Below are 105,538 nucleotides of genomic sequence, written 5' to 3'. Positions count from 1 at the left end.
TAAAGTGTTTATTTAAAAAGGTTAGATGGGAGGTTATTATGCGTCAAACCTGGCAATGAACACTTAAATTATTACATATATTTTTTTCATTAAGGCCATGTTCCGCACCGTACCACAACAGGATATTTATAGTGACCGGTGCTTTGCCAGAGTCTGAACATCTCCATCTCGTCCGTTGACCAAACGTACACACAGCTCCATGTTTCCCACCTTAAATGTACAGAAACAAACACAACAAAGTTGTGTAATTGACTTCCTTGCTTCATCCTCTACCAAAACAGCCCGAAATAGGACTCCTGATAAGTTCTTAACTTCTTTTATGTAGCATCTACTGCGTACAGGAGTCTGTCTTTCTACCTGGGGTACTGAGTTGAGCTGGGCGAGGCTTAAGGAGGATCTAACTGACAGATTGTGCACTGGCACCCTCCAGTGGTCACTACGGAGCTGTTTGAGAGAAAATATGTTAGTTACAATAAAGCAGAGTATTTTGTAATGGTTCAATTGGGAAATAAGGTTACACTGTGCAAACGCAGCAGATGGCGATTTTAGGCTTGCATGATGATCTCTTGACAGATAAATGGTAAACTGTGCCAGATGGTGCAAGTAATTTATTAATGATCCCAGCAGGTGCAGTGGTTTGATCTTGAAATAAGTGGAAGTTCAGTGGTGTTTCCATTCAGACCCACAGCCTTCATACACCACTGTGTGGCGGTACCAACTGTTCACTTATCTACCTGGTTGTATTTGTCAAAGAGATCCATGCGTGTCCAGCCGCAGGACGCGAGTCTGAAGATCTCCTGGCCGGGAACATCCAGATGTCTTCCTGCCTGAACCTCCAGCACTAGAGAGAGGGAGGGAGGGTGACGGCAGGATCCTGCAGGGGGAAAAGGGTTCACGAGCGCTTTTAGAGTTGTGTTTGTGCTAATGAGGGCCGACTGACGCATAATAAAAAAATTCCCAGACAACGAGTTCAATTCCTAACACAGGGTGGAAGGATTTGATATTAAAGGCTTTATAACGCTGTTGAAGAATTCTGTTTCACTTCTCATTTTTTAATTTACTTCAATTAAAACATGATATAGAGTAGAATATAATTTGATTTGACTGTACTACTTAATTTGAGCTAATCAGTCAGTAGTTTGCTTTTCAAAGTAAAAAAAACAAACAACTTTTATTTTAAAACTCTCCAACCGTTGTACGTGTGATTTCCTCCTCAAGTCTCTGATTCTCCTGCTCCACAGCCAGCAGCTCCCTGCTCGGACTCCACCGAGGAGGCTTCCCCTCTGCACAAGAGGACAACAGTGATGTGGCTCAGGGCCAAAATGTAATTCATCCTCAGTTTTATGTCTGGAGAGTGCACCAAGAATTCAAATCATCTACTTCCAATTTGGGGTGTATGTTTTTGCATTTTGCATGCTTTAACTGATCATGTGAAAAGAAGTGTTTGACCAGAATCTAATAATCATGGACGTAGTAAATGTAATAAAGGCTCCACTGAGCACAGCTGTGTTGACACTACAGCGAGCGCGGTGTATTTTCTGTTCACTCTTATTCTCACTCTTCTCTTTGGACTCGCCGGATGGAGCTGGTTGGCTTTTCTCCAGACTTTGGGCTTCCGCCTGCAGGTCACTCATTTGTGCCACAATGGCTGGATCCGACCCACCTGACTGCATGTACGCTTGCCACAGGGCTCTGCAACAAAGAGACCAGATGTATCCTCGTATAACCAGGCAGCTAAGTAGAACTAATTCGTAATCACACGCAGCCTAAATAACCTGACTTTCTTTTTGTGAATCATACAGAGAAGACAAGGAAATAAAACTGTCTCCATCTTGTTTTCCCTTTCTAATATGATGTTTTTTGTTTTCAAATAGATGGCTCTTTAATGATGTAGGTACGTACTTTATCTGGTAGCTGTCATGATGCATCTTTTTACTGTTGCGTGGATCCGGATGATTAGCATATACAGAGACCTCTTGCTCACTAAAAAAGAAAAGAAACGCAGTAGATCATCTACATCTTATAATATTGTGGCATCTATTGAACGTTTACCATCCGTAATCCACCTTACAATAGGAATTGATGCTACCACAAATGTTGCAACGAGGAACCACCAGGCATAATAAAATACATAATTGATGCTGCGAGTCATCCAGCAGCTACAGGGAAATATTTCACTAAATATTCATCTTAGTGGCAGAGCACCACAGAAGCGGTAATTTATTTTTTTAATGCTCCATCCGACATCGTTTACCCCAACAATTACACGTTAAATAAACTCTTCATTGTTTTCATTGCTGCTCAGGCAGAACAGCCAGTGGTTACACACTGAAATGTTGCAGGTTTTATCACAATTCAACAGTCGGTGCTGAACTCTCAGCAGTCATGTATTGATAAGAAGAACTAAAAGCCTGTAACACACTAACATCAGTACACATATACAGTACACACTAACTGTGATGCACAGGGATGTTCGAAGAGTTGTTGCAGTATCGCCTCGTTTCTCTCCTCGTGCTCTCTGGGCTCCATCAGCAGACTCTCCAGATGAGTTGTGTTGCACTGCTCAGACAGGACACTCATCTGATGGGCCAGCTCTGAGACGCACACACACACACACACACACACACACACACATTCACACTGTGTTAGAGCAATCTTTGACATCAACATTGAGTGTAAATCTGAAAGGATGACATTTTGCACAAAGGCTGAAGAGGATAATCGGATTACAAGGTCTCAAGAGATATATTGTGTTTGTCCCTCACCGTCTCTCTGCTGCTCCAGCTCCTGGTTGTGAGCATGTATCAGGGCCAGTCGGTGCTCGTGGAGCGTCGACATTTCCCTCATCTCTTCCAGTCTCTCACTGGAACCCAACTGACGCCTACTCGTCTAAAGACCATGTTTAAAAATGAATAGAGTCATGCATAGAATTCGTTCTCAAACATGTTACAACCTGGAGCCAAATGACTTGTTTCTTTTTGTCTTTATCAAGTGACCTGTGACTCATTCTGGCTGATGACTTAATCCATTATTTAACACCTCATGAACCATAGGCCTCTGGCTCGGGGCCCTGCTCAAAAAATGACGTTCCCAACATAAATCGAGTGTATATATCTGCAACTACTAAATCTATATGGCATCATAATAAAGGTACAATTTGTGAGATTTCTGCAGAGGTGTAAGCATTAGTATACATGTTACTGGGTCGGATTAAATGAAGATGGAACACAGCAAAAATGCAAGATTACATTTTCGCCTAAAAAAAAAACTACACTTTTAGAGTGAACATCCCTTTTGGAATAATGCAGTTGAAGCCAAAACCTGCAAACCATGTCACAACATCTGAGCATTACCTGTGCACAGACTGTTGCTAATTAAGTTACGCAGAGCAAAGTTGGTGAGGTTTTAGGAGAGGCATGTTAAGGATACCATCTGTGCTATTTGAAATGTTCTCCGGACACTGTAAAACTCATTTTATTGTATTTACAATCACAAATAAAATCCATCTAAATAAAACTGCATTTGGCTTTGTTTTGAAAAATCAATCAATCGGACCTCTGTGGTGTTCCCATTCAAAGAAACCCATAACCCGTTGGCCTATTATTTGGACAGCTCACGCTGGATGATTCATCCACCGGATGGAGACATAAACCATGTTTGCACATGATCGGCTGTTGGATGCACGACGACCCTTTCGCTTAGCCCCAGGCCCCACTGGTACTCCTTCAAGCTGTCGGTGCTACCGTGGAGCCCACACTGTCACTAACTGAACTCCCTGAATAAATATGATCTAATTTATGAAAAAAAAAAGAGAAGCTATTTCAGAGAGAAGCAGACAGAAGGGTCTACATTTTATATTTGAAGGATATATCCGGGATTTAAAACTAAATCAGCAGCGGAAACAAGTTAAAAAGATAAAGAGATCACAGTGTAAAAGTGAACCACCACATCACCTGGTGTCCAGACAGAAGACAATGAAATTAAGAAACAGTACTATTCCTGTAAAATCGGGTAGGACTGTATTCACTGTCAATCACTGTCAATCAGCCAGATGTCGTAGTAGGATAGGTATTTATATGGCTTTGGCCCTCTTTATACACCTATGCTCTGGACCAATAGTGAGGCCAACATATCCCGGATATGGGAGCTGCCATCTTGAGACTTGGGCGTCGTTTTGAGCCAGAGTCTGCGCAGGAGTGTCGGGGGGACCTGAGCGCAGCCACTGCTCGTTTGAGTGATCCACCTAGCTGCAGCATTAGCACCACGGTAACTAGTAAAGACACAACAACTGACCATAACGTCACCATATTTATGGTCAAACTCACACATAATCTATTTAACAGACTTGTGACATACTTAACGTTTAACACCGTGACATACTTTGAATGCACACGTGTATATTTCTATATCTATATAGTGTAATACCATACTTCCCCCCCTTTTTGAAGTTGCACTTACAGTGTATCTTGACTGACTTAATGATATTCAAACGTTGTCATTATCTGAGGTAAAACAATAGTGACTTTGATATAGCTGTCGTGCAGCGGTTCAGTTTCACCCCATGTGTGAGATCTTGCAGAACAGCACTCTCTGTCTGACTGGTTGGTAAGTCCTCTGCTCTTGCTGACTTGGGTTTGTCACCAGCTCTTCTCCACCTGGTGATGTTCCTTCGTTGATGTCGTAGAATATTTCTATGTTAATCGGGAGAAGAGAGTGATATTCGCAAATCAAAATAATCCAAGTCTCCAAATCATTCAAAGTTGTCCTGTTCCATTTATTCTCTTGCAAGAGGGAGAATCTCCAACACAGCTCTTCACACAGAGTCTGCTGGAAGCATTCTTCAACATCAGTTCAAATCTTCACCTACTATATACTACAGCAGAAACAGTCTCCGCCTTTAGACAGGTCAAAGGTGTCTTACGCTGGTTGATCTGATCTCCCATTTTCCCTTGATCTCATTGTCAGATTAATTTACATTAACCTAAACATCCCCAGGACAGGAACAAACCCCCAGTGTGACCCTTTGCTCATCTTCCTGTGTCTGTCTTTACGGTCCTCTAAAGTAAACAGTAACTCTCAGTTCCTGATCTGATCATAAATCATGTTTACACAGAGCTATCTGTTCTTACCCCGTGTTTGGACAGAGCTAAATATCTAACTCTGTTCTTCTAATGTTTCTAAACCATTTCATGATACTGATATATATTTTTTACCATTACATTGACCTCTCAGCTGCACACATGAAGTCACATGCAGCGTTTGCCACCGCTTCCGTTTTTTAATTCGCAATGACAGAGATGGCCCTTAAACCTAAAACAGCAACAATAAGGAATGTGCAAAAATCTGTCTTAAATAACAATTCATAGTGTTTATAACTCTAGTGCATAATCATTGCACTCATTTCAATTTTCTCTCCTCATTTCTGACCCTTTTTCCGTACAAATCAACAATTCTCAACTTTACAGGAAGCTTGTGACTCCATCCTTTAACCAATATATAATACAGTTCCGTGGGCTTCTCCTGCATGAATCATGAGAAATGTATGTAGCAATTTATTTTAGGTAAGTTAACACACTTTGCTCACAAAATTTGCCTCTTTGGATTCCTTCTTTCACTTTATCCACCTACTAACACCTTGCTCTCCCTCACTAGATCAGCATGACTCACTCACCTCAGGGAGATCAGGGGTTCTTGTCGGTTCAGGGTCCCTACATTCAGGTCTGTCTCTCATGAGAAGTTCAGAGCTGCGTCTTCGCACCAGAAGGTGTCCGACCTCGCTCCCAATGCAGAACAATGCTTTGTTGTTCTTCAAGCAGCTCAGTGGAGCGAAACACCATGTTACAGTCTACGCAGATCAATTCCATCTCCATCTGGTATCAGAGCTGGTGTTTATCGAGATTAAAAGAAAAACGATTGGAAATGTTTTTTAACGACTAGCCTGAAATACTGTGGGGGAAAAATAACCACACAAACCCAACAATCGTATTGTTCTAAATGAATAGAAGGGTCCTCTCACACAGGTTGTTAAACATGTTTGGTTTGTTACTTAACTACGGAGTTACTGGCTTGTATGGGTGTTGGTAATGGTAACTGTCACCATGCCTGTTGCAGGGGTGTGATGAGTTATTCCAAACATACCACCCATTACCCCTGCCTATTCTATAATGTCATGTTATACTGTACACCGATGTGTTTCAACAGTGGAACTGGATTTTCTGTCTGAAGCAAACTCTCCTTTTCTACACTTTCCACTCCAGCCACATTAACACTACCCATATGTTTTCTTCTACCCATTTGAAAATTCACAACGTGTCTTTCTTTATTTCTTTTTTTCTTCTCAGACTGCCTGATGTTCTCTCACCCTCGAGTGAGCACACTGAGAGGCTGACTGCAGCTGTGCACAGGAAGTCTGGCTCCAAAGCTTCAACAGTAAAAAGGCCCAGACCTCAGTGAGCATGTTCACTCTCACAACTCGTATAAAGACGAAAAAAACCTGCGTGATAAAACTCACCTGTCACCATGTACTCCATACCATGGAGTATGCCGCGTTCAATAACAGGACTGTGTCATGGAACGTCTTGGCTGTACAGCTTTTTAGTACGGGACTCTACAAGGACTAGTAGGTCAGTTCCTTTGAGAGGATTTTCTCACATCTAACCGCAGACTCTTTTTTAAAATGTGTCACGATCTAGAAGGCAAACTTGCGTCTCCCTAACGCTACTCGCGTCACAAAAGTATGACACGATCAGCTCATCGTCATTGCAACATGGAAATGTGACACTGTCAACTCAAAACAAACTGAAGTGGTATATAACAATAGGCAGATACAATGTGTGTCTGTTTCTACCCCAGGCAAATACAATTTGTTACATTTTAAATGTTGTGCGTGCTTCATTCAGAACAATATTAATAATCTGTTTTGGGTTGTACACTATATATAGACTTCACACAATATATCTGAATATATCTGAGAAAGTCTTTAACTGTGAATAAAAACATTAAACCATCAATTTGCACCTTCAAAAACGTAACAGTCTTGTACATTTTCACATCTCTCCTTCGCTCAGGTCTGTTATAATGCTGCTCCTAGCTGACAGCATGTGTTTACAAGCTTGACTTTACTGTTAAACGGAAGGTAGTGGCAACTTCATCGCTGCAGTAACGACAAGTATATGTCCCCAGTTGTCTTTATTTGACACTTGAGGGTAACTTCTGGCATCCATCCGAGATGAAACTATAGAACTGGAACCATAGAGATTCACTTGAGATCTCAAATGTGAATTTAGTTATTGAGTCAAACAATATTGATTTTGGTCTGAATATCAATTTAAACTGTGGACTCAAAGGAGTATTCAATCTCTCAGCCCCGTGCCAAAAGATGTTATGCAAATGAGAGTCCACGGCTTCCCCTGTTAACTAACTCTCAGTGCCGCATTTAATCATCGGGCTGCTCTGAAGTAACATCAGCCTCCATAACAGAGACAGGCTGCTGCTGAGAGCTGAAATATTCAACATCCTTCCACACTTCTGAAAGAGAGAGACAGAGAGAGCTGAGGACTTGAACTCCTTTCTCTCTCTCCCACATCTCTCCTCATGCTCCGAAACACACACACACACACACACACACACACACACACACACACACACACACACACACACACACACCATCACACACACACACACACACACATGCCAGTCTGTTGCTAAGCAACTGTAAAATAAAGCTGTAGGCTCTGGAGTCAGAGAAAGAGAGAGACCGAGAGGAGAGAAAGAGTTCACGAGTACCGCAATCCACTACTGTTTGTTTGGCTCTACATGATCCCACCACAGCTCTCAGTATAGGCTACCATCTGTGGATCTGCGAGGACTTCTGGTTCTCCGTCAGCCGACCAATCGGCGTTGGCTGGAAGGGGAAGGGGGGGGGGGGGGGGGGGAGGCGGGCCCACCGGTTCCCTAGGTTACCTGCGTGATTGACGTTCAGCCTCCTGCAGCGGAGCGCGCAGCAGTGTATCACTGATGCTCCTGCTCTCCCCCCCCCCGGACACTGTGAAGATATCTGGGAGAGAGGAAGAGACGGAGAGAAAAACACAAGCGCAGGAGGAATGCTAATTGTTTAAAGTCCTTCGCTGTCTTCCTGCCGCTCTCTTTACTGGAAAGATGAAAGCTGGAGCGCTGGAAGAAGCCAGCTGAAGAAGGGGGATTTGTTGGTAAGAGAAGCCCCCTCACCACTTTTCTCTGTCTGTCTTGGCTTCACCAGTCACCTGTCCGTGCCAGCACTGTGAATTATGGGATAGCAGGTAAACAGGGGTTTTCTCTGGGCCGTATGTTATATATACATGTATGTGTGTTATCTATAAATGTGCGGGTTAGACAGACAGCGAGAGAGAGAAAGATTTTCTGCATGCTGCGTGGCTATAGAGGAGGTTTTGGTGTTGCTGTGTATTACATCGGATGCCTGTTTTAAAGACTTTAGCTGAGTCAAGAGCTGATTGTCTATACGGTAATATAGTAGCCAGAGTGATTAAAAATGACACCGTACATATGAGCTGTGTCATTCATTTTGGGGCTACATTTACAGCTGAGGCCAGGATTTCTAGGCTTGCCTACTGTATCTGCATAGGAGGAGGAGTATTAATTACATAATGCTCTATCTATACCCCTGTATCAGGGCTGTGCAGCATCACGCTAGTCCAGAAACGCTTCACTGCTACAGTCGTTTTTTTGAGGAGCGTAGCTGTCTGTTCTCTAACCTGGAAAGACGTAGAGGCTGTATGCTTCCAGTGGAGTAGTCTGGAGGATTTTAAGAGTTTCATTTGTGTGGACAGGTGTGTGAGTTAACAAGTGGGCAGGTGAAAAACTCTTTTGATGTCTGTGTTGCAATTTGTAAAGAGCATAACAAGAGACAGTGAGGCAGAGGCCACGCGTTGGGTTCAAATGGCCGTCAGTGAAATGGCATTCGTGCCAGCCCTGTGTGCCACCAGGACTCCCTGAAACCTCCATTCGTCACCCCGGGTCAGGCGACAGCAGGCTCCTCCGTGCCCACAGGACTCAGCTGTGTACAATCAGGGGACTTGGCTTTCTGCCTGGCTGCTCTCCCGCAGAGAGGTTTCACTCCGGCCACCTGAGGACCCTCAAACTCTTAGGCTGTTTTTAGATCAGGTGTGAAAATGTTTCATCTGCAGGAAATGTTTTTTTTTTGTCTTCTCCTGTTGGGTTTTGTGAGATTGGGGTTGGACTACAGAAAGAAAAGCTGACCTGCAGATCATTTTTCCGAGACCCGATATGAGATTTAGTGCTGAGGTATCCTGTAGGGAACAAGTTTGAGACCTCATAGAAAGTTACAAATGAACACTTCCAGGTGTGTTTTTGTATACTTCTGTGACTGCATAAATGCAGCAAAATATAATCATTGTCTGTCTCCTAAATAGTATCACAGATATAGGAAGATACTGATAATTCAATCCAAAATAGTATTTATTTATATAAAAGTATTTCTGGGTTATTTTTATACCTTTTGATTATCTGTTTTAAAAAAGTAAACATAGACAATATAAAGGATTAGGTATTCATCCACCAGAATTACCTGGCAGTGTAGAGACGGCTTTGAAACAAATTATTATACAATAATGTAGGAAGGCACATTTTACAGAAAAACATACAAAACGTCTATGTCAAACATGAGCCTAGCTTATTCCTGATTAAAACAGAAATGTATGCTTCCCAAAAAGCTAACTATTTTACCATCAAAATCCTTGAAAATCTTATATTTTATTACATATCTAAATAGTAAAATAAAACACAAACATGATATAGATAGTCAATAAATAGAACTGACTTGTTTGTAATGCGTTTTTGAAGAGGATGGCGTGCTTCCTCTCCCTGTGATTACGCACTCCTCCTCAATGGAGACATTTTCCTTCCAACAATCTTGATGGAAGTGACTCACTCTGCTCAGAAAACTCTGCTCCATCTTGTCAACTGGCGGAGAACTGACTAACACGGCAGCCTAACAGGTTTCAGAATGTGTCATAGGTAAACTAAAGAGATTCTGTATACAGTTGATTTTGTTATGAAGCCGCACAGTGACTACGGGTCTGATATCACACTACCACACCATGAATTCAGATCCTCGCTGCAGATATGAGTCCATCAGTGTAGCTAACGGCTCAGATGGAGGCTTCAGACTTGCTATCAGTGAGAATTAATCAGATGTTCCGTAGCATATACAGTTGGAGGTGTTCGGGTCTCTCGAGCTACTGCCTGTCTGCCTGCCTGCGTAGGAGGGAACATCTCATCTTCACAGCTCTGTCTACTGCAGATATAAAGCTGTGGGATTTGTTTCTGCTTCATTAGATTGTATGCAGAGTGGTGGCAGGGAAGATGACAAATAGAGAAAGGGGGGGTGGGGGGGACAGACCAGGAGTCAGATTTGAGCCCACAACATCACAAGTACATGGTATTCAACTTAGCCCACGGATTCGCTGGGATGCCCCACAGCTGAGAGCTTCTGTACAGTAAGGCAGTGATTAAATCCCGGAGTCCTGGTAAGCCTCAAATCTCTCCTGACTGCAGCTAACTGGTAGAGGTTTCGTTGGAATCCATCATGTTTTAGCACAGCCTGTAAGATCACAGGATGGCAGTGTATCAGTGAGAGTTTGTCATTTGCAATGTGTCAACAAGAGGTGCTAAACTGTAATTAATGCCAAATTCAATCGCAAAATGACGCTGAAATGACTTAATGTTCAACAATATGGCATTGTTAGTGCAGTCATACGAGGACTATTTAATAGGTATCAAATGCCCAATAATGATTAAATAGAAAGTTGCACACATACATGTGTTCTAATTGCATAGCTATATCTTAATCTTTTGGGGAAAAAAACATATTCATGTGAAAATCTGTCAAAGCTGGCCTGTCAAAGCTAGCATCGAAACAATACACAATACACGTTAAAACAAAAAGCTAATATATTGAAATAGAAAACACTGTCTGTGAATGAGTTGGATTTGAGATAATGTGGCTTTAGACCCTGACACTGACACAGCATTTGGTCCATCTTCAGGAGAGGTGCATCATGGGGAGTTGCTTGTAATATAGAAAATGATGCAGAAGACATCTAGAATAGTTAGAAGTGATGTCATGGTGTAGCTAATAAAAAAAAAGCTTCTACAAGCAGATACAGAAAATAGTCTCTGTAATATATTGTTTTCAACTGATTCACTGAGTATGTGTATGTACCTGTTTTTTGTGTAGTATTTCCACAAGAATAGTAGTATTTCCATCTGGAATCAAGGTAACACAGTCTTTTTAAAGGCTTTGAGGTTCAGTTTTAACATCCTACAAACACATGTAGTTGCTAAGCAATATCAAGCATGGAGGCTGCCACTGAAATTGTTTCCTGGCAACGTTTGCTGATTGAATGTCCTTATTGAGCTTCAGCAGTTTAATTGCTTTTGGGAAATACTCATGTCCCGCCCGCCTGTGTCAATAGAGTCTGAAGCAGTTTGTAGTATTTTAACTACTTAGTTGAGGGGAGTTCGATTTGATCCATCTGCCTGAAGAAGAAGTGCAATGATGTTTTTGACTGCAACTGACAGCTGATATCATCCCATAAGATCTGCAAATAATAATCATCACTCCAGCAACAGAGTAACATCATTAATCATATTGTCCAAAAGCCTCAGTAAAAGCCTCAGTAAATACAAGGAGTAAATCAAACTGTCTTTCCCTTCTTTCTTGGAGAACTGTCTGATGGTTTCTGATTACAACAGAAGATTTTACTATGAAAGAAAAGGTTAGGGACTCCTGAAGTGGAGGGATATGACTGGTGCGGAGGACAACTTGATTAAAGTGCCTACACACACACACCGTGCACAGGTTTGTTTTCTCACTTTTGTCTGATTAGACCTGCTCTAAGGACTGCGTGGCTGTTTGCAGATCAAACTAGCCCCAGTTTGTGCCTCTCCTGTGTGAGACATGTCCCTGGTGGTCCTTCAAAAAACAGGTATTATAACATACGCAAAGATGAAGTGATGGAAAGAAACATTGATAGAGACTAATGTAAATGTGAGCATTTAATAGGCATTTTCCACAGAAGGAATTTTGACCAGCTGCTTCGGGTTCAGGGTCACTTTCACTCGGTAGCTTAAATAACACTGAGGCATCATTACTGTTATCAGTCACACCTGTGCTTTTCCTGCTATGACGAGTCAAAAAATGTTTGCAGTGGAAAAGGCCTGTTTGCAGAAGGAGATGTCACTTGCAGCTACCATCGTTGTTTTGGAGGGATAACGAGACGGAGTTGCAACTGGAGGATCAGATTAGATTGTTTTGATACTATACCTTCCTTTAGTGTTGATAGACAACCTTCTCGACTTTAGAGAGATAAGTATGATTTTAATGTGACCCTGCTGTTGAACCTGTCTGGGCAGGACAATATACACATGAGGCCTGTTTGAGATCACCGCCGATCGGCGCACAATGCATGGCGGTTCGATTTGTGTCCGACTTGATCCTGACTTGCTCTGACGTCCTTGCACACGTGGGCAACGATAACCTCTCGAGATCGAAGCGTCAGCAGCTTTTAGAGCCAGGTGCTGCAGTTGCTCTCCACCGACTGCAAGACCCAGGGCATGATGGGAAACGCCTGTCTTTCGTATGATCGAAGAGCTGATTGGCTCTTAGTTTTGACAACAAACGTTTTGTAGAAAATTCGAATTTTCTGTGTAATTGTAATATTTAACTCTATATTGTTGGCTGTTAGTCTCGTGTTGTGCAATGAAGGTCAAATCTTTTAGCAAGCATATCCTTCGCGGTTTATAAAATGGACAATAATCAAGGTTATTTATACAGCAACAATGACAAAGTACTTTACAAGGCTGAAGAATAAAGGATAGAATACAATGCAGATACATTTTTACATATACATATATATATATATATATATATATATATGTATATATATATATATATATGTGTATATGTATACATATGTTACTTCAAACTATCTGAATGTTGTCTGCAAACTACAAGTATCCTACAAATAGGATCTACCAGGTTGTAACTATCTCTGTGACTTGCTTCATGTTATTTTAAGGCTGGTGGAAAGCGTACAATTCAATATTTTTTTAATTTTTATTTCAATGCCACCTGATGTCGCCCGCTGTCCAGGCGAGGCGCAGTTCACCTCGAATGAGCCTGTTTATGGTTGTTGTAGATTGGTATGAAACCAATGAACTGCCAGCATACCCTATAGAGAGAGGTCTAATTAGCCAGAATAACAGGAAACATCTGTAAACCAATCAAATTAAAGTAGGTCCAGCAACAAGTGGGGCACCCTGACCTACATTTACAGACAGACAGGTTAAAAAACAGACGTACAAAAACAGACAGAGAGAAAGACTGTTAGTCTGAGTTCATTCACAAATAGAAATCTTTTTTAAATCGAGAATATTTCTTAAATAGTTTGGTTTTAGAAAGACAGAGAAAGTGTGTGTGTGTGTGTGTGTGTGTGTGTGTGTGTGTGTGTGTGTGTGTGCTTGTCCTTCTGTATAGTTACTGTAGGGTTGCATCATTCTCGGTAGGATTTTGAAGCGGTGAGAAACGAGCAGAGAGGAGAAAGAGATGAGATGGATAAACAAAGCTTTCTACATTTCCACTGATTTTGTGACATGTTGAAGGCAACATTGACAGACATTTACTTCGTCTACCCCAAATCAAGAAAACAGCATGAAGAAATGATGACACAACTACAGTAAAGAGACTCAGAGAGAGTGACTTACTGAAAGGACAAGCTATGTCCTGCTTTCCATTATCAGACAACATGAAAGCATTTTGCAATGCAATCAACTAGCCCATAATCAATGTCTGTGATTGTCCTGCAGCTTCAGATATAACCAGTGCTGTCCAGAATCAGGAATCAGTTCGATCATGTGTTTTTGATTTTATAATGTGTTTGGCTCTGACATTTTAGAGACAAAAGACTTAAAGCATTAATCTCACAAATGTTATTATTTCGAGCAAACTTCCTCTCGTTTGTCTTCCACAGGGCCACTTTAGCACCACTGTTGTCCCCTGCGACTGATATAATTTTATATATGACATAATTAGATTGTTAAAACATACATTTTGCAGTGGTAGTTTAAGGAGGGTCACACGTTAATCTTAGGCAGTTGCAAGATAATTAATTCGGCAAAACCACTGATTCTTTAACAAGGTATTTAAGATGAATAAAAGGCCAGCAGTCCTTTTGTCAGTTACATACATGTAGTGGAGTAAAAAAGTACGATATTTGCCTCTGGAATGTAATGTAGTAAAAGTATTTAGTAGCCCTATAAGTAAAGTACCTCAAACTGTAATTAAGTACAGTAATCCAGTGAGTGTATGAAGTTACTTTCCGTCCCTAATTATCTCTGTGCCTGTTTCTGCCGTATGGAGGTGAGAACATGGTGCCTCTCCATCAGGGCTGACAGAGTGCTCACCTCATTATTTCATGAGGCTGAATCATGTTGTGATTAATATTGCAGTAATTGTGCTCCAGGACGAACATAATACAGCAGGCTATGAAACAAAGGGCTTTTATTTTACAGCCGTGCGGTTTCTTTGTTTATATCATCGACTGTTACAAACAACAAAACACAAGTCCGCCCACAAGCACTTTTGATGCGCAGAAAAAAAAAATCAAGGGCAGAAATGAAGGAAATAACCTGACTTCATGTTGGTTAAATAAAAATTCCTTTATTGTGATTGATGACTTGTTAAATGCTTGTTCCTGCTGTTGACAGTGGAGACAATCAAACTCTGTTAAGAATCAATATATTTTAGATCAGGACAAGCCATCAAAACCCTTCACTGAGGATCTAAAAATAAAGCTGCAGGGGCGGAAATCCACCTGACAAGTGTGTGCGCCTCTGCATCTGATATCTGCCAACAAGAACCCACTCGACTAATAATGACTAAAGTTTAGAGACATAGACACTTTGCACCAAATTTTTTGACAATCCATCAAACGGTTGTTGAGATATTTCAGTCTGGACCAACTGACAGAATGGCATTACCATCCATATAACCACGCTGCATAGCATAGCATAGCATAGCATAGCATAGCATAGCATAGCATAGCATAGCATAAAACGGTGTTTTGTCCTTCAGTGATGGTCGCTTGGAGTTTCGGCTTTACTTGAAGTAGTTCGATTTGACTTGGAAATAAATCAGGACTATTAATGTATTTAAGCGTATAAGGCTTTAATTCCAAAGAGGTCTTATCTCCATCAGCTTTATTTTAGTTTCAGACATAAAACTAGTGAAACCCTCCTCTCCCCCTCTCTCTTCATTTCTCTGTTCCCTTTCCTGCCATCTTCTCTTTCCTTCCCTTTTATCTCCTTTCCTTTCTTCTAATTACCTTCCCTCCTCCCCTCTCCCCCCATCTCCTTTCTGTTCATCTCCTCTTTACTTTCCTCTTTGCTCTCCTTCCCTCTCCTCTCCTCTTTTCTTTCCTCACCTCCTCTCCTCTCTGCTCCTCCATTCTCCTTTCCTTTTCTTTCCTTTCCCTTTCGTTTCCTTACTTCTCATTTCCTCGCCTCCTCTCTCCTCTGCTCATCCCTCCCTTTCGTCCCCTCTTTGCTCTCCTCTCCTCTTTCTCCTCTTTCTCCTCCTCTCTCCTCCTATGACTAGCTGCAGCTCTGTAGGTTACCATAGCACCCAAGAGATAAAAAGTCAACCCACACAGAGTCTCCTGCCTACCACTCATTCTCTTCCTCTCTCGCTCTCGTTCTAGTCTGCCATTGTCTTTCCTCTTGCTCTCTCCCTCTCTCTGTCTACCTCACCTCTCTCTCGCTGGCCTGCCTCCTGCTGTTCTCCTCACCAAGACGCCATAATATTGTTAACATCTCACGAGGAATTTTGGACATTTGTGTTCACCTGAGTCAGTGAGTGTGTGTGTGTGTGTGTGCCGGCTTATATGCATAGATGCTTGGGTATGAATATGCAGCTATGTTCTGCCCAACATGACAACTCAGCCGCACTGTCCGCCTACACCCACACACACACATACACACACACACACACACACACGGACAAACGGGCGCAAACACACACTTCTGAGATCCACAGGAGAGAGTGGGCTCTGACTGGGCCCTCCAGACTCTCCAAAGTTATTGACAGTTGCAAGCTAGAACAAGCCGCTAATGTGTGTGACATCTTCTGTTTTCTGTGTTTGCTTGTTGTTTCTATCTAGTGCTTTCTGAATAGCGAAGTGTTGGTAACTGCGTCTGTGTAATTGCTGACACGGCGTTCATTGCAAATTTGGTGTGCGTCATTGTTTGTAAGGTTGGTGTTTGTGTAGAGAGAGAGAGAGAGAACCATTAGCCAATTAGATGAGGCGGTTTGGAGTTGCGATTGAACGACAGCCTGAGGTTATTGTGTCACGGACAGTTTTTACGTGGACGACATGCTCGTATGTGCATGAGTGACGAATGAATTGTCATAGCCCAACATCACAAATATGTGTTTATTTTAACTTATGCAACATACAACAGCCTCTATATTAAAAGGGAAACTCCCCCTTTTTACACATCAAAGTCCGTTCACATGTGCTACTGCGTAAGTTGCAAAAAGATACGCAAAGTCTGACAGATGTTCCCAAGTCACTCCGTGGAGTTCTGTTCACCATAAATGGAAGTGAGGGGAAAGGGATGAAAACCGGAGGAGGACAAAGAATTAGAGGAAAGGCGTGAGGTAAAAGAGAGTAAACCAGCCTGCTCTGGCAATCCTTCCAATGGTATTCCCAGTGATCTTTCAGAATACCATCTGCTGACTGCTCCATTCAGTATTCGCTGTGTTAAATAATCTATGTGGCCTATAGCGATCAGCAGGATGCTTCACTGCTGATGATCATTGGTTAAATGTTGTTTTTTAGTTTGGGCAGTTCTGGAAACCAAACTTGGCTTTATTATTATGAGGAAGGTTAGACCCAAAGGAAACAACACGCGTAGTGAGAAACACTATACATATACCTTTCAATCACATATCATTTGTTTCTTTTTCTTTTTCATGGTCACTGTCATTTTTTTAGCCTGATTATTAAATGCAGTGAACACATCCTGGATAGATTCAGTTTAGGCCACGAAGGCTTATGCTGTTGGTGTTTTTAACAGCAAACGTAAAAAGCGCTGTGAGGTGGCGTGGGCTGTCCTCGGTCAGAATGTTAATGGAGCTTTGCTCAGTTGTTCGGCACAAACAAACACACACAGGTGTGGGTAGGTAGAGAGGAAATATGTGTAATGAAATCCAGCAGCTAAGTTAAAAACACGGCCACTGCTTTGCTGATGTGTTTAAAGTTATCTGCATGCATGGAGTGTGTGAGGGTAGGAGTTATTAGGCGTTAATGTTCACGGGTTACAGCAGGTTAGCAAAAAAACAGCTTCTGAACATGCAGCTGAAAGCTACCATGAGGGATTTGTGTGGGCAGTTGTGAGTCATGCGGATGACAGTTGTGTGAAGTTTATTCAAATGTATCACTGTTATGATTTGAGTCATTAGGAAAAGGTTTGATCACTGTGACAGATTGAAGGCTTTACATTGTGTGTGTGTGTGTGTGTGTGTGTGTGTGTGTGTTTCCATGCATGCAGCAGGTGGGGCCCTGGTTCCAGTGCTCAATACCACATTGATTATAGTTAAGATTAAGAGTTAACGGCATGGGATTTAATTAACATTCAAGTAATAGATACCATTACATATGTAGCCTGTTTCCGTACATTTCTGATGAATTACTGTGATGATGTTATGAGCAATCCTGCTAACTTGCTAGCTGAGTGATCAACGTCTCCGTGGCATCTTTACTTCACGTGAACACGGAGTGAAAGTGGGACCTTTGGATAGTTTGAGCATATCTGATTTGTGAAATCGAACAGCGTTTTAAAATAAATACAGCAGGTTATGGGATACGATATGAGCGATAGGTAGATATACAACTGCCTCTCCGCTCTTCATCACACTTTTGTGCTCTGCTCATTAGTTTCCATGGTAACAGAGTGTTGCTGAGCTGGTCGTCAGGCTGCCCACTCAAGTAATGTGTGTTCTCAAACACACACACACACACACACACACACACACACACACACACACACACACACACACACACACACACACACACACTCATTCACCCGTAAATACACTCACACACAGAGACCTACAAATATGTACTACAGTTGCATTGAGTCAAGGACACACAACACAATGATGACACAGTTGCGTACAGACACATCCACACACACACATGCATCCATATATACACACGCTAAACTCATACAAGTGCTTTGTTGTTTTAAGGCTTTTATACCGTGAGAAGGCAACCCTTATCACTTTTATTGTGTGTGTGTGTTTGAACGCGTTCTTGGGTGTGAAGTTTCGTGTGTTTGTCTATATATTCCCCCCAAGCGGAGACAAAAGTCTTTGGGAATAGGACGACCAGTGGTCAGAAGGTGGCAGCCGTGTGGTCCCCAACGCAGACACATGCAGGCAGAAATACATTCCTATAGGTTCTCCGAAGGATAGAAACCCAAGGAGCACACACATGCACAAAACTTAAATATGATGTGTGTGTGGTAGCTAGCCCACTCGGAGCACTGCAGAGACAAAGACAGAAACAGAAATACCAAAGTAGGTTAGAGCAAAGCATTCTGGGATAGCAGGATACCCCCTGGGCTTCTGCAAGAGGCTCTCTTTCTTTCTCCCTCTCGCCGCTTCTAGACTCTTTCTTTCTTTTCACTTTTGTGTGTGTTTTGTGTGTTTTGCATTCTTTCTCCTCACTGATTTCATCGCTGTTTTTGGCATATTTTTCTGAGAGTTAATCGCTGCTTTGATTCATGTGCAGAAGAGAGAAAGTGAGAAAAGAGGTAATCCCTCACATATACCACACTTTTTAAACAGATGCAGAGTCTCAAAAGTTTCATTTCTAAATCTGTTGTAAATGTTGTTCCCTTTAGCCTGGTGAGATTTATTTCCCTGCTGTATTTTACATTCATATGGCTCTATTGTAAGATTCTTGTTCCAGTCTCTGCCACTATGCGGAGTCAAGACAGACATTATCTCTCTTCTCTGGGATGAAATACTCAAAAGAAATGTCTTGATCTTTTATCATGTAATCTCTAGAATTGAATGATCAGCTGATTTCATCACTTCAGACTTCCTCACTGGAAAAGAAGCATGTTACTTCATGTTAAACAGTACATTCACTCAATACTATTCTTAAGTGCAATCTTGAGGTACTTGAGTATTTCCATTTTACTTCTACTCCACTACATTTTAGAAACCCAGTTTTCTACTTTTACTCCACTATATTTTCTTTTGCTAACTTTAGTTAACCTAGTTAGTTTACAGTAATTAGTATTGATACAAACTCATTATGCAGAATGAGTACCTTTTAACTTTTTATACTTAATCTTGAAGCTACACTAAGTTGACAAAAGTGAATTCAGGAATTCAGGACTTTTACTTAAAAAAGTATTTTCACACTGTGGTATTGCTACTTTTACTTATAAAAATGATCTGAGTACTTCTTCCACCACTGGGGGGCATGTGTGCTTGTGTCAAATCTGTAACAGTCATACATACGTGCACTGTTTGATTGAGCCTCCAGCACTATATAACCATATCTGACCCTAACCTAACTATTTGCCATATTACACCTATACACTACAAGCTCACCCTAAAACATCACCTTGAACCAACCTCCTGGTTTCTGGCGGAGGATCCACAAAGGCTCACAATGCTGACGAGCTCATGGTTTAGTGTAGCTCAGGAGATGAAGGTAGTTTTATTCTAATCAGTTGACAAGATTCAAGTGAATCTCCAGTGTGTTTGGATTCAAGCTATATCTAGACTGAGAAGGCCCTTTACACAAATTGCATCTCTATTTTAGTAGGGAAATGAGCCGTTCACATCTGTAAGTAGCAGAGACAGTTGAAGGGGAAAGGGATGTCAAGGTGTCAGTATGCACAACAATTATATTGTTCTAGAAATGTCCACATAGGCAAAAGTGTTCATAGTTGTTCCAATCGATGGAAAGGTGAAAAGCCTGTTGTCATATTATTGCTCATAAAAGGTTTTGGTCAGTCTTTTCTTTAAGGCCTTCGGGGGGTCGTACTTGTTTGTGCACACGGACAAAGTTAGGGGAGGTTAGGGAGGGAATTCAGTTTATCCATACTGACATCTTAAATGTCAATTTGTTTCTGTTTAGCGGAGTGGTGAGCCAGTTTTAGACAGTTTAACTTGGCCTTTGAGGATGGCATTTACATGTCAGTGTCAGTTTCAAAGTCAACGACTACTGGATGTTGTTAATGCCATGAGCATAAGACAAATGTTCCAAAATATCACTGCTTTAGCTTCATGTAAATTAAAATTATTCTCAGAATGGAACAAATGAAACCCAGGGCTGTTTTGTCTAATTAGTGTCTGTTTTTTTTACTTACTTAAATCTTGTTTTTTCTGCCACCATTAACACGTGTCAACATGTAACAACAGTTCACAGCAGTTTACTAACTAAAACAAATCCACCTTTCACTTCCTTTTGACAGTAGAGCAGATAATAAAGTCATTGAAGCGTTTGTAACCCTGTCATAAACGTTTACTCATTCATTCATTCATACGTTAGTTTAGTTTCACCAAGTGATTCATTCAATTAATGTCATGCATGTGCTCCTTTCTTCCTCTTTTTCTGTCTGTTCTTTACGTCAGCTGATTGAAGGAAAAAATAATGAAACCAAAGAGATGGACAGAGAGAAAAGAAAGATGGATGGAGTAGAGGGAGAAAGCTCACTGGTTGGCAAATCTGTTAGGGAATCTATTTAGTTGCTGGCTTTATCCCCAGTGCCTGACCATGCCCACTACAACACTCTGAATCACAACGAAACTCCTGAGGGAGGCTTTTTATTCCTCGCTAAAGGAGGCTTAATTAGTAACAGGTTTTACTAGTGTAAGCCATTAATAAACAATACCTCCCTTCCTGATTGTCAATACAAATCTCTCTTTTTTTTCCCAGTTTAAGCAGGAAAAGAGACTCAAATTTGGTGCACCACATTTACATCAATTGTTTTCTTGTTTTCTTGTTTTTTTTTTAACACTTCAGGCTGTCAGAATTTTTGCTGATGGCTTTTGTCAGACAGCACTGTAACTGTAGTGTAACTGTAGCCTCAATGCATGACTTCCCTTTGCTGCTTAAATGAGCGAGGACCCAAAACATCATGCTCCAATTTGTCATTAAAAGCTTTTTTTGTATTCAACATGCAATACACTGTAAATCTATACACCTCGAGGAGAGGAAGAAACAAGGAAGTATGGGATCATTGTTAAATTAAAAAGAAAGGAAATGCAAAAGATAGAGGAGAGAAGAAAGGAAAGGAAAGGGGAGATGAAAGGAAATAAGACTGGAGAGGGGGAAAAAAAAGGAAAGAGGAGATGAGAGGAGGAATCACAGGGAGTATGGGACCATTGTGAGTTTCAATGCCTTGGGCGACACTCTACATGCATCCCTCCTCACGTGGCTCTTGCCCTCCCATCTCCTCTTCCTCAATCTCTTCCACTCTTCATGCCCCTCCCAATCTAAGGCATTGGCATGCAGATGATGTATGGATTGTTTTCTCTCCGCGTCTCCTCTTCCCATCTCATCAGTGATGCACGAGAAGAATGCATGTGGCTTTTTGCCTTATATTTGTGTGTGTGTGTGTGTGTGTCAGGGTCATCCTGTAGATTGTGGTGTCACTTTGTGTGTGTGTGTGCCTCTGTGTTTCTCTGTGTCAGCGTCCCAGAAATGGCGGACCTGAGGGAGTTGTGCTCCACTTTCACTCCTTTTATTAATTCACCCTTCGCTCCCACACTGTTTGCCAGGATGGACGCGATGGAAGGAGAGAAAATGAGAAGGAGGACAAGAGAATGAGTTCAAAGGAGAGTTGAGAAAGAGAGTGAAGTCATTTTTGATGTTTCTCTTGCATTCAGAAATTACAGTATATTAAGTCAAAATTAGACATGAGGGCATGGCTTTTAAAGACTCTGAATATTGTGGTTATTTTAAAAGCAACCCATTTTCATCACCAATCTCTCCTCACGTCCTTGAGAGACTGCAGCTTTTCATCATGCCTCAATGTGAGGCACTGGCTTTGTATCTTTTTTTCCACAGATAAGAACAGGGTGGAGCAACCAACAGACTGTGGGTGGGCAGGAGAGTCAGCATTCAGAGTATTCAGAGAGAAAAAGACCTTGTCTGTGGGACCTTTTTAAAACTGTGAAGGACCATAGAGCAACTTTCTTCCATTCATTTGTCTGTTGCTCCATTTATTTGGTGTGAAATATAGAGATTTTAGGGAGACGTTCAGGAATGATGCTTGCTTCAATGCTGCAAAGTTTGTTGGGGGGCCTCCGTAGTTACTTTTACCTTGTGCATTGGTGAAACTTATGCCATTAAAGGCTTTTACCCAAAGTCTGTGTAAATTTGTTTCCAAGAACCAGTGCCGTAGAACAGAAATCTGGGCCACGTACATATGCAACATCCTCTTACCCTTTTAATACACCCATTGTCACGCCTGTACAAATAAATGAATCACAAGTAAACACATGCATCTGTTGTGGTTAATGGGGTAATATGTAATCAAGTGTTTATTCATTTAGGAAAATCTGCACAATTTGAAATCTCATAGACATATTTATATACATCTCATCAACATACTGTGAAGCTTTCACAATGAGGTTTTTCCAAAATTATAGATTATTATTTTCCATCAGTTTTTGAAGCTCTTCTTGAATTTGTTTGTAATTCTTTTCAACAAGTGGTCTGTTGTAGCATAAATGTAGCATAATAAATCTTTAAGGCACAACCAAGATGTCTCCAAAGAAGTTACGCTCAGTATGAAAACTGAAAACAGGATTAGAACCAGATCTGAAACTGGACTGACTGGTCCTAATGCAGGTAGCAATGCTATACCATCATACGGACACTACACGGATAACAAGTGTGTCTAATTCAGCTCAACATTTATAGTGATGTATAGGCTGATCAATCAGATAGTACATTCACCTCCCACCACTATCCAATATCTGGAGGAAACCCTGCATGTTGAAGCATTATGGGCCTGAGCCCATCTTCTTATTTGCATATGTCACAAATGACACATACCATACCTGTGAGAGATTTCAAGGACTGTAAAATAATGTTTAAAATCAGAAGAGTCACCAGCATGAATTACAAAATGGATCCCTCAGGCGACGAGTTGCATCAGCCACTATGACAATAGAGAAGTAAGTAAGTAAGATTTATTTATAAAGCGCTTTTCACAGACATAAGTCACAAAGTGCTTAACTGGGGCAGAATTACAAACATAAACAACACAATGTGACCGTATAAGGGCCAATAATTTACACAGAAAATCCAAAATTAAAACATGGTCTAAAAGCAAAATTAAAACATGGTTTAAAAGCAGGCCTAGGACATGAGTTTTCTAGTCAAATGTCAGTCTAAACAGGTGTGTCTTGAGCTGATTCTGGAATGAATTCACAGAATCTGAGAAACGTAGCGGTGCAGGCAGAGCATTCCACAACCTTGGTGCTACTGCCTCAAAAGCTCGGTCACCACGGGTCTTGAGGCGAGTGCGTGGGACAGACAGATAATTTAACATGTTTGACCTGAGAGCGCGGGCGGCTGAATAAGGGTGAAGTAATTCAGTCACATATGTAGGAGCCTGGCCGTGTAGTGCTCTGTACGTGAGAGTGAGAATTTAAACATTTAAAAAAACAGAAGACTGCTATAGCAACAGGAACACAACAAAAACAAATAGTTACAACAAAAGGATATGGCTGGTAACAGAGATACCGAAGAGTGAGAGTATATAGAATGCAATTTTAGGCTGCAAAGGGGCTTTTGTTTTGAAAGAGAACAAAACACTTGACAAGTGTTGAATTGCCTGTTGGAAAGGAGAAGCTGAGAATAGGCTGTGACTATTTGATACAGTTTATTTATATACAATACTTGTGTGTGTGTGTGCTGGTATCTTGGCTAACCCTCTCTCTCTAATCATAATCATACATTCGACACAGGCCTTTGTCTCCATAACGAGCGTCACTATGACTCATGCTGCATCTCCATGGTGACGAGCATCCCCACATTATTGGGTGTCATTTGGATTGCTTGGACAGACAAACTGACACACACGCTGGCAGCCGTGGTTGTTATATCATTGTTGGTTCAAGTTTCTGTTCAATCTCGGCCACGAGTGAACAATGATTTTACCTTACGGAGCAATAATTGCATTTCCTTTGTGTTCTGTAGAGATTTAGTTTGGTGTTAATGAACTGACTGTAAACAAGGAAGAACGCTGTGTGAGCTCTGTGCTGAGGGCACAAGTAGTCACGGAGCGCCTCACACGTGTGAAAGGAAACAAGTGGTGTGTCGTTTGTGTTGTGGTCCACAATAATTTAATGTAAAGAGTCCAGTTTCAATAATATTCTCAATCTGTTCTTCAGTCAAATAACACCATTGTGTAGTATGACCAGAGATGCTAGTTTGTGTAAATTAGTATTGTAGTCAAGACCAAGTTTTTTAGGGGTTGAGACCACGTCTAAGCTAGAGTGAGACAAAGTCTCATGAACAATTAAGATATATTCAAACACACTATCTAGATCTATTAAGCTATGTTGAATTCAAGGTGTACATTCCTATACTTTGCATGCAACCTACATACTATAGAACTGCTATAGATCCAATATGAAGTACAGGGGGCACGAAGCATAGAATAGGATACGCCTAATTAAAAAACAAAATCAGTTTTGTTATTGTAATTAATTTCAGAAGAAAATAGCAAAATTCATGACTTGCACAACGATTTATTGGTATTATTACTGAGTCTAATTGACTTTCAGTGCAAAAAAACCCACCAGACAAGGCTTTTATTTTCAGTGATCAGTGTTAAAAAAGTGTATCATAGTCTAAAGAGCGTGCATGCAGAGGGCGGATAAAAGGAATCAAATGATGCAGCTGCAGAATATCATTAGTATAACCCTTCATTTTACTCTTGACTGAAGACTGCTATTGTATTCTATTAGTATCAACACAGTCACTTTATTACCCAGATGTGACAAAGCATCAGCCGAACATTGTCACACTGAGATTGTATGCGTGTTTTATCCTGATTATGTAAATGGTGATGAGAGACAAGTACTTTCTTTTTTAAGTGACAAAAGGAAAGGGGGTTGTAGTCAGCACAAAGCAAAAAAGCTTTTATTGTATTTTGACAGTTCAGTAGTCTTTGTGTTTGCTGTTATCAATAGGCTACATATTTAATATTCTTGCAAAAAACATAGACTGTATTTAAAGAAGTGGACATAGTTACTGTGACATCACCTATTGATTTGTGGACTACGGTTTTGAAGCATCAAGTTTGTCATTTTGGCCATCGCCATCTTGGTTTTCTGCAACCAGAAGTGACATGAGAGGGTGGTGCCAAGTACAACCAAACACTGAAAAATACAAATTTGCATTACTGGAATGTTGATGTTTTCTCTATGCCTGTATTGGTTATTGAGGCATTGTTGTAGTAATGTGTTCATCTGCTTTAACATAAGCTGCAAATGTTAGCATGTCCAGCTCACCGCTTACTGTAGTAATGTTGCATTACTTTCAAAGCCAGAGAGCATAATATCTGTCATTTATAAAAAAAAATTGTATGGCATTACAGGTTGGATGGGACGAAAGATTCAAGCCTACAAATTTCTTCCACCATTATTATTGTACTCTGCTCATGTGGTGAAGTAGAAGAGAAGGCTTGTAACAACTGTTATTAAGGGGTTATTAAGGGGCTTAGTAAAAGGGTATTGATTCACAGAAACTTTTTTTCTTTGTCTGGTTGCACAGGAAACCTACATGAAGACGGCACAAGAAGATTCATCGAGAAGACTGCTACTGACTGCTTAACCGAACGACAAACCGACACAAACATGTTCAGCAAAGCTTGGTACCCATAAGGCCTTGCAGGGGCCCAGTGGGTGGGGTTACAAGGAGGCAGAGATGAACCTGACCAACCACAGGCCGTCACCTGGGGATATAAGCTCCACCCACCACTGATCTTCAGGCTGACTGACAACTGGACCAACGCCTTATACGTCGGCATCTCAACTTTCATTGGCCAACAGTACAGGTAGGAAACGAGCGGAAGAGCTCAAACTTGTTTGTCTGCATCAGCCGCTTTCCTAATTATCACCCTGACTATGGATCTGGAGGACGGGTGATGGAAAGGGGAGCTGATGGGTGGGGATGATGAGGTGTGAAAGGTAGAGAATAGGGTGAAGTGGCTAAAGAGGTTTAAGAAAGCAAGGTAAATGGGACATGAATATTTATTGAGGAAAGAGGAGCAAATAAGGGTGAAAGGAGGTGTCGACCACATCTAAAAGCAAAAGTGTTTATATCTTTTGCCTAATCACGGCTGCATCCCACTGCCTCCCTGAGCTTAATTCATAAATTCTGTCTTTTCTCGTCACAATGCAGTCATAATAAAACTGTGGATAATAGCACACACTTTCAGAGAGCGTCCTTGACAGTATTCATGGTTTTTGCACTCGGTTGAACACAGAAAAGGGGATTGAAAGTAATTGTGTGAAGTGTGAATCAAGCTTTAGAAGTTATAACCCTGCATACTTTCTCACCTCTGCACCTACCGAATTCTGTTTGAAGTGGGTGTGATTTTTGGTTTTTGAAAGTTAAAAAAAACTGTCAGACACAGTCCTTCCACTGTGGATGTTGGATAGGTGTGGGGGGAGGAGGTTTCAGACTTAATTTGCAGCATACTGAGGCTCCTATGTTCCCTCAGCATCTATGATTTTTTTTCCCATCCAAATTAAACCCTGTGTTCCCTCAGCATCATCAGTGGCCCATGTTAAAATCTGTCTATAACTTGTTTGAGATATCATGCTAGCTATCCAATAACAGACAGAAGTTGGCTAGTAGACATTGCCTTCGTTGGTTAGGTTGGTTAGGCACGAGGAGTGATATCGGTTATGGCAAGGGTGAGAATATCAAGATAAGCCAATCAGAGGCAGAGTAGGGCAAGTCATGCCTGACATCATTCTGCATCATAATTGTCCGTTTTGGGGACAACGGGCCATCGGCACATTTGGCGTTGAGACATTGATGTCTGAAAAAATCCATTAATCGCCGAAACAAAAGTTACTGTTTTATTGGTTGGCTTGTATTTAGTGTCCGAAATTCACAGAAATAAACGGCTGTGGAAAAAATGCATTGCGAAAATATAAAAAAAGAAAACTAATAAAAAAGTTTCGGATTCAGTATAGATAGGCTCATAGAGATAGATTGGTTGACATTTTTTACTCGCACAAAATATTGGTCTGAAAAGACCTTAGGTTGACGACAGCAGTTGGCCCTTCATCTTCCAGCATATATAACAGTGAAAAAATAATTTAAAAAACAAATTAAATGCAAAACAAAACACATAAGAGCAAATTAAGCCATAAACAAGAATTGGTACCAACGGTACTGCAAAAACAAATTAGAACAGAAACAAAGAAAAGCACACACTTATAGACTTACTGTTAAATTAGTGGCAGCCTCATGGCAGGAAAAGTGTCACCTGTGAAAGAACAACATTAAATCATCATAGCGTTGCAGCATGCCAAAAGTAGAAACATTTTTATCTTGCATAGCCATCGCACCCGAATGCGCTCACTCTCACTTTTGAACTCGCCTTCCGTGTGTTTATTTGACAAGAATAGGTTTGAGAGTGCAAAAAACGTGGACCGTGAACTGCTCCCTATGCTGCGTCTAAACCAACGCGAAACGAATCGTCGCGTCGCATTACTCGCGGGATCATTTGTGGTTATTCGCCTCATTCACGCTAGACGTGCCGGAGAGGAGGAGTGGGCTATCTCAATGGAAGCCGTTATCAACCACGCCTTTATTTTCGCCATCAAACATGGAAGTAATAACCACCATTTCTACTCAGTACTTGTTGAGGAAGTCCCAGATATCCCGGGAAACTAAACGGCGTCTTGTCTGGGTTCATAACATGTTCATTCAGCTCTGTGAATTTCATTGAGCTGTATTCACTGTCTATCGAGCCACACGTCGGCTGGTTTATTACAGCTGTATGAACCCAAAATAAACCAATTTTGCTGTGATTTAATTGCATTTCACGGACAAAAAGGGATGCTGAAATAACTACATGCCGATGCCGATTTGTAAAAAATCTGAATTGATTTTTGATAGTTCTCTCTGCAAGACGACAAGCAAATACCTTTTAAAATACTTGTTTTTCTCAATGGATCAATCTAGAATATGTTTTTCCTGATTCAATAACAGCATGCAGGATGTCAGTGATGACAGGAGGAGCATCTCAACGCTGATAGGCTTTCACGACAAAGCATCACAGTTAAAAAAATGTTTAACTTGCGCCTGGCACAAATTTACATTTACTCGCATCCATTACCGTCTCTGCATTGACTTTGTATGTAATCCACTCGCGTGAAAAATTTGTGCCGCGTTTGGTGTGAAAACAGCATTAGAAGTATTAGCAATATTAGCCTTAGAGAGCTAACATAATGGCTAGCTTGGTTAGCACTAAACTGATCACAGAAAATCAAACCATCACAAAGAGCATCTAACGATAAGTCTCCAACCAGGACAATATTAGTTTGGTCCCAGATCTGACAAAAGACTGGATGTAATTAAGTCAGTTTCACTGCTGCTAACAACAGAATGTTCAACTGAAACCACTGCTGGTGGCAGAACAGACATGCACACATACACAAAACACACACACATTGCACAACAGGGTTTCCAACCACTAGCAGAAACACTGCAAAGAAGAAGAAGAACTTAGGGCTCTACGATTTATGGAAATCATGTTCCTATGCAATTTGAATGAATCACCAAGCTGCTATTGTTCCCCCTGATTCCTGTCTCCGACATCACACCATGTGATGATTAGCAGCACAAGCATGCAGGTACTCTGGTGACACTGAAACTGCCACTGTGGCAGCAGAAGCAGCTGGTAGATCAGTTTTGTTTTATCACATGAGCCACTGAGGCACAGGAGAACATTTTAAACACAAACTAGGATGCTGATAACGGTTAAAATCAGACAAGCCGTGAAAGCAAAGAGTTAATGTTGAAACAATGGGGATTATCTGTTGTTTGGAACGTTTTTCAGATTCACAGGACAAATCTTCTATGGAGACACTTGAGGAAAATACTAAAACAGTTCATAATTGGAAGCATTAATGCGTTTGGCGATAAAAGAAGCACATGAAGTGCTCAAAATTTAAAAGGTTTTGGGTTTAAAATACCTGGGAGCTGCGGGGAGCTCGGCTCCCCTGAAAGAGACATTAGTTTCCCAGAAAGCTTCATTTTAACAATTTAGGAGGACTCTGAAAAATTGAAATTTTTGGTGCCACTGCTTTAATCTGTATCATTTTATTTAGTTTCAATAATATATGTTTGTAGGCTGATGATGCATATGTAATAAGAGTAGCGTAGCTGCCTTTGGAAATGGTTCAGTACGTAGCAAGTGTGCGATCGTTTTAGGGTCACAGCTTTGGTTGTGGCTGCCGCAGTTATGAAATAAATGAAAAAAGACAGTTCTACCACATTATGGGTGAGAGATCTCACTCAAAAGATTAAACAGGTACTTGAAAGCATGAAGAAGAACTTGTAAAAGACCAAACACTCGTCATAATTATCCAACTATATATAGCCATCAAACCATGCTGGGCTTATATTATTGTAAAATGTACATATTGTATATTTTCAATAGAGCATCTGTGAAATGATAAATGGTAATCAACCCGACAGGTACGTTACTTCACTCTCGTTTTCATTAAACAAATGTCAGCTGTGGGAATAAAGCTCATTGCCCACAATGTTTATCACCAGTTGGATGTCTGACAAATGAAAGATTATTCCCCATCTTGCTCTTTCCACATGGTTCAGAGCAGTCTGCTTTAAAAACAGAGGGCAAGAATCTCTGTGTAAGTTTTTTGTACTTCAGAACTACGGATTCTTCCTGCTTGACTTTTGCTGAATGAGTACGCTCTACCCTCATGAGTTTTTGGGCTCCCAACAAGGTATTGAAAACAGAGTAATTATTAAACAGTGATCTTCGATATGTATCGCTCAAACACACCCTTTAATTGTGCGTGTGTGTTTCTCAGTGGATGTGTCTTTGTAGGCGTACATGGTCATGGCCAAAGTGAGTGTAGCCGCCTCACTGTGTTTCTCTCTCTCTCTCTCTCTCTCTCTCTCTCTCTCTCTCTCTCTCTCTCTCTCTCTCTCTCTCTCACTCTGTCTACTGTTGCCATGGAAACCAGTCCTACTCATCCCTGTTCGCTGAGTCAGGAAAAGGATGGTATAGTTGGACTGGGGTGGTCCTATCAGAATCACTAGGTGGCATCTCAGATCCATCTACTAAACAGCATCTAGCTGCTGTGAAATCACTCTGGAAGACTCTTAAGCAGCATTTCACTGACGTCTCATTTGGCCTTGTAGCTCCTATATTTCTATACTCTATATTGTAGGCTATGCCAGGATATTTATTTTTTTAAAGATCTCAAGATGAAAGATGAAATGGACACTTCAACCAGGAAAATTGTTGCTTTTTGCTTCTTCAGCAGTGTCCTCACACTGCACATAGGGTCAAAATTGAGTCATCATACATATTTTAACAGCCACCCCCCCCCCCCCCCCCCCCCCTTTCTTTGCATCATATATCATTCTCCTCTTTTATTTCCATAATTTATATCCCACTGGCTTACACTTATGAATACATTCCTGTTAAATGTCGAGACCATGTGATGTGAAATAACCTCAAAATAAAGAAATACTTCAACATTTTAGAAAAAATACATTTCCCTATTTGGAAAAACTTATTTTGTGTTTATTTTGCCACAACAATGTAAACAAGTATGCAACTACTTCATCCCTTGGGAATTATGTTTTTCTCACAGAGTCAATGGGGAAGGCAGCATATGGTGTGTGCAAGATTATATTAGCAATATTTGTATCTTTTTGGGCAGAGTGCTGCTTTAAATAGCTCCTTTTTGTGAGTGGCATTTGCAATAATGACTCCTTTGTGATTGCAGTTTCTTCTCCATAGAGGACAGTAGAACGCAGAGAACATTTGGGCAAGTCCACAGTAATTGAAGCAAAAATGAATCCCATGGGACTGTATCTTCAGTCTCAGCTGAACTGAACGGAGCAAATGGCTTTTGTGAACAACTCTTGTGTGATTCCTTCCTGGCGCCACGTTACAGTAACATCCGAATGAGAAAATCCTATCTTAATCCCACTTAAGAAAGCAATTTAGAGATGTTTTTTCCAAGACAGAAGGGGTGTTGTTGAATTCAATGTCAGTTGTCAGTCATGCTGCAATGTAACAATCTGTAAATCACCCTCAATCTGCTGCAGAGGCGACAGATAACTTCATCTGATAGCAAAGACTGACTTCTCCCTGAGCTATTTGGGCACCTTTCACTGCTTTGTCAGGAATTTCAAAGTCACGATTTGCCTCATAATTGGAAATATCTTCAAAATGCTTCAAAACTAGTTTTGAAAACGGGAATGTGTGAAACTTTACTGAGCTGTGTGAATAGTCGCTTATGAGCTATGCCACAATTATGTGTAATAGTATTTTGCAATTCCCTCGGCATTATTCCAGAACGTTGACTTCAGTCTGAATTCCAGTGGAAACTGCAGAGATGTAGATTATATGGTAAATGCCCAATTTAAGTCCATTTACACCTGCAACCCAACACAACATGTTGCAACGACATGAAGCAGAAGGTGTTATGTCTTGATGAATGGCCTTGTTTGATGTGGCTCACACATTATAGTTGTAATTTGATTAAAGGAACAACGTAGGTCAGGCGTAGCTATTGTTATCATACAATATGATAATGTGATGATGCGCTTAGTTGAAGTAAAAGCATAATCAAATAACTTATTGTTGTTGCTGAGTGACAGTTGCATGAGAAGACAAAAAAACAACAACCTGAAAGCCTATTTGGACTGCAGGAGTGTACAGCAGAGCTCATGCATGGACATAAATAGACAAAGCGGTGCGGAGAAGTCCTTTAACACGGTAGAGAGGGTGTGATAGGAAAGGGCTGGGACACAGAGCTGCCTGCTGGTATTGGCTTACCTGCCATCATTAAGGGAATTCCCTGTTTTGCCAGATTACAGGCAACTAGTGCCTGGAAAGTTCCCCGTTAAAGTAAAACAAAAACAAGTGTTTTGGCTCACATGGATTCTGGAGTTTGCTCAAATTATTTCCAAGGGTTTGATGAGCAGCAGCGATCAAGTAGAGTCTCTCAACCAAATTTAAAACTGTAGATACTCGCCCAAAACTGTATTTTTACCAGGATAATCATCTCAGTTTCAATACTGCTTTCCAGAGAGTCAGGGGACAAACAGTTAGATAATAAGATAATTAAAACTGTTCAAACAGGATGTTGGTTGAGTGTACTGTTGTCCAGATTTTGTTTACATTTGCTTTCATTTATATATTAGTTTGTTCCCTTGTCTGTCCAGCTGATAGTGGTGCCATGTTATTGCAGGCTGCTCTTGAACGCAGTATTTATTGCTTCAGGTTTTTCCAGGAAATGTATGTCCCATCTCTACAAAGCCTTTGCTGCTGACCTTGTGTGCGACCATTAGGGGCCATTGATGAAGCCAACCTAACACAGCTCTGAGCAGTTATTTGTATTCTGTACACTCGGCTATCATTACCGGTATTTGAAGAGGTTTGTCAGTCTTTATGCGATCCTCTGCAGGGTGGCCTGTAATGAGACATGCAGCTCTCGTTGAATTTGATCTAAACCTGTTTTGTTACCCTCCAGTAGCGTTGGGAGTTGGGGAAGTGAGGACGGAGAAGTGTTTGGTACATAGTGTTGATGATTTCCTTGAAGACTATACGTTTACCTTTGTGTAATTTAACAATAGCGCCTCTAACACCTTGTCTGCCAACACAATCATATGGGAAGGCGTATAAATAGCGGGGACATGTCTGCGTCATTATCAATGTCATTTAACGCCACGTTGTCACCGAGAAACATTAACAGCGGCAAAACCGCTTAGTAAGGTTTAGGAAAAAGCATCATGGCTGGACATTTACTTAAAAGTAAAATACACACGGAAACAGCATAACAGGAAAACACATCACTAACGTCACAAACTTAACCTAAACAAATAAACCCAACACTGGTCTCAAACAATGGTATCCTGGTTGCAAGTCCTGTCTTTGTTTGACCCATTCACTTCCCCTCCCGCTCTCGTCACTCTCACATTAAACATTACATCGCTTGGTCATATTCACGCTCACTCTGTGCGGACAACATGGCGTACAAATGACCCCAAAAAGCACGCAAAATGACTTACAAATTGTCGTGTCAGTCGTGCGCCAATTGGTGTAACGAAAGCTGCACGTCAGCAGAGCAGCTTCAGTCCTCCGCCTGAAAGTGAATGAGCATACCCCCCCCCCCAAAAAAAAAAACAGAAATAAAAAAAATTGGACAACATATTGGGAAACAGTCATCACCAACAGTTGCATTACTGTGCACATACTAACATGGTCTGGAATCTACACAGAAGTGTGTTCATCCACGTCACCTCTATCCATCTTCATCTTTCAGTTTGATCCTCTGCCGTCTCCTCTTCCTCTCCCCAGGTGTCCTTTCTTCCTCAGCGATGGCAGAAACAGTCGCCATAGCAACAGAGAGCCTACGGTGAAGTGAAAGAAAAGAGTGAGTGAGAGGGAAAAGAGAGAGATTGAGAAAGGAAGGAGAGAAGGAGAAAGGGGGAACTTTAAGGTTTAAATCTGCACTTTGTCCATCTTTGCCTCGCAGCATCTGTCGTCTCTACATCTGTGTTTTCTTCTCTCTTTGTCTTCACATAGATTGGTTTCCTGGAGGTTTCTTCCATCTATCCCTCCATCTTATAACTCTAATCCTTCATCTATTCCTCTGTGTCCTCGAGTTAAGGGCCAATTATACCTTCTGGGTCTAAGAAACACAGCTACACTCCCCCCTGTGTGGGTGTGCGTGTGTATAAGCAGCAAGACTCCTCCTCCATTGTAAACAGGGAAGGATGTGATTCTTGATTGAGGTAAAAAGTGCTCGTTAGCTGCATTATTCATTTACTTGTTTGCGATATTGTGGGTTGATTTAAAGCAGGGAATCAAAGTCACTCAGGGTGTCTCACGCTGGAAGGCCGTCTCATCTTTAGGTGGCTTTCATTATACTTCCAATCCTGCGATTTCAAGTTGCTCTTAAAGGTAAAATCCACTGAAAACTATGATATTCTTAAATAAGTAACAACGATTACGGTTTTACTTCAAAGTCAGTGGACATTCTCACCGCCGAAATGGAAATTATAAAATGTTTATGTGTGGTGTAGGCTTTGCGCTGGAGAAAGAACAAAAGTGTGTATATATACTCTATATATGTGTGTGTGTGTGTGTGTGTGTGTGTCTGTTTTAATCTCATTCATATATTCATCAGCAGGCAGAAGTGCTGACGCAAGTGAGAGGGAGAGGAGGCATGGAAGTGAGAGGCAGAAAGTGAAGAGGAGAAAGAAATCCAGAAATGTATCCATCCATCCATCCAGAGTGCTAATATGTTTGATGTAGGCATTAAACATACAACACATAGATGAATAGTGAATGTGGGGAAGTAGACCTTCAGAAAAGAGGTCAGGGAAAATCAATCCCCTTTTCTTCTCTTCTCTGAGTTTCATTTCTATAAGATTTATTTTGGATCAACGGGCAAATAAATCCTCAAATGCGGACCAAAATAACATTGTTAATACTGACTCGCACTGTCCACAAATGCATTTGAGCTTGCAAGCTTACATCACAGTGTACCCAGCTCTCTGCTGAGTCTATCTCTGTTTGCTTTTATGCTGACAACTTAAAGAGAGAAATGAAACAAAGGAAAGTGAACAAAAAATCTGATGAGACAGAAAATCAGGTAGACGGAGACATGATGGAAACAAGAGATGAGGACAAGGGGAGGACATGAGATAGTAACTGGAGGATGGATAAAAGGATGACGGGACACGTTATTGACCTATGACCACATCAGTCACTACCCATAATTCATCAGGAGCATGTCCATACTGTGGACAGCTAGCTGAATCTCACGGCTAACTAGGTGTGACATCCATCGTCTTTTTACAACAGTAAAGGGCTGTTGTACAGTAATAACAAGAAGATTACATGCTGGGTACTTAGTGAACATGGCATGGAGATGCTCACAGGATATTGTGTGTGTGTGTGGTGTGTAAAGTCTTGCCAGTTGGTATGGATATTCTTTGGGCTAGTATCTAACAGTACAGCTTTGAAATGTTTAGATCACATGAAAAGTCATACTTTTACTGTGTCAATGGTCAAAGTGAGAATCTTTGAAAAACGCTAAAATTGTGTCTATTATATGTTTTTTGATCTTTTTTGTGTGCACATCATGTATGATCAACTTGATATGAGTTCATAGATACCAAATACCTGATTGTGCTCCTGGTGGTGTCTGCGATACATCCATTTTGTTACCATACTATATTAAGTCGCTGGGCACACTAAAACGTCCTAGCATGTAGGCATTTTTATTTTTTCCGGAACATACATGCGAGGGGCTTCAATCTATTTATTCCACATGAACACAAGTTGCACAGAACTGGAAGTCATACAGCAGGTGAAAACATTCACTTGAGGAGGCGTTCTCTATTGGTTTCAGTGGGTTTTCAATGCACTTTCAGGAAGTGTGTCTGAACATGCACAAGTGCAGAGCCCATCCAGCTCCCGTGCCGAGGTAGATGTCTATGCCAAAGGAGCTGACGGGTGAATCACTGCTGTATGACTAGAGGTCACTATCCAACAGAAGGCCTTTGCTCACTACTGCAATAGACATCATAGTAGATGTCTCAAAGTCTTCCGTAACACGTAAGGAACAGATGAAGTCAGTTGAGTTAATAATTTAGAGATTGACTTATAACACAAGTACAATGTAATGCATTCGTAAATACAGTTTCTCAGAGCTCCTATTGGTTAATGCAAGATTCTCTCCATTGTGTGTGTGTGTGTAGCTGCAACACTTCCAAATGAGCAGGATGGATTGAGATGGACGTTGTTTTGAAGATTATACTATCTAGGAATAAACAACTTTTAACAGGACAGTATTCGTTGTTTAACTCCCGTTAGTTTTTGTCTCACTTGAGATTGAACACTACACACAACTTGGGTTGAGCCTGATCTTCTGGTCCTCCTTTGAAGGATACAACCGCAGCGCTGGCATTGAGTCAATCTTGCCAGTAAGCAGTAGTTGCTGAGTTATCTTGCTGAGGACTAACATGTTGGACAGACAGACATTATTTGAAGAACGTTCTCTGATGCGTTACCAAACACTGCTCCACATGTTGAGATGCTTTGCCATCGAGAAAAAAAGAAAAATCAGTTTTGTGCCAAAGTAAAAGCAGTAACTCAAAAAAAAAAGAAACACGGCTTCTCTTTGCATGCAATTCCTCCAGTTAGTTCAGCAGCTCCAGTGCTTAAAGCTGTTGTCTTAATCCTTAATCATCCTAAATACAAGAACCAAGTCGCCATGGTTTACTGCACTTTTAACAGTTACCTAGCAACACCCATTCACAAAATGCCATATAAGGCATAACGCAGTGTGGAGGCTGAATGTACTCTCCGAATTAGAGAGAGGCAGTCGGAGAGGACATTAGAGAGACGTGGCTTTTCAGAGTAAATCACAAACAAGTGAAGATATGTACTGTGTGGTAGAGGTCTCTGAAGAAACATTAGGGGCTCCTGCTAGCTGAGCAGGTTGTAGCTTTCATGTCTGATGACCGCAAAACAGTCACGCTATCTCAATACCACAATTATTGTCTTTCTTGACAACAGTCCAGAGATGCAAGATACACAGTCAATTACAGTCCAACATAAGACGGAGCTGCTTTTGCATCCCACCCTGTGTACTCTCTGTCATGTACTGTTGCAGCTTACCGCGTCATCCAAATAGCAGCTCCTACCTGCCGTGTGATCCCCTGTACCTCCCGTCTCTCCGTTGTCAGTCAGTCGTTCAGCCTGCTGGTCAGCCGGCCCGAGCAACCAGCCAGCCAATTAGTCATCTCAGTGGGAGCAGACTAAAACCTGGTCTCTTCCCACACGTAATACCCCAGCAGATCTTAGGGCGTGCAATGCAGACGGTAACAAGCACCGTGCACAAGGCCGCGACATAAACTGCAGATTTTGGCCCCAGAAAATAAAACACAGTGATTGATGAAACTGTGTTTCCATGGCAACCATAGATATTTTATATTTGGCAGGAAGAAGACAGTGGGACAAGACGGCCTACTGTGGTGCTCTCGTCTTCTCTCTTCTGCTTTATTCTATTATTGTTGTGTACAGACTTGTTGAGGGACAGATCATACAGGCACTCAAAGTACTTTGACCCATATGCCACCATTTTAAATGTGAATAGATGTATTTAAATGAATGAAATACATATTTCCAAAGCTTTTGGCGTTGAACTTCTGTTTCAACCTTTGTTGCAACATTTAGGGACTTTTAAAACAGTTTTGGTGACGACATTTCTCAAAAGCTGCTCCTGAGAGTTTTTCTGACCAACAATGTTAATAATTCTGCTTATAAGTCTGCTTATTAACATTGCACAAAGTGCATATTGGTGCAGCTGATGCATTTACGGTTGCTGCCTGCAGCAAAAGCTTTTAGACGATCACAGGCGCTGATGGCTCCCCAAACATGCAACATTTACAAATGTGAAGTTGTCAGTTCCTATTTTGGGTATTTATTTACACAATATTATCCTTTTTGCACAATGTTTATTTTTGCCCTTTCACATAAAAGTGAGATTGCGTTGAAGAGTTTTTGTTTCATTTTTACATTTTAGTTTATTTTCTCCCAAACTACAGCCTTAATGCCGTAGTACAGGTTTGTTGTGATACCTTAGTAAACCAAATTTGCAACCTCATGGTGTTATCTTTCATAGTCATTTATGACACTGTCTAATCCATGAAGGCTTATTACTGGGGTTGTCATGTAAGTGGCTTTCTCCTTCACAGCTCCAAGTAAAGTGAGTGGAGTTGAAGTGGAGACAGAAGAAATTCAATTACGCAAATAGAAGGGAGAGACTGGCATTGATTTATAATGTAGGTACCTCAAGCAAGGAAAAAGACACATTTCTCCTTTTTCTTTAGGTGCTCAGGAATAGCTCTGGGAAAGCCTATGCTCTGTGTGTGTGTGTGTGTGTGTGTGTGTGTGTGTGTGTGTGTGTGTGTGTGTGTGTGTGGGGGTGTGTGCGGCACTGCCCCTTGCTGCTTGGTGATTGGAATGGAGTTAGTGTCCCGATGAATCACGTTATGATCTCATATCACTTATTCATAGACCTATGAATTATAGAAACCTCAATGAATCGTTCCCCTACATGCAACGTCACGCGGTTCATGTGTGCATTGGTGTGGACTCTATGAACACTAGTTGCTCTGCTCTCCAGTGGGCGGCAGTATTGTGGGGTTTGGTGTGGTACAATGTGGTTCTGTATGGACTGGATCCATCACTGCCACGTTCACAGTAGTTTTGCTGCGCTGTCTCCCCTCTGGAAGTGAAATCTGAAAAAAATGAACAAATAGCAAATGCTTTGTAATCCTGGAACCGATGTGTAACTGCTGATGAGAAAGAGGTGGGAGTTTCGGTTGATAACTGCTGACTTTTGAGAGATACAACAGATTGTTTACCTGTTATCTTCTTATTGAGCTATGTTGTTCTAAAATGTGGTCTCATGTGTTGGACTTGGGCGTTTGACCGAAAACAGCCCTGCTTTGAGAAACAATGTGAGGGGCTACATTGGTGGGGGTGTGTTGCTTCAGGTATGTAAAAAAAAAAAAAGAAGGTTAACAGAAGAAATACAGCGCTCACATGAAGTAATCTACAATTAATGCACATTTGCATGTATCTGATTGGCCACCCCAGTGCGTTGCCGGATGATGTGGCCTTGTGGTCCAGCAAAGGCTCAGCCAATTTAACCTCCCTCCACTACCACAGCTTTCTTCACATGAACATAGACATCAGTTCTTTCGGGTCACTTGCTGAAAGGACTGATGCTGGAGGACAGTCTCGAAGACTCACGGAGTCCACCAGAATAAAATGAAGTAAAATACGTTACAGTTCCTCAGAACGTTTTTCTGGCGACACGTTAGCCTCAGACAGATTAACTTAACTTAATTAATACAGATCGTAAAATCAACAAAACAGCTCTAATAAAACAGCACCATACCAATAACGATCCAACAAGGGCATGTGAGGAGTAGAGAGAAATGATTGTGAATATTTGTTTGGTCTCACATCTGACAGAATGTCGGATGTAACAATGTCAGTTAAACAGCGGTTGCTTCTAGCAAACAGGATGTTCAACTAAAAAACGGCTGGTGTCAGAATAATGTGCATTCAGTACTTTCTAATTGTCTTCCTGGTCCCACACACTTTTCTTCACCCTGTGAATAGTCTGTCATCATTATATTCAGGCTTTAAAAAAGAAAATAGACCTGTGCACAGAAAGCTTATTAAAATGAATCGAACTTGACCCAGGTGGCCTTGATGGTGGCCTCGTAATGTGACTTTGCATTCTTTGGCAGGCCTGTACCCTTTTTTTATTTATTTTTTAACATCTCCCTGCACATTTTTGTTGCCAAGTGATTTTGGCTAAAGCTCCTCTTACTGGCTAGAATTGTAATTGTTGCTTGGCAACATTAACTTAGTGAGCATCTTAACAGGAAGCAACTATTGCGGCTTCAGTGATTTAATGACACAACTCTTTTTGTTGGCTCTGCACCAGGCTGTCAGTTCGCTGCGTGACATCCTGCTATCTGCAGGGCACCATCCCATACTCATATAGTCTCTTTGGGAAGCGTGTGTGTCTGTGTGTGTGTGTGTGTGTGTGTGTGTGTTAAAGATACTAGTCTCTCAAGCTGCTTGTGAATACAAAATGATCTCAGCAACTATCCTCCCCTGAGACACGCATGTTTATGCTACCTTAACTGTCACAACTACATGCCAAAACCCCAACCTAACCCGAGCCCTAATTTAAGTCAAACGTAACACTAAAACCACGTCTAACCCATCAACAGCCCTTCGGAGTATCGTGAGAACTGGCCAAAATGTACTGCATGTCTGTAGTTTCAACTTGCTGTCATGATATCTGCATAGCTGTGAAATCCTGGCACTGTGATAACATGAGCATCATTGTTGTATTTCCATCTAACACTTACAGAATAGATGTGAGGTGTTGAGAAGGAGCAGCAATTTGGTACCAAAAATAGGCGAGCTCTCTAAATGTACAGCAGCAGGGCAACCTGTGTTTTATAGCGGAGCTATGCTTGGCTCTCTATACCAGAGCTGCCCAAAATAGGACCTGTGGGCAAAATCAGCTGAATCTGAGCTGCCTGAAATAGGACCTGGAGGCAAAACCTGGCTCTCATAGAATGAGTTTGGCCAGCCAAAAGTGTTACACGGAGTGTAAAATGTGCTGCCTTTCATGCATTGTGTTTAAATTTGATAACTTCTCATCTGAGTTACTTGACAACAAGGCTCTTATGGGCCTTAATAGGAGCAAAATCTGAGAATGTTACAGTGAAAATGCCTTTCTTGAGTTTCTGCTCCTAAAAGAAGAATAACAATATAATTTTGTACATTTCTTAATGTCTCCTTCACTTCATGTTGGTTTGGTACCATATGTTTTGACAGTGATTGGTCAATAAATAAAAAATGCAGCAAAGTATTTGTATTCATATAAGCTATCAATTACAGCCAATATTGTTTTTGATATAACATTTGGGATTAAACTTTAGGCAAAGCAGTTATTCGGAAAAAGACACGAAGCTCCTCGCATTGATTTTAAATCACTGTCTGGCCTCTTGTGGCCGAATGCTTTTATAAAACTGTGGTAACATCACTGTAATATAACAGAGGGCCAGTGCAAGAGTACACAGCTGCATGTAGAAAAAACATGAGGAATTTAAAAAAGAAAAATGTTTAAGGATCCCTCAACATTTTACACAATATAATGTAACAACTCTTATCAGTCTAAACTAAATAAGCAGTCACAGATGAGACTCAAATGTTTCCAAGAAATACACTAGTTTATCCATTTCAATCTTCTTCTATACACCAAAGCCCCTCTAAATTGTTGCCGCCGTGATTAAACAGGCGATTTAAACCTTTTAAAATCAGTTTCAGGAAGTTGTATCCCTGGAAGTAAACACTTTAGTTTCAGTTGGTGTCTTATCAACTATGGGCTTTGGATGTTCCTCAAGGTGACCCAGGAAACAGGGAGGGAGAAAGAGAGGGAGATGACTTGTAGACTGACAGAGTGACCGGCTGGCCAGCTTCCTGTTTTCTCCCAGACTGTTGTTAAACTCAGTCAATCTTGGAGAGTCCCGGCGCTGCCATCTGGGTTTAACTGGAGCTTCATCATGGCTCTGCCAACTGGCACAGATGGCATAAGGATACTATGTCATTTGTTTGAGTGGAGTTGAGTACAGTGGAATGAAGTAGAGCTGAAGGTCCTCAGTCATGTTTAGTTATCAAGTGTCTGAAGTCAGTTTAAAGAGGCTGTATTTAACATCCAGAGCATTAATATAGCAGCTAACTATCAGCTAAATGTATAGTTGAGTAATGTCTTCCTGAGCAGAGAATGAAGGAGCTCCTCCTCCGTGTGTGTTGTTGTTGTCCCAGCGCCGGCTCACCATCAGCCGTTCGAGGCAATTGAAACGCTCTCTCGTATCGTGCTCCTTTAAAGTGACATTTGCAAAGATTTTCATTTAAATAAACATCTGTTTAGACACTGATGGCGGTAACACAATAGTGATGGACCGTTATAAGGCTGCTGCTGTTGTGATGACACATGACCTCTCTCACGCCACAAGCCCACTTCTCTAATCTCAGCTCAGTATCCCTGGGATTTGTGACCATACTGGATGATTCCACATCTCAGGATTTAAACTTAAGAATTTAAAAAGGATCATGACTAGAATCATTTCAAACTCCAGTTGAAACCGGTTTTAACGATGATGTGGTCATAAATGAGCTGGTGCTTGTCCGTGAGCGACCTGGTGATTTCATGGCACTATTATTTATCTGATTCGTATGTATTTAGTGTTGAGTATGGTGTATCTTAACGGACCATTGTGGGAGGGGTGCAATGGTCCATGCTATGTCATTTATGTCCATCAGCGCTGCTCAGTACCAATGCAGGAAATAATGTGCTATTCAGGAAGCAGGGCAAAAAGTAAGTGTCCAACTTTTGAGCCTAACCATACCGTAACAATAGTTTATTTGCTGTAACCACTATATTTTCCCTGAATTTAACCGCTATAGTCACCATGTGCAGATGTGGAAAAATTAGTTACAATTGGACCTAATCTGCAACATCTATTGATGTATTTGCTGATCAACCCAAAATGTTTAGCTGAGGTGAAAGACTGCAGGCAAGAAATTACACATTCAGGTCAAACCTCTGAGCTAAGGAGATAAACAGTTCCGAACTGCACATTGAAGTTTAATAATTTAGTTGACAAGACCGAAGAAACGGCCACCTGTATGTGAAGCGGATTTGTTACTTTGCTAACAGATATCAAAGGCAACAAATAGAATTGAATTGGCCTCATGCCGGCTGGGGACGGCATTGGGCTCAGGAAGGCGCAAAACAGCGATCCGCTCAATAGGCTACTGACTACGAGCAGCATGCTTTGAACTCTGAGCTCTGGCTGTTCACTAACATCTATGATGCCCATCTCAACACCACTGTATGCAATCATAACTGTGGTACACCTGAGGCTACTTAATCCTCTGGGTCATACATTTTCAAGAACCTTCCTGCAGAAGAGCGCTATCATTTACTTGGACAAGTAAATATAGAAGTTTACCATGCTCAACATTCACTGAGTCCTTCCCTGTAAATTAAACTAATGAGCTATAGCTTCAATGACAGTGTGATGATCACTTGTGATAGATGGCACCATGACCTTTCAGATTCAGATTTAATTTTGGAAGCTAAAGTGTCGCGGTCAAGAGGAGGATGAAGAGCGGGGGGGGGGCACATTTACCCCGGGCATGAGTCCAAACACTTAGAGTCTTTTTGGCAGTGGGGACAGTTGTTGATCATGTCAGGGATGTTTTTGCAAACTGACTCTCAAACGCACATCTGATCATCCAAACGTGTTACTGCTGCTGTCGCTGGTCAGATTGGAAGACCTGCAGGGTTGATCATGTCTTTTTGGAGTCCATTTAAAAAACAAAGTTGACACTAAAAGGGGCACTCAACAGATTTTACACTTGAAGATCAGTTTATTTGTCATCGTGAGTACTATCTGGCCTTTGCAAACAGTTGTAGGTCTTCCTGTGGCTCTGGAGACGCTAATAACCATGAAAGCCTGCGTTACTGAGCGGACTTTTGAAAGATATGAGTGTTTACGACGCAGGGAGGGTCTGGTTCTGCAGAGATTGGAAAAATGTAAGACTTTCAAGCGATCAAATCGTTGGGCATCTAAAGACGCATGTATAATTGCAGACTTGGATGTGTGAGTGTTAAAAAAGTGTGCATTTGGAATTTAACACTATATTAAATGTAGGTTTTAATTATCTTGAATAACAGACAACCGTGTTAGTTGAGCTTTCAGTGGACTTCTGTTTTTGCTTAGCGCCAAATTTAAAAAACGTTCCCAGGCATAATTACAACGCCGATGTTGATGTGACTTCTTCAAGTCAGAAACTGCTTATTATGCTTTGATAACTCTGATATGACACGGACGTGGCACAATAAAAGACGCTATGAAGTTGTGTGAGACGTGTCTGGAGCTGGACTCATACGCCGGAGATTGTAAGTCTGGATATCTTTGCCTCTCAAGCTTTGATTTTGACCATCTTGCAAGACTCCCAATTGTGCAATACATATAGAAACAGTGCATATTCTTTTTTTTTTTTTACTTTGCTAATAAACAACCTCAAAACTCTTTAACAAGAGGCTGGAAAATAAGACATGACATATGAGTATTTGCAGTCATTTTAGAGCTCAGCTGCAACGTTAACTTGATTAACTGATTAGTCAGTGGACAGAAAATGAATTAGCAATTGTATTGATAATTGATTAAACGGACATTTTTCACAATTAAATATCCAGACATTCTCCTGTGTCAGCTTCTCAAATGTAGGGATCGATGGGATAGTAAACTGACGTCACCTTGGAGGATCTGGAAATTGTGACTGTTTCAGCAGATGAAGCGATAATGAAAACAGCCCCATAGTCTAGGGCCTAAATATGCTTAGAATAACAAACTAGTGTAGTAAAATATCCAACAACCAAACCAACTAATCATTTCAAATACTATTTTTTTTCAACATTGAGCTATTTTTGAACATAGAAAAGAAACATTTTTTTTTCTCACAGGAAAAGATGGAGGCAGCATGGCAACAGTGTGTTTGTGCATGTGTGTGTGAGGTACCACAATGAGCTAAGAAGATGACTTCCATTCTGTGTATCATTTTCACACACATACACTCACGCGTGCACAATTAGGTTTACAACACGTTGGCGCGCACATTCATGCACACGCGCAAACTCTGGCGTCCTCGTTCCATCTTCATCCATCTCTCTCTCCCCTCCTCTCCCCCCCCATTCTCTCTCTTTCTCTCTCTCTTTATTTTCTCTCTCTCTCTTTCTCTCTCTCTCTCTCTCTCTCTCTCTCTCTCTCTCTCTCTACGGGGGATTGATGGGAGGAGACGCACTTGCTGAATGTGTTTTCCCTGCAGCGGGGTTTACGGTAACGGAGAAGAAGAAGAAGGGGACCGCTCCTCTCTCGGTCACGGATCCGTTCACCCGGTGTGATTTTCATAACCGCACACTGACCTTTCTCTTACCCGGAGTGCCCGCATCTTGGCTTTTTTTTTTTTTACATTGAGGCGGAGTGAGGCGTCTTGCAACGAAACCCACCGACTGAAAACGTTGTGGAACCGACTTGGATTTAAACCGTACCGAGCGATCCTGACATGTGTCTCGCTGCCCGGGTTGATGTGCTCACCTCCTCCGATTTCTGGTCCCGGGGTTACTAAAGATGCTGCTGGTCGCGCGGGTACCTGTCCTGGTTTCACACCGGCTCGGTTCGCCCCGGTAGACTGATCCAGTCCGGTGCAGCGGTGTCCACGGGGGCAACCAGAGTGATTTAAGAAAAAATATAATAAAATAAAAACGGATCCGCCACCAGCAGCTTGCCAGATGGATAACTACTCTACTCTACAACGTAAGGCAACCAGATTGACTCTACCTGCTGCAGTATTCGTCATTCAGTGTGTGTTAATGACCCCTTAATGAATAATCTAAACGACATATAAGGAATCTGTGGTTCATCATCCTGACCGTATTGCATAAAATGACATTTTTTATTATCCCACATATCCTATAGATTTTCTGTCATACACATGATTTTCTCCTGACCATAAATGTTTAATTAGGCTCATGCGACAAATAATGACACTAGTTAATATTTGCAACAACTCCTTTCCCCATAGGCTATATATAATCATTTAGATTCGTTTTCCCACTTTAAAAATGGTCCCTATACATCATTTCATAGACCCTCATCTATGGGCCTCTCAAGCTGTGATGAGCTAATGAAACAGCCATGACTGCAGGAAGAGAGGGAGAGAGAGCGGGGAGTGTGTGTGTGTGTGTGTGTGTGTGTGTGTGTGTTTGTGTGTATGTAAGGATGATATATGGTGCAGTGTCACATACCCTCCTGTATTGACATGTAGCCCCAGCTGTTCTGCTATGATAGCTTCATGCTTTCATATAAGACATTATCACTCACACACACACACACACACACACACACACACACACCTGTTAAATCTAGCAGCCTGAGGTGTTGTAGCTTATTAGCCTATCTTGCCCATTATTTAGCTGTATCAGTCACGCTTGTAATGACAAATGCTTGTTAACCATTCGGCTTAATGCTTTATTGCTGCTGTTATACACCTCTACAAGGTTCAACACTTTTATTGTCTGGATCATAATTTTCGGAGTGATGTGCTGTAATTTTTTTCCGCCCAGCCTTATCACTAAACAGCACACATAGCGAGCGTCTTTCTGACTTGCAGCCGGGGCACTAAAGCAACATGCCAAAAAAAAAGGGCTTCTTCTAATGAAAGGGAATATTTAATCACAATCTTCAATGGAACCTATTTCAAAGCGTCTCCGTCTGTGTTGCCAATAAGATGAGCAGGGGTTTGCAGCCACTGCTAATAGCCGTATTTTGTTCATCATTTTACGAACAGGCCGTGATGTGTTCTCAGTTTTGTTCTCTTTCTTTGGCATCAAAGAGCCCAGAAGTCCAGGTTGTAGTCTGTGTGGACAACATATCATTTTTCAGACACGTAGAGTAATCTGCCTCATTTTCCAAGATGTATACAGTCTGTAAACGTATGCCCTCTGATGGCTTATAGACATGGCAGACTCGCAAGTTACTTTTTGGAGACTCTAAATCGATACTATGTGCTCTCCAGCAACTTTCTAAAAACGTATTGAATTACCTGGTAGAAGTGTGCTCCAGTGGCAACGCAACCAGGTACATTTACTCAAGCTCGGTACAGTTGTGAGGTACTTCAGTGCTGCTTTAAATGTCTACTCCACCACGTTTCATTTATCTGTGGTTAAAATATCCCTCTTATCAAGTTATTTCAGTCTGGAATTGAGTCCCTTAGGTTTTATGTGCTGGAGGAATATATTTCAACCTGCCTTCAACACGAATCGACTTGTTTCAAGAATCTTTGAAACTTTTTCATGATTTTATTGCAGCAATGGCACTTTGTTCTTTAATGATTCAAAATACAGACACTCATGCCTAAATCATATTTTAAATAAGTTAGTTTAAATGAAAAATAAGGTTTTTAGGAGTTCATCTTTTATAGAAATGTCTTTATCCATAAGAAATATGAATATAAAATCCTATACATAACAGCATTTGGGTCAATGTCTTTTTCTCTATACTTTAAGTACATTTGCTGATTATACTTCTGTCCTTTCATTTCAGTTTGGACTTTTACTTGTAATGGGAGACACTGAGCTCCGTCTTCCACCCTGCTGCACTTGTCATGAGTATTTGTGGTATTTAGGAAGCTGTTCGGATGCCAGCTGTTATTAGCAGTGTAGCTAGTCCACTGATTGATCAGTCAATCGACAGAAAAGTAATCCGCATCTATTTTGATGATTGATTCACTGTTAAAGGATCTCTGGGATATAAAACATATATTTTGGGGTTTTGGACTGTTTGTCCGGTGAATCATTTTGAAGAGGTAACGTCGGGCTTCAGGAGACTCTGACTGTGATTCTTCAGTATTTTATGACATTTTATAGACCAAACTGATTATTGATTGACCAGGAAAATAATAATGAAAGTAGGATGCAATTGCAATTCTTTTACACTGTACCCATTTCAGTCTAGCTACAGCTGTGCTCGCTCGTCCGAGTCCTCTTATGTCTTATGTCTAAATTGCAGTCAGCACCTCTAGTGTTGAGAGGAATGTAAGAGGCTTCAGATGCAAGACACGATAAACGCATTAACATTTCCTCTTCAAAGAGCAAACTTGTAGGCCGCTCTCTGTGCTGCTCCACTGTAGCTCTGACAGGACACTGCTGTTCCTGCCGCTGCTGCCGATGCTGCTGGTTGCCTAGTGACTGTATCCATGGAATCGGCTCCCATCGCCATGGTGACGGGCCAAGGGAAAGAGACCCAGTGAGGGAAGGGGGACAGAGATACCAGCTCCTCTGCAGTGTGTGTGTGTGTGTGTGTGTGTGTGTGTGTGTTCTGATGATGAGGATGAAATGTGATGTTACTGGGGGGGGGATAAAGAGTCTAGTTGGATTAATGAAGCCACAGAAAACGGTCTCTGACGGTCGTGTCTTTGCCACAATGTGACCAAGAAATGCTCTTTGGAGCTTCGAAGACTGAGACGGCTCAACATGGAGGCAAAGTATTGAGGATATTTTCACAGAACGTTCATTGTTTGGCACAATCTGAACTTATAGATGGATAGAGTGATGAATATATATGGCAACAATTGGCTGATTGATTTTTTATACGATAGAGATGAGAGATAATAGATTAATCATTGAAGCCATTTCTTAAGCAATACACTTTAAAAATGATGTAATTCCATCTTTTCCAATAGTAAACATGTCAGCTTTTTCCCCTGTTTTATATCATCATAAACTGAATATATTTTGGTTTTTGACCTGTGTCTGGACTCAAGAAGATATTGCAAGGCATCAACTTCAGCATTTTTATGGACACTTTCAGTAGTTTCTGTATCAACAATCAAGAAAATGATGCTCAGATTAACCGATATAATGAAAACTATCGTGAGTTACGGGCCACTTTTCAAGTTTCAAAACATTTTTCTGAGAAGAGATTGTGATATTTTATATTCTGTCATAAGTCCTTTGTAACTTGAGTTCCATCTGACCAAAGCTGCAAACATTTCACAGCCATTTAAGCCTATACGGGGATGGCATTTTTGTCAGATTTTGGATGATGGACTTGAAGCATTGCGCCATGTTTAGGCAGAAAACACACACTTACAATGTCATGCAATGTTGCTGCACTTTCTAAAACCTCCAAATCCATGTTAGGGAACCTTTGCAGGGTGTTTAGAGAAGCAGAGAGGAGAGGAGAGGAGGACGAACAGACAGAAACATTATGCTCTTGGTCACGGCACGTACTGTATTGTAGATTCGCACGGGCTGCATGTTGCAAGCTGGTCTCTCACAGGATAAATTCATCTCATCCATTTTGTTAATTTAGAAGGTTTAATGTGACTTCTTCTTTTCTGCGAGTACCGACTCATGTGAGAGCATCCGTTCTGTCCCTTCTCCAGTCTCCGTGACAGTGTTGCCATGGTTGCATCATGCACATTGTTCTCTCCAGGGTGACATAATTCTTTGGCTCGAATAAGAGAGAATGGACGGCCCTGTACAGTCTAACAGAAGGATTGTACTTCATCCAATGCTAACGTTGCTATTGTTGCTCTGGCTGTTCTTTCTATACTACAACATGTATTCAAGTTACAATTCTGAAAAAAACTCAGTGAAAATGATCTTTTCGACAGTCTATTGACATCGTGCCAATAGTTTCAATGTCTATATCTGTGGAATATGTCACAGACATGAAACACTTACCATTTATTTTTAACTAGACACTTCCTGTTCCCATTTCAAAAGAAGTTTTTTTGAGGACAGGATCCCTTCATTTGTTAACACACACGACTTTTATTCCTGAAATATTGGCAGGACAGCTCCATAAATTAATACCATGCATTTAACTGTACAACATTACTATTATTTACAAATGAGAAAAAGCTTCTTAACTATTTAACGTCTAACATAAATATAAATTATAAATGAAATGGCCATTATGAAATGTAAACTATGTAGAAACAAAGGGCAGTAGCAGTCACTTTTTTTGTTGTTGGTCTGATATAACAAGACTTTTGAAGATATCATCTTGGGCTCTGGGAACATATCATACATTTTATGACATTTTATAACCAAAATGATCAGTCAATTAATAATTAAAAAAACAACAAATAAATCATGCAGCCCTATTTCTTATATTAATTTGAACAGTTTGCATTGCATTTTAATTGATTAATTACTCATATGTTGCATCGTAGTTGAACTTAGATTTTATTTTTAATTCAAATTGGAATACATACCAGAAATATTATTTCTGCAGCATTGTTCAGAAGTCTTTTAACAATCTCCTATATTGTCATTGTTCTTATATTATCACTTTTTCCCCCGATGTTTTGAGTGGTTCTGAGCCAAAGTTGTACCCTGAAGTTCGAAATGCCCGTTGCAGCAGTGTCATGTGATTCCACAGGCTTCACTTCAAGATCCAGTGTGCAGCTGTGGCTCAGCAGGCATCTTTCTTGTGATACAGTGACGGGACAGGTCACAGAGCTCCTTGTATTTCTCTGCCACACAAAAAGTCTTTCCTTATCCATCGTGACAGCTGCAAGAACACCAAAAAGGACCTGTCACCGACAAGGAGGAAGTCAAGCAAGGCTATTGTAGCTATGTGTGCCGAGTTAGGGGTCCATTTCTGAGGTAATGCAGCTTCTCGGGGGACAGCGGTGGGGCAGCATGGCAACATATGTGCCTCACTGCTGTTTCATATAGAACATACAAGGAGCCGCTGCTGGGATTCACATAATGTGGCGGCAGTATGTTTTGCACTTGTACGTTGATAATGGACAAATTAACGGTTTGGCAGAAACCATAGGTAACCATGCAGTTGTTAGACAACCTGGCAGGACTGTAGCGAGGTGTTTAACACTGTGCGATAGGCTCAGTGTGTGTGTGTGGATAGCTGAGTCTTTCACACTTGTCCAATGTGTCTCACAGTGTGACCCAGTGTTTCTGCTGAATCGGCAAGGTTTGTTTGTGTACGTGTGTGCAGTTTTATTTACCCCCATGGCCTACAGGACAAGGTTTCTCTTTCCACCCATGACCCCATTTTTAATGCCTCAAGTTTTCACCACTCAGAGAGAAATCGTCACGTGACTCTAGTTGGGGCATCATATATAGTAGTATAGCCAATAGTAGTATAGCCAATGATCCTATAGGTTGGGAAATCTATTTTCTGCTTGTTTCACTTTTTCGCAAACATGTCATGAAAGGCAGTGGTTTATAGTGACAGGAAGTTGATTCAAAGAAAGTCATGCATGGTGCTCAAGACAACATTTTGCAGGACATCAAGTCTCCTGAACAAGAAGTCTTTACATTTGAACAACCGTTATTGGTAAAATAGCCGTAACATCACTGTAAGGCACAGGACTTCTGGGTTTAAGCCCAAAACTTGTCCGTGGCTGCTTTCAGACATGCATGACACCTTTCTGGGAAATGTGCACTGTCTCCAGTCCGGTCATAAATCATTACCAAGGTACCGCACTCAGCTTTGACTGATAGCTGTGTTCTTATTCCAGCTTTCTGTTCGATGGAAACCACAAGCTTTGCTTCAAAGTAGATGGTGAACTAAAATAACTCCTATCAAAGCTCTAAAATTAGCTCAAAGACAGCATTGAAACAAAGCGATCCCCTTTCTGGTTTCTCACACCCTGTTATAGAGGAAAAAACTAAATTAAATCGTTTTTATTGCAGTGCAAGTGTGTTTATACAGCAGACAAATACTGTAGCTGACTGTGATGTTTGCAAAGTCAGTCCCTTGTAGAACACAGCTGTCCACTCTTAGATTTAACTTTAAGTTTGAGTGGCAGTTTCGTCCTGGGTGCAAAAACGTTGTCGCAGTCTATTGAAAACATCTTAGCTGTCAGGATGCCCACTACAGATGCTTTAAATCATGTAAAAAGTCAGTACTGCGTCTGATATAAGTAAAAAATTGTTCGCTTTCCCAAAACATGTGCCAAGTCGGAACTGATCCAGTGATTCCTGGAAATGGGATGCAAAGTGTGACAGTCTCGCAGGAGGAGGCTGGTCTGCCTGCATCCTTTGCTGGTTGGTCCACGTGTTGCCGTGGGCGACCCAGTCTCCTCTTATTGGGACAAAGGCCTCTGGTCTAAGGTCTTTGTTCGAGGACTCTGAGTACGGGAGACAGAGAGCGACCCTAGGGCCTCTGTTAGAGTCTTTAAGATCCTCTCATCCGTCATAGCTTTTATCATGGAGGTAATTTGAAGCTATTGAGTCTATTAATAATGACCAGGTTATTGTAGCGGAAATAGCCACGGCCTCCATAAATGAAAGAGCACAGATGAGATGGGAAAACGTGTGTTTAGAACTAGTAGCATTCTCAGTTTTCCTTAGCATTTTGGGATAATTGTGAGCAGAGAGACAAATAAAGGCAGCGAAGAAGAATAAGTTGAGAGCAAGAGAGTAATCGCTCTAAATCCACAGCATCTGCCTCCTGTCCTGCTCTGTCTGTCTCGCCTCAGCTGTCGTGGGCTATCAGACAGGAAGAGACGTGAGGGATGGCTCGTCTCAGTGGAAGCCGGGGTTCGCTGCTCTTCGCCATTTCATCATCTCAATAAGACAGCTTTTTCCTCTGTAATCACCATATCTCCTCGTTTATGTTTAGGTTCTTCCTTAAAGGGGAAGTCTGGCATTTTTCTAACTTTTTGTTACTGTCAATAAATCCCTGGACAAGACCAAAAAACATAACAGCACTCTGTTCAGCAGCCATGTGGCTCTCAGTCCCAACCCAACATTTATAAATGGCAGTGGTAAAAGAAGTACTCACATCTTTTACTTAAGTAAACGTAGAAATAGCACAGTGTAGAAATACGTTGTTACATGTAAAAGTTCTGAATTCAAAGCTTAAGTGAAGTAAAAGTATTAGCATCAAAATATACTTAAAGTACCAAAAGTAAAAGGAATCATTGTGAAGAATGGTCCATTTCAGAATAATGCACATTATATTATTGGGTTAAAGAGTGATTATTGATGCATTAATGTGTTCATCACTTTCATGTTGCAGCAGGTAACAGTGCGGCTAATTGAATTACTTTATTTCAATCAGGAAAGGGGGGGCAGGGTACACCCTGTACAGGTCGCCACACTATCGCAGTGACAACACATAGAGGCAGACAACCAGTCACGCTCACCTGGGCAATTTAGAGTAGTCAAGTTACCTAAGCTGTACGTCTTTGGATTGTATGAGGAAGCCGGAGAACCCGGAGGGAACCCACAACTCCCCCCGGGCTCCTCTTGCTGTGAGACAACAGTGCTAGCCACTACACCACCTTGCAGCGCTAGTTACTTTCCAACACTGATAAATAGCTCATAATTCTACAGTTACATTTTTCATAAAGGCTAGATAAGTTTCAAAAACAAGCCGGAGTTTGAACGTTACTCATTGAGGACTATTTTCAGCTGCAGATTTGGTGCACTAGTGAGTATTTCCATCAGCAGGACGGTGTATGTGGGGTCGACTGAAAATAAACTGTGTGTTGTTGATAATGAAGGAAAATGTCACTCAGTGCAACAATGTGGCTCGTTGATGTGTTTTTAACAACTATGGCACAGAGGAATAAGATATTTCAGGCTTTAATACCCACAATACAACACTTATTAATAAGGATGTAGATTATGTTTTTTTTTGTTGATTTGATTGTTTAATATTGCATTCATGAGGATTTTTTGTCTCGCTGACATTGGTAGTCCACCACTGCTTAGTATAAGACAGGGAGCGAGAGTGAGGTCATCTGCTTTGCCCAAACTGAGCTGCTTCCACCAGCAGCATCAGAAGGGGAAGTGGTGACTTGGCATGGTGCCACTTCCTTTTAGGCTCAGAGGAGGGAATTTATGTTCCACCCTCTCTTCAGCAGCAGTCAGTAATGAATGAGTTGACAGCAAGGAACTCCTCAAACCACTTGCTTTTCCCCAAAAGAAAGAATAAGAAATGCCTCAGCCAATAGCAAACAGCAATAATGGACCTTTTTTGATTTGTCATAACAGGAAACACTCAGGTGTGACTAATAACATTAATGGAACAGAGCCATCATTAAACAGCTTTGTCCCACCTGTGCTTTGACAAGTGTCTGCCGGAGAATTTTTCTATTGTTACGTGTTAATGTCAAAAGGGTTTATTGTTATTTTAGAGAAAAGAAGATAATACTTTGAAATAATACGTGACATTTTAATGATATATTTGGCTCCACACGCCGCTCTTTGGCTTAGAGTTTAGCACAGCAGATCAAACAGTCCTTACTATACTATTACTAATGGAAAGCATACAATGTGAAAGCGCTGTGAGACACGACAAGACGAGCCTCATTTTCTCTCAGTAAACACGATCTGGATGATGCTCCATTTAATGATTCTCTTCCTTTCGTGAGTTTGTCTCGGGGATGAAATGTGGTGCGGTAATTTTGTTTGACAGTGTTTTTTCTTTACATTTGAGAGCAAAGTCCCCCAGCTCACTGTAGGCACCGATGTGTGGAGAATGTTAATAGACACGTGAGAGCATTAGACCGGTGTGTGTGCGCGCAACATACTGTGTCACTGTGTGTGTGTGTGTGTGTGCCCATCCATGAGTGTAGAGCAGCATGTGACTATATATATATATATGTTTGTGTGTGTGTCCAAAGCATTGCTGCTTAATGCATCATTGACTTCCTCTTCATCTCCACTCTTTCATCTTTGTCTTCTTCTTCTTCTTTATTGCCTTCTTTCCTCTTCTTGTTGACTCTCGGCCCGTAGCGTAGAGTATGGCCCAATCCCAAAGTTCCCTCTAAGGCAGACCTGGGCATCTTACGGCCTGCGGGCCACATCCGGCCCTTTGTGCGTCCCTGTCCAGCCCGCGTGAGGCCAATCATAAATTACAAAATAAATTAAAAAAATATCTATGTCGTGCGTGCAATACAACTGTGCTGCTTTTATTTTGAAAAGTGTTATTTATGGACGTATGTCCGTGCGTAACCTGTGAGTGAAGGTGTAGCGACAAGTGATGACCGGTTACCCCCGAGATGTCCGCTCACGCTAAAAAAAGAAAAGTTGATGACGAATGCCGTGTTTTCAACAAGACATGGACTGCCAAGTATTTCTTTACAGAAATTAAAGGTAAAGCCGTGTGCTTAATTTGTGGTACACAGGTTGCTGTGTTTAAAGATTATAATTTGAATCGCCACTACACGACGAAGCACGAGGATAAATACCGGAATCTGTCTGATGAAGAGCACGCAAGGGAGGCTGATGCGTTGATGGTAAAACTGCAAACCCAACAAGGACTTTTTACCAAACTTCACACCCCCAGAGATAAAATAATATTAAAAATAAATTAATATTAATATAATATTAATATTAATAAATTAATAAAAAAATAAAAATAAATTGCAGTGATTCAATGATTGTTTTTGTTTTCTTATTTCAATTTCACATAGCCTAATATAAATATTTAAGGATTAAGAGTTTAAATAAAACCATCAAAAGCAATCTGCTTTTGTATAAAGTCAAGTTAGGTTAAATTAAATTATTATTATTTATCTTACGGTATATCAAAAATAATATTGAGCAAAATTTAATTGAAATATTGTCGATGTGGCCCTCCAGCAGTGCTCGGGTTGCTCATGCGGCCCCCGGTAAAAATTAATTGCCCACCCCTGCTCTAAGGCCTAAAACCCTGAACCCTCGGAGACTTACTAATGTCACCTGGTAAACGGTTGAGTGTGAGAGGTTGTGAGGGCTTGAAATGGTGTAAATACGAATGGGACAGCACTTTGCTTCAACATATCACGTTACAACTGTGGGTATTTATTTTATACTTTGTACTCCCTGATTTGAACGTCTTCCAGGCTCTTTCCTCACAAGATGAGAGGTAATTTCAAATAATCTAATTACTCATTTTTGTCAAACAGCTTCAATGACAAAATGAAATGATTGATGAATAAATCTGTGTAATATAATCTCTGCTTCCATTCCTCTGATTTCATGTGTTTTCATGTTCCATCTTTAATCCTTAATGTTTCTGAGTAAATGTAATTTGCCAGGCTAAACACCCATGTGCTGCAACTTTTTTTTTACGTCTCCATGCTTCCACTAATAGCCCCTGTTTAACATCACATTGCTATAAATTGTGGGTAATTCCCTTTGGGCAAACTTACGGAAAGGGTTCACAAAGGGCTCAAAATGTCTTTGAGAAAGAGAGAGAGAGAGAGAGAGAGAGACGTCAAACACTCAATGATTTGACAGTGGGACAGAACTAAACCCTCACGCCTCAAAGTCTGTGAGTGTGGAGATTGGGATTGGGCCTATATCACATCAGTATATGTAGGCCAGCCCCCACAGGTCTTATGGGCTCTATAGGTGTCTATTTCAGTGCCTGCATGGCAGCTGTAGCATGGCAGCCTGTCCTGCTGCCTCTGCCTGTTGACTGTGCACCTATACACTACATAGTTTTCAGTCAGGGATCCCATGTGATTGAACATTGTGCTTTCTTTACACAAATGCCAGATATTGGTTTTTGGAAGCAATCAAGAACAGCACTTACCAACCTTTTGGGTTTAAAAAAAATGTATTAATCATCTCACAACACCTCAGGTTCATCTTGTGACACTTGTTAGGGGTCACAACCCCTAGGTTAGGAACCAGTGTTCTAGAATTGTTTTTAACGTTAGCAAAAAAAATGCACTTTTTCATTGAATTTTCTGTTGTTTTGTAAGCTAGGATACCCTGGTATTATCCATGTGTAGTGGCACTGAATGGGATGGGATAAAGATTGGCGTAGAAATGGATTATGTATTGATGGACGGAGAGATGGAAGCATGATGACACATGTTGGTTTAAATTGTTTCATAATGGATTGCCGGCTTTTATCTCAAATATTTAGTTCCACAAAAGCTTGAAGGCTTATCCGATGCCATAACAATGCCCCAGAGTCTATGAATGCTATGAGAGAGAATTTTTCAACTCTGGAAAAGTTATCACGATGACCATCTTTTTTCTCATTTGGATATAGGTTACCCCACATTGGCATGTAATTCTCCATTGAGGTAGTTGGTTTAAAAGTCTGAACCACATATAAGGACGCTTAAGCCATTAGAGAGAGGAAGACAGAGAAACGGAGAGAGGTGGAAGGGTGGGGGAGTGACACACAGCAAGTACAGACAGTATCACAGCGCATTTGTGGCAATGACGTATTGTTCCTTTTTAATTATGAGAATATTCGCAACTTAAGTGTGAAGATTCAGAGTTAATTGTTCCCGCAGTAGCACAAACTTTATTCCTCATTAGTTTGACAAAGAACAATGCCTGATTTGTGTTTCTTTTTAATGCGCTCTGAATCGTGATGGCGGAGTTCGACGGTGTCCAGGTATGTGGGAGTGAAGTGTCTCACCCTTGACTGACTGGCCTGAATTTGCCTTGTGATGCCCACGTCGCTGTGGCGATGGCATCGTGTTAAAACCTTTTGTGTCGTGACCAGTGGGCTCAACACATAGTCATGGAGCTGCCTCCTCACTCCGACTGGTCTCCCACTGTCTCTCTCTCTCTCTCCGTCCAGACAGGAAAGGTGTCTGTGGTCTGTTGGCGCTGATGATAACTGGTGGTGACTGCTGCTGATATGGAGGTGAAAAGATTGTTCTGATGTTTCCAATTATGATGATGATGCTGATGATGCATCACCTCTCCAACATTCATCAGAATCAGTCAAGCGGTGTAGCTGTGACTGCCCTTCAGGTGAATCAATGTTTTCTTTTAAAGGTGTGAAGATGAATATGTACTTGCTGTGCAAGTTGTCTATGGTCAGTTAAACCATGCTAGTCAGGTTAGCCCGGCCCATATATCTGGCAGAATAGTGGTCACAAATGACAACAACTCAAAGGCATTCCCATATCAATAAGATCTCCTGGTAGGGAGCAATATCCTTTGTCATCATAGCAACACTGGTTATATCTACTACATCAAAATTAAAAAGAAGACATTTTAACCAGTCAATGTAAGGAAAATAAAAGAAATCATGTGTAAAAAACAGATTGGGTCAAAAGGGCCTTTTTTAAGGCCTTTGTGCCATTTGATAGTGAGGGTTGAGAGATGACAGAAAATGTGCAGTGAGAGGAGACATGCCATGCAACAAAGGTCCCCAACAGGACCCCATGTTGGGATTAAATGGTCAGCATCTTAAACCCCGAAGTCACCCCACCGATTGTCCCATACCCCGTCAATACTCCAGAAACAACAATTCTCTGACATTTGCTCTTTGGATCCGCACATCCCAGCTACTGCACTTTCACGACTACTTTCTCTCCATATGCACTTTTAAATGTGGGCTATGGCCATCAATGTACGCAATACTGCTGGTGTGCTGGAAGCTGTGCAACTTGTGCACTCTTACATCTGGTAAGAATGCTCATAGACTCATATACAAAATATTGTCCAGTACACATCAGCTGACATATTTTACCACACACATTGTACACCTAGACTCACTAAGTTGTCAGTCCACAGAATTACAAAATGTTATAAATTGGCTGTTGAAATGATTTCCATTCCCAGTCCATTTTCCTCACCTGAGGGACTGGTTCAGCAGCGCTGCATAAAGCTGTCAAAATGGTGCTCTTAGCCAGGCCTTTTTAATTAGTGTTTTATGGTAATTTGGGGCAATTGAGTCCCCCGGTTACCATGGCAACTGCTCACAGTGCAATTTCCACGGACTGTTAAGGAAGGCTTTAGGGATCAAAACTCACTAAAGGGTGTTTATGCAAATGGAGGCTGTCGTGCAGTCAGAGAAAAACATTTTTAAAAACCCTGAAAAAACCCAAACTAGCGGGCGGAGTTTGCTTCAGGAGAGGCTGCGTTACTTCACGGGTTCGATTCCTGCAGCAGATAGTGTGCTTCAGCGTTGAGGTGGCCTCGAGCAGGACAGTGAACCAGACACGCCTCTAAGGACAAGGGCATGAGGTGAAAGATATCAATGCAGAGATGAACAGCCACAGCATCTTATCTGTTTTCATTTAGAAAAGAGGCAGAGAGGGGACGAAGAAGGAGGGAGCAGACGATAGAGGGCTGACAGAGGCAGCAGCAGGTGATAGATGGAGCGAACGCATGGATAGAGATCCAGACAGTCATGCACAGCTATCAGCTGGCAGTAAAAAAGAGAGATTGACTCCTCGCCAGGGCGGAAGAGAGAGAATGAGAGAGAGAGAGGGGGATGACAGAAAGATAGAGAGGTTGTTCCAGATAGCAGCAGGTTTCACAGTGTGTACAGAGAGAGTTTTTCAGGTGAAGGTGAACCGTTCTATTGCAATCAGGACGCTGTGTATTCTGTATTCATCACGCTGTAAGGGAAGAAAAGTGGACTTTAAGTTACATAAGGGTTCAGCCTTGGTTTAGGATTTAAACCATGACTAGGTTATGTTTTTAAAAAACCAACAGACTATAGCTGGTGAAGATAGTGGAGCATTCTCCCCCAGGAGACCAAAACGGAGCTAAAAGAGAGTAAATATTGAACTTGAATTTGTTGGGTGGCCAGAAACAGAAAGTCACACATTTAGATTAATGCTAATGTTATTCTGCGTATGCAAGATGGGTAAATACAGTAGGCATTGCGTCACAGGCGGGACTGAAGAGCGATGTTCCCTTTTAAGATTTTACCATTTGAATTCTTTTTAGAGGCCTGAAGTAGTGAAACTATCTAGTATTTCACAATAAAAGTGGAAAGCTGAGTCCGAAGTCACGTTGGAAATCCACTGGTTCAAACCTCATGTGCTATATGGATTGGAGAGTTAAACATGGTCGACACTGTAAAGCGATGTGGATCAGTCTGTACTCGAGGACAAAGGGTTCATACTCAGTCTTCCAAATGTTGAACCAAATTAACCTAAAACTTGTAATAACTAGTGTCACTCTGTTCTTAGTATGATCTATGAATAGTTCAAAGCTTCTGGGTCAAAAGCTGTCAGACATGACACTGTAATAGTAGATATGTGTGTCTTCTATTGCTTTTCTCTCCTCGGGGCTCTGCGCGTTGGACAAGCAGCTGGCTCACCAGCACCGCAAGGTGACCTCAACCCGCTAAATAACACACAAACAGACACATACACGCCCACAGAAACACACTCTTACAGACTGACATTGACATCCAGATTCACTTTAAAGGCCTCATTGTCCGTCCTGTCTTCTTTCAGATTAGTCATCAATAGTAATCCAAATTCCCGTTCATGTGATGATGTTTTCTCATCCATGTTTGGTTATAAAACTACAAATGAACACAGTGAGTAGTTAGTTAGTTATTTTCATCACTAGCTTTGTCTTCCTCAGAGGGTGTTTGTGTGATCAACAGACATACTGTGTATGTGTTTTAAAGCGTAATTTGCCTTCGCACAAAAACCGTAAACCTTTTTCTGCATGACGCTGAAGACGCTGGCGGAAACATCTTAAATATCTTCAAGTGTGTTTTTCAGTTCAGTCGGTCACCTCCGAAGATTTGGTTATGAGCACACCTGACCACACTTATGAGCATAACATTTGTGATATAAGTACTGCGGTGGCAGATGGACAAAAAATGTTTTGCTCAGCCCTGTGTACAGAACACATCTGTCCAATATCTAAATGTGAAAGTTGATATTGGACAGTTTGTCCTAGTTGGGACTATTACAGAAACAGATTAGTAAAACGAGGATTAGTTCATCCGTTTCTTTTATTTTCTTACATGTGGAACTGTATCCATAGGGCTCACGGTGTAATAAAGAAATGTCTAAAGTGCTCTCGTATTAGGTTTTAGCAATTATTTTCTCCAAGAATAACCATCCAAAACACCACTAAAGTAGCTGGTGAGCTGGCAAGTCACAACGTGTTGCACATGCATTATAATCAAAAATGTACTTAGCAATGTTTTCTAATAGTTATAACAGTAATGTCTATTTTGAACATGACCTGTAGATTGCAGACCTCTAATTTATACATTGCACAGCACTAACGAGGTCACCGTGAAGATAGGAATGTGTCTGTCATGTGCTCGATTAAGGAGTTTGGTCAACGTGAAAAGTTTTTAGTTTAGCAAAATGCCGAGTATAGTTGTTGTTTACTTTTTCTCCTGGCAAACTGATGATTAAGACCGGAACACACAATCTGCTGAGATTTCCTCGTTCTCAAACAGAAGATGATAACTTCATCTTTCCAATGAATCCCCTCCGAGAATTAAAAAATGGATGTAGATCGAGACGCTCCCGTGGAGAGGAAGAAAAAAGTGCTAGATTTAAGATGGCTTCCCTTTCTGTCTCTTGGTAGGGGTTGGGGTGGAGGAGGAGAAAAAAAAGTTAAACACAGAGACAGACGGAGCAAGAGAAGCCTGAAAGGGAAGAGAGAGAGAGGACAGAAAGAGGAGATGTGCCGGGGCGTCTCAGGCAGATCTGGGCCACTGAGCACAACCCTGTAAGAACAGAGAGGAGAAAAAAAGAAAATACTGGCCTGGAAACAGGAGAGAGAGAGAGTGGGAGAGAGAGAGAGAGCGAGAGAGAGAGAAAGGGGGGGAGCGATAGAGACGACAGAAGGAGAGTAGAGGCTCAAATAAAGTCTCTCTGTGAGCTTTGCAGACACTGAGGAACAGTTGGATGAGGGAAGCCTTTAGATGAAAAATCAAATAAGTCGGTCTGAAGATGTTTGTGAACAGCCAGTTGACTGTCTGTTGATGAAGACAATAACATTGACACCTAATACAGTTTTATAGTTCCTCTGATATTTAAAGGGTAATTCCAACGTCTTATAACTGATCCTGTGTTTTTGTTTGTTTGTTTTTGACATTTTTTTTCTTTCAAAGCAAAGGCACGACCCTTGGTACTCACTGATGGAAGAAGTATTCAGATCCTTTACTGAAGTAGATCTGCCATTACATTAATGTCAAACTTCTCCATTATAATTAATGGTCCTGCATTTAAAATCCTACTTGAATACAAGTATAGAAGTACAATTAAATGTAGTTAACATTTCAAAAGTCTACATGCTTCAAAGCAAAAACGTCAGTGTGTAAGCAGTATTTCAGCTCCTGGTTTAACGACCTCTACTGTTTGTTGGTCAGTGGTGCCCAACCTATGGGTCAGGCCCCTCCAAATGCCCGCAGTGAATTTTGAACATTATATTCCTGCATTCTGGTGAATTGTTAAGCGTCAAACACAAAATTTCGATGACAATGAAAAATATACAGATAAAATTTAATATAATGCACTAAGGCTCAAATATTTATTCTCCTGTAAATCATAGATCTTTCATTTAATGTTACACCTCAACACACATGTAGACAAGATTTACTCTTCCCACCTCTTTTGTGTCTTTTGTTTGGGGAAGTGACCTCTTTAATAAATGTGCACGACCATCACTTATTCGCCCTCAATGGTACATTCATTTATTTGATTCCAGTCATGCACCCCTGGACTTTAATAGCCCACTCTGCCGATATGGTAGTTTCTGACAGACAAAGTTTAGAGCAGCAGATGTACACTGCTCTACGCCTCTGTCTTTATTGCAGAAGTAGAAAGACAGAAAACACTTCTGATCAGGCATGAATCTCACCATTGTGTGGCTTTTTGTCCACACAAATAATAACTTCACCACCAAGTGCCGCTCACGGCCGCTTCCCCAATATTTTCAGTGGAAGGCCTCCTGGAGTCTTTTGACAGTCCCAAACAGAGCAAAGGTGTCAATGAGCTAATTGATAAGTAAATGAATCCTTTCAGGAATACTCTCGTTAGCTGACAGACGCAAACACAAAAAGCCCTGCAATATCCCAGATATGTTCGTCTCTGTCGGCACGACTCTCTGTCACGCTGCCTCTCTCCGCCTGACTGCTTGTTTATTTGTCTTTATTGCGTTCTATTTATACATCCCACTGTTTGTCCGTCTAACTTTCTCTCTGTCATTTGTTGGGATTTGTCACAACTTTCCAGTACAGACTGGGACCGGAGTCTCGGGTTTTAGGTAACACTGGTTTGACCTATTTGTTGTATTTGTTCATTTGCGCATCTGAGCGGAATTGATTCCCACATTTTGGGTGCAGGTGAGTTGTCAGCTGCTCTGTGTTTTGTTGTGTCAGTCGAATTGTTATTTTTAGTGTCAGTGATGTAAGGGGTCATTGAGTTTTACAGAAATGCCACCTGGAGCCACTGTGGCAGACGGATCGGACAGGCTGCGAGTGTGAAAAACGCCCCGGACCGTGATTCATTGAGAGTTGAGTGCTTTTTCCTTGAGACTTTGTTCTCACCAGGAAAAATAAAGCATTGGTCATTTGTTTAAATACGGTGATATTTTCTTCTAACTTTGTGAGCAATTCCCTCAGTAGCATAGGTGGATGGCTCCACTCAACGAGTACGCACAAAGGCTACTATGCTCACCGCGCGGCTCGTTGCAGTATTTTCTGAAACGTCAGAGGGCGTGCAAACAAAATGTAGTGTGAAGAAGCAAGAAGTCAATGAGTGTTACCGGCAAAGCGCCATAAACCAACCTCCACAATGCCAAGCATTTTATTGCCTTTATACAAGCCCTGTAAAGAAACACGTCAAGTATTAAATGTATTATAAAGAAATAAAGGTTGAATATCCTGTAAACAATTTGATTTGGCCGGCGAAATATAGACTTAAATGTAAATTTATAAGACCTCCTGTTTCTGAAGCTTCTAAAAACAAACCTCAAAAAATGTTACCTGTGCTTTTATCAGTGAGCTAATTGTAACAGTCATGTCTGAAAAGCCCAGAGCACGTGCACAGCAGACGCCTAGTTAGAAAAATTAAGAGGTGCTCGACCAAGTGCTGCGACAAATTGCGAATCATGATTACATGATGACGTCATTTTCTGCCGTCACTACTGCAAGAATACACATTGCTTTATACAGCTGCAAAAAGTCTTTGAGAAAAGGTTGGAGGAGGTGGATGGTTGGGCTTTCAAAGTGTGTGACCATGGCTCTTACCTTCTATCAAGAGACACTTACTCACAAATGGCATTTACACGATAACCCTGAATAACAAAAGTCAGAATATAGATATTGCTGCTCCCTTAAGTCACCAGGTTGCTGTTGAACAGCTGCTTGGCACGGCCTCCGCTTTAATTTTAGAAAATCACCCGAAACATTTAATTGATAACAAAATGGATGCCGATTTATTTTCTGTCGATCTATTAACCAATTAACGGACCAATCGTAGCAGCTTTAGTCTGCATGTTAGGTGAACTGACTATTGCCAATAGGTGTGAATGTGAGACTGCAGACCTGTGTTTGTATGCATGTGCTGGTTCAGGTATGTGCTGTAAGTGGTGATTTAATGAACGTAAAAAAACCCAGAACAAGCTGTTCCTGGCTGCTAGTTAGCTAACCGCCTCCCACATACACAGTCTCTCACACACACACACAAACATTCACTATTCGGGGATTTGCTTGACAATGTGAAGCACTGGGATATGAAACAGGATCTTCCATTTTCTCTCGCCATCACCGTCTCAAAGTAATCATGAACCAAATGAGCCTGTGTGTGTGCTTGTGACTGTTATTTCGTCGGTTCATATGCGTAAGGGAATTTTGTGTGAGACTGTGTTTCACATGTGCTTGTGCGTGACACTGGGTGAGAGAGTGCAGAAGCCTGGGGTGAGTTCTGCAGCATTCACACCTCTACACCCCCCAAAAAAAAAAAGAAACAGTCAGAAAGAGAGACGTGGAGAAGCTCTTATTCAGGTGCTATATTTGATATATTTGAGTCCATGTAAAGCGTCACCAAATGTGGAGCGATCGCCCACTGAGTGCAGCATGTTCTGTTTTATGAGAGAGAGAGAGAGAGAGAGAGAGAGAGAGCAAAAATACACCCAGCTCCTGGGAGACGGTCTCTATGGCAGCGGTTACTATGGTGAAGGCACGGCTGCACGTGAAGTGATGGCGGTCACATGACCCAACGGCGTTCACCCTTCACACAGGCACAAACTTCAGTGAAGAGCAGATGAAAGAAAAGAGATCACTTGTGGTGAAATTCAGGAAGAGCAATGACACCAGTGGTGAAAAGTATATTTACTCTCGTACTATATTGAATATGAGGGAAATGTTGTACGTTTTACTCTTTTTCTTTATGCATTATTTGAACAGAAAGTTTCCTTTTAGGTTGTTTTGTTCAGGGTGCGTCCTAATTTGCATACTGTACCGTACATATCGAATATGTGAACGATTAACGTACTTTTTTTGTGAATAAACAGCAGTATGTAACCTTTGGATGCACTGAGCAATACTTTATGTCCTCGCTTCATGAGACCAATCTATGATTTATGAGAATCATAAAGTCTGAACTCATTTTAAAAAAGTATATATGAAGTGAAATCTTATACTTACTCTTGAATTGAAGCGTGATTGAGATGTCCGCCATTGTCTGTTAAGGACGTTGTCACTACCGGATTGCATTGTGGGATATTTATGCCTGTGTAGAGTTCATTGCTTGCATACTGTAATATTTCACCAGAAATAGTATGCAATTTACATACTATTGGTTTCACGCTGAGGTTTCTGACATACTAAAAAATCTCACTTACTGTTTTACCGTACTAAATAGTTAGTATGGAATTCCAGACGCAACCTTTCTTATAAAAAGTGAAAATGCACGTGCTTGCATGTGTTCAACCAGTTTTCAATGCACATAAGTAAAAAGCTTATGAGATAGACGTTCATTGTGTTAATATCTGAAACCAGCTTGTTTATTCATCTCCCGAGATACAGACTCTAGTTTTTTGACATTTAAAGTTCATTTTGAATTAAAAACAGGTTGGAATATTTATAATACACCCACCCAAATCAACTACTAATAAAATGCTGCTCACACAAAAGTGCATCAGTTATAATTATCTTATGGTATGTGAGACAGTTAAGTGCTAATAAAGCTTCTGTACGTTTTGCTAAGTAGGATTATGAATGCAGTACTTTTACTTGCCTTGGAGTATTATAGCATTGTGTTATTACTACTTTTACTAAAGTAAATAATCGAAACACTTCTTCCACCTCTGCTTGCTAGTATGTAAATGTGTGTGTGTGGCTGCTTGTGTGTAGTGTGTGTGGGCGGGTGTGTGTTAGCAGTTCTTGGAAAATGTATCACTACTCACATCTTTGTTTCTTTTATGTAATTGTCATTGCACTGATATAAACATAGCTACATCATTTGAATGTGTGTGTGTGTGTGTGTGTGTGTGTGTGTGTGTGTGTGTGTGTGTGTGTGTGTAACGTGCACATGTAGCGGAGTCTGCTCTGTCATGCTGTTTCCATAGCAGCAGCGAGAGCCAACACTGCCAACCACGCTCACTTCCTAGTTTCACCCCATTGGTGCCGGCTCGCTCTGACTCTCTTCCTACCTTTTTGGGGGGAAGGGGGGCTCTGTGGGGACTGGATACACTTCAGTGTCCCCCCTTACATTCATTTGTTTAGACAGGGTCAACCAGGGCACAAGAAACACAAAGAAACTCAAAAGAAAAGAAAAGATTTTCAAAATCGGGTCCATAAAACCATAAATAAACAGCTGAATTTTTTTCACTGTGGTGTATTGTGTTGAATTGGTCACCTTGTTGTCATCTGTCCCATATCTATCCATTGAAATGAAATCCATAGATTCCATGAACCACTCTAGTCCGAGCCGCTTTATGTCCTTCCTGTTCTGTGTGTCCTGTTTGTCCATATTATGCGTTCTTCCTGTGGTAAAATCCACCTCTGGAGACTTGTCTGTCATGATGCTGACTGCCCACAGACAGCACTCATCACTGCCCATGTAAACACCTCCCATTTCCTCCTATTTGTCATTGTCCTCGCCGTCATTGCCTAATTCTAATGGGTAACATTAGCTCTGCTCTCTTTTTCTCTGCTCTTGTGACCAAAAAGCTGTTATTTTTAGTCTAGTCTGTCTTTTCTTGCTTAAGCTGTTACATCAGTAGACTGTGAGTGCAACAGCAAGCAGCTGCAGTATCAGTGGCAAATAAAAACAAAGTGTTTAGCAGACTGCAGGCTGATATTCATACTATTGATTCTGCCATTTTGGAGGTCTTAAAAGACAGTCTGTAAAGTTACAGTCTGTAAAGTTACTTATCTACATGTCAGTCTGGAACACAAATGTTTGTGTTTTACTCAAAATAAATAGACGTTCTGACAGTGAATAGAGTGAAAAGAGTGAGAGAGAAAAAAAACAAGCAAAGCCACACAATTACAATTGCCATAAGAAATAAAATAAATGAGCTTATAACACACTTAATTCCCCTTTGATCTGTAGTAGAGATCTACATTAAGGTTGTATCAGCTCTTGTCTGTGTTGCTGGTTTGGGAGCATTATACGGGTCCATCTGGCTCTTGGCTGGGATGTCAAGCGCTTGATTAGAGGTTGCAGCAAGCATTAAACCGTTTTCACATCTTTGGGAGTCGTGTAGCTTTCAGCCAAGTTAGCACTCAGACTGCCTGCTTACTCAGCCGATGAATGCTACCTCTAATGTGCAACTATGGCGGAGCGTGATTTGACAGCTGCATTGAAACTGAACATTTGAGAGGAGATGTAATAGATGACTGAATCCAAAGGAGTGTGACATCTACCACAAGTCTAGAATATGTAGGCCTGCTACCGGTTCACACATGGCATGTATTTATATAAATGAATGTCTTGGGTCACATAGTTTCTGTTGCTTTGTTCAACCCTCTTTGGTGCAGAGCATCTCGTTCAGAGCAGCAGGACGCCTCGACCTGTAAATGTGTATTCAGGCCAGTTGATGGTGAGTTTGTTGCCGCTTGTAGTCCGAGTTACGTGAAGATATTCAGTTGTAAACTGTATTGCATCTTCAGTTGTTTTAGGTAGGGATGAATGTGTGTTAAATGAATCAATATACAGGATATCAACAGGTAGGAACACAGACAAATAAATCCTAAAATAAATTTCCCTTCACAATGTGATATATGATCTTATTGCAAGTAATAAAAGAGTCTCTGAACAGAAATTCACCAAATTTAAACGAGTTGCACACATCTTCCCCACTATTACACTAGAGTTTGTCTCTCTTGCCTTGACTGGTAAGTCAAAAAACCTTGAGCTTGAGCTGTCAGAAATTGAAACACTAATTACAACTTGACAACTCATTCTGCGTCTATGGTTCTAGCCCTTTTGCAGCATCTGTGTGGCAGCCCGCCACATTGACATTGTACTTGCATAGAGACTACAAGGGAAAAGGAAAACACATGACAAGCTTTTTTGTTACACTTCTCTTCCCCAGTGGCTCAACAGACCTTTGTTTACCTTTTAGCTCTAAACATGAGGGTCAGACAAGAAGCAGTGGTCCAAGGTGTGAGCTCCGCCAAAAGCCCTGACTGCTGCGTTTACACGTGCTGCAGACAAACAGTAAATCCCAGCTCGCCTCATTACGCCCGTTCTGAGCATGACTGTGGATAAGGGTGTATTGATTTGAATGTTCCAACCCTTTTTTAGATAAACAGTCTGGAGGATCTGCGGTCTTTTTTCAAAATCAGATTTCACTGGCCTTTACTAGAGCAGATAACATAGTGTCCTCACAGTGCTCAAGATCACTCCGTCTATCGTCTGAATTCATCTGGTCACACTGTGCAGGACATGTGTGCGTGTTTATAGGCAGATAAAGCTGCAGGTCCTTATCTCGGAGCCTCCTGGTCTCCCTCTCTCTGCTCTCTACGGCTCCTCATGTTCATGTTCTCTCCCTCCTTTTCTCCTCCTGCCCTTTTCATTCCCCTCTGCCTCCTGAGCTTCGCTCCTCATCACCTCCTCTCGTCCTCTTACTCCCTTTCTCCTCATCACAGCTGGTTTTCAGCTCCAGATCAAACAGGAAATTGAGGCAGCAGTCAAGATAACTGGAAATTCGCTCTTTGTTCTGTTCGAAAGGGCTGGCATTAAAATGTCTTTATTTGTCAGTAGATTGAGTGTAGTAAGCGTTTGGGTCTGAAATGATAAAGCTGAATGATAAATCCTCACTCAAGGATTTTAATACCCGTAGTTATCCTACTCATAACATTCAGCTGCTGGCTTTTTAAATGGAGTCATGTAATGGAGTGACAGAGTGATGTTGTCGCAGAATTACAAAGGATTCAATCTAATTATAAGGCTCTGGCTTGTTGTTTGAAGAGAGTCTGTGTGTGTGTATGTGTGTGTGTGTTACAGTGACAGTAAGAGTTAAGCCTCATACTGCTGTGTAACAGCTGGTTGACGAGTGATGCCCGAGATTTTTACACCTGCCTGGCGGTCATTTGAAAGCTATTACAAAGTTTATGAGAAGCTAATACGAAGCTTCAGCAGTCTGAGTTAAACAAATAGTGTTTTTTTTCTAAAATTACGGCCTTTTTTTCTTTCTCCCTGGTTCTTTGCCGAGCTGCAGTGGGGGATGATAACACAAACAAGGGATCATATACTAAAAAGTCTTATTCTGTGGAAAATCCCCACTTGATTTTACTAACTTCAACTTCTGAAGCCTCATGATTATTCGTTACTTTTTAAAAAATGTTGTCCGCCATCTCTTCCATTCAAAACACATTAAAAAGGAAACTCTTTACGAGCAGTGTTCACAATTACAGCTCCATAGTTAATCTCAGAAAAACATATTTGATGGTAGTTTGATATTTCAGACTCTTTTTAATCTTTTAAGGATAAAGCCAGACCATGTACTTAGCATACACTGGCACACAATGAAATGAATGAAGACTGCACAGATACAATGCGCCTGTTGATGTGTACGAGTTCCGTCAGACCCTCTGAAATAACACTAACGTCACCCCTCTCTTCACCTCTTCTCGCCTCTATAGTGCAGTGTCTGGAAATGACCACTAAGCGGAAGCTGATTGGCCGGCTGGTGCCGTGCCGTTGTTTCCGTGGTGAAGAGGAAGTGATCTCAGTGTTGGATTACTCCCACTGCAGCCTGCAGCAGGTCCCAAAGGAAATCTTCAGCTTTGAGAGGACTCTGGAGGAGCTCTACCTCGACGCCAACCAGATTGAGGAACTACCCAAGGTAACGCCCCTGAACCATATGTTGACCCCCTTTCTGCTGTATCTTGTCTCCAACCTCAAAGCCCAACTTGCTACACATAACTTTTTGACTACCTGGACCAAGGCCAGTCAGTCAACCCTCATGTGATCCTTGCAAAACCAAAGTGGAAATCCATGGACTAATAGAGTGCAGGGATGACGTATTTATGTCGGCCAACCCTGAAGTTAGCATTGCACCGGTTCCCTCCTCAATAAGCCAATGGGATTTTTCCATTGCAGAAAATAAGGTCCATTGCAAACACAAGTTTATGATACTTACACTTTTGTACAGGAAGATTCAAAAGAACACCAGTTATGCTTTTTGACTCATTTCCTGGTTTTAAGACTCATTTCTGCAGCACCCTGTAGGTGTGGCACTTCTTTATGACCTCGTTCACTTTGATTAAAGTCAGCTGTTCGCTCCACACCTTGTTCTAGGGAGTCGAGACATACGTTTTATGTAACAAAGCGCTGCCTTACTTATTTACCTATTGGTTGACAGCACGACAAATATGCATGTTTGCACTTGCACGGTTACATAAAGTGACAGTAAATGTGACCTATAGTATGCTTTGTGGTATTTGACAAAAGTGGACCTTTATTCTTTTTCAACTCCCCTGAAGCCACTTCTTGGCTGTAACTGTGACCTGCGCCCTCAGAAGTTGACACATTTGGATATATAGCTGTTAAGTGAGCACCAGTGATGTTCATTTTAAGGAATTGACTGTTAAGCAATGCTCTAAAGTTGTACTATTCTTAAATCTTTACCACCAGTACAACAATTGTGTGGCTGGGTGGCGCCAAGGCCATGCTGGTCCTTAAACAAAAAGGGTTCATCCTCTGTACAGTTCAGAGTCAGTGAACATTGCAGCTTCATTGTACTTCGTCAGCCTCAGGCGTACTTTAACTGAATGCTAACTTTCAGAATTTTAAAGTCATCGGGATTCTTCCCCATGTTCAGCATGACTGCACGAAGTTTAAAGTCAATCCATTCATAAAGTGTTGAGATATTTTATGCTGGACAGATGTGAAAATACACAGTTTCGAAATTTCTGGACTTTGCACTATATAAATAATATGTTCATGATTTGACCGACCGAAAAACATTGTCATCCCTGTAGAAAAGTCGAATTTAAAGAATCTTGAGACTGAGACAAGCTGTAATGTTTCCATACTACAAACATCATCCCATACTAGACATCATCGAGTGACAGGAAACATGGGGTGAAAGAGAGGCATCCTCAGCCACCCGAGACTTAGAAAACCCTTGTGTGAGCAGTAATGAGGCAAAATGCCCTGACAATATTTCACAGAGAATTACAGATGCTGTTTATGGGAGCGCTGTCTCATTTTATTGATATCCTATCCTGGTTTAAATGACAGAGGTGGTGAATTGGATTTCTAAATATAACCTGCATGAATGGAGACACTCTAATAGGGCTGAGTAAGTGGGGAGCCCAAGTTGCATTCAACAGACAAAAAGCGTGTATGTTTATGTGTGTGCCAAGATTGTATAAAGGCTGCCGAGGCTGCCAGAGTGATTGGCCTTTATGTAAGTGAGTTGGAGAGCTCATGGAGTGTGTGTGAGTAAGGGATTGTGTCTTTAAGTGTAGAGGCGTGTGGCCTCAATCACCTGGCCACCTTTCCATGTTTAGCTCTGTCTAGCTCTTTGGCCCTGGTGTTCCTTTTGTTTTTGCTCTTGACAATAGTGACAGTCAGGTGGGACAGAGTAAATGTTGCCGACAACTCAACACTTCAATAAGATGTACAGAAGAGGCGATTTAACATTATTTTGACCATAGAACAGCATTTTGGTTTGTGCAGTTCATGAATAACTGCACAGGTTCCCTTTCTTTGTGCAAGTTAGGCGGCTTGGAAATTGCCCGTAGGAATGAATGTGAGTGAGCTTTACGTTATTTTGAATTATGAGAAAGTTACACATATAAATTGCACATAATTAGATAATAGTTGATGCTTCGTGTGAAGTGTGGTTCACATTAAATCACACTCGGTGTATATTCTGTACATTTGAATTATTACCTCTTGAAGGTGAGGTAAGGAAACATGGAAAAAGAAAAACTGAATTCATCCATTGTTCACTGAATGATCCATTGAAATGCTTTTAAAGTTAATAATGTTTTGCCATTCATCCAAATGGATTCAGTTTTCCTGAGGAATTCCTCAGCATTTCTCCTGTGGGGATGCTATACCACCTATGAATTATAACCTGTTCAGAAGGCACCAAACACCAGCCAAATGATGTCCCTACCCGAGCTGTTGTTCTCACCTGTGCTCATAAGAGTGTGGTAATCTATTGAAGAGTCTTCAGAATAATTTTACTCACTAAAGAAAACAACTAAAGCTAAAACTATGTAATCGGCTTAGGCTCGGACATGTGGGAACTTGTGTGGCCTACATGTGGTTGGCGATGACCACAAAAAGTAATCAAATTAGTATTTTTTGTACTTTTTAAATTTTGATATTGCTGAACTAAATGTGGAGATGAGTGGGGCAATGCGCTGTACACAAATCATGGATTGAGACTTGGTTTGCCACCATGATGTCCTACTTTGTTTGACCATTTACATTTTTTAGATTGTTACGGATGATGACATCATGTCTTTCACAGGAACTTAGCTGACCTCAATTTTAAAAACGGCAAACCGGATTTCATGTTAGTGGATGAGAGAGGCCGGCAGAGAATACGGGCCAACGGTAACGGTTGCAATAACATCCAAAGTTGAAATATTTAAACTTTTTGCTATCCTCTGCAATGGTATTTAGAATTGGATGTTATGTAGCTCCCTCACACCGGAGAAACTTGTTTGCAATAGAATATTAAGAGAAAGCTGCATTTTATCACAATAGATATCAATGGTAATTTGAACATAACATGGGACAGTTGTCTGGGGGACTTCCCTTTGGTCCAAATGCCCATTATCCCAAAACCCCAATAGTTCTAAAAATGTCTTTTTGGCCTGAAGGCTCAATTAGTCTGATGGCCCGTTGCTCCGAAAATACACACTCCTGCCAGCCTTACTACTTTCCAGACTCTGTTAACATACTGCTGAATTTAACAGATGATATATAAATCAGAACCTAAATTGTAACATATGGTAAGTATGACTCTCATAGAAAGACTTTTAATTTCGGCTGATTTTAACTTTAACAGCTCTGATGTGAACTAAGTCAAATAAATAATAGTGGGCTTTTGTTTCCGGGATAAGGGCCGTCGGACTATATGCTTTAGGTCCAATAGGACCAGCATTTTTATGCAGCTAGCATAAAAAAAAAAAATTCTTCTTAATTTTGTGTTTGTTTTTTGTATTTGTAGCATTTCTAGATTTGGATAGCATTCCCGTTCATGTCTGTTGTTTGTGTTTTTTGTATATGTTTTAGCCTGTCTGTACTCACTCCTACATCTTTCATTGTAGTTTGGGTTTTGTCCTGAGAGGCCACCGTATATTGGAGATTAAATCTGCATTATTCATTGAAAAGCTGCTAAAACGGCACTGCTTTTCCACAACATTACGTGGTGGTGCATGACTCCAGCTGACTTCCTGGCTTTCTGTACTTCTGTATCTTTCTACTAAAGGTCTGTGTGATTCTGCCAACAGACTATAATATTCCATTGTTTCCCCTCTGTGTTTCCATAGCAACTCTTCAACTGCCAGGCCTTGAAGAAGCTGAGCATGCCTGATAACGACTTGTCCAACCTGCCCACCACCATCGCCAGCCTGGTTAACCTCAAAGAGCTAGACATCAGTAAAAACGGTAAAAAATCCTCTCTGTGATGAAAAGATGACTGATTCCACCTGATCAAAGTAAAACTCTATTGAAAACCTACCGGACTTCTCAACTGCACTGCAAATTATAACCATGCCCAGATACAGTACAGTGTATGGAGAAGAGCGGGTAAGGAAACAAACAAGGGTAGCACAGACCTCAAAAAGCTGAACGCAGCCCAGAATGAAAATAATAATCACAATTATCTCACATCCAAAGTATTTAACCCAAAATATGAAAGAATGTGATGCTGTCTGAATACTTGCAAAGATCACTGTAGAAAATAGTTCCCTGTCTTTATAGAAATTGACTCCACAAACACATTTCGTCTTCCCTCTCTGTGTCTCTCTCTCACAGGTATCCAGGAGTTTCCCGACAATATCAAATGCTGTAAAGGCCTGTCGGTGGTGGAGGCCAGTGTTAACCCTATCACCAAGTAAGACACAAACACTCACCTTGTAGTATAACTTACTCTTATCATGACCGCTGAATCCCTTGGAATATCCGGGCCTCTAGTTTGATGGCAGCTCATTTGAATGTTTTTTTTGAATGAGCACTGACTCTATCACCCTAAAAATAAACATCTCTCAAACAATTGGCTCATATGTAGTCTCTTTTTCACTGAGGACCAGTTTGTATTGAGGGTGAAACACTGTGTTCCATGCTTTGTTGATAGCACCAATTGAAACAACCGGTTTGAATGGACCTGGACTCAGTTCAAGATGTAATGGATTGTTTGATGCATCTGCCATGTATTTAGCTGTCAAGAGACCGTTCTTTCTGCTTTTCCTTGTATTCCAGTCTATGCATTTAAAGCACCACAGCGGCACTTTATATTTTACAGTAGTTGGCTGCATCCACAGACCCTTAACTACCATACAACCATATACATCCTATTGGGTCAGCTATGACGAGACAATAGAAGATATAATTGCTACAATAAAGTGCTGATGTTGTTTACTATTGGAGCATCAGGTGTTATGATAGTAATTGCTGCTTTGCTGTCGGTGGTGTAATGTCCATGAAAGCACAACTGGACTCAACCACACAGTAAACTGCAGACATACAAGTTTATTTTACTGTGTGTGTGTGTGTGTGTGTGTGTGTGTGCAAGAGATGAGTCATCTACAGGTTGACAGCAGCGAGCTGTTTTACGGGGTTGTATGGGAACATATTTTAATCCATTGTGTCCTTTAAGGACACACATTTTCTTTTTCTTTCTTATTCTTTTGTTCTTATTTTTACTCTCTCTTCCAGACTCCCAGATGGTTTTACGCAGCTCCTGAATCTGACCCAGCTCTTCTTAAACGATGCCTTCTTGGAGTATCTGCCGGCTAACTTTGGCAGGTAAAGTGATGCATGTAATTGTTAGTGTGTGCTTGGTCCTGAGCATTTGTGTGTGACTTTGTTGGATGAGGTGTTTTTACATATTTCAGGCTCCACAGACTCTAATTCAGTCAGTGCCGCTAGTATCAATTGTAAAGGGTCCTTGTAAAGGGATGTGTAATTATTCAAAGATGCTGAGCATGCCCGATAGGCCTAAGGCTTGGTTCTTGTATGGACATTCATCTTTGGGGCATTTTTTATATTAGGGCCAAGTTTTCATTTCTCAAAAAATATTAGTCTATTCCTCTATCCATTCAGTTATTCTTTCCTCATCCCATTATCCCATTAATATATACTTATGTATTTTGTGAGGGTCACTGTGTTTTTTGTTCATTGTTGTCTTAATACTCTATTTCCAACAAGTTACTCTGCTGGTTTTATTCCGTTATTATGAGTGAGGACAGCTGATGTGATGAAAGACATTTCAAATAAAATCCTGTGAAATAAGTGGAAGCTCATACGTTAAAAGTATTTTAAATTGAAACACTTTCATGGTGCTGATCATCTATAATAATGTGGAGTAATCTTTGGTAGTCACACATTACCGATCAATTATTATCTATCATTATATCACTGATTAGGAAACAATTTCTCAAGTTAAAATAAGGATAAATAGGGCCTGTTTTTTGCCACATTTTCTGTTATAACAACTATTGTAGTAAGAATTGTTGCAAGAGAGAATTAATAAAGTATTTTAAGTTGTTGTCTATGTATCTTCTGTTTTTCAGACTCTCCAAACTACGGATCCTGGAGCTCAGAGAGAACCACCTGAAAACCATGCCAAAGTAAGAATCACTGCCATATGCGTGTATGAGGGGAAAAAAACGAAAGAGAGAGAGAGCGAAAGAGTTAAGACACAGAATTTGAATTGTATTCTTTATGCACAACTGAGTGCAACTATACACACACACACACACACACACAGATGCTTCATGGTGTTACCGAGTGTATGCTTGCTTTCCCAGGTGTCCAGATTAAAACTATGGACAGGTGGTGTTGAATACTGATAAAGCCTGTTATAACATTAATGTGTTGGTTCTGTCAGTTTTAAATGTCTCCTGTTTAACACAACTAACAGAGATAACTTTCAAAGTTGTAGAGTAACTATCCTAAAAGTATAACTACCCGTGCACAATCTCCGTTGCATTATGGTTTAGTGCTGATTGTTGAGGAGCTTCCTAATCAACGTGTCAGATGCATTTGAACTCAAACCCAAGGTAAAGCTGTGGCCATGATTTAAAAAGATGTTCAGGAGTCACATGATTGCTTTTCCAAAGCTAACGTTAGTAAAAAAAAGGACAACAATGTGTTTGAAATGTAAATGACATGATAGAACATCTGAAAAGGGAAGGATGTAGCTTTAGTAAACAGTACTCCCCAGGAAACTGTACCACACTTGCTAATATTTAGTTTTTCTTTCACGCGCATTATGAACGTTGCTAACACGTGTTAATCTTTGAGCACATAAGTGTGCGTCCTGAACACTCCAACCATGCAAGGAGAATAGTTGGGATGAGACACTAACCTGCCACAACCCAATAATACAACAATTCTATTGGAAGAGAAGACATCACAGTTGATACTGTTTTGTGAATGCGTTGATACTTTGTCTTTCATATATAGGAGCAATTGTCATTCAGTACACTATATGCTCAAGCCAATGTGGGCTGACAGCAATTTGCAAAACTTGTTTTATTATTACCGCTATATTTCTTAAAATATTGGCACTGCATACATCGTTATTGGCAGATTATTCTACGGCCTCAATTTAAATTATAGCAAATCAGAGCCACAATAAACTGAAAATTGCTGCAATGTAGGGCTATAATATTATCACGTGTAATTTTTAACTGATTCAAAGGTTTCTTTTGTTACTGTGAAATGCCGGGTGTCTAATTGCTAAAATGCTAATATGCAATTAATTATAATAATTGGAATAAGAGTAAAAATAAAAGTTAGAAAAAAGGCAAAGTTTAAAAATACATACAGAATACATGTAATGTAAGTAATACAATGCTAAACGGTATGTTTTGCTGGTGTTTTGTTGTGCTGATGCAGTTTTTAATTTAATAAAAGTATATGCTAATGTAATACTGTATATCACAATGTAGTAGTGCTAATCAGAGTATTCTCTCCTCTCAGGTCCATCCACAGACTGACACAGTTGGAGAGGTTGGATCTGGGTAGCAATGAATTCTCTGAAATGGTGAGACAGATTGTATTTTGAAATAAAGCAGAGATTAAGTGTTTGAAGATATATGTTTGACATGGAGATTATCCTATGATATCACAGAAAGCTCAAATGTGAACGTCTTAGTCGTCATTTACCCGATATTTATTACTAAAGCGAAGGAGGAATCCAAACAGAAACACAGATGCTGTGTCCTATTTTGGGGGCCGCCGCCTTCAAAGTTCACATTTCAAGACCCAATACCACATATGGTCAATCCTCTGTGGGCTGTCTCGCTGAGGCCGGAGCAAGTTCAGCCTATTTGTCCTTCAGTCGGACCCTGAAATGGGGCACAGTGACATGATGGAGGAAGAGAGGGTTGGATGGAGGCGAGCAGGATATGACATCAGGGTCGGACAGGAAGTCGACTTTGACAGGACTCGGTTGGCTACATGGTCTGGTTCCTGGCAAGAGAGAGAAACCAATGAGAGAGAGATTGCCAGTCTCACCCACTCTACCGACATTTGAAAACAAAATAATAATGTATGCTAAAGACTTGGTCTGAAGATGCGCTAAAGTTATTAATATTACTTTTTATCTGTACATGTTCGCATTAGTGCTGAGATGGTGTCCTTTGATGTTGATGAATAATTCAGTTGTTTTCATACAAGTAGCTGCATAACTGCATATTGATGCCTATGTGGTATGCTGATACTGATTCCTCTGTTTGCATGTTAGCCGGAGGTGTTGGAGCAGATCCACAACCTCAGAGAGCTGTGGCTGGATAACAATTCTCTTCAGTGTATACCAGGGGTAAGAACACGGACGCGTTACTTTAGTAACGTTTTTATTCCTTTTGTGTATTTCTATCTTGTATATTGTTTATTGTTGCTGTAGTTCGCTGCTGCTGGCTGGCTGAGGGCTACCAAACGAAATTTCGTTGTATCACTACAATGACAATAAAAACCTCTTTATCTTCATCTTCATCTTATCTTTCAGCTCTTACAGGGACAACAAAGCAGCCCTGGAGATATTTAGATGACACTTTCTTTCAGATATTCTGCTTATCTGTCTTTTCTCTGTCACTCAATTTTTCTTTTCTCTCCTCGCCCTCCCGGCTGCAGGCGATAGGAAAACTTCGTCAGTTGCGGTACTTTGACTTAGCTAAGAACCGCATCGAGACGTTGGACACGGAAATCTCAGGCTGCGAGGCCTTAGAAGACCTGCTGCTGTCCTCCAACATGCTGCAGCACCTCCCTGACTCTATAGGTACACACACAAACACATACACACATGCACACACAAAGACCCAAGTTGATGAAGCTGTAGCAAAGCATTTAAATTCCCACCTATTTAGTTCCTGATCGGGCAGTGCAGTAGACTGCAGCAGAGGACTGTGGTTGTACTGGAAATATCACAGGTGAGAGTGGTTCTAGCTGTGCGAGAGTGATGTAGGACAGATAACTGAAAAGTGTAATAAAGGATAAGGCTGGTATTATTCTATCTTTTTCTTACTGGAAACAAATCCCATGAAAAGACCAAAAAGAGAAGGCGTAAATCTAAAACCATAGACACGTTCAGTAATTTACTAAAGCAGCTGGACCCGGTAGTCTTATGAAATGATACTCAAACAGGAAGACATTTTGCAATTATTGTTGCTATTTTTAGACTGATTTATATGCATTTTGTTGCGCTGGGGAATATTTATGTGCAGCATGTTGGTGTATGTGTGATTGACACAAAAATAAACTCCGTGCTAATGAAAAAACATGGCACCCAGTGCGACCGTGTGGCTCATTAATGGGTCTTTAATAGTTTTTGGACAACATTGGAGCTTTATTATGAAGAGGAATGAGCTGCATCACGCTTTCGCAACGCTGACAATAACCATTAGTACGAACCAATCACTGTTGGTTTTAGTCTTTTAATGGGGTCACGAGAATAAAAAAATAGAATATTGCCAACTCTAAACTTCAATTCTACTTTTGTCAGAAAATTGTTCTTCAAAAGGGGCATTTCAGAGCTCAGCGTATATTCTTTTGAAGAGCATATGTGTGTTTGTGTGTCAATGTGAATATGTCTGTGTGTATGCATATTGTGCAGGAATGTTAAAGAAGCTGACAACATTGAAGGTAGATGACAACCAGCTGACCTCACTGCCTAACACCATCGGGAGGTAAGAAACACACACACACACACACACACACAATCATGCACAAAAAGAAAAACGTACAATAAAGCCATGTACACTTTTGCTTTCTTTTTAAAACACCGTAAACAGTATTTTGTCAGATTTTCTCAGCAGGTTTATCTTTGGTGGGTTGTTGTTTTCCTTGTTTATTGCTGTCAGTTGCTGTGTTGTTATGCTGGCTCATGATTGGGGGGTTCTGTGTGTTGTGTTTGCTGCGTTGCTGTGGCATTAGTGCGAAGCCCAAGCACGGGTGAGTAAAATTAGCCTACTGGATCCAGGGGTGCGTTCAGAGACAGATAGATGTTCAACTGCGTTACGGATACAAACACACAAGCTCATAACTGCATGGGATTGTGGGAAACTACATGCAAATTACATGCAAACATAAACTTTAAATATTTTAAAATATTTGAATAAAATCTACATTCTTGAACATGTTCAATACCCGCCCTGCTGAAATCTGCAGGGTTGAGATGCAAATGATTGCATGTAAAATGATTAGAGTGATTTGATTAAAATAATTCTTATTATAATCCATCACAGTCCAGATTCAATCACATCAACTTTTGAAAAGAATTTGAATCGCAAACATTTTTTAATTCAGAATCTTTGTCAATTCGTTTTTTGTCTTTCATTTTCTGCATACTGTTGACGTTGCTTACGATCATACAATTCTTCTCACTTTGCACACTGCAAATATAAGAACTCCATGATTGATAGACTTTGGAAGAATTTCAAACCAAACAAGGCCTACAGTGATAAAAATATTAAATTAGATCATATTTCGATAAATTGACTCCTTTTTTCTGTTTGAAACAGTTGATTAGTGACTTGGATAATGCTGCTAATTATTGTGTGAATCAGTTAATCTGTGATGGATTACTCTCTCCTCAAGACTATTTAACATTCAGTGACATATAACAGTCTTAAACGCCACTCTTTGCAACACATTTGTATCAGAACGCTCTGAAAACCTTTTGTCTTCCTGAACAAATCCCGGGTTTTAGCCTCAATAAGTAGCACTGTAGATCCATTGCTTCCTCACTGATTAAAACAAAAACACCTGAAATTATCATTTTCTTACCCCTCTAGTTTTTAAGTGTTACTTACTTATTTGAATGGGATCATATTTCTACGCCTCTGGTTCTACATCTGAGTGCATTACTAAACAGATACGTGTATGTTTCTGCAGAATCTATGCCTGTGCCTCAACCAATACTACGTTCTATTCCCCTCTAGCTGCATCAGTGCAGTAGGATATATACTGTATACTGTATGTACACAGAGCTGAATTAGTTATGTTTCTGTACTTGTCTGTATATTTGTGCAGCCTATAGTGGTTTCAATAGAACCAATAAACAATGCAGTAACTTTCATGGGAAGAGCAAGTACATTCTCATTTTACTTTCAGCCAGTAATCGTTTCAAGGCCATAACTATATTGCAGCTATAGAATTATAAACATAGACATGTATACATACTTACACCAGGTAGCTGTATAGACAGCTGTATCAGTTTACTCTGATGTAAAACATTCAGCTGAAGCAGGGTTTAAGTTTCTTGCTGAGCATCCTCACACTAAAGTATTTATGCCTCATACACAAAGGAGATCTAAAACCTTGTGTGACACAGTGTCTTACCACTGAGCGACTGTGTTTCCTCGCAACGCCTGCCATTGAGAATAAGCTTATGGAGCTGGTTGGCCGGCAGCAGCTAAAGAATTCTAAGGAGTGCTGTGAAAAAGTCCTATTTGACACATTCAAACCAGCATAATATTGTGGGAGAAGTGGGAGACATTGTCATTCTTTAAAGTAGGAATACAAACAATGTTGAGAAGACAATAATAAACGAGGTAACCTTAAATCTGCATATGTATAAATCTCTCCTCCCCTCTCTCCTTTCAGACCGTATGGTGGCCCAGATGGTCAGGTCTAATGGGAGTAATAGTAGCAGACTAATGCAATGTTAACAGTGACAGAACATTAATGTAAAAGTGTTGTCTCATTAGCATTAGCCTGCTGTTAGCGTGCCGCAAGGCCAAGGATGGCAGTCAAGGGGGGGTGGGCGGGTCAGGGTGTCCTGTAGAGGGCCTGTCGTGGATGTTACTGTGATTCTTGGTTGAGGGAAGAAGTTGAGATCCAGGTTGAAGAATTTCAGACATCAAAGGGGATAACGTGGGAAAGAGAAAATGCGTGGTCAGCAAATGAGACCAAGTTAATGTAGGCAACACCAGATTGGTTACGTCTTAATCGATTGACTGATTCTTCAATGTGACGATCCTTTCCTTCTCTCAACACTTTCTCCCTTTAAGTTGTCGCTGTAAAGACACATTTACTTTTTTACAATAATATGTTACAGGATAAGGCTGGCGCCTTTCTGAATTCTTCTTATTGTCAACAAATTCCACAAAAGGACCAAAACCAACACTGTGTTAGTCCGTCTCTCGGCACCCTGTCTGTGGCATTCAGTTCCTGAAGACTCAAAATAATAACAGTCCGTTCATTCCTCTCAAACAGCTGAAAAATATCTGAAATAATGCATTAGTTTGGAACTTTTTTTCATCTCCAGTATTTTACACCAAAGGCTGGTGTATGTGGGAATGACTCAAGATAAACTACAATGTGCATGTGTGTGTGTGTTTATGGTAATGAAGGAACATGTCACCCAGTGCAATGTGTGGCTCATTGATGTGTTTTTAACTAAGAAGCTCTGCTGCACAGAGGAATCAGCTGTATCAAGCTTTGGCTCCACAGACAGTACTCAACAGTGGGATGAATCCATTCTTGGTTCAGTCTTTTCCCAGGATTTGTTGGCAATAGGAAAAATAAGGAGCAGCACCATCCTTATCCTTTATAACCTAAGTCGCCTAAGTAACCTAACGTTCCAGCAGAGATTTTGCAGCCTGTGGACTAATTTAATTTCTTTCTCTGTCATGTTCTTTGTATCTCCTCTTTTCTGCCTCTTTTCCTGTCACCCAGTCTGTCTCTGTTGGAGGAGTTTGACTGTAGTTGTAATGAGTTGGAGTCTTTGCCTTCCACTATCGGCTACCTGCACAGCCTGAGGACCTTCGCTGCTGACGAGAACTTCCTCTCAGAGCTGCCGCGGGAGGTAGGAAGATCCACACCTGAGGAACACGAGCACATCCTCATTTTATTTAGACCTGAAACAATAAGTTGATGAAACTATTTTGATCATAGTTTAATTGTGTGTGTTTCAGATCGGTAACTGTAAGAATGTGACGGTGATGTCAATGCGGTCAAACAAACTGGAGTTTCTCCCTGATGAGATCGGACAGATGACCAAACTGCGAGTTCTTAACCTCAGTGACAACAGGTACACACACACACACACACACACACACACACACACACACACACACACACATGCAGGCAACACTTTCTCAATGGCCGCTCCGGTTCTGCAGCTGCTCTCACGACCTGCAGTTGCCATGGGAATGGGTGAGTGTGTTGCCATGGTTACGTGCTCTGCAGGCTGTACAGTGCGTGGGCATAAGGAACATCTCTCTTTTCTTTCTCGCCCCTCCCTCCCTCTGTCTCTCTCTGTCTCTCTCAGGTTAAAAAATCTACCGTTTACCTTTACTAAGCTGAAAGACCTGGCAGCTCTCTGGCTTTCTGACAATCAGGTATCTCCTCTCACACGCTTACCAAGAGACTGTACTTACAACACACACACAGCTTTAACCAGGCTTTTACTTGAGACAGGTTCCTCATGAATAAAGGTTTTCATCTCTTATCCGGTTTCGTCAGTGTATTTTATTTTTCACATTTATCATTAAAAGCCTGTCTGCTCTTAATGCATAATCATGTCTCCTCCCTCTGTTCTATATCAAAAACCCTTTCAGCTGAGCAGTTGGTATTAGACTTTTATTGTGAAACATTCTTACGTAACGGTACGTAATATGCGTAAACTAAACAGTGACCTCCTCCGTGAGAGTTCTGTGTGTCTTTGACCAATCCACCACCCCTCCCACACCCTTAGTGGACGACTAACTCGCCAGTGTACCACCAAACTTTCAATAACAGTCGCTCCATGTACTACGGCACAAGCTCGGCGCGCCACTCGTTGTCACTTGCTCAGACTGAATGCAAAAATGTCAACATTAAACGAATCCGTGGTTTGCAAAAATGCACAATGCCAAAAAATGTTCCTGGCAACAGGGCTGTTAAACTTTATGTGTGCATCAATGTTAGCAAAAGTGATATTCAAATGAATGTTTTTCTCAGTGAACGTACCCTCAAGAATACTAATGTTATCGTGTGTGTGTGTGTGTGTGTGTGTGTGTGTGTGTGTGTGTGTGTGTGTGTGTGTGTGTGTGTGTTTGCAGTCCAAGGCTCTGATCCCACTGCAGACAGAAGCCCACCCTGAAACCAAACAGAAGGTTTTGACCAACTACATGTTTCCTCAGCAACCGCGACATGATGAGGGTACAAACTGTGTGTGTGTGTGTGTGTGTGTATGTTTATGAGTGTGGGTAGACATGTAAAAAAAGGCCAAATTATGTTTTGTATTTGTTTTATTACACTTGGCAATATTACAAGCATAGCATTTGTTACATTATAGGATGTTGTGTGCTCTGAAGTTATGTGTAACATGAACGTGTGCACGTGTTATTTGTGTGTTTGTAAATGTACACGTGAATTGAATTAACTGAAGTGTGTCTAACATGTAGACCTATTATTGAAGAGCAGTTTGTCCTTGGTGTGTGTGTGTGTTTGTGTGTGTGTGTGTGTGTGTGTGTGTGTGTGTGTGTGTGTGTGTGTACAGATTACCAGTCGGACAGTGACAGCTTTAATCCTACTCTGTGGGAGGAGCAGAGACAGCAGAGGATGACTGTGGCCTTTGACTTTGACGACAAGAAAGAAGAGGAAGACAACTCTGGGAAGGTCAAGGTCAGTTTGATGCGCATAATGTCCAACACAGCATTGGAGGGGGCGACAAAGCATTTCCCTGCACAAAATAAAATCGCTAAATGATCTTGGAGATTTTAATAATTTTGTGTTGAGTGAACCTCAAGGTTATATTTTAAAGTAAACATTCAAAAATGTATTTCCAGTTCGAAATGCATTCCTTGAAAACCTGCAGTTCTTTACATATTGCTATTATATTATCTTCAGATTTATGACAATAAATAACAAAAGAAAGAAATGAATGAAAGCAACCTTTTTATAGAATTCCTGTCTTGTTTGAGATGTTTTAAAGTTTCACATTATGCGAACACACTTCTTTATATCATTCGAACAAATGCTTGCTCAGTGTGTATTCTTTATTTGTGTACACTCAACTGATTTCCATGTTTGCGTACAGGTGGAGATAAACCTAAAGCGCTACCCAACACCCTACCCCGAGGACCTTAAGAACATGGTCAAGTCAGTGCAAAGCCTTGTGGGTAAAAGCGTACACGCCGGACACGGGCACCAGCACCAGCACCAACACCAGCACCAGCACCAGCACCAGCATCAGCATCAGCATCCGCATCAGCATCCGCATCAGCACCAGCACCAGCTGAGCACAGGCACTGCCACCTCGGCAGGAACCAACATGGAACACACACACCTCAGCAAAGAACAGTACGAACCACCGTGGCCCCTGCCTCCGAAAGAGGTAGGAAACACACAGATCCACACATAAATGTGCTCGATATCACAAAACAGTACATGTCGGTGTATCGGTGTGTATAAGACACGCATCACAAATGATCTGTGCGTGTGTTTTCCAGGTGACAGACAGAGAGATGCAGGACTTCTCTCAGTCTCAGCTAATGGATCAGGGATCAATGCATAACTCTGGCATTGACATTCCCAAGAGGAAGGACAAAGAGGACCTGACGGAGAGCTCAGAGGTTTGTCACACACACACACACACACACACACACACACATACACAACAAAGTACATTCAAACTGAATTGTGGCTCCATGCTCCATTTGGTGATTTTAGCTTGTTATTATACAGTTACCCAATTCAAGTCACCTTGCACAGCCATATTCATAATTATTTTAAGTCACCATGTCTCTGTTCTTATTTGTACAGTTATCAGGGAAATAAATTATGGACAATGTCACTAAAATGTATTCCTAAACAAAATATTCAATTGTGTATTAGTTGGACATTTAAAAGATATATGCATGTATTTACATCAAAGTGTATGTGCATGTCTTATGACCTCTATATTAGATTGTTCAAAGCTTTCCACTACAGCAGCTTTAACTGACATTACTTTCACAGCCTGACAGGACGAGCAGCATCCCGCTTCAGAGATATTATATTTATAAGGTTAAAAAATTGAAGAGCTTAAATTTTTGAGTGAATGATTCCAGCTGGTGCTCACTATCCACAACTTGGTGGCCATTAGCCTATTAGTTCACAGGCTCCTAGCTAGTGCTGCCCAAGGCTGTTTTACTGTACTGTAGCTACCTGATGTGAACCTGTGCGCTTTGTCTCCCCACAGGACTCGATGGGCGGCTCTCCCAACGACATCCGTATTTCCGACATGAGGCCCACCCTGGTGGAGCCGCCGATGTACAAACCAAAGGTGGTTCTGCTGGGGAAGGACAAGAAAGGTACTGTATGTGCGCAGCGACACAGAGAGCCTTGTAGACATACATGTAGACACAGTAATTTAATGTGGTCTATTGTAAAGCGCTGTGGGGCATGTTGTAATGGTGTCCACTAATTAGTCATGGTGGTAAGCGGATTAATTCCAGCACATAACAGAGAGCGGGAGGGAATATCATAAACCTCTTTAGTGAATCTAGATTCCAGTCTTAAGTGTTCAGCCTTTTGCTCGACCCTTTTTATATGTTTTGCCTCGAAGGCCTCAGTTTCATCTGAAGTATACCAAAGTTTTACAGATGAGCCCAATGCTAATTTCACTGCCCTTTCAAAAATCCTTTTTTTCCTTTCTAAATAATTGACTGCATTAATCCCGTCTACTGAACAAAATAGTTTATTATCTCTGTGACGAACTGCAGCTCTGTCTAATTCAGAGCTCAGAGCGTCATGTAATCTACTCCTTTGTCAGGGAACTTGCTGTGAAATGATTAAAACTCAAACGGCTTGTCTGTCCTGGTGATGAGTGTAAATTCTTAATGAAGGATCTTGTGGCGAAGTTAATAAGAAGCTTTCTTCGGTTGGTTTTGTCAAGATCTTGATAGGTTTGACTCATGAGCCCACTGGCCCGTCCTGTACGTCTTTCTACAACTGTTGTGTTTGTTTTGATGACGCTTTCTTTCGAGGTCTCCCTTTCAAAAGAGCTTCTTGATTAAAATGGGACTAGTGTGGTTAATTGAAAAGTTCACAGTTTAGTTTCAATATCCAAATGGTGAGCTGGGATTTGGGAGGATTACTTAGTCTTAATAAGGGTCTATATCTTTAACATAAGATTACATTTGTGAAAACTGTTGGTTTTCCTGTGAGGATGATTTCTTAGTTCTGCAATAGCTTCACTCACAAACGTTTCCCTTTTGTCTCCTCAACCTTCAACCTGCACATTAGATGCAAACACAAAATACATCTGGAGCTGCAACTAAGGATTGTTTGAATTGTTCATTTATCTTTAATGAGCCAAGTCTGTTCACTTTATACGTAGAGAAATCAATCAGCTAATCACAGAATCTACTGTCACCGTGGGTTTACATATGGCCCTCCCTATCAATGAATCACTTGATATCACGATAAAGATCCAAATCCAGGGGGATAAGATACAGACTACAGGTTTTTTTCAGACATGATGACACAAAGGCAGAAGAAGAGAATGTGACATTTTCACTGAATAGAGCTGTCTGTCTCTCTCTGTCTCTAGAGTCTACAGATGAAGAGGTGGATAAGCTCCACTGTCTGAACCACAGCGGCTCCTCAGCCACTTACTCCGACTACTCTCCCTCACAGGGCTCCTCCGGCTCCTCCAACCCGCCCGGCAACGCTCACCCACACCCACACCCACACCAACACCAACACCCACACCAACACCAACACCCACACACACACACACACACACACTCTCACGCACACCCACACCCACATCCACATGCTCCAGCCCTTCCGGCCCTAAACAAGGACCAGGCCCCTCAAACACACTGGACCAACAGGTAACTGCTTCATCTTAAATTTCATCACATCCCTCTGACTATCCATCATATATTCTCCTCTTTCCATTCCAACCCCCCTCCAATCTCCGGCAATCTCCTTCATCTATCATCCATCTGTCCAATTGCCCAATCCATCCTCTCCTTCCTCCATCTTTCTGTGACTTTGTCATCTCTCTGCTCGCTCAGTCAAGGTCAGAGAGACTCATAAGGAGCTGTCCAGTTCCGGCTTCAGTACAATCTCGAAAATTGATTTACACCGCCGCATAAAAATCATCAAACAAAGAGGCTTGGTCTTTTTGCTGAAGTTGTTGTGATGCTGTGACATCAACATATAATTGCATACCATATTTTGGGCTGGTTTTGAGCTGTAATTGGGGGGGGGGGGGGGGGGTTGCATTTGGATTAATGTTAGCCACTGATTTCTCAGTGGTTACCGATATTTTTGATGCATTAAACATCAACGTTTCGCTAAATTTACAATATTTAATTTTAAAGTTGAAGCATATTTTCTGATAATTTATATACCAACACACCAATACTTACAAGCAAAATCAGCAACATAAGATTTTCTTTTTTTTATTTATATTTATGGGTCGTGATAAAAAACTGCAGGATATTTTGCGGAGAACTTTTAACACAAAATCCATAAGAGTAGTGCAAAAACACATTTAAAAAGTAATTTCCAGGCTGTGGAACAAAAATCACTTTCTAGACAATTTTTTCTTAGTTCACCTTAGATCACCTTAGAAAGATGGGTTTAAGGTATAGGCCATGGCCTATACCTTAAACCCATCTTTGGCTCTAATAGTCCGTGTTGGTGCAGACGTAGATAGACGTAGACGTTCATATTAGTTCTTCCAGGGATCTAAAGATTCTGATTTATCGTCGCACATGTTGGATTTGTCCCATACCTGTTTGTTTATTTGGTTTCCTCTCTGACACCACAGGGTCTGAACAGATATTTAGTCCATCTTTTAATAGAACAGTAACTGTAACCTTTTCCACTGGAATAGTACGTGTATAATAAAGTTAACAATCATTTCCTCGTCCTCACTCTTCCCATGCCTCTCCTCGCTCTAAGGAGCCCCCGCAGGGTGAAAGCTGGCTTTGGTATTTTTTGACATTTAAGTTGTCATTTTACACGCCCTGGGGTGATGTACAGATCACAATCTGTGTGCTCGTCTCTTTGTCTGTGTACTTGTGAAAAGTGTGGTATTTGCAAACTGCGAGTTGCAGTGAGGGAGGTTGAAGGCATTAATGTTTCCTGTTCAAAGCTGCTCTCGGAAACATTAATTACCACAAACATGGTTGTTGGCCAAATTGATCTTCCAGAGAGAGCGAGATAAAGTTATGTTGTTCCAATGCCCATTGGCTCTGATCAAATATACAGCACATAATAGTGGCACTTCAGTATAATTCAGTTCATTTTATAATTTTCCGCAGCACAATTAGTGTTTCATATTTTCTATGTTTGCAGACTGGCTCAGTCTTTCCCCAAACCCATTGACTCCAAGCCCCTGCTATCTCAGAGAGAAACCCCTCCATCAGGAACCCTGCAGCAGCGCGGCGATCGACGCCCACTGAGCGAGCCTTTTGATTGGTCTGAGGCTCCTCACTATGACAACACAGGTTTTGATCCCGAGGAGTCTCCTCTGGATCCTCCGACCTCTACTGGGAGTCAGGGAAACCCGCCGCTGGGCTCCAAACCCCGCAGCCAGTCAACACATGGGCGCCGCCCCCTCCTCAGGCAGGAGCGAATTGTAGGAGTACCTCTGGAGCTTGACACTCAGACGCTCCCCTTCCACGGCAACCAACGCTCCACTCCGGACAATGACCCACAGTCAGGACATCCTTCCCAGAATCCCTGGCAGAACTGGACCAGGACCCCCAGCCCGCTGGAGGACCGAACCGCTTTTCCCTCCAAATTGGACCTGACGCCTAGCTCTAGCCCCAACCCTGACCGCAAGGACCCAAGGTAACTGAAAGGAGCTCCGACAGTCCCACAGTTAGCCCTCAAATGTGTATGTGTTTATATGAAAGGCTTCATGACCCCCAGGGTTTGCAGGTTTTCAGTTCAGCCAACCGTTACAGCAGCATTTGAACCCTTTTCTCTGGTTAAAAAATCAGTATATTGATCTGCCTATCCATCGTACTCCTTTGTTTATATAGTAGATAACGTAAGTAGATGCAGTGCTCTGTAATCATTTTATCATGTGTGTTAAAACTTTTTCCAGGTTTGATTAATGAAAAGGTTGATCAACAAATAATAAATCAAACATTTATGCTTGTTGTCAAGCAAAATTGCCAAACATTGGCCTATCCAAATCTAGGACACGTAAGGGGCGTAGGTCTGTTAGCAGCCATTCTTGCAGCTGTTCTAGCAACAACTTTGCATTTAGAAATCTCCAGACATTCCGGAGGCGGATATCTACGCTTTTCTGGTAACACAAGACCGCACAAAATTTGTAAATTTTCTGATTTCCGGAGTTTTGTACACTTGGATATACTTGTTGTTTTTGTTTTATGGTCTAGAATGATAAATAGATGAATCTAAAAAGTAATTAACAGATTCATCTGTAATGAAAATAGCTGTTTGCTGCAGGCCTAGTGTCAAATGTCACACTGTGAGGGGAGTGACTGCTGTATTATAAACCAACTGATGTTGGCTGTAGTTAACTTGTAGATATGCTAGCATAATACACACTGGTGATATGAAGCTGCTGGACCCCCTCTTCCTTTCTGATCTCATTAACACTAACCTTGTTCCAGACATCATGACACTTCACTTGTTTTTTGCTCTAAGGCTGGAACAAGGCGGAGGGCCTTTGCCCGGCAGCTGGACGTACCACGACAATCAGGGGGAGCAGAACAGGAAGGATCAGCTAAGTGTCAGCGGGGGCAACAAGGTGACCGTGGTGATGAGTAAAAGCTCGGACCGCCTGTCCCCCATGATGAGGGAGACAAGATCCAAGTTTAAGAAGTCACAGAGCATCGACGAGATCGACATTGGCTCCTACAAGGTCTACAGGTATAGGCTTGTTGTTATTCTTCTTAACAATAGCATTGTCAATCATGTCAGTGGGTCAAGTGACTGCAAAGTTGTAGCTGATTTATCTTGTTCTTTCTACAGTATACCCGTGGACAGCTACAGTTCATCCATTGAGCAACAGACTAGTTTGGACCGTCAAGACATGCCCGGTTCTATGGAGCAGACCAACATGTCACGGTCACAGTCTGCCCCCATGTTAGACGATGAGCTGATCTTCCCAGGACACGGAGCCAGCAACCAGAACCAGTCGGGACAGAACCAAAAACCTGCCATCCCGCACAAGGCCTACCACTTTGACCACAACTACAACCCCCAGGTTAGTAGCTTGTCTCTTTCTTTAACCTGCAATTACTTTTTACAAGTTATTTCCACTTGAGGCCTGTGGAAATACAATTTTGACGTATCATCACCTTTGGTGATATGGTGAGCTTGTGAGTGAACATTTATTTATTACACATCCAGCAGTTATGGAGCAATATTGTTTTATTTTGGGTCTGGTTTCTGGGAACCTGCCGAATATCAGTTCAATATTCGCTCTCTATTAGTTCTGGTTTTGGTCTCCAACAGCAAAGAAATATCTGTCTCTTTAGCCGCTAAATTATCCACTATGTTTACCAAGTCGTCTCTAACTGTGTTTGTCTGCTGTTTTGGTAATCATTCTTTTAAATTCTGTTTTTTGAATAGCTTTCATGTAGTTCATGTTCAACTGTACTGCAGCCATATGAAAAGATATTTAGATTTCAAGATGCCCAAAGTCACTCTACAGATTATTTTTTAACTATCTTTAAGAGAAATCCACTTAAAATCAGTGTTGTATGACAACAAAAATACCTGAAAACTTGTCATGGACTTACTGGTAACCGTTCTAACCAATCAGGTGACCATGGACCGACGGGTACCTCCCCCCTTCCCCAACACACCAGATTATGTCAACCACTCATCGAAAGCCTTGGAGTACATCAATCAACCAGGGAAGACATTACCCAAGGAGTTGGTGAGCCCTCGGTATCGTGCATATCCACCGCTGGAGATGTTTTCTTTCCCCCAATCGCCAATCAACCAGGATGGTCCGCCCAGCCAGCATCAGCAGCCGATCCCGGCACAGCGCTCTAGGCCAGGGTTTTTGAGGAGAGCAGATTCATTGGTGAGCTCTACAGAGCTCGCTTTGTTCCGCAGAGTCCATGAAGCCCAGCAGGAGGCGCTGCAGGAAGCTCAGTATAGACAGCAGGTAAGACATCTGATGTTTGAAAAATAATGCTTCTTTGTGTATGTGTGTGTGTGTGTCTGTTTTAGTTGTCAAAAATAATTCAATCAAATGAATAATATCATGCAAACGTTAAAGCTTTCTGTTAAATATCAATCCACCACATCGTCCTTTTAGGTTTAATGTGGAGGTCTCTTGATTGTTGTAAACTCTCCTGTCTTCAGGCGGACCCCCCTCTTTATGGTCGGGCTCTGGCCTACTCCACCCCCATGGAGCACTCTGCTCTCACCAACATGGCCGACAGCCAGAGCCAGATGATGCACAACAAGAGAAACGGTCGCTACGATGACGACTATCCCACCTACCAGGAACAGAAGAAGCCCATGATTGGTTATCCGACCAAGAGCCTGACTCAGCGCCGTCCCCTGTCTGCCAGGAGCTACAGTACTGAGACTTATGGAGCATCTCAGGTAAACTGCCTGTCACTGTCTGGCTACAGGGGCCTTGATAACCCTGCACACACTGCCCCAGCTGATTTAGTTGTTCTCTCATCTGCCTCTTTCCTGTTGATGCGGTTTTTAGGCACCAGTGTCTTTTGTTGAGATTCTGAATTGTTACACATCAAGTGAAAACCTGGGCACATAACCAGTGGTGGGTTTGATGTTGAGCCTGGTATGAACCGCTAGAAAACCGGGCTATGGATCATAACTGATCTTTTAACGGTATTAACTTTGGCTGTAGGCTACAGTAAAACAAATTAAGAAATTAGAACACTAAACAACTTAAAAATATTTGTATTTGCAAACACTGATGAATTATTTTGTGAAATACACAGCTTTATTACACTGATTATACTATGTATTCAAAATTAAATAATCCTTAACCCTTAGAGTTAAGTGAATTATTTCTCTGGTTTTAAAATCGTGGCCTGGCATTTGGCCGTAATGCCATCAAAAAAAGGACCACACCAAAATACAAGTGACCTTGCTCTTAAAATGGTGGAAATCCAGGCCTAGCTGCAATTAATAATTATTGTCGGAATTGATTAATCTGCTGATTAGTAAATGTACAGTAATACTGTCGCAAAAGTCACCAGACACCAACAAAGGCGAAAAAAGCAATACTGTGTTTCTGGATCACAGGATTGAGGTACAAAACATTTTACTTCCACACTAGAGACCGGGGGCTTTCAGTAAACTTTGGTTTCTGATAACCATGACCACCATCCTTCCCTCACCTTTCCCTTGTAGATTAGTTGGCTAAAAATGAATGAAATTACCAAAAACACTTGTACTTGTAAGGTACTGACAAACAGCCTAGTCTTACAAACAGTATTTGTCATAGAGGTATGAGGACTTGGTATTGCAGAGAATGTATTTGACTTAGTGGAAACATTTTTATCCATCCACTTTCCTCCAATTACCTGGGTCCGGGTCATTGCAGCAGCAGACTAAGCAGAGTAGTGCAGGTGTCCTTTGCCTCAGCCATATCCCCTAGATCCCACGGCATTCCCCTAAGTGCATAAATAATCCCTTCAGCATGTTCTGGGTTTGCCCCAAGTCAGACTTTCCAAAAATAGTCACGGAGAGGTGACCAGCTGCATGCTGATCAGATGGGCAAAGCACCTCATCTGGCAGCTTTCAGCATGAAAGGAACAGGGCACAGGAAGGAAACTAGGAAACTCACATTGAACACTTATGACTGCAGTCTTCTTCGTGCTGTATTTCACCAAAGCACCAGGCTGAAGGTGAATGTCGGATTGTACATCACCTGTTGTGTAAACAGTGTTTGCATTACTTCAGTCTTTGTGCTCATCTGCCTGGCATTCGCACGTTCCATTCAACCCTCGCGACAACCACGCAATATTAAACTAGCCAGCGTCTCACTCAACTGAGCGTCCAACTTTTTCTTATCGTCTTAATAGAATTTGAATCTTTCGTACTTAGGCGCGTCCAGTGTCAGCTCGTCCCACCATGGCTGCCCTGCTGGAGAAAATGCCCCCTGACTACACTCTGGCAACCTGCCCTGAGAAACCCTCTGATGACACCATCAAAGTAAGACCTGGCGTACCACAGAAGCCTGACGACATCACCTCCAGGATGCCTGCCGATTGGAGGCAACAGCTACTTAGGCACATAGAGGCCAAACGATTGGACAGGGTACGTCAATGCAACGCAGAGACACTGAAGAGGGAGATGCACACAAACACACACAGCATTCGGAAGCGCTCCCTGTCTGTATCTGTGTAAGTCTGTGTTGTAAGGTTGACCAGGTTTGTGTCCGGCTGCATGTGTGTCCCATTCACACTGTCGCTCTGTCAGCCTGACCTACTGCACACGCACTAATGATATGATAAAAAATACAAAAAAACTAAATCTGCTTTGTGACAAGAACCCTGTGACGCTTCTTTTTTAAACAACTGAAGAGTCACCAAGATAATTATCGTCAATTGATTTTAAAATGTTTTTTGAAAACATCTTATGCACCTTAATGTTTTAAAAACTTTAGAAGTGCTCATTGGAATATTAATTTATCTTTGGACGGAGCCAGGTTGAATCCGTGTATGACGGGACGCTGCGTCATTAACGGACAATGCATAGTCAAATCAAAATGACAACAGTGCAAGTCATAAGAACCAGTCACATATATTTATATGACAGCAAAACATGACACATCAATCCAGCAGACCTGCAGCGGATCCACGCATTCCACCACACAAGAGCACGAGCCATTCAAATTCTATTCATAAAAATGACACGATAGACAAATGAACATCAGTAACGTTACTGCAGATGTAAACAAACAAACGCAGTTTGTCACTTACCGAATGCTGTTCACTTAAAGTCAAAGTCCATCCTCCTTTCTTTGTTGACAAAGAGTTTATTAATCCCAGTACATCGTTTCAGTTCCAGTAAGAAGTCCTCCTCGATTCATGGACGAATCGACCGCGACGCCGGCCTTGTGAACGTGTTCGTTGATCTGTAGATCCACTCGGGTTTCTCCAAAAGTTTTCAAAGGCACCGTAGTGTCCTGCCGTGCTATGGCGTCCTCAGGTTAGCGTAGCTTTGCTCCAAACACCGAGACGCTCAGTTAAAATGAAACACATTCCCAGCCATAAAATGTGCGACGCTGTCAGCCAGGAACACCGTTCATAAAAATAAATAAACTACACCAAGCAACACACTAAAAATGTTATAATTTATTCCATATCTTTCAATTTGAACTCACATTAGTCACACGCTGGCCCACTGACCAATCACTGCGCACGTTAATGCAGACGTACTTAGCAGGCTACCTGGGTAGCATCGGCATGTCAAAGAAAAAAAACATGTCAAACGAAAGATCTGATTGGTTGAAGACTATGACAATGAACAATATCGTCCCCATTTACTTAAACTGCAAAGGCTCTCTAGCGGACCTCGGGCCTCTCTCCTTGCATAGAGAAATAGGGGCTGAATCTGATTGGATAAAAGATCTCCTTAAAACAAGCTGTGCTGGAAGCAGAGCAACAGAAGAAGACAGGAGCTGTGCAATGAGAAAATAAGATTGTGGGAAAAAAAATTATAATACATGTAGTGTATTTGTGAAAAATTATTAAATTATAAAATAGCTATAACTTTGTGATTCTGTTCAGGCCAGCAGAGAAGGCTTTACTGGCCCTGACGGCCCACCACTGCTGTATAAACATGATAGTGCTATCAGTCTTCTCATCTAACTTTCAGAAAGTTAATGAAAAAAGTTGTCTTTGACATTTGGACAGAGCTGTGTGATGGTGCTGGAATGAAGCATTGAAAAACATTATCGTTAACAGTCTTCAATTAGGGATGGAGGTCATTTTTTCTTTAATTATCCACACATGCAACTACATAGCTAATTTGGAAACGTACACACTAATGCTACAGTGAATTGATCCACCAGTTGTTGCCTGTATGACACAATGTTCTCTGTCTGTATTGACCGATCACAAGCTAACATTTCTCTGTGCTTTTAGCAACTCTGCACTGTTGTTGTTGTTGTTGTTGTTTTATCATTGTTACTGTTGGTTGTTTATTTGTGTGTGTGGAGCTCACAGTGTGTTATCGCCACACTGCACCCCGCTGTGTGGGCTCCGCCCCCCCTCCCCCTGCATTCACCCATGTCATGTGATGTTGTCTCCTCCAATCAGAGTGGTGTCCTAAAGCACAACACGCTCACGCTGGGCATGCTCTGTCAGGGCGGGGGTCACGGCCAGGGGCGCAGCAGCACTTTGAACTTTAATCTTTACAATAACACTAAGCATGAGCCCCCTGCTGGCCGCTGGCTGCCACTACCTCCTCCTCCATCTGCTAAAGCTGTGAGTATCCCTCTGGTACTGGTAACCCCTGGTACTGCTGTTATCACTGCACACTAGCTATTTTCTCTAATTACTAGCTGCTACTGCCTCTTCACCCAGCTACAGCAACCATGAACTATTGTTTAAATGTGTGGCATTATTGCTGTTATAATTTAGATTATTATAAATACCTCGACTACCACCGCAAGCTGTGAGTATTGATGAACTGGGTATTTTGGCGTTCAAATCCCAAGAATCATATTTCATGAGTTTGGACTCAGCTGTAAGACACTTTACCATATTTCAAGGTTCCCAAAATGACAAGGATTGAAGCAGCCCTGCCAACATTGGTCTGCGCAATCCTAAAAAACGACTGTATTCTGTCGATGTACTTGTTGTCTGACACGTGGAGCTGTTGGGCATTACATGTGAACACCACATTCAACCATTTCTACTATGCCACCTGATACAAAAAAATACGTTTGAACTGGGAACACCTGACCCTGAGAACTTGTTTTCTCAAACATCGTTCTTACTGCGGGTAATAGGCTGCTATCTGAACACATGATTAGTGACGAACAGTTGTAGTTATTTCACAGAAGAGATTTCAATATTTCTTTTTTGTCTTTGCTGCTCTTACTGGTTTAAAGTAGGCGGGGGCCCAAAAGTGATGTCACATATTTGTCTGAGCCAATCAGGATTCAGCAACATTTCAATCAGCATCTGATGACAGTTGGTGGGTCAATCACATCTGATCAAACCATGCTCACACAGTCCTGATGAAACAATGTGAGGACATTTTTTTACCTTTAAATTATTGTCTTATTTAATCATTCAGATTTATTTTGTTGCAGAGAAATAAAGCCAAGTTCTCAGGAGCTTTAAGTGAGAAGCTCTCGGTGTAGGAAGGTTTCAATACAAAAACAACGTTTTATTCTGATACAGTATGTATCAGCTGCATCCGTCATCACACCATGTTGACTGGTGGTAACATTGCACAATATGTTACTTCACCTTCTATTTACTTAGCTGTTACAGCTCTACGGTATTCGTCCATAAAAACAACACAACATCCATATAAACATGTCTGAAACTCAGGCAGGCAAAGGTTGATACGTGAGTTAAAGGTAAATGTTCGTTTTCAGTAACGGTCACTGTGTCTCTCTCAGACCCCCTCTCAGCAGGCGGCCATGCTGGATAATGACCAGGAGGGGCTGTCAGGGAGCAACCAGTGGGCTCCCTACTCACTTGGCAGGAGGGACGTCCCACCTGACAACCTCATGAAAAAGGTAAGAGCTGTTCAGTGAACCTTTCAGTCTTAGTTCTCTGTGTTTTATCCAGCCTATACATGGTAGGGATCTTGTGGCTTGGAAGGAAGAAAGGAACTTCGGATAATGTCTTTTAAATACACATGAATAAGCGTCTCTCCAATAACCATTCCTCTGGTGTGGATGTGAGCGTGTCTGTGTGCTGGAGCATTTTCAATGTCTCTAACTTGTCCCTCCGCTGTCCACAGAGTGGCCACTCGCACAACCCTTCGCACCAGTCACACAACACCATGATCGTCACTTCCTCTTCCTCCTCCTCCTCCACTACGCCTCACCGTGTAGTCGTGCAGCAGGGCTACGACGGGATGATGAACAAAGGGGGCCAATACCAACCGGGCATGCCCTTGTCAGTGGTTCCCTCTGGGGGGCCTGGGCAGTACCAAGGCAACATGTCTCAAGGTAAATGGTAATGAATTCAATTAGTTGCCCGAAAATATGTACTTTCGGGGTTGAACGAAAGATACCACTTTGAGTTATAGTGTGAACAAATTGAATTGTTTGGGTTCCAAGCAGTCGTCCAATGAAGTTTGTCAGCCATGTGTCTCAAACCAACAGCCCGCACATTAATCAGTTACAGATAGTATTATTTGAGTGTTACCCGTTTCTTTTTTTTTCCCCGTCCAGGCCATCCCGCTCCTGGACAGGGTTACCCCGGCTCCGGCATGCCCATGGCCCTGTCCCCGTCTGGGAACCAGCCCCAGTACAACCCCCATTCCTCCCACACATCCCATCAGCCCGCCACCAACCCTCAGTACCACGGCAACCAGGGCATGGTCCATAGCAACCAGGGCATGGTCCATAGCAACCAGGGCATGGTCCATAGCAACCAGGGTATGGTCCATAGCAACCAGGGCATGGTCCATAGCAACCAGGTTGTCATGACTCACACCAACCCACGGCCTCAGAGCGCTCGCTGCCTGCTGCAGACTAAAGGCCAGAAGAGCACAGATGGTTTCCAGGAACAGGTATCTGTCTGTCTGTCTGTCTGTCTGTCTGTCTGTCTGTCTGTCTGTCTGTCTGTCTGTCTGTCCGACTGTCCGTCTGTCCGTCTGTCCGTCTGTCCGTCTGTCCGTCTGTCCGTCTGTCCGTCTGTCCTCACTAACCACGTCCCACACTATCTTGGAGGTCTCTTTGGAAAATGGGCTGTGCTCAAATGATGCTAAATACAGAATAACAAGGACACAAAGGATATTAATTGTGTGGGTGTAGTTACCGTTTGACATTAATAAAACAGTACAGATAAAAACAGTAAAACTATTTCAGCCTCATGCACACAAAAAGTAACATTGGTGAGAAATGAATGCTAGATGTAAATGGCTTTGTAGGAAAACAAACCAGCAAGCCAAGTTTGCAGAGAAGTTTGTGGTTACTGTTAACAGATCTGGACATCAAGTGGAATTTTAAGGGTCCACATGAGGCCAACAAGCTGTCAGCGAAAGGACACTAAATATTAACATAACTGGGACATGTTAGTGTACTTTTTTTGCCACCTGACTGCAACAGTTTGTGAGAATAAGCGGGTCTAGAATAAGCCACGGAGGCGTAGTTCTAAATCTGATATTTCACAGATGGAGATCACTGTACCAGTTTAGGTAGGAACATGAAGTCATTCACACCACCCAGATCTGCTGATCTTCCTGCAGGGTTTGGTTTTTCACGTCCTAGAATGAGATGGCTTTCATTATGCCAAATAGAAAAACTCTGACAAGGATATTTGTGGCTCAATTGTGGCTGCCAGAGAAACTGAGGACCTCCAATATAGCTGCCAAAGCGTGTCACACACTGCACGAAAGCACCCTTCCGTCGTTGTACATCTTGTCGACACACTCTATGCTTGTGTAGAAGTTGGTATGATCTTTGTATTTCACTGTCACTTGTCTTTCTTTCTTTTCTGTCTTTCTTTTTCTCCCCTTCCTATCTCTTTGTAGTTGTGTGTGAGAATAGAGAAGAACCCTGGTCTTGGTTTCAGTATCTCTGGTGGCATCAGCGGCCAGGGGAACCCCTTCAAACCCTCTGACATGGTACGACCCGACCCGGCCTGCCAGCCAATCGCAGCCTCCCCGGCTTTACCTCAGAGTTGCCATGGAAACTGCTGCCCGTTACCGCAGTGTTTGGTCTGTCCGTCTGTCTGTGAGGCAGCAGTTGACTTGGTTAAACTTTGAGTCTCTTTGAGTCTGTGATCCTAAACTACAGACTTCTGAAAAACATCAGTTTAAAGTTCATGAATTTGAAGAGGAAAAGAAATCTAAATTGTTGATCAACTATGTTACAACTAAACCTCTTGAAATACTAGAAAGTCTTGTTACCATCACCAAACAGGATAGAAAACTTCAGCAAAATGATACCTGAGTTTGGTAAACTATATAATTAGGAATGATAGTACAAATACCACTTTTGATACCTGATGCACACTGTGCATGCACATATTACTAGTGTGTTTGGTTCATGTTTACAGTGTGCTCATCACTATTAGATACCTTGGAAAATGAAGTTGTGGCAACAAACTTGAATATTTCAGTATCTAGAAATAGATTTGTGCCCACATGTACACATGATGTCTTATTATAAGAAATGCCAAACTCTTTTATCATTTTGACTTCAGGGTTTGACTGGTTCTGTCAGTGTGTGCCTGTGCTGAGAGCCTGTCGGGGTTGCAGATCCCCCAGGCCTGCTGCACATGGCAGTCTGTCCTAGAAACATGCTGCTATAGTCAGTCTAAAGGAGCGAGAGGCTGCTCACGGAGCTCTGACAGCTATTTTCGGGAAGGCTGCTTTAGTTCTGGGACACCGTGGGTGATTTTAGATGTTCAACACTTTGATCTCAGAACGGAAAGCTTGGCAGATTTTACTGCTAGTCAGATGTTGAGGAACTGACGCGACAGCTGGTCTATAAATAGAAAGCCTACAATAAGAGCGCTTTAAAACAGTCGGCCTCCGTGCGGCCCATGTGACAAATGGTGAACTAATTGAAGTCGGGGGCGGGGGTTGATGATATAGAAAACTGTCACTTCATCATTTAACTTAAGTTTTGAGGAGACAAGTAGTGACTCAGATGCTGACACGTACAGTTATTTAATCATTCCCATGTCTACTTGTATCCATAAAGCTTCACCAGCTGCACTCTGGCCATTATTAATGCTCTCAAGTGATTCTCCGACATATTTTGTCAAGTAATTATACTATACATAAAGTATATTTATACAGGAGCAAGGTACACTGTAGGTCTAGATTAAGACATCAATTATCCACCCATTTGAATACCGATTCATGGATATTGAAGAATACTTACGCAATATTTCACATTAGAGTAAAATGTTTACCTTTACCACCATAACGTGACAGTGAATGTCAGTCACCTGCTGATCACCCGGGTATCTGCAGTGATGTCAGTCAACAAATGGGAGTATGTATGGGTCAAACGTTAATGTTCTACTGTGAAATGTGCTGTGATAGGAACTGTGGAAGATATTTGCCCTCTGTTGAAGCTACTTAATCACCTTATTCTTACGTCCATCCACACTCGTGAGGATTCTTGCAGAAGCAGTGGAACGTTGCTTTCATGTTTTTTTCAATGGTTGTCAACCCAGAGCCGATTTGTCTGCAGCTTTAGCTCAAACAAATGCAGAATCCTCTGATTTTGGTTTTTATCATCTTTTCTGACCTACTTCTGAGAACTGTTTTGGTTTGTCTGCATATATATTTGTGACTATCTTAGTCAAACACTTGACATTATTTGGTTTACATTTTCTTTGAATGTAAATTAAGGGCAGACTTGAGGCTAAATTGAGCCAGAGTTTAAATAGTTTAAAGGACTGTGAATCAAAACAGCATGACTGATACATTATACATCTGTGGTTTTGATCCCTGGAGCCGACTCCAGCCACGGCTGTGCAACAGGACTGTGGCGCCCCCTTGTGGTTAGCTTGTTGTTTGCACCCATTCATTTATAGAAGAACACACTTGTAGTTCAGATAAATGAGTGGTCTTTATATTTGTAAATTACAAAAATACAATTGGAACAGTATCATCAGTTTGAATTGTAAATCCTGTTATTTTCAATCAAATTCATCAAAAGATGTTTCTCCTTTTTGTTTTCTGTATTTTAACCTTTTATGGCAAACATCTTAGTCATAGTTTTGCCTGTAACTTCTCTGTCTTCTATCTTTTATAATAGATGAACACATCATCAATATTTCACCATGAAAAAGTGCAGATTTACAAACTTGGTTTATAAACTTGACAGACTAGTTTAGTTTTGTATACTTTGTAAATGTGTATAACAATATTCTTTTTTTATATATACAAGTGTGTATATAACATTTACATTTAGTTTTAATGTAAACAACAAATTATTTAACAATAATCATCATATCAAGATTGATCCAACATTTTTTGTAAAACCTATTATTCACATTCAATTTCAAACAAAAGATTTCTCTCCTTGTTTTCTTTTCTTTGCATTTTCTTTCCCAAAAAATTGATAATTTACAAAACACAATTCTCAAAACAGTTCCCTTATCACGTTGTATCTGACAAGTTGTTTCAAAGTTTAGATCTCTCACTGATTTATTTTATTTATTAACGTTTTCAAGTCCTTAAAACCTGCCACAGGTCATTACCAGGTTTCTAAAATAGAAGAAATGACAAAGATCTTCTACGTTTGACTTAAAAGACAAGCTGTGGCTCTCTAAGCCACTGGGTCAGTTTCCCTTCTGGCTAATTAGGATTCAGCGAGCGGAGACGGTAACTCAGTTCCCGTATTGACAGGAGTGGGATCCTGGGCTTTGATGTATTATCTTCTCAGGCTCGGTTTAAGATCAGAAGACAGGGTTTCAAGGAGCAGAACATGGATTTTTTGTCAGATCTCGGTCATTAACGTTTGAAAATCCAATTTTCTGTTCCTGATGTGGCTAAATATGCTGTCTTTGCACACTGAGCTTGCTGTCGATAACATACTTATTAAATATCATCTTTTGAAGAAAGATAGTATGTTGTCATTGAGCTGCAAAAACCTCAATACTGTCCTGAAATATAAATACATTTTTCTTGATGGAAGGTTTTTGCAGGTCCCTGCAGCTTTGTGTGCAACGGCTTTTTAGTGTGTTTAACTGTTTAATTATTGTGACTAACACCACACAATTTTCAGCTGCTAACAAACGTATTAGTAATGTACAGTGAGCTCCATATTCCACTTTCTCAGGACCTCAGAAGTAAAGTAGTGAAATGAACTGACCTGATCCAAATAACAATCCATGTTTGAAGTATGTCACCAAGTTAGCGAACATTGCGTATATTATGCACCACTTTGCATACAAATGAAACCATGTCACAGCCACATAACCAAAATGATTTGATTGTATACATATATGAGGCTCACTGTATACATGCCAGTGCTACCATAACTGGTAACTAAACAAATGCTTTCTAACATATACACCTCTCTAACATGCAATATATGTGTTTGTTCTTGCATTCACCCATAGACCGTGGTATGAAGGTGCCACTGCACTTTCACTACTGTATTGTATTGTTCACTTTATTTGTCACTGTTCAACACGTGTGCAGCCTGTTGAACCGCGTTGAGTCGATACAACTGCATTGTCCCACACTTTCTGTGTCCAAAAACATCTTTCAGCTCTCCGTGAAAAGATGTTGGTGTTTTTAAAATCTCTGCCTTGGGTTATTGAAGGAAAATATGGGGGATGAAATATCTTCTGCCCATCCCGCTACCTACTTCTTACCCCTAGTCAGTACTCATCCCACACCTATTCTTCTTGCCCTATTCTTCATACAGTATATTGTTACCGTATATATATATATATATACATATATCTATTTCTCTCTCCTCTAACCTGAAATCTATGCAAAGTCCTTATCTGTATAAATAGCCGGCAAACCATTTTGACATGTGTAATCTATGTCTTTTTGGGAGGAATGTTTCACTCAGCATCTGTAAACTATAGATGCCGAAAGTAAGTAAACCCCAGTACTCCAAACTTCAACTATATTTCATCATGAATTGCATGCCTCTCTAAATTTAGAACAAAGAGACTGCATCGGTGAACTGCCTGTATATCTTCGGCAGTAATGTGATCATTTTCTTTTTGGGGGGTGGATATTGAAATGAGAATGAGAAAGGCAAAGATTCTAAACCATCGTGTCCCTGTGTCGTCCTAACGGTGTATCATTTTGACTTATAGGGTATCTTTGTTACTAGGGTACAGCATGACGGGCCCGCCGCCTCCGCCCTGCAGCCTGGAGACAAGATACTGCAGGTAACATCCTCGCACACGTCATCAGCTGGGCCAGAAACAGCCGTGTTCCTGCCCGCTCTCCCCCCCCCCCCCCCCCTAAGCCTTCCCCTGTTTTATAAACACAGAGGCAGAGCATTCAGTAGGAAGCTGTGTACTCTTTACCTGCTCACAGTTAGCTGGACATTTTCTCACACAAGCTGAATTCAACAGAGACGCACCAACACTGATTTGCCACAGTGATTGAGCCAGTGATCACGAACTCACCCGCGGGTGTTATCTCACGATCTAGATTGTGTCAGACTTTAGCATTTTCCCACCTGTATGTTCTGCCTCTGTGTGTACCTGTTGATCCTGAAATCAGGCATGACCCCCCCCCCAAACCCTCTTTCTCTTCCATCATTAGCCAGAGAAAGCCCGAAAGCCAAAGATCACAGGAGGATTTAAGTAGCCTAAAACAATATGTCGTTTATGATATTATTATGACTATTACTATGAGACTGAGGAAATTATTTTGAAGGCCATTTTGTAGGAAATCCAGGCTGAACTAACTTTCAGCTTCGTAATCAGTTGTAACAACTGTGGGACTACAGTGTTGATCATGGCGACCACTTAGATATTGCAGCAGAGTTGGTTTGTAGTTTATTGTCGGACTAAAGAGTTTCTGCCTGCACCTGTCATTGGGGTCATCATGAAACACATTACGAAGAACATTTAAGTATGACAAGCATGAAAGGAAAAAAAGTACAAAAGTTAAACTACCAGTCGTTGACATAGACAGACGCATCAGCAAACGGGGCATTCACACATGGATTTTTATGAAGTATTAGTTGCCACTTAGATATTTCCAGGTCAAGTAACTCTCATTCTAGTACAGTAACTTTGGATAAGATTTCTGCATTGCATTGTGCAGTAAGAATTACAGTATGCTATTTTTGAGATGAGTAGATTTGTTTCTCTGAAATAGAATGAAAGAAACGGGGGTGCACTACAGGTAAACATTCATTTTATTGGCTGAAATTGCGTTTCATTGCAGTATCCCTGCATTGTTTCACCTTGCAGGGATACTTTCCCAGGGGCAACAAAAAGCGATCAATTTTCACCTCCCATGTAGATCAGTCAAATTGAATCAATAAACATGACACAGAAATTATTCATAATCATTGACTTTATTTATATTTACTGTAGCAATTATTTCAAAGTACAGTGCTAGAGCAGAGTCCAAAAGGAAGCGTGAGGATTGTACTGTGAGGTCAAAATGAGATGCCAGCTCTTTACCATGACAGATTGACTTCCCCCTCTTCCTTTCATGTTTTACTCCCCCCCCCCCCCTCTCCTCCCCCTTCATCTTCTCTCCACAGATGTACAGTCTAGCTGGATGAACTCATCTAAAAGCCCTTTTTTGTCTTTACCCCTTCTCTCTCTACAGCATGACTGTGTAGCTCCTCCTCTTCTCTCTCTTTTCCCCAACAGTGATGTGTTACTGAGATAATGATGGCAGTGACCCTCCATCCTTCCACACACACACACACACACACACACACACACACACACACACACACACACACACACACACACATAGACATATGTATGGAAATACTGCAGCACACATACCTCTATACATACATGCACACACACACACATGCTGTTGACTGTGCTGCGTGTTTGCCTTGCAGGCTAACGGACATAGTTTTTTACACATGGAGCACGAGACAGCCGTCTCTCTGCTGAAGAGTTTCCAGCGGACGGTGGACATGTTGGTTCTGAGAGACAGCAGCACTTGCTAAAAAATAGTTTTATAACAAACAAACAAAAAAAAAACACAACAACGCTTCTCTACTCTGCTCATCGCCATCCCATGCCACCCCACCTGCCCTCCGCTGGAGGCTTGTGGAACTGAAATATGAGCCGCCTTTTTTACCTTTTTAGGGGAACACGCAGACATTTATTTGCCTATTGCTGGACCAAAGGCAAATACTAGTGCCAAATGTACCATAGGAAACATATCGGCTCTTCTGTCTCCCGGCGGTCAGGGACCTGATCGACGTCTGGACAGACAACAAGAGGACTCCTTGAGTTCCTACAGGGCTGCTGCAGTTTGGATTTTGTGGTTGTTAATTCGGCGGTCATCTGATCAGTTTGAATAGTTTTGTTTGGGGTGTTTCAGCTTTGCTCCACTG

At 41.4% G+C, this 105,538-nt stretch overlaps 1 protein-coding gene across 1 annotated transcript; it reads left to right on the top strand.

Annotated features, from left to right (window-relative positions):
* Window positions 1-45,325: 45,325 nt before the first annotated feature.
* Window positions 45,326-105,145, top strand: lrrc7 (leucine rich repeat containing 7; the record flags this gene model as incomplete). Its single annotated transcript, XM_079157230.1, has 33 exons — window positions 45,326-45,350; window positions 69,357-69,559; window positions 73,233-73,350; window positions 73,720-73,798; window positions 74,620-74,709; window positions 75,477-75,533; window positions 76,891-76,954; window positions 77,657-77,731; window positions 78,043-78,187; window positions 79,022-79,094; window positions 79,342-79,359; window positions 82,087-82,216; window positions 82,326-82,441; window positions 82,682-82,751; window positions 83,454-83,553; window positions 83,894-84,018; window positions 84,434-84,730; window positions 84,846-84,968; window positions 85,577-85,688; window positions 86,930-87,215; window positions 88,693-89,190; window positions 90,019-90,243; window positions 90,346-90,580; window positions 91,142-91,492; window positions 91,693-91,938; window positions 93,415-93,627; window positions 95,634-95,801; window positions 96,950-97,069; window positions 97,297-97,507; window positions 97,733-98,073; window positions 99,037-99,129; window positions 103,308-103,382; window positions 105,035-105,145. The coding sequence occupies 33 exons, from the start codon at window positions 45,326-45,328 to the stop codon at window positions 105,143-105,145; spliced, it is 5,193 nt and encodes a 1,730-aa protein (XP_079013356.1).
* Between the last annotated feature and the right edge of the window lie 393 nt (window positions 105,146-105,538).

Source organism: Pholis gunnellus, assembly GCF_910591455.1.
Source record: "Pholis gunnellus genome assembly, chromosome: 4".
Taxonomy (NCBI): Eukaryota; Metazoa; Chordata; class Actinopteri; order Perciformes; family Pholidae; genus Pholis; species Pholis gunnellus.
This window is presented reverse-complemented; position numbering and strand designations above follow the sequence as displayed.